At 41.8% G+C, this 144179-nt stretch overlaps 1 protein-coding gene across 2 annotated transcripts; it reads left to right on the top strand.

Moving 5' to 3' along the window:
• The first annotated feature begins 31138 nt into the window (after positions 1-31138).
• Positions 31139-139152, top strand: GRB10 (growth factor receptor bound protein 10). Of its 2 annotated transcripts, XM_075705456.1 has the most exons (16): positions 31139-31189; positions 55584-55677; positions 83696-83912; positions 86613-86754; positions 115895-116051; positions 121890-122005; positions 124826-124900; positions 127972-128109; positions 128735-128845; positions 129900-129998; positions 132202-132279; positions 132938-133054; positions 133944-134010; positions 135050-135137; positions 138118-138211; positions 139006-139152. In XM_075705456.1, exons 1-16 carry the CDS (start codon positions 31139-31141, stop codon positions 139150-139152), a joined length of 1791 nt encoding a protein of 596 aa, XP_075561571.1. The 2 variants fall into 2 exon arrangements, with proteins under 2 accessions (XP_075561571.1, XP_075561572.1); XM_075705457.1 differs by lacking the exons at positions 31139-31189; positions 55584-55677; positions 127972-128109 and having other exon boundaries at positions 83704-83912.
• Positions 139153-144179: the final 5027 nt, after the last annotated feature.

Genomic DNA, 144179 nt, shown 5'->3' with positions numbered 1-144179 from the left:
AACATATTCTTGGTCAGGGAGTTGCAACTGGCCTCTGTGTCTGTACATGCTTAATATGTTTTTACAGTGCTTTAGATTTCAAAACTAACTGGCAGCAGGGATTTAGATCCTTCAGAAAAGGAAATACTCTTAGAAAATTTTCCCAGGTCTTGATTTTAATGGAGGACAGTAGGGAAAGACAGTTGTATATTGAAAAGGATCAGACCAGAGGCTTTCAAGAGCTAAAATAAAAATGGGGAAGTGATTTTTTTTTTTTCCCCCCTTCGTGTTTTCCCCCCCTGCCCCGTTCTTCTTTCCTTCTTTCCCATGACGTTCATCTCTGCCAAACTACTAGGTACAGATTCAGATAGGAGAATGTTCTCTCTCCTTAAATGGGAATTGGGAGAGGGGGTGAGAAGGAGGGGGGGAAGGTAAAATCTGTAGGTTGGTCTTGCTTAGTGTACTGTTAAAGCTCTGAGCATCCTTGGAAAGGAATGAGGAGCTTTTATTATATCAAAGCATAAGTGTAGAATTAAACTTCAAGGAGCTGGAAAAGCTAAAAATTCAGAAGCTTGTGATATTTTTGTCTTGTGCCAAAGCCTTTCTTAAAAGGCCTGCTTTCCCTTCTAGCTCAAATGTATTAAAGTCCATTTAGGAGAATGTTAAGGGAGAAATATGTATTGCAAGGCCATCGATTCTTCATGAATTAGTGTCTTGTGGGTGATCATTCTTCATTCTAATAGCTGCTTGTGCTGACATCACCCGAGATGTCAGGGGATTATGTCAGAATTCAAGCCTTGATATTTTGCAGAACAATGGCTCAAGTACTGGCAGATGCTTTCTCGGTGGGTCAGGTTGCTTTTGTTTTTCCTGTCCAGCTCAAACTGTGATGTTCCAGTCACTGTACTTGGTCACAGCAAGGAGTGTAGTAAACAAAACAATTTCCAAGAGAAAGGTATCAGTGCAGCACAATTGTGAGGACAAAGTACTACTTGCTGCTAAGTCTGATGCTAGAGGCAGATTTGCCATCAGCATCTATAATCTAGACACAGAAATGCATGCATTTTTAACACTTTATTAAAGAGCTCAGCAACTTGGAGTCTGTTTTGTTCTCTGCTGTGATGAAATGTTTCATTCCAGGAATCCTAAAGTCCAAAAAGTTGAGGCTGAAAGTTTTCCTTTTTTGGTGGTGGTTTTTTTTTGTTTGTTTGATTTGTTTTTCTTCCCTGGCTGCTGGGCATCTAGCTTTAGTTTTTGTTTTTAAATGATGGTTCTTAATGAAGACCCTCTAAGAAAAAAGCAATCAAAATAGCCCATTATTATGCTCTAGAAATGATCAGAATAGAATGTCACAGATTATACATGATTTTCATGAACTGATAGCTTTTGATATTCTTCACTGGTAGGGTATTATAACATTACCCATAGTCATGACTTTTAATATTCAAAAGGTTTCAAAAGAGGCATTGGGTTCTTTTTTTTCTAAAAGGCTTCAGGAGAATTGAGCAAGGAGGCTACGAGATGAGCCATAGGAGTGCAGAGCAAATGCTGTTTGGGTTGCTGGCATCTCTGATGTGTGCTCAAGCTTGTTTTGCATTCAGCATGCATGTTTTGTTCTAGAGCTGATGCTAAAAAGGTCAGAAAAATCTCTGTGGAGTTCCTGGCTAGTGGAGGTGGATTGCATTGTTAACACATGGAAAGTCAGAGGAGCATTGCAAAGAACGTTGCAGCTGATGCTGTGTGTGACAGGATGAGTTCAGGTGTGTGATTATGCTTGCAACAATTGGTTGAGTTGTGGTCTGGTAACTTCCCTCCTTCTGCTTTCCCCCAGTGTCCTTTGGAAAATAGTACTGCTGATGCAGTCTTTGGTAGGAGAATGGCAAGATGCTTTGCTAGTCTTAATCTTAGCTAATTTTGGCAAATGCATAATTTATCCTGGTTTACTTGTTCAGCTACTCTTCCCAGCAGTGGGAGAAGTTCTCATAGGTGTTTGGAAAATGGGCAATTTTGAAAAGTGAAGTCAATGAAGGAGTCCTGTGCTGTAATAGCCTGACTTTTAGTTTTTCCTTGTATTCGCCTCTGAGAACTTCTGAGGCCCTTCATGTCCAACAGTCCAACTCTTCCTGACAAGCTTTGTTCCCCAGGTGTCTCATTTAAAATTCAGACGAGCTAAGGTGACACTTCTGTTAGTGATGTGAAGTAGCCTATCAGGTGAATTTGGCAGCTCTTGGTAGTTTCAGGGAGATAGCTAGTGTGCAGCCATCAGTGACACAAGTCACTTTTTCCTTTTAGAGTGCTGAAACACAAATTTCTGTTGTGAAAAATCTGCAGCGTGAAGAGGCTGAAGAAGCTTTTCCCCTGGAAGATTCTGTAAGGTACGTGTAGCTGTATCTTATTATACGATCGTCATAAACCGGAGCAACTGAGGAAGTAACTGGTAATAAATCCATCATTAGTCATGTTATGAGAAACGTCAAGAATAATAGCTGTTCATACTTATGCCAGTGCTATGAGGAACACTGGAGATTTGGTTGACTTGCCCTGAAACGTTGTGGTAAAACGTACTTGTTTCAGGCCAGTTACCAGCTGAAACGTTTTTTTCCTGGAATGTCTCGGCTGTTCCCAGTCTCACGGTCCCAGAGCTGCCTGTGAGCTGGTTCTGCTACTCCACTCTGACCAAGAGGTGTTTCTATAGCCAAAGTCAAGTAAAGGCACTAGAGGTGACTTCTCTTGTGTCTACTAGGAAATGGTCTTCATGGCTGTTGGGCAGATCTTGCCCATAAACTCCTGTGACTCTTGAGGGGCTGCCTTGGAGAGTGTTGCAAATTTCTCAGCCTTACTAAAGCTAGTATGCTTTAGCATGCTGGGGGGGGTGGGGGGGAAACCCAAACCAAACACTGTGCAAACTGAAAAATAAGTTCTTTAGTAATTTTGGTTATTATTCTTGCCTGTGGTAAATGTGGAATCATTTTGGGGGCAAGGTGACATGTCATGGCTTTCCTTCGTTTTACCAAATGGAGCTTGGGAAGACCTGCAGTTTGGGTTCTTGGGTTTTGGATTGCACAGCAGTGACTGGCGTTTCTCTTCAGAAACATTTCTGGTTGCCTTTTCCATAATTTTAACACAAAAAAAAGTTTGAGCTAATCAACTAGCTCAGTCTTTCTGGCTGGGTGCCAACGCCATTAGATGTGAACTCTTGCATGGACTGAGGAAGAGATCTTTTCTGAGCCTTCATTAAAGGGGTCTGCCTCTGTCTAAAGCCAGTTTCTGTCTTTTGCATTTTGTGACTCTCCAAATGACTTTGCGTATTAAATGTTCTCCCCATCCTCTGTGTTTTACTTTGAGCACTCTATACCAGGTGCTGAATGAAGTTCAGGTTTTATATCAAATGCTACTCATAATGCTTCAATCACTTTGCACAGCTGTATTACGTTTTTGGGCTATTGAGATGAAAGAAATAATGAATGAGAGGTAATTTTATGGGCATGCCAACATGGCTGCATACAAATGCCAAGTTTTGTCCTCTTCTGATGATATCTGGCCAACTTGTATGCATGACTTCAGCTGTGTTGTATCTGTACTGACTTTGGCAGTGACTCAAAGAAGACTCATCCAGCCAGAGAAGCATCCATGGGATGGGCTTTTAAAAAAATAATATTTATTTATTTATTTTTAAGTGTGTGTGGACTGAAGCTTTCTTCCTGTGCGCAACTGCGGCTTGTCTAAAGTCAATGTTTTGAGTATGGATCTATGTCCAAGCTGTGTGGTCAGAGTGAATTTTTGCCTAAACCTATGGTTGAGCCATAAATCGTTGCACTGTGTGGGCCGTGATGCTTTCCAGTAGCTGGTCTTAGTTCACCTCTTCCTGCCACTATCCTCTAATTCTGCAATTCTAATTCTTAAGTCTGAAGCCAAGCAAGGAAGCGTGTGCTTTGTGTGAGGAGCTTGCAAACGCTTCTGAATCCTGGCTTGCTATGCAGAAAGAGTGGAGGTTCCCAAAGAGGCTTTCTCTGCTCCCCCTTGTGTCCTGAGGCCAGGGCTGCCTCCCTGCAGCTCCTTCTTCAGCAGTATCATCTTCTGCTCCCAGCAGCCCTGTGGCCATGCTGTCTCCTGTCCTGGCTACCCAAATACCCCATTTTTCTCTCGGGGGTGGGTGGGGTGTATGCATCTCGGGGTTGTGGCAACTGCCCGAAGTCTCCAGCAGTGACCAAGTATAGGGAGCTGGAGTTGGTGGTGAGCACCAGTATTGTAAAGTAGAAGAGGAAGCATCTTGAAGAGGTGTGCCAAAAGAGAGGTGATCTTGCAGTAAGACCAGTTTGCCACTTGTGCTTTGCACTGTGCTAATGTGCTGTACTGACACAGTTTTTCATGGTGGAGACTGTGTCTACGGTACAGAGTTTCTGGAATATCTTCTGGGTGTGGAAGACTTGCTCATGAAGGTCTTTGAGCCTTGACATAGTTCAGTGGTATGCTGGAGTTTGGTATAGACCTTATAATTGATCTGTATATAAAGCTGACTATTTATGTGGGGTGGAAAGATGAGGGAAAAGGTGAAAGGAAGAATGTGCTGCTTCTCATGGTTGGGGTGACAAACATCCTTCTGCAGGTCAGGATTAGGGCATCGTCAGCATGGTTTCAATTGAAACATACTGGTTTAATGAGTGGAGTATGTTCTCTGACTATGTTTACTATATTATACAGCTCCTTTATGGTGCCTGAGGAATTTCTCTGCCATTTCTTAAAAGCACCCAGGGTTTCCATACGGCATCCTGCACACGTTGAATGCTTCATCAGTACCCCGGCACCTTATGATGAAGCGTTTCAGCACCATGATGTGTGCAGGGCTGGTTTGTGTTGGAGTGTACCGTGGGAGCTGTAGTTCCAAGCTGGGCTGGGGGCCATTGGGCTCGGTGGTAGTGTGGAAGCTTTGCAGGGCTGTGGCCGTGTGCGGAGCTGAGGGGCTCCGAGGCTTCAAGTTATGTCCTCCTGCGGTCTTCTGGGATCCTTTTAAAAGTACTGCTGTAATGGGATAACTCGTGATACCTGATAGCCTAGCCATGCCGAATGAGGTTCCTACAAAACCAGCAGACTGAAAGGATTGTATCAAAAGTGACTTTCACCCGAGATGCTGCCTCTGAAATCCATTAGCAGTTTAAAATTAACCAAATGCTCTAGGTAGCTTAAGTGAATCTTAATGACTTTTTGCCACTTTTATTAGAAGAGTCTGTTTACAACCTTGTTGCCTTAGTGCAGCCTGGATTGTGACTGTTTGGTTTGGGTTTTGTTTTTTTTTTTTTTTTTAATCAGTGAAGATGATTTTGCAGCATGGCTGTAACCTCCCCAAAGATTTGTCTGGTCAATGAAGAAATAACAGGATCTCTATAAACCAAAGCAGAGCAGCCCAAAGTAGCTATATTCTAAAACTGACCTAACCAATAAAGCTGTGAATTACGATGTCCTCTTCCACGAGGGAGCACTGCAAAGTCTCATTGCCCTGTTGCATCCTGTAAGAAAGGACTGAGCCATCCCATTGTTAGGGAGGAAAAGCTGAATACAGATTAAAGACCTAAAATTTAACTAAGAATGCAAATTTACCCTGGATTTTGGATGTAAATGAACAGCAACTAAAAATGGTTGGTGGTTTTCTTTTTTTTGTGATACTTACTGTAAAAGAAAGATTAGAAACCATTCCAGTCTGGTTTTGGGGATTTGAGTGACATTTTCTAAGTGACCTTTCTGCTAGGCATGTGTGTTTTGCAGTAGTGGAAGTGGGGGGGAGAGGGAAAGCTACTTTAAAGGAGAGAGTTTGGGAGGTGTGGTGAGAGTCTGGAAGAGAAGGCACAAAGAGGGGCAATATTGACATAACTCTCAACTTTTTAATTGACTTAATTTCCTCCTCCCCCCAATGCACCCACTTCTCAGCAACGTGAAAGGAGGAGGAATCAAATGAATTTCCATAGTCATGTAGGTATTGCTAGTGTGATGGAGAGAAAAGGCAAAGCAGGCTGCTTCCCCCCCCCCCAGGTAAAGGTGATGGGTGGGGGAATGTCTTAGCTCACAGCATGGCTAGATCATGGCTCTGAAAATGATTACTGATATGATTATATTTTTGGAGTAATGCTAACACTGTCTTGGAGCTGCTGTCAGGTATCTGTACGGGAAAAGCCTCCTGTTCCTGGGAGATGTGTTTTGCCTGTGTGATGGCTGTATTGCTCTGCATTTGCTTTCACATCGCAGCTCGTGGAAATTAAATTTGCAGAGATGATGATTGCCTCTTTGAAGGTGGAGGAAGTGTTAGGAAGAAGAAAAAAAATCGGGAGAGAACTGAGTATTTATACCACAATGCATAGTAAACATCCCACTTGTGATACAGGTAGCTAATTCATGTCTAAAATTTGGCCTGATTTCAGTCCTGGTCTAAACCACAAGTGTCACTTTTGAGTAGATGTTTATTTGCCATGTCCTGTGGTCTGGTGGCCATCTGGACAGCTGGGGATTCCAGGGTTTACCACACGGTGAGGTGCCTGAGCAAAAATGCTTCTGCTCTGAATGCAAAAAGTGGCACATCTGAACTCCATGAAATGGCAATGCCTGCTCAACTGTCTAGACTCAAAATGTCTACACCTATTGATTTTATATTTTTTTAGAGAACATTTTATTTTCCCTTCTTTTTCATTTCCCAGCCTGGTCACTCTTCAGGAGTGACTAGTGCTTTGCCTTTGCTGACTGTCAGTCTTGGACTCCAAGATCCCAGTATCTGCAGTTGTAAAGATGCAAAGTGGGGAGCAGACAGTCGTTCCTGATAGTGAGGGAAGGGCATTGGTGCTAATCCTGCAAATCCACAGCGGGCCCCTCCCATGCGTAGAAACCTGATCTTAACTCTTAGATCCTCCTTGCTGTTGCTGTGATATTTGCATATAATTCCCACTTCTTAAAATAAGAGGGGGCTAGCTCTAGTCAGATTTAAGGAAGACTGTATGAGCTAGCCTTATAAAGGTTTATCCCTGCATCAGCAGCTTACTCTGGGTTGCTCAAGAGAAGATGGCAAATGACTGTCTTTTTGACACTGGACGATATAAAGTAAATGCAATTCCATTGCAATTCCATTGCCTCCCATAAGCCTCTGTGGCATGCTTAAATATCTTCCAGTTGCATGGTTAAAGGCTAAAATAAGTCTTGTACCCAGGAGTAGTGGATTTGGGAGATTTGTGAAATGCCTGTCCCCAGCTACTTCTGTTGATGTAAATGGTGGAGGCCAAACTGTGGTGTGTGGGGAGGGGAACTGGAGAGACAAAATTGGCTGCATAAGATGATAATGCTTGCAGTTATGTCTAATCAGAGTTCGTTTCCTGTAAATACTCCCAGAGGTTTTACGCAGCGAGAACAAATGCAAATGCAGTTTAGAATACGCTGGTTAGGTACAGCTCAATGCTCACAATCCATGAGCTAAAAAAAAAATAGAAGGGATTGAGGGTTTGGTTGCCGCTGCCCCCTCCTCCCGCCCCCCCCAAGATGCTTGCCACTCAGTGAGTGTTAATGCCAAGCTGCAGAATGATAGCAGTACTGCACCTTACAGTACTGACTTCATTTAATTGTGCTGGCGTAACCATGTATATATGATTCTCTTCCACGCTCTTCTGGAGGAAGAAATTTCTCCATTTCTTGTACCCTTCAAAAACCTGACAGCCAGTGAAACCTTAAGATTTTGATCTACAGCTTAGAGATTGTGGCTAAGCATGTAAAAATATTCAAGACATTAGAGTCAAAGTGGCGTTTCTACTATTTGTCCTCCAGAGTGAGACTTGAGCAAAATTCCCAGCACTGCTCTACACAGGGTGTTGGCCACGTGCCTCTCTGTTGTCAGGTTCTGGTTTGTTTGTAGTGTTAGGACATAGTTGGATCCTTGTATCAACAGAGGCAAGTATATGGGTTGGACTTTTTAAAAAGATATTTTAACACCTAAGGTTTGCAGTGGGTTGTTTTTTGTTTCTTTTCTTTTTTAAAGACGTTTCGGCTCTGAAGGTTACAGTTGGCATGCAGCTCACTGGTATTCTCACTTTGGGTAATGTCCTTATAAGAAACAGAGGAGAAAGCGCATCAGTGTTAAGCTTATTTTTCTTGTAGCACAGTCCTAGATCTGGAGAGGGGACTCTAGAGAGAGAGGTCAACTAGTCAATGAAAAGCTGGAGTATGGTTGTGTGTTTTGGTGGCAGTTTGGTGACAGTGATGGGGAAACTCCGTGTACTCCCCAGGCAGCCTGTCTGTTGACTCATTGGTTTTTTTCCTTTTAGCAATTTTGACTTGGTGTTTTTCTTTCCTCTTTCCCCAGTGCCCTCACACCACACCCTCCCTGCCACTCCACCCAGTAATGTTTTCCTAAATCTTCTTTGTTGTGTTTTTTAAACCTTTCTGTTTCTTCTTGAGAAAGTTGTGGACATGGAGAGCAGATTCATCCTTCTTTCTTTGCGGTAGGATTTCATATGTTTGAAAGATATCATCGTGACCCTTTATCTTCTTTTGGCTGAGCTCCAATTCATTCTGTTTTTTCTTTTTTCCTCCCAGATGTCGTGTTTTTCTAATTTTGTGACGTTCCTATTGCTTTTGCTTGGATTCTTTCCAGTTGATCTTTTCTGATATTTGCTGAAGACTGGATACAGCGTTATGCTGGAAGCTTTATCAGCCATGAGTAGAAAAGAACTGTTGCTTCACGATTCTCACATACGTTCCTGTGTGGTATTTGCTTCTTTCTCAACAAAGAATTTTCCAGTTTCTAAAACTTGCATTCAGTCTTCCAGCAAGCTGGCAGCTTTAAGTTAGCAGCTTCCCCAAGTTTAACGAGTGTCATTTTGCTCCTTCATTATCTAGATCATTAGTATTAGAATAGTGTGGGACCAGGGCAGATATCTGCAGAGGTTATTCAGTATGTCAGGCTATTTTGTGAGTCTTTCAATTTTTTCGACTCTGAGCAAATGCTAAGTCAGTGCAGTTATCCAGTCACTTTCAAATCTGCCATTAGATGACTGTTTGCACTGCTAACTGTATGACAAAGTTTTCTTAACTTTTCATAAGAACGCGATTTGAATCTTTTGATGTGGTTATTTTATGCTAAGGTCAAGATTCAGTGTCTGTTGCTTCTATGTGCCTAAAATACATTATTTTGCCATAGTAGGAAGTTGAGTTGGTTTGACCTGGCTTATCCATGAACCATCAGTTTTTGTTGAGTTCAATCTCTTATTTTCTTCTTGGTGCTAGCAGATGGGTTTAATGGCAATCCACATGCAAATATGCAACAACTATCATTCTTGAGGTTCTTCTTTCCACTCCTTTCCCCTCCTGCTTCTTTAGGGTATCGCTGTTTGCCATTCTCCAGCCTCTGTTACCTTGTCAATCCTCTGTGAAAGCTCAAAGTAACTGCTAATGGTTTGAAGCTTTAAGAAAAACCCAAACCGTTCAACATGTTCATGACCGAATTTCATGAAAACCAGCTAATCTGAGAGAAAGTTGATTCATCTAAGTAGTGTCTGATCTGTGCTTTCCTTCCCATCCCCCCTTTCCTCTCTCTGATCATCACTAGTATTAGGGTTTCGGTGTGTGTTTGTGTGTGGGGTTTTTTTTTTTAATAGCTTGGCCTTGTTACCTGTAGCTTTCTTGAGAAACTGATGAGTGGACTGACCTTGCCCTTAATCATTAGTTTATTGCTGTGGAATTATAGAATGAGGTTTTGATATTTTTGATGTCTCTTGCTTCACCTTCACTTATTTTTGGGATTGCAATATTTGTCTTCAGGCTATTACTCTTTTAGTGGAGTGCAGATGAATGGACTTTGCTTGACCTCTTTAGCTAGCAAGGGAGAAGAACTAACTGTTGCTTGCTTTTGGTCATATATGGGCAACAGCAAAACTTAAACATCTTGGGTCTGAGGATTAACGGGAAGCCAATTAAAAACTGGAGATGAGAGAGAACAAACAGTCAGTGGGAGAAAGCTCTCTTCAAATACAACGGCAAGTTCTTTCATCCAGAATCAACCCATTGAAGTGGTTAATGGGAAAATGCCAAAAGATTGAATCTTCACCTCAGCTGGTTTTGTCAGATTTGGGTTTGAGAATACCACTTAGTTGGTGCCCCTGATCAGCTCAGCCATAATTCAGAAGCCACATAAGGTTTTATATATGGTGCTTCTGCTGCTGTTTGAGACTAGAATAGTTTAAAATAGAAAGTATTGATGAACCCAAAATGGCTAGATAATCATATGATAAACTAGAGGCTTGGGCCTGTGTCACCACCAGATCTAGAAGCATGTTGGATAAGGAGATGTTTAGAGAGCGGAGACAGTGAACAATGCTAATACTGTTCACAAAATAAGAACCCTTCTGAAAAGGAACGTACAGTTTCAAGAACAGATGGTCAGTGGTAATAGAGACTAACGAATTTTTGTTGGCTGGCAGCCGTCTTCCAGGTTAGGATCTTGTCTTGAAAGCTCTTTCATAGAGTTGACTTCCCTTCTGCAAAGTACTTGATAAAAGGGCAGATTAAATTCCTCACGGGTACTTGTTCTTCCTGGTCTAACAAAAACGAGCTTACGATGAAAGCACAAGGTAAGTGGCAGTAAGCTCATGGATGCAGGTTGTCTTTGTTGGAGCACCCTGTGGCTATTTTAGATTTTGTTCTGCTCTCTGTGCTCCAGAATTAGCATGCTGCAGGACGGTTGTCACCCCTTTGATGGAAGGTGGGAAGACTGACTTGGAAACATGCACAAGTCTTGCTTTGCTCATCTCTCACTTCTTCTGCAGAAGCAGCATATTGTTTGTTAGACAGAGCTTACATAATCCTCCTTCTGTATGTGTGTGTGTAAACATATTTAACACAGGCCTTTTGTTTCTTGACTAGTTTAAATTTATCCATAGTACGTGCAGTGTGGAAGGGGACGGAAGAGGGATGAGCTACAGGATGCATTTCAGATTTCTCCTCTCTCTCCTGCAGTGCCCCAGAACTTGTATGGACTCACAAGCAAAACAGGGTTGAAATAATCCCATTCTTATCTTCTCTCCATGCCCTGCCCTGCTAAGAGCAAACTGACTGTCTCTTTCTTAACTACTCAGTGGTATCACAACCCTCGCTCTTTCCTTGCTGGGTTGATTGTCCTGTTGCACAGTAGCTGGTAGAGAGGCTTTAAATGCAGAATTAGCTTATAAGCCTGTGCCATTTTTGGCTGGCTGTTAGTGTTTTAAAGTCTTTAAAGTCTCCCACTAAAGACAACGCAGAAGAAAAAAAGTCGGCCTGGATATGTGGCATGTGTGTTCTTGTTTAATATCGGAATTCCTGGTATGGCCAGGGACGCATGCCAGCTTTGGCAGTACAGGGCACAGTTCAGATACTTAAGTACTGTACTAAAAATAACGGGACTATTTTAGACTGGGACCCAATTAGGGAGAGAATAACTTGTTGCTCTGCAATCAGTAATCTGAAGTAGCAGGCAAGCTGCAATGTGCAAGTAAACTCGGCTGTTTTGCTTGCAGAGTTGCCAGTTTTGATGCTGCTTCCTCACTGTGTTCCTTAGATGCTTTTCCAGAGGTTAAAAAACCCCTCCTCTTAAGGCAGACTTTGTGTGCTTTAGCTCAGATTTTGATATTGCAGTGTTTAATAGCATTACGGCTCCTGATCCTCCAGCGGTGGCTTGGGAAATTCCTAGAAGGCAGGGAGCGGGAGGTGAGACCTGCTGCGTGGTGCCCTCCCCGTCGCAGCGAGCAAGCTTTGCCGTGCCCTGCAGAAGGGCCACGAGGGTGAATCTGGGCAGCCAAGGAGCCAAGGGGCTGGTTTGAAGATGGTCACTTTTTCCCTGGTTTGCCTACTGAGGACAGACGAGAAGGGAGTATGGTTCCTGAAACGTGCTGCTGCTGCTTGCTTGCTTATGTCAAGAAGCACAGTGAAAATAACTTGCACGTTTGAGTACCTGAAACAAAGCATTACTTTACACTTCAGTAGTTTCTCTCTCATGGTTTTATTTTTGGTGATGCTGTTTGCTGCCACCTTCTATTAGATCGCTCGGGTTTCAGTGAAGCGAATTAGAGGAATCTGAATTTCTCTGTGTGCAGGGTGTGTGGGGTGGTGGGAAAGGAGCAAGCATGCTCCAGCATCCAAATCCTCTGGTCCTGGAGGGCTTTCAGGTTGCATTTGGTCCCAGTTGTCTGCTGCTCATCAGGACAGGGTTGTGTATGTAGCCTTATGCAAATGCTGCATTGGATAGACTTGTGCTGATGCTTGAGATGAAAGCTAAATGCATCTAAAAGGTCTATTTTTGTAGACGTCTTTCTAGCGTGCTATTCTGAGAACATGAAAAAGCTAGAATCTTTTTGGTGTTGTGACTCTCCTGCTGTTTTGAAAGTAGCTTTTTGTTTTATTGAAAATAAAAAGCTGATAAAGGAGGAGTTCAAGGCCTTGCTCAGCTGTGGTCTCTTAACAGCTTTCAGTATGGTGTTGAACTTGGGTTGTGATTTCAGGAGGACTTTATCAGATTTATGTAGGAAGCTTCATGTTCTTCAAAATCTTAGGTTTTGATTTACTCTTGTCCTGGCCTGAAATGCAAAGTTAGAGACTTCCTAGATACCCACTATGAAAATGGCACTGTTCATACTCAGTGCTGAAGCATGTCACATCCTGGATATAGGAAGTCCCCATGGAAATATTAGGAGAGGCACCCTAGCGAAGCAGTTCATGTTTTGTGTGGTAGAGAGCCAGCGTTTAGGCATGTGCTTGTCAGCTCTCAAGCTACATGGATTCTACCTTCCGCATACTGCAGCAGCCTGCGGGACTTGCTGTTAAGAGTAAGTGTTACATGGAGAATGCCTAGCAACTGTAGTTTTTAGGTCTGTGCCAAATTGTTAAAGGTGCAAATCTGTTAAATTGATGCTGTATTTTCTGGAGGATGCGGCATGGCGGTGCTGAGTTTGTGCTGCTGGACCTCTGATGTGGCTGTCCCTCCGGCTCTCCTTCACCATCCCAGTTAGGTTAATGTCTAGGGCCCACAATTCACAGCCAGGAACATTAAATTACAGAAAATAATGCATGGTGTTAATTTGAATTGCAAACGTGGTTCATGTGAAAGGGCTACGTTAATGAGTCTGGCTGAGGGGCAAGTAGGCCTCTGTCCGTCCTGCTGTCTCTGGTGGGGGGCATGACCTGGAGCAGAGGGACCTGGGGCCGGCAGCTGGGAATAGCGATGTCTTGAATGCAGAGCTTGTGGCTCAGAAACCTGCCTTCTGCTGGTGCCTGGGCCTGCCGGGTGACCCCAGAATCATAGAATCATAGAATCGTTTAGGTTGGAAAAGACCTTTAAGATCATCCAGTCCAACCATTAACCTACACTACCAAGTCTACTCTAAGCCAATCAAGGGTAGACTAGACTAAACCATGTCCCGAAGTGCCACATCTACCCGTTTTTTGAACGCTTCCAGGGATGGTGACTCCACTACCTCTCTGGGCAGCCTGTTCCAATTCTTGACCACCCTTTCCGTAAAGAAATTTCTCCTAATTTCCAACCTAAAGCTCCCCTGGGCGCAGCTTAAGCCCATTTCCTCTTGTCCTATCACTAACTACTTGGGAGAAGAGACCAACACCCACCTCGCTACAACCTCCTTTCCTTTCTGGCTGTCTTGGTTTCTCTGTTTGAAAATGGAGTTGGTACAGGGCTCTGTTGGGGGGGGAAGAAGGGCAATAATCTGTATAAGAGTGAGCACAGTTATGGCTGTTCCTCTTAGTAAGTGTAGCTGTAGTGGGTCAGACCACAGGTTAACCAACAGTTTTGTGTGTGTCTTTGGGCTGTTGGTAGCAGTTGCTTAGGTAGAAAGCCCACAAGGAGTTTTCCTCTGCTTTTAGGCTCCTTCTGCTTCATGGTGAGCTGTGCTGCAGTTCTGTGGAGCATGCATCTCCATTCTTTGACAAGCTTTCTCCAGTGCTTAGCCTAAATTATCGTTTTAACACATTGATAGATCGAGTCACCCCATGGAAATTATTTTCATGTTTCCTAGCCACTTCAGTTCTCTTACCTACCCCTTTCTTTTGAGAGAGAATGGTCATTCTCTGGGCACTTCGTGCATGTCCTCCATAGCTGACTAGATGTCTGTCCTCTTCTCCCTCAGCTGTCTCTCTTCTGCATACTGAATGATCCAGGTCTGTTAGTTTCCGCTTTAAGAAATCCTCTTGTCTGTACTCTTTCTAATTCTATTTTACCCTTTTAGTGTCAAAACAGCCCACAGTTTCCAAGAAGTGGGAGTGCCCTGGGTTTAATGACTTGTCATGATTCCGCTTTGCTTGCAGCAGTTCCTTAATTCTTAATACTGTATTTCCTTTGAGGTATGGTCTGCCTCCCCCTGCCCTCCAAGATGATACTTTCAAACAAGACTTCAGACTCCTGACACTTAGTTCAGCGGTACACACAGGCAGGATTATTGTTCTTTTTGCATGTTGGCTTGAGTTTGCGGAAATGAAATCACTGTTGTTCCTTTGGTTGCGCATTTGCGTGTGATCATGAGATCGTTCCACTGCGCCTTGCGCGAAGCTCCAGCCCCAATGACCAAACACATCGTACTGCCAGTAAACTTCATGTCACCTCCCTGTTTGTCAGGTTTCAGAGAGCTTATGGATACCTTGAAAAGAATGGCCACTACAGCCATTCTTGAGACTCGTATGGAATAAATGCTCAGTGTTTTCCTACCTTTAATTCTTATCCTTCAGCTGGGTGTTAAAGGGGGAACCACTCCTGCAAACTACAGCAGTTCAGCTCTAGTTAGGGATAATGTCCAAATGTGTCTTTGTCCATACAGTATCATAAACCTTGGGTAGGTTTGAGTCGTAACTACTGCAAAAGCTGTACTGACTCTTCCTGATGCCATCTTATTTATTATCCATGTCTATATTACCTAGTTCTAACTAGTTCTTCTGGTAAAGAAGTCGCTTCCTGATTTTTCAGATACCTGAATTTACATTGCGCGCTATTCTGAAAACTGATCTGACTTACCATCTTCTATGCGATGTCCAAATCAATTTTGGTGTGACAGGGTATATATGGCAATTAACAGCTTGGCAGCTTGATGTTTTCCTTCAGAAATCTTGGCTGAATTCTTTCCATTCTAGCAACTTACTACAATCTTTTTATGCTGCTCTTAAAATGTTGTCTGTCAGTAGTTGCTTTGTGTGTGTATGCGTATAAAAAAATAAATATGGTGCCTGGTGAACTTTTGGAGGTTGACATTGATTTTTATTTTTTTTTAATGAACAAACATAACCTCTCTTAAGGACCCTTTTTGTTTTAGTTCCTTATGTTTTCTTCCTGTCAGAAACTTTGAAGGGCTTTGCAGCTAAGGTGAGTTTTGGGGTAAGAGGGAGGAAAGACACTATTTACTGTATTTTGCATTAGAACTGATAGCAGATGCCATTCCAGTCTGGTCTTTGGGTTCAGCCTTATGTCCAAGTTCACTATGGGCATTTGTTTGAAGGTAACCGTAAACATGAAACTCATCTTCACTGTCCTGACTTCTGGGGCTTTTTGCATTAGGTTAAAGGGAGTGCCTGTTGCTGCATCAGTATATCCTGTGTTTCGTTTCTGAACTTTAGTGTCCCTCCTCTGTGTTGCCTGTTCTCAAGTTACCGGGACACCAAGTTAACATCTTCCAGTACACTTGGCAGAACAAAGTCAGAGGAATGTACTTCTTGGTTAGAAAACTTAGTCTCCAAGTTCTGCAGCAAAAAGATGAGTACAAAATTTCCATGCCTGAGCAAGAAGTCTCAGGCAAGCCTCCCACTAGCAAAGGAAGAGACTTGGGAAGCTCTCATGTATCTTTTGCAATGTTCCTAGCACATCATGAAATTCTGCTTTCTTGTCCAGTCTGAGAACTTGTTTATGAAACCTAATATTGCCCTGTGAAACTCAACACTTCACTTCTTAATGCTACAGCCTGAGTGATGCTCAATGAGGTGGACAGGGTGCTTTGTATTAGCTGTTTTGGGCGTTGTGAAGTCTAAAAACGGCGCTTCCTTAGCTGGCACTTGGAAGCTTCACCCACTCCTGGGGAGGGGAAAGAAATCTTGGTGTGACAGCGCAATCCTGTAGCAGATGTATCCTCAAAAAAAAAAAATAAAACAGCTGAGTCATTCGTTGACAGCTTCCATGCTGCCGGCCAATCCCAATACCCTTGTATTTCACACAGGAGGGAGAAGGCAGACAATACTGTCTTTTATTACTCATACCCTGCAGGACGCTATCTTCTTCACAAAATACGGGTGGCGTCTGTCTGTCTCCACTTCATGGGAAAGATTAACAACAGTTAAGGTCAACAATTAAGGTTGTGAAAACCTTTGGATAACTGCAACATCTGCTCTTATACTAGAATAAATAAAATAAAGCTGGGGCTCTAATTGCCAACAGAGTACTTGCTCATATCTGTTTTGTAATTGCGGGCTTGTGAAATTCATACTGTTAACTGGTCCCTCACTGACCGATGCGAATGACCAGCAGTCGGTGCAAGTAGTGGTTTGGCCAAGAGCTGCATGCTGAAACAGAGCTTGCAGGATGAGAAGCGGGAGTCCTGATAAAATTTGGGGCACTGTGAATCTTGCAATGGCAGTGGTGGTCAGGCGGCTCCCAAGGTAGATATGGGTTGTAATCAGCCCTTCACCTCAGGCATGGCAGTTGATGCACTGAACTTCCCAGTCCATTTCAATGTCAAATAAAACTGGTTTTCCTAAACTGCTGTTGACTCTAGCTGGTTTTACTCTTGCTTTGAGACGGAATAGGGTTGTTGAGGGGTAACTTTCTGTGTCTCAACTGACTCTTTTCCATAAACATGATGTCAAGAGAGCACCTGAGTGTGTTCTGAGATGGACATTTCTAGAAGTAGGCGTTGAGGTAGTACTGGAAATAACTGACTTATAATGCATGTGGACCTTTTGCTAATATATTGGGAAAAATTTACAAATTAAAGAGAATGTCCTGAACTTCAGGAGCATTCATTCAGATAAAGCCATTTTGGTATAAAGGAATATTCTCCTATGAATGGAATACAATATTTTAAGTTGGAAGGGACCTACAACGACCATCTAGTCCAACTGCCTGATCACTCAGGGCTGACCAAAGGTTAAAGCATGTAATTAAGGGCATCATCTAAATGCCTCTTAAACAGTGGCAGGCTTGGGGCATTGACCACCTCTCTAGGAAGCCTGTTCCAACATTTGACCACCTCTTGGTAAAGGAAATGTTTCCTAATATCTAGTCTGCACCTCCCCTGATGCAGCTTTGAACCATTCCCATGCATCCTGTCATTGGATACCAGGGAGAAAAGGTTTCCAGTAAGTAGGAATCACATATTTACTTAATTTTGTCTGACTACCCAGGGCGATTTCTTAACTTTGCTGATCATTTGCTCTGCAGACATGTTGCACCTTCCTTCCAGAAAATTAAAATATCAGTGCTGCTCAAGTGCTGGGAGCTGGAGCCTAGTCCTTCTTGGCACTTGTGGCCTCTACAGAGGGGAATGGTTTGTGTTCTCGGTTGGTACACAAGTGAAATGATTCTGCTCTGAGGCTTTTTTTGTGTTTAAAAACATACCTCATGAGGCATTAAACCTTAAAAGGCTTAACCTGCTAGATGGAGATCTGTATCAAAAGACTGTTAGGGATCTATTATCGAAGCCTGGTAGAAAACAGCCATGTGTTTCTATCCCTCGGACTGTGGGAGAAATTCAGGTGTGGTGTTCCTTGGTTTGCTGAATATTTCTACTTCCCCATTTGTTAGCAGTGGTTTTCTGCTGCCCTGCATTTCTTTACTCTAGCTGCAAGATATCTTTCTGGCCAGTGTTGCTACTTGCAGTTGTAGGAAGAATTATATCCATGTTATTCCTGCTGCTTGCTTTGCCATTCTGAGTAGTCCCACTGAGACTGACCAGAGTGCTGTATTGGGCAACATACTGCTGCACTTCAGCAGGACCAGAGTTTGAGGGTATACCTGTAGTTAGGAGACAACACTGACAAGGCTTACAACTGGGAGCTTCTCTGGGAACCTCGGCTATCTTTCCCCGCCATGGAGAAGAGCACTTCTTCCCTGTGAAGTGGCCTTCTCAAACCTGGCTCTTGAGAGGAATCCAGCTTCAACAAACTCCTGCTTCTGTCTTGTGTTTTGGAGGGAAGCTTTTGGTTTTGTATAATAAAGAGGTCCTCATTTAGTTAAATGAGACAGTCCTCACAAAAATTCTGCTGCTTATTTTAGGCTATCAACTTATATGAGTTACCGGACTAGAAAAGATGCATAGGCAAAGATGCTGCAGAAAACAAATGTGATGGTTTCCAAGCCACAGTATAATTTACCTAAGACCAACAATGCAATAAAGAGGAGAGAGTATCAGACATCCATGGCAAATTCAGTGATACTGCTGCCCATTTGAAGGAGGTGGGGTTCTGTAAGCATCAGAGTCTTAGGTGAAGGAAATATTTGCCTTCTTCCAATGATAGAAAGTAGCATGAAAGCCTGTGGTGAGTATTTGTTTAAAGCAGGCAGTTGTGTGAAGCCATGTCTTCATGCAGAACTGATTTTTAATAAAGTAGTACTGCTAATTAGTGGGGCTGAAATGAAAATTGAGACTTTTCTGATGCATCTGTCAAATTGATTGTATTAATGAGTGAGTGCTTTTATAGACCAAAATACAAAGGAACAAAAAAAACCTCTTCTGAATTGTATTTCATCAATTAAGAGTAACAATTGGAAATCTCAAACTTCTGATATTCAGAGAGGCTTCTGCAAGAAAGCTTATCTGCTGCTTTTTTGATAAATCTTTTGTTTTATTACACTGTGGTGTATTTTGGCAGGGGGGAGAACTTTTTTGAAGAGCAAAGCATGAACAGAATCTCTGCCTCAAACAGCAAAGGAAATTCAGGAAAGAACTGTGCTAGATTTTTTTTTTTGTATTTTTATTTTTTGTGAGGCAGAGCATTCATAACACTGGATTCTGCCACGTTGGCTGAAGGGATTATCTTTTGCATTCTGTACTGCTGCTAAAGAAGCTGTTCATCTACTTACTGAGTTCACATACACATATGTAAGTATGTGTGTATAATATATGTGTACGTACACAGAGACACAGAGTGAAATTAAACCCTAAAAGTTGCTGGGAGAAGCTGAAGCTTTGTCAGGATCAACTTCTGCAGTACACAGACTGATTCTGGAGATACTGTGGGACTGGTCCAGCATGATTGTCAGTCTTGTCCAGAAGTGCAGAGAGTTTGAAGTTACAGTGCTGTACACTGGGGAGGGAATTCCTCTACTTGTTTTTGAGTATCTAGATCATGGAAAGGGACCTGGACAAGCTGGAGAGGTGGGCCTGTGTGAACCTCATGAGGTTCAACAAGGCCAAAGGCAAGGTCCTGCACCTGGGACGGGGCAACCCCCAATATCAGCACAGGCTGGGGGATGAAGGGACTGAGAGCAGCCCTGTGGAGAAGGACTTGGGGGTACTGGTGGATGAAAAGCTGGACATGAGCCGGCAATGTGCGCTTGCAGCCCAGAAAGCCAACCGTATCCTGGGCTGCATCAAAAGCAGCGTGGCCAGCAGGTCGAGGGAGGTGATTCTGCCCCTCTGCTCTGCTCTGGTGAGACCCCACCTGGAGCACTGCGTCCAGCTCTGGGGCCCTCAGCACAAGAAGGACATGGACCTGCTGGAGCGGGTCCAGAGGAGGGCCACCAAAATGATGCAAGGGCTGGAGCACCTCTCCTACGAGGCCAGGCTGAGAGAGTTGGGGTTGTTCAGCCTGGAGAAGAGAAGGCTGCAGGGAGACCTTATTGCGGCCTTCCAGTACTTAAAGGGGGCCTACAGGAAAGATGGGGACAATCTTTTTAGCAAGGCCTGTTGTGACAGGACAAAGAATAATGGATTTAAACTAAAGAAGAATAGATTTAGACTAGACATAAGGAAGAAATTTTTTACCATGAGGGTGGTGAGGCACTGGCACAGGTTGCCCAGAGAGGTGGTGGAGGCCCCATCCCTGGCAACATTCAAGGTCAGGTTGGCTGGGGCTCTGAGCACCCTGATCTGGTTAAAGCTGTCCCTGCTCACTGCAGGGGGTTGGGCTGGATGACCTCTAAAGGTCCCTTCCAACCCAAAGCATTCTGTGATTCTATGATATCTACAGCTGAGCCAGAATTTTCTAGATTCCCTTTGTAGTCAGTGGAGAGAACCAGGCGCTCCAGTGATGTGCTTCACTGAATCATGCAGGTTGGAAGGGGCCTCCTGAGATCATCTAGTCCAAACCGCAGCTTTCTCTGACCTCTCCTAGATAGCTGCCTTGGAATGAAATGAACTGTGTGTAAGGAGTGCCTGTTTCTCCTCACTGACTGACATGACAGCACAGGGGCATACATTTCCCCTGTACCCATACCACCACATAGGGTATGGGACTTTCTTCCTATCCTGTGATAGAGTTGTGGCCAGCTCTGGACATAGCCTGGATGTTGATGTGTTTCTGTGGGCAATGTACTGCAGGCCTATAAAATGATGTTGTGCACAGGGACGCTTATGTGCTGTCTTCTCCCTCCTCTCTACTGCTGCCAGTACCAGCTGGACAACCCTGGGGGTGGGAGAATGCAGACGAGACCTGCGTGTGGGTTCCAGGCTTGGAGCACAGGTGTTTTGTGGGTTAAAATACAGTGGGACATAGGAAAGGCACTTCGGCTACATCTGGAGCCTATACCCTTTGAGAACAAATGTTCCCTTCAGCTGCTCTGTAGTCTGAAGGTTAACTAGGGATGTTGCTCAATTTAACGTGTATGTAGTTAACCTTCAGTGCTGGTGATGTTCACTGTTTCATGCCTCTGTTAAATAGTCTCATAAGGCCTGAAATAACAGATTTCCTTTATGGCACCCTGAAAGAACAGGGAAGTAGCTCTTAATGTTGGTGGCCTGGCAAAACACTCCAGTCAAGTCAAGTATTTGGCCTGCTACCTTGCCTTCGATATGTAATCTTTGGGTGCTGCCAAAGTATCATTCTAATTAAGTTGACACAGTCTATGAAGCCTGGGTGGTATTACTCCAGTTTTCTTTCTTGTGCTTTCCAACACTGTGTTTTGGAAGGGTTGGTGGACGCTGTGACACTTGCAACCTCACCAGAGTTTTCATTAAGCTGGGATTTCAGTCACCTTGTGACCTTCAGGATCAAAGGAAGGAATATTCTCTTTCTTCCTCTCTCTGCAGGTGCAAGTTAATAGCAATAAATAAATGTACACTAATGCACATGGAACATGTGATCAGTTGGCCAGGCTTCATCTTTCCATTGAACATTAACACATCTACAAAACATTAACCTATTCTCTAAGTTTATTTTCTGTTTTGTTTACACTCAGTTGGAAAAGCTATGCCCTGTTTGTCCCACGGTGGTATATTTGCAAGTAGGTCAACATACTTGCTTTGGAGATGTCAGCTTGAAACTGTTTTTCAAGGGCTGAAAAGCACAAGGCGGTAAGAGAGACTTCTGCATTTCCTATCTCCTTTTTGTTTATCTTTTTTTTTTAATTTTATTTTTTAGAAATTTCCAGCCTGTATTCAAGAATAGAGCACCAGTAACATTTTAGTTGTGTCCTGAAAGTCAGTTAGGTGCTGCTGCAGCACTGATTGCCTGCTGCTAGCTGTAAACCACCCGTGGACTTGGAGCTTACATGTTGCATAATACCAGCAAATGCATCTGAGATTACAGAATAGTCTCTTTGCTCGAAGAAGAGATTGTTGTCATTTGTTAGTAAGGCAGTGTTAAAATACACGTGGTATCTATGATATCAGTACCTTAAAAGTGCAAGTAGTTTTTTGCAACTGAGTATACTGTGGCACTGCTGGTGCTTCATTGCATGGGTGTGAGTGAGTCTACAAATTCTGCACTCCAACCTGGGTTGGCACAGTTTTTATGTTCCAGTCAGCCCAGGGTGCGAGTATTGCTTTAGTTTTCTTTGGGTTATCCTTTGCACATCTTGCAATTCTTTACTATATCCCTCTTGAATAAGATGAGATTTTCTGGTTGCCTCGAGAGCAGCTCAGTGTTTGCTGGAATTGCCTCCTTGCACTCCTTGCAACTAGAAGCAGAGTTGGCTGTCACCTGCTTGCTTGGGGTTGATATAGTCCAGGGCTCGCTTACATGGTTGAGTTACTCATGGCTTTAATGAGTTACCGCTTACCAGCTATACTACGGTATAGCTCGTACTCGTACTCTGCTGTGCATGAGAGGTAAAATGGGTTTGCTTGTTTATTTTTACTACTTACTACTATTACTTCTTTGTTGCATTTCAGCTGATTTGTGGTGTCTTTATCTTACTTGTTTGAACAGTTGAATTCTTTAGAATAAACCATATTTGGGAATGTGTTGCCACAAAATTCTTTGGAGGGTGAAATTAACGTACTGTTGATACTGGGGAATGCATCTCTGCTCACAGCATGTAATTTTTTGCAGAGGCTAAGCAGAAAGGCTTTCTTCTGAGTGTTCTAACCGTGTGAACAAGAGGTATATTGAGAATAACCTGCGCACTTAAGTGTACCTCTTATGGTATCTCATCTTAGTGAGTAGCATAATTGAAATGTCTTAACTTGCCCTCCAGCTTCAGCTGTTTTTATATGGTATTAGACAATGTAAACAAACTAGTGCTTATTCACTAGCATAAATTATAGATAACTGTAAAAGCCTCTGTCAGTTGATTTACTTCAAAAATGTGAAGCTTGCTGTCTAAATAAAAACTTTTGATAATCCTAGTTAATAACTCTTCAAAAAAATCTTGTACTAAGAGAACAGCAAGTGACACATGTACACTTACTGTGTTAACTATTGGTATTAAGCCCTGTAAACCGTCAAAATGAAAAACCTGTCTAACGTCCTTGTTCCACAATGATGTTACTTTAAATCCAGGAGAAGTATTTTGACCCACCTGAAAACTTTGGACGTCAGGAGAGACCTAGGGAGGAATGTAGATGGTATTGACAGATACCTGCCTATAGCTTTCTGTGCACGACCATGGGTTTTAGTTTTGAGGTCAGTCTTATGGTCAGCACTCTGTAGCCAGTACTGTGTTACAAAAACCAGCAAGTTTGGTGAGAAGCTTTACTGAGCTCCCCGCATAAATCTTAGCGAGAAGGAAACTTCCTTGTAAAAAGCATCCAAGCAAAGAAAAATGGGCTTGTGAATAACTGTAATGATTGATGAATGGATCATTTGGATGAAACAGACTTAAAATGCTTGAAAAACTGATCAGTGGGTCATGTGATAAAAGATTGCCTCTTTTCCCTGTTTTTTTAATCTATCTATCTTTGTCTTTTGCATCAGTCAGAAGGGGAGGAAAGGCTTCTGCATGCTCTGGAAGATTCTCCTCCAAAATGAAGGAGTGCTGTGGAGAAATGAAGGAACAGTGTCACACCTGCGTATATATGTTTCAACTATTTGCTTTCCTAATTTTTGTTGTCAGGAGGCTGTAAAGGTTACAGCTGTGGGGAGCTTCCTACCATCTTGTCACCTTAGTAAAGGGAAGTTGAGTGAGTCAGGTGAATCTTTCCAGTGTAATGCCTGGGGGTAGGTTAGATTAAGCTGTGGTTTCAACCAGAATCCGTAACGATCTGACTTTTTTCAATAAAAATGCATTGTACAGAGGCTGATGAACTTGCTCTGTTGGTATAGGAGTTAAGTAGAAAAATGTCTTGTGAGTAGTTTAGTCTCTGGGTTGGGGGTCTAGAGCTGCTGGCTTTCACATCCCGCCCCTGTGCAGGGGGAAGGACCATTCACATCAGTGCAGGTTGAAAGCATAGAGAGGCTTATTAGTGTGTTGGACACAAAAAGCAATGCTTTGGTAAGTATGCAACAAAAGCAGACTTCAGTTGAGTTGGTACCACAGGGGGAAAGTAAATGCCTTCTAGAAAATGCAACTTTATATTTTGTTTGGAGAGTTACCCAAATGTTTATCTTCTGTGAGATGCCTGGAAAGCAGTAATTCTCATGGATGTGCAGTAGGAAAGGTTTGCCAGCTTTGAATGGCAGTAAACAAAGAAAATGAAAGTTCACAGGTTGCCTTGGCCAATGTAATAGTTTGCTGCCACTGGAAAGGGGTGATCCTGTTCCCTTCTCTTGCTCATGCTCTCCTGCCATTGACATTGTGCCAGCTGAGCTCCTTGTCAGATCTAAGGTTATTGCACTTGCTTCCTTAGCAGAAAACTAACTAGCAAAACAAATGAGTTAATTAACACAACAGAAAATTACTTTTTTTTTTTTGCAAGCTGAACTCATTAAGGGCCATACATGGCACAAAAGGGGGAGAAGGAGGGAGTGCCATGAAGTTGCTGGGAGGAAGTGGAGGAAGAAAGCAGAGCAAGGGCTGATGAAAAGAGTGGGATGTCTGTCCTGTTCTTGGCAGTAACAAGCTATTAAATCATCCTAGCTGTTGTATAACTTCACTCTAAGTCTTCAGGTTGGATAATAAAAGCCTAAAATAACAGAAGGAAATAATTATTTAGACCGCTTCCCAAAATTACAAAATTTTGGATTCTGTGTTATGAGAAATGGGACTAGATAGGGGGACAGGGGGAGGAGGAAAGAAAATGACAACACAGAGGATAGAGGCAGTATTTTTCAGTTCTCTGGAAGTGAAGAATGTAGTGAGGAAGACTATATACAAAATTAGAGACCATTAGTCACGGCATTTTCAGCTGAAGTTGTCCTTGGGCTGCCTCAGTGTGCATCTGTTGTCCCAGTCATGCATCTATGGACCTGCCCTACTTCTGCATATAGCTTGCTGATGGGATTGTGTACTGTTCTTTATTGCAGTTTCTGTCTAATTAACATTTCGGTTAGACTTGGGTACAGTCTGTTTAGTTGTCAAAATTCCTGCTTCAAAGCTATGGATTTAGCTATTAAGAGGCAGAAGAGGATTTTGAGTGATCAAGGGAGACAGTGAAACTACAGAGTTTCACAAATATTTCCAAACTTCATTATAGGTTTGTTTTTTAAACTGGAATACTTCCTTCAGGGATAAGGGGAAAAATCCTTACTTAAATGGGCAAGGTGCGAAGTAACTATTTTTCTCTGAGGACTTCTTATCCTTGCCGTCAGTGAAGCTGCCTTGTCAGGAGGTGAATGTGAATTCACAGGCTATGAGTCTTGAGGAGCCTTTTCAGAATTTTAGGCAGCTTCAGGAAACCAAAAAATGCTGAACTGCATATATTTTATTTAATTTTATTTGGCAAGACTTAAAGTGGGATGGCATCAGCTCTTCTGTGCTGCTTCTGAAGTATGTATCTGTTTTGGCTTTCAAAAGCCTGAATTGCTGTTGCCAAGATTCTTCACTTTCTGGCAAAATTACAATGGCAAATGGCTTCCTTTACAAGGTGTAATATTTAGACTAACAGCTTTGCAATTAAGAATGGCAAAGAGAATTAAATTCCCTTTTTTTATAAGACCAGATTTTTTAGTATGGAATCGTGGGAGTGTTTGGACGTAACTGAAGTGCTTTTGATTGATGATTTATATTTTGAACAGTGCTTTTCATTTTAGTGTGCAACACTCCCTTGAAGTTTTAACTAGAACAATGCTTTGTTTTCAAAGATACGTTCAAAGTATTACTCTAGTTAGGCAGTTGCTCTATATCATAGACTTGCAAAAGCCCTTTGGGTACGTATGTGTAACAAAATGTGTGTGCACATGCCAACTTATGCAAGGGAAGTGGAAAGAAATGGGGAAATCTGCAAGTATTTTTAAATATTATCTGATATTAATCTCCAGCTCTCAGGGTGTCAGTGATAATGTCATTGAAACCTCTGTGGTTGGAGAGTTTGGGGAGGTGTTTTGGAGCATCAGGCAAAATAACTTGTTTGAAGGGGAGTTGCCCAAGTATTGGTTTTCAGTGTGAGAAATGTGGAGACTGAATGTGGGGAAGGACATTTAGAGCTGGGGAGAGAAGCAAGCATGTGTTTGGACTGAGCAAAATGGAGAAGCGGAAAATACAAGGATGAATCCAGTCCACCCTGGTGTTCCTTGTGCAGGAAGCTGCCAGTAGTAGTTTGAAGTCAGAATCTTTTGGTTGTATTTGTTTGCCAGCCTGCACTAATGAAAGAACCTTTGAGTCCTGCTGACCGAGTTATCACCTTGGGTGTGGAGGGCATCCTCAGTCTTGTAAACTGACACAGTCTCTGCCTGAAAGCGCCACCAAAAGAGGGGAAATTGCTTTAGAAATCCTTATATGTACTGATTGCTAAAGCTGTGATGGAATCTGGTGGCAAATGTGTGTCCTGCCAAAGGATGATTTAGGATCTAGTCTCCTTGGTCCAGCCAGCTACAGGATCTGGCACCACCTTCTTTCTAGCCCATGTGGGCAGGCTTCCTTCTTGTGAGTAGTTGTGTGGATCTTGTCCTTGCATGGAAAAGCACATCTGGGTCCCACGTTTTAAGCAGCTGGGGACACTGTTAGCTGTCAGGTCTCAAATACACAAAACTCACTGGCACGCCTCATGCTGATCATATCCAAATCTTATTTCCATTGTAACTATGGCAATAGGAGTAGACTAGAAAGAAAATCTAAGTGTATGTGTCTTCATGCCCTGTGTTGGTGCAGAGGATTGCTAGATACATCCATTTAACTAACTTATCTTGAAGCCATTTGAAGAGATCTTGCAGATTGCTCTTTGTGTGGACCAACAAGACGGGGTCTTTTTTCCCTGGCTCTTCAGGAGAGGGTAGGAATTTTAACCTGTATGTTAAATCTGAGGTCTTGGAGAAAGGTCTTCAGGTGGGGCTATAGGTAAGGCCATATTGAGGCTTTTTTCCCCTCCCTCTTCCATAGTAGTTGAGTTACAGAAAGCAGAATGTTACAGAAAAAAAATAATGCAATAGCCAGGACTTCAAGGGGAATAGTATTAAACAAATTTGTTAAGTTATGTTTCGTAAAAGAGTGTAACTCCAGTTTTCAAGAGCTCTGGAGCTTGTCTTGCAACTCTGCCAGGTTAATTTTTTTTTTCTCCTCCTGTTCTTAACTAATCTGCAAATGACTGTGTTTTAAAAATTATTTTTCTCTTCAATTTAAAGACTTTGACAGATGGCACATGTAGAACCTGGAAAACTTCCTGAATTGGCAGAGTGACCATACCCCTGCCATCTTCCTACCGCAATATCTGTAGGTGTGTAGGCTGTGTGTGCTTCCAGAGTGCTGGGTGAGATACCGTTTCTCTGCTGGGAATATGCAGAGAGCAAGTCATAAATCAAAAAGCATACCTGGTGACAGGTTTAATTTGCCGTTAATAGATAACATAATCTACTGGTTAGGTGGGTAATTTGATCGTGACTAGAAACAACTTGTTCAGAGCAGCAGTAATCTCCAGGATGCATACCTGCAACGTTTTCCATGCGGGATGAATATCAATCTTTGTTTAGATGGTGTGAGTTCGTTTAACGCTTTTGAGAGACTGAGACGTCAAAGCTAAGCCTCACAATAGACTATTCTTTTGGTTTTGGTATGGTATTCTCTAGCCTAATCTTATGACCTTTGAAACTTGGTTGATCATGACTGTCCTTCTTTCAGGGACTCTGTCCAAGGAAGACCTCTTAAGCCAATAGAAGCATGTGAAGTTGCTTGGTTTTGAATGTGCACAGGCTGTTTGGCTCGATGCTGTACAACAGTTGTTCTCGCCACTGAATGTCCTGAGTTTTGTAACAGTGATTGACTACATAGCTTGTTTTCTATTTACAATCCTTTGGAGTTTCCCTCGCCGATCTAAGGCGTTTTAGGAAAAGGGCAGTACCTTGGCACTTAAATATGTCTTTGTGATTTGTGTTGTTTGACTTGCATGGAAAGTATGTGTAAGTCTGTATGCAGTTACGGTCTCTGAAGAGAACAGACATGCTAAAAATCATGTTTAAAGACAATAACAAAGAAAAAGCTGATTTATTTTTCTTTTTAAATCCTAATTTTTATCTGCTGAACATATGAATTGGTGTAGAGTTCTGTCCCTATAAAACTTATTACTGGGCGATATGGTACAACAGGGTGTTAGATCTTAAAGGTGAGCAAAGGCTCTTTGTACTCCTAGGGTAGGACTACTTTGATAAACTGCTTTTAGACAGACAAAAGAGATGTGATCTTAAATCAGTGTTAATGTATGACTGACTAGGAATGATATCATCTAGAGATTATTGCTTTCCTCTGTTTCTGCGGTGTTAACAAATGAATACTCAAGAATGTAGCAGTGAAGCAAATGGGTCTTGATAAATTATGCAGTCTTGACTCCAACTATTGTTCGAGGTAATTGATGATCTTCCATTGGTGTAATGGGGCTGTGGCATAAACTGCAGCATGCCCTAGCGTAGACAAATTGGTCTGGTATTGTTTAGGAACATATTTAATCTATCTCGCTATAAGCGAGTCAGTGCCTTTTGCCAAAACATCAGGAGAAAGACCAGTATTTTGATACTCAGTCCTAAATAACCTACAGTTAAATTTACAGCAGTCATGCCTTTTCCTGTTCTCTAAACACTGAAGTGATAATAAACATAAAACTGTTGCAATACAAGGCTGAATTCTTTTACTTTATCCCTTTACCTAAACTTTCTTTAATTTGTGGGTTTACAGGCTAATAATACGGTTCTCTTTGTTCTTGACGCATTGTACCAACTTCAGAACATCTACTGCAGTGGCTTGGCTAATTTCACTTTAGATGTACTTACAGAAAACTGTACTCCCCAGAGTGAAAAGCTTCTTTTATTTATTTATTTATTTTTGCATGCATCAGACAAGATAAAAGGGATTTCCATAAATCTGTGCTTAATTCTCCCAGAACAAACTGGGCGAATGAGGCAAATCTTGCCCTGAAAATTAAATCTTCAGATCCCTCTTAAAAACTGACTGCAGACTTTCAGGTGTGGAGTGGGAGTTACAATGGCTGTAGACCACTGTTTATGTGTTTAAAGGCTAGCAACAGTACAAGTTGGATATTATGGAATCATAGAATCGTGTAGGCTGGAAAAGACCCTTAAGATCATTTGATCCAACCGTTAACCTGGTGGGCTCTGCTAAGCCCACCACTAAACTATGTCCCTAAGCACCACATCCACATGTCTTTTAAATTCTTCCAGGGATGGTGACTCAACCACTTCCCTGGGCAGCCTTCCAGTGCTTGACAACCCTTTTGGTGAAGAATTTTTCTTAATATACGATCTAAACCTTCCCTGGCACAACTTGAGGCCATTTCCTTTTGTCCTATCGCTTGTTACTTGGCGGAAGAGACCAACACCCACCTTGCTACAACCTCCTTTCGGGTAGTTGTAGAGAGCGATAAGGTCTCCCCTCAGCCTCCTCTTCTCCAGACTAAACAACCCCAGTTCCCTCAGCCGCTCCTCATAAGGCCTGTGCTCCAGACCCTTCACCAGCTTCCTTGCCCTTCTCTGGACACACTCCAGCACCTCAATGTCTTTTTTCTAGTGAGGGACCCAAAACTCAACACACTGGCCTCACCAGTGCTGAGTACAGGGCGATCACTTCCCTGCTCCTGCTGGCCACACTATTTCTGATCATGCCTACAGTTAGATGTTTGAGGTGGTGTTTTATCCCCACCCCCCTGTAATGTGAATCCTGTAAGACTTAAGTAAATGTTATGGGGGAAAAAGTATCTGGAGTAAACAGCTTGATTTATGCATATTGGGTTAAACAGATTTTCAAGCCTGTTGTTGCCAAAACCAGTTTCCTTCCAAGGTAGTTGGCTGTATGAATCAACACCAGAAAGCTACTACCTCGGGAAAGCTGGAGAAGCCCAGTGACTCCTTCCTGGAAAGAAGCTCCCAGGAGCTTGCCTGCCTTTCTGATAGAGGAGGAGGCTACCATACCTCAGCCAAACTTATGCTGGAACTAGATGAAATAAAGCTTCCTTGATGAGTGCATGGTTTATGTGGACCATAGGCTGCAACTCCTCTGGGAGCAGTTTTCCCCAGATGTCTTTTACCCTTGTCCATGACTTATCTGTCCCATAAATCTTGCTGGGAGCTTTGGTTTGGTTATGGTTCATGCCTACTAGAGAGCAGTGGGTAGCTTGTTTAAAACTCAGACTTTTGTTTTGAATACATGATTGATAATTAACAGTGAACAAGACAGGAGCTTGCTTGTGGTAGGAGTAAAAGTTCTGGCTCTGCTTTGCAGTCTGCTCTCTCTCCCCCACTCACCCTTTTTTTCATCTGCTTGGAGGTGGCATCACTTGTTTTATGCAACAGGGACGTCTCCAGCTGAATGCCACTGGTTGGGAGAAATGCTGGGACCAGCAAATAGTGCTTTATATATTTATATGCTTCTGTTTAGTTTTGTTTCCTTTGTTGTGAAGCAGAAGTGAAAATCACTTTTGACGTTGGCTTAATACTGCCTTCTGTTTTGCATTTTTAGTTCTCTAGCCATATGAACCTCTAAATACGTTTGCAGTAGATTTCTTTTCAAGCTCGATCTGATCACAGAAGTGATGCTTAAAAGAAACACTATTCACCTTGCAAAGTTGCTGCTAATAATCACTTAGAAGATGAAATGCAAGACTTGAATGCAGATTTGCATGGGACACCCTATTTGATATATTGCATGAGAATGAAGCAATGAGAGAAAAGGGAGGTGAGAAAGGGTAAAGGGAAGAAGTTGTGCAACTAAGTGTTGAAGGCTAATGCTGCATAATGATCTCGAGCTTATGGATCTTTTCCAACCTAAATGATTCTATGATAAGTGGCTGTCTTCTTAACTCCCAGATTTCAATGTTTTCGTTCCACAATTGAAAACTTAGCCTCAGTTGGTGAGAGTCAATCTTCAAATGGTTAGAGTCTAGGTGTGAAGGGAGGCTTTCTTTTTTGTCTGGACTGTGGAAATAAAGGAGGAGCCATCCAGCCTGAGAATAGTTATGCTGGCTTTTGAATGAAATAACAGGTTGAGCGTGTTTTCTAGGCTGCAGACAGCAAATGTGTAGATTTGCTACTCCAAGTTGATGCAAATCCTCGTCACCTCATCTTGCTCCTCTGTCTTCCCCCTCCAACTGTTTTCAAATAATAAGTTGATGAAATGTCTTCAGTATGGTTTCTGACAATTTGTTTGTATTCTGCAGGTCCTGTGAAGCAGTAGATGTAATTTGAAGAAAATTTGAAGGAACAAATGGCTTTAGCTGGCTGCCCAGACTCCTTTTTACATCTTCCTTATCGGATAGTAAGTTATGAAACTGCATGTTCCTGTCAGCTTGTAGCATCATATTGCTGTGTGCCAGTGATTGATTGTGCATTCAAACTTTTCATCAAACTGCTAATAGCTGTCTGGCAATTCTCTGGGCTGTGCTAATGTTTGGGAACAGAGCCTCTGCTACCATCCTGCATTCAAGACCTGCTGCTGAAAAAATTGGGTCACTAATATATACTGATTAAGATTTGATACCTGTCCTCAAAATAGCCAGTTCATATTTGTGAGAAGGCACTTGTTTCCAAAATAAATGGCAAGCTATGATACCAGTGAAATGCCTTGCACCAAAAAGTATCAATGTTTGCTGAATGCTATATTTGTAGGAGCAAAGGCAGAGATTTTTACATTTGGTTGGATCCTATGTTTGTCGAGTTACTATGCTGTATCTAAGCAGCCAATATGGCATATTACAAAGAATATTAAAAAAAAAAAAACAAACCCTCAGCTCAATTCAAAGGTGCTAGGCAAAAATGTACTTCGAAGTTCTCTCTTTTTTTTTTTTTTTTTTTTCTTCCTTAGGCAGTTGTGGTTGGCATAATGCATGCTTTGTATTTTTTTTATGGAACTGCAAATTTGTTATTTTGGGCTTGACCTGTTTTTTGCCCTTTTTTTCTTCTTTGTTTTCATAGTGTGCTTACCACCCTAAGGATTCAGTTATGATTTTGGGCCCTGCAGATACACAAATGATTAAACAGAATATCATATGACATTGGAACCTTTTTCTCTTTCTCCCAAGAGAAACGTTGCTAGTAGTGATTACTACAGTCATGCTACTCATTTGAAAGAAAAGCAAAAAAACAAACAACAACAAAAATCCCCAGCAAACCCCTATAGGATTTATGCATCTGTCTTGTAATATGCTAACTTACACTCTTTTTGCCAACAGGAAACTTCAAATTAGTTAAAAGACTAATGTTAGTATATCCTGAGTTGTCAGTTGAATGTACCTGTTAACAGGAAAAACATAACAGTTCCTTTATAAGTGCTTTTGCAGCTATAAAAATAGAATGGACTTTGAGAAATTGGGTGTCCTGAAAATCTGTTACTATACTTGGATCTATGATTTTAAAGGAATATGTGAATAGATGTGCCTGGACTTCATACTTTTGATGCACTGTGAAATTATGCTTCTAATTCATTTAGAGCATCATGTGAGTTATGATAGGAAGCTGAGGAAGTGGAGAGAGATGTAAGAGAAACTTGATGTTGTAGGCAGTCACTTTCAAGCTGCAAATTCTTTACTGGATGTCAAACTTTCTCACGAAAATAGTGTCTTCAATGGTTCATAAGCAGAAAGAATGTGAATTTTGCTTTCTACTTCCCCTTGCTCTTACAGACCCTGTAGATAATCTGTTTTAGTCTGGGGCAGTCAACAGACTAGAAGTGTCAAAGCAACATGGGTGACTTAAGACAGTGGAAAAGTGACTCCCTGTTATTTAGTTATTTTTGGTCATAGCGTATTGTCTGTTAACTATCCTAAGTGCTTGTAACTGGTTTAAAGACTAGCTTTGGAAGCCCATTCACAACTACTGTGCCTTCTGTTAGAAGTGAAGTTCACATTAAAAAAACCCTGAACATCTGTTTTTCCACCCTTACTAAATCTGACTTAGAAGCTTTCATCAACTTGTCTTTCAAATTTGGCTACAGTGCCAGTATTGTGTTGGTAAAGGACTGAAAGAAGGTTAAACTAAATATGCTCTAGAATAGAGTGTGAAGAAGTACTCTATTTTTTCAGCACATTTTCTGACTTAATATGAATGGAAGGCTATAGAGAATGTTCCTTCAGAGTTCCCAAAGTTGTAACTTCAGTATTTAGAACAAATTGACGCATTGGAATTTGGGATTACATTTAAAGCAGACTGCGAAAGAAATGAGAACCTGGATAAATGAATATGCACTACAGAATATCCTTTAGGATGCCTTGTTGTCAATCCCCCTCTACGCTTCCTTTTTCTGTTTTTGGGGAGACGGGCAAGGTATAGATCTCTGAGTTTTACTGGGCTCTTTGTTTGCAATGTTTGCTGCTTTCAGAAGCTTTCAGGTCTTGTTTAAGAGGCTTTTTTTTTTTTTAAACTTTCTCAGGAGTTAGCACATAAACCAGTCACACTGAGTGCATTCTCCTAGAAACAATCTCTAGCTTTGTGGAAAAAAATCAATACTACCTTTTAGCGGCTTTCAGGAGCCCTTTCCAAATTCTCGAACTCTTCAATAAAAATCTAGCAGTGAGAATTGGCAGTGTTTGTCTTCTGTTCCTGGAAATTCAGAACATAGTTCCAGAATTTCTCAGAAAAAATGGGATGATTTACTGTGTTTCCGTTCTTTTGCAATCTGTAGTCACAACAGTATTTATGTGCAGTGACTTGAACTCTTGGGGAAGATTTAGTTCTTTAACCCTTTGATGCATGAATTGTACACGTCTCAGTGACATAAATAACAAAAGGATGGGGTTTTTTATTCTCAGTTTCTGAAGATAAAATTCTGGCCATGCGGGAATGTTCTGTTCATCTTCTATTTTCTGCCTTCCGTTTATTTTCTCATAGCCAAGATGAAGGCATGACTTAATTAATAATTAATTGTTTTCAGAGAGCTTGAATTCATATTACAGAAAGGACTTGTTCACAGCATACTCATCGTCTAACTTGGCATAAAATGCACTACAAGCACTTGGTGACAAAATAAGGAGAAAATGGAAATTGTTTTCTCCTACGTGTACAGAGCTGTGGGTTTCAGGACTGTTAATAGTCCTCTTGACCAAATAAGAGAGCAGAATATTGCACATCATAGTTGAGAAGCTTTGTGCACTTCAAAAGTAGGAAAGTAAATCCCTAAGAGAATTAATCAATTAGAGGCTAGCTACTGTAATAAAAACCTCCTTTAATGATGTCAGATTTGTGGATGTGAAGATGATGTACTGCTGTTACTACAACAGTCATGTTTCTTTGCCTTCAGCTGGAGGGACAGCTATGCACAGGTTCTCCACGTTTTAGTATGCAGCTTTGATCCTTGTTTTCCATAAAATGATACAATAAGTTAGAAGACACCTTTGGAGGTCATCTGATCCAAGCCCATGGCATATTAAGGTTATACTTGTTTTGGTAGGATGCTTTGTCTCAGAGTGGGTTTTCAGGAGCCTTGCTTTTTACATTTTCAGGGGTTGTTTGCTTTGATTGGGTGGTTAGATAGAGTTTCTGTTTCAGCAGGAAAAAAAATGAAGATGCTTATATCTCAAATTCAGTTACCTTGGTAGATGCCATAATCCTCATCTGTATGAAATCCAGATGCCTTCTATGTGACTTACTCTTATCTCTGCCACTTTGGAATTGAACAGTCTGCTATAGGTATACATGCTGCTGTCTGTGTTTGTGTGAATAAAATCTCTTTTGTCCTAAAAAAATGCAGCTTAAAAAAGAAAAGTCAGTTGCAGAATTTGTGTCAAAGTAGACTGAAAACCTATGTGGGAAGGGCTGTCAAGACCTGTGTTTTGGCCCTCATTGTCTGCCTGACACTGTTTGAAAATCTTCTTTCACTTAGCGATTGACAGTTGTTTATGAAGACTATGGAGATCTTTCTTATGATTTGTGGTGGGTTGACCCTGACCAGAGCTGCTCTACCACTCTCCTCCTCAGCTGGAGAGAAAATATAACAAAAGGCTCATGGGTTGAGATAAGGACAGGGAGATGTCACTCACGAATTACCTTCATGGGCAAAACAGACTTGACTTGGAGAAATTTAAATTAATTTATTACCGATAAAATCAGAGTAGGATAATGAGAAATAGAACCAAATCTTAAAACACCTTCCCCCCACCCCTCCCTTCTTCCTGGGCTCAACTTCACTCCTGATTTTCTCTACCTCCTCCCCCTGAGCGGTGCAGGGGGATGGGGAATGGGGGTTGCAGTCAGTCCATTGCTCATCATTTCTGCCGCTCCTTCCTCCTCAGGGGAGGACTCCTCACACTCTTCCCCTGCTCCAGCATGGGGTCCCTTCCACGGGGTGCAGTCCTCCATGAACTTCTCCAATGTGGGTCCTTCCCATGGGCTGCAGTTCTTCGCGAACTGCTCCAGCGTGGGTCCCTTCCATGGGGTGCAGCCCTTCAGGAGCAGACTGCTCCAGCGTGGGTCCCCCACGGGGTCACAAGTCCTGCCAGCAAACCTGCTCCAGCCTGGGCTCCTCTCCCCTCGGCTCCACAGGTCCTGCCAGGAGCCTGCTCCAGCGTGGGCTTCCCACGGGGTCACAGCCTCCTTTGGGCACATCCACCTGCTCCAGCGTGGGGTCCTCCCCGGGCTGCAGGTGGATATCTGCTCCACCATGGACCTCCATGGGCTGCAGGGGCACAGCTGCCTCACCATGGGCTGCACCAGGGGCTGCAGGGGAATCTCTGCTCCGGTGCCTGGAGCACCTCCTGCCCCTCCTTCTTCACTGGCCTTGGTGTCTGCAGAGTCGTTCCTCTCACATATTCTCACTCCTCTCTCCACTCCTGTTGTTCCATAGCAGGGTTTTTTTCCCTTAAATATGTTATCCCACAGTCACTACCACTGTCACTGATGGGCTCAGCCTTGGCCAGTGGCAGGTCCTTTTTGGAGCCATCTGGCACTGGCTCTATTGCACATAGGGGAACCTTCTAGCAGCTTCTCGCAGAAGCCACCCCTGTAGCCCCCCTGCTACCAAAACCTTGCCACACAAACCCAGCACACCATTTTTAGGATTCAAAATAAATGGTGGCTTAATTTATTCTCATTAGGCTTAAATGTACAAGGATGCTGCTTGTACAGAATTTGGCCTGGAGTTTGGGTTTTTCATGCTAACGAGGCAATGTGGAAGGATCAGAGTGCACAAGCAGGCTTTCAAAGTCCTTGGGCATAGCTGAGTGAAAAAACACCAGAGGCATTATTGCATTGCGTCATTCTACATATTGTACGGAGAAATGAAGCTGAAATGTTGCTACTGCCAATGCAGAAAGTCATCAGATTTGTGAAATATGGTGTCAGTCAACAGATATTTTGTTAACGATGCTCTTGTTTTAACAGTTTACATGTATGTGGTGTAGAGGGTTGACGGACTGCAGCAGACAAAAAGTACAAAGCAGTGAGAACATTAGTGAATGTTTTTACAAGACATGTTGCCTCCAAGATGAAGTTATGAAATCTGTCTCTGAGTGCAGACTGCAAATGTTTTTTACAGATACAGTTGATGCTACTTGGTGTTTTTTGTTGAAGAGCAACTGGAGCTGGATTTCTAGCCTCTTTTTTTTTTTTTTTGAAAGCAAGCTATTTATAAAACTGTCCCAAAAGCAATTGTTTTCACTAACATTGAAATTAAAGTGTGGTGCTTACCTCTTAAAGACGCCACTGGAAGTGCACTTGCCCCCACTATCGCATCATCAGAATATTGTATATGAAGCAAAATAATGTCGAAGAAATTTCTGTCTCACACTAAGCTTTTATACAATTGATTACAGTCTTCCTTCTTACAAGAAATACCCATCAATTATTTTTTTTGCTGTACCAGTTTACCTTTATACGGTTCCAATTGAAAGTCTGTACTTAGCTGTTTGCACTTTTACTTTTGTATTCTAATTTACACAGAAATTGGTTGGCAAAACATGAAGTCTTTTTTGAAGGTGAATGTGAGCAAGAAATTTCGAGTGGCTAGGTCGACATTTTTCAATTACGTAAGATTTTTTTCAACCCACCCAAAAAAAAAAAAAAAAGACTCAAAGCACCCTAATGGTCAGTCATACCATTTACTCCTTTCCTCACCACTGTTAGTAGTAATGTAACAATGCAGACGTTGCAAGTCAAGTGAGGAAATTACAAGAAGCTTAATTTTGCATCTTCCTGTTAACGGTTTCATGCTTGAATAGTAGACTGAACCTATCTTTTAATCTTGCTATGTCATTATATAAAAGCAGTCTCTTAAATTTTTCCCTTGATTTAGCTCTAGTTTTCATATGTGTTTAAATCTATAGTTTATTACTTTTTTACTTACGATCCCCGCCCCGCCCCCCCCCCCCCCCCTCCCCCCCAGCCTTCTCTCATGAATGTATATAAATACCTGAAAGGAGGGTGCAAAGAGGATAGAGCCAGGCTCTTTTCAGTGGTGCCCAGTGGCAGGACGAGGGGCAGTGGGCACAAACTGAAACACAGGAGGTTCCCTCTGAACATGGGGCAACACTCTTTCACCATGAGGCTGCCCAGAGAGGTGGTGGAATCTGCATCCTTGGAGATACTCCAAAGCCATCTGGATATGGTCATAGGCAACTGGCTGTAGGTGGCCTTGCTTGAGCAACAAGGGTGGACCAGATGATCTCCAGAGGTCCCTTCCAACCTCCATCATTCAGTGATCCTGTGAAAATCAAAAGAAATGGATCTCTTCAGGTTTTTATTTGTGTTTTAAGATGCTACTTCCAGACTGTAAAAACACCCACATTGATATAAACAGGCCATTTTCTAGTGTTTTCTCACAAAACTTCATGAGACCATTCTGAAGTAATGGTAACAATCAGTTTAGCAGACTATAGCACCAAACTAAATCCTGCATATTTTTTCCTTATGAATGGGATCTTTTTCAAATGAGTAAAATATTTAACAAGCTGTTTACCAACTGGTTATTTTGGAGAACTACCAGTATGAGTGTTTTTATGTTAGTAACAGCTCTCACATAACGGAAGACAGGAGTTGATGTACCAGTCCTAAGACAGCTTCATACTTCAAACGTCTGTGTAAAAGAATAGAAACGTGAAATACAAGAGAATGGAAGTATTTTGTTAAAAATTGGCTTTGTTACAGTCAACTGGAATTACATTAGTGATAGTTTGGGGGGGTGTGTTTTTAATGAACGTTCCTCCTACAGATGTTCTGTGCTCTACATGAGTAAATAATAACCACTGGAGATTATTTTGTTTCTGAAGAGGAAGATAAGATTGCTGTGCATTTGGAGCTGTCACTTTTTCAAAAAAGTTCTGTGGCTTGGATAATTCTTAGTGTTGCTGTCCATGCCAGTTGGCTCAGACAGGCCTTTTCTATCCTTGGAAAAGACTGGAGATACAATGTTGTCTTATACTTAAGTATTTCCAAGAAATATATTTAGATACAGACCTTGCTAAAAGTTATGCCCAGTAGATTCTCTTGACTTACAGAGTCTAAGGGGAGACTGTTTGATCAAAGGAAGGACAGTATTTCATAAGCACTTATGATTTCTTTTTTTTTTTAAACTTAAAAATGGAGGAGGGGGAAAAACCCCAAACAATGACCCCATAACCAAAATCTGGTGATTCTGCATGAAGTTGTTTAAGTGTGATCAACTCTGAGAGGAGAATTTTTCTGTTTCTAAAAAGAAACTGTGGGTACAGTTTCCAAACTTTATTGTTAATGTGATGTCTCATGGTAGGGATTATTTTGTTTCTACACTTCAGGCCATCTAGTTGTAATGCTGCAGCTGAGTCCTGAACTGAAGCTGCTGATTCAAACAAGAACGGATAGCCTAAACTCACCATGGCTTTGGTGGTGGCTGTGCCACTTACTTTGTAAAGCTAGGGATGACTATATCAAGTCCCCCTAGCACTAGCTATGACTGAAAAGGATCTTCACCTGCTTCTTTTGCATCCTCTAAGAATTTTTCTTTCAGTTTCTATTATCATGCAGTCTGAAATACTCTTTTAAAAGTCTCCCTAGGTTCCCACAAAACTCTGTCACTCTTCAGGTGTATCTTTCATTCCTAGAATCGCAGGTACATTCCCTCTGTGGAGATGTGGGATGGAGAGTGCAGCATAGAACAAGGACTTTGTCCTTGAAGGATTTGCTTTGCTTTTTCAGGGTGGAATTTTACCAAATTGATCAGCTTTCAGGAATCCTTCATGTAGAAAGGGCCAGATTATTGGTATTAATGGCCTTTTATGCTAGATAGTATTGATATTTTAATCTGAGGCATTAAGATACAGTGTTTTTCTTTTTGGTTTTGAAAGAACAACAAGCAATCAAAGGTAGAACACAAATGCCCAACAAAGGTCTCAGGCTTTACTGCTATTTTAAGATAGCTTTGGCTTGCGTACTGGTAAGACCAGTGTGCATATTTGAAATTCTAGCCTCTACAATGAAAACACAAGCCCTCGGAAACAGCCAGTGGTTTTGGAGCATGCTTGTCCTTTGCAAGCTGAATGTTAAACAATGACTTAAGACTCTACTACACACTGGCTGTAGCTCTTGATGTCTTACACACTGGCTCCATTTTTTGACATAATTTTGGCAAGTGGGGGAACCTGGCAATCCCTCATGCTAGAGGCCTTAGCTCTAATAAAGCGCTTTAGTTATTAGCACAAGTAAATAGTTGTCCATTTGTGCTTCATTAATGCATATTAGTCATACAGTAAATACTGTCATGCTGGCAAGTTCCCCAGAATACTGAATACTTCTGCACAGTTCAGGAGGGGGTTTCTGACAAAGTGGTGTTGGCACCTTTCTTGAAGAAGTTCTTGAAGCTATTAGTGTAGGAGAGTGACAGACCATTATTTCGGCTCACGTGGGTTTTTGTAAAACTGATACTTCGGTGGAGGCAAAGAAGTATTTTTGATGAATTTTATGCTGTTGCAGTAGGTCCTTCTCAAGTTTGCAGTTAACTTTTCTACAGTCTTCAGCTCTATCTAAGGGAGATTGCTTTGGGCTGTGGGGAGTACAAATGAGGTGCCTACTTTTCTAATTAAAATAATTAGATACTCTAAAATCCCATAAGATTGTCCAATATTGTAAAATTTTAACTATATGTTCGAAGAATGTAGCATGTGCAACAGTATGAGGAAATCAAAAGGCAGCGCAATGATCCATGATCTGTGTAAGTGTTTCAGTTTCTTGAGAGATAAGACCCTTAATACAAATGGTATAAAATTGTGAGCTGAAATGTCAGGTATGACTTGTTCTTTGGAACAGCCAGCACAGATCTACCAATTGTTCTTTTGTCCTTTGTGTGCCTCGCAATGACTTCCAAGAGGATTTGCTCCATAACCTTGCCAGTAACTGAGCAAGGCTGACCAGCTTCTGGTTCCTCATATCTTCATCCTTGCCCATTTTGAAGATGAATGTGATTTTTGCCTCTGCAGTCATCAGGATCCTCCTCTGATCAGTGATTTATTTTTTGAAGATAAGAGGGAGTAGCCTCGCAGTGGTATTGGCCAGCTTCCTTAGCACTTTCTAATGCATCCCATCTGGTCCCAGGGACTTGGTCCAGTTAGCTTGTGTGATCCATAACCTTCCTTTGCTGTGAGTAATGGTTCAGTCCCCTAGATGCTGACACTATGCTCAAAGAACTGAGAGATGTGAGGATGAACTTTACTAGGAAAAACTGAGGCAAAGAAATCATTGATCTCTTGTGTCCTTAGCTGTTGGGTCCCATGTACAACTGAGCACTAACTAGACTAATATTAGCTTCCTTTTGTCCTTGCTTATCTGTAGAAGCATTCCTTGTTTTTTCTTGTCATCCTTTGCTTGCTCCAGCTCTTCTGTCTGGGCAGCATCTCCATATTCTTTCTGCATACCCTCCACCTGCTTTGACCTTCTTTGCATTTCAGCATTTGAGCTGAGGCAGGAGTTGCCTGTGCATTCGCGCTGGCTTTCTGCCATTCCTCTGTGACTTTCTGCATGCCAAAAAGGACCATTCTTGAGCTTTGAGGAAGCTGTGCTGGGAGATCAGCTTGTTGTCCTGGACCCCTTGGTCCTTCAGAGCAGGCTCCCATGGGAACCTGGCAAGCAGATCCCTGAGCAAGCCAAAAATCTGCTTTCCCGCAGTCCAGGACTGCAATTCTGCTAGTAGTCTTGCTCCCTTTGCTTAGTCTTGTTACCTTCATCTCAGCATGGCATCAGGCTGCCATCAGCCTTTGCCTCCCCAACTGGTGGTTCTTTGTCTGTGAGTTGGCTTTACTAGCTTGTCAATCAAACACAGTGCTTCCCCAGTTGGCTCACTACCCACTTGTGATGTGAAGTTACCTTCAGCCCACTTCTGAAATCTTTGTAGCATCCAGTGCTGGCTGCAGCTGGAACTGCACTGTTTGCTTGGGAGTGGGTCAGAAATGTGATTTACCTGATTTGTCTCCAGTTTCTCCCCATCCATGCAGCTGGCTACAAAAATGGACTTGTTTGGCCTAGGCAAGATAGGTACTCTGAGCTTTCATCTTCTCCAAGATGATGGGTGCCTCTTTTGGAAACGCATTGAGGTGGAAAATGAGGGACTTGTGATGTGAAAGAAGCAAAGGGAGAACCTAGGGGTGCTAGCCAATAGCCCAGGTGTCTCCTGGCCCACCTCTGTCCTTTGTGGCTTTCCAGCCAAGCTGTTGGTACTCAGTCTCCTGTCATGGCACCCTCCTGCCTTCTCTGGTGTTTATGTCTCTCCCAAGGTTTATATCCAAGTGGGCTGTCTTCCATACTACCTTCTCTGAGGAGAAAGAACTCAGTACTGCTTGCCATATCTCCCCAGAACCATCCTTGGGGCAACATGGGGAAGCTCCCCCTCGCTAAGTGGCTTGTGAGCTTCCACCCTCGGGTCTGACTGGTGCTGCTGTCCTTTGGTCATGAGTGCCCCTTGCTCCAAGTCATTTGGTGGGGATGGGCATGAGGCACTAGGATTCCTGGCCAGATACTCCCCTTTCCTCTCCAGTGGGGGCCCATTGCAGGAGAGATGCTGCCCCCCATGCCTGGAGTGTGAAGAGGCAGCGCAAGGTCAGGACGTAAAGGGCTGACACAAGCCTTGAAATGCATGAACTGTTTTACTGCTTGTAAAGAGACTGCCTAGCCTGGCAATGCTAACATTGCCCTTTCCTGCATGTGGGTTTTTGGTCTCCTCCACCCCTCTGGCAGGGACCTGATTTCCTTGAGTGGTTGTGTGCAGGCTGATGGAGAGTGGTGCCTGGGGGAGCTTCGGAGAAGACATTTTGGCCATCCTGGAAGGAGATCACTGCCTCTTTCTGGAGGCCATCTTGGCAATGATGATGTTAGGAGGCAGTGACTGTACCTGTGGCTCATCTATCTCCATGGGCTCTCTTTCCTAGTCGGCCTCTGTGGGTTTTGGGTCTCCTGCCACCTGGTTGAATGAAGCCCTTTTATTCTACACAGTCCTTCTGTGTGCTCTTATCCTGTTCCTCCTCTGCATATCCTTCTTCCAGAGCCACTCTCTTCAGCTCATCCTTCCTTGACTGGCAGGGAAGCAGGAACCCCTGGCCAAGCCAGGAGTGGTTGCCATGGTCACACCGCCATGACCACTTGTCATTACCTGTTGGAAAGATTTCTGCAGAAGGTAACTCTAGGATCATGTGTTACACAGACATTCTGCAGTGTCTCGTGTGTTATTCGTACTTGTTAGACCACTTCCTCTTGAATGGAGCAGATACCCATTTATTAAAGCAACTTACAGCATGTTTACCCACCGACACATGCACACTCAATTTATGTGAATTTTTTTTTCCTTTTCAAATTCATGATAGACTCAGAATTTTTCAAATATTAAGATCAACATTTGAGGTAGTCACCTGAAGCCTTTTGTAGCTGGAGGCACTTGTAAACCTGTTCTCTAAGGTGAATGTGAATTAAGACTTCAGAGTCTCCATTTCTCTACTTCCGACCATACAGAAGTGTAAGGTGGTGTGTTGTAAGTTTGATGGGAAGAATGCCTTCCTACATGCGTGCTGCTGAAATTTCTGCATGAATTTTTTTTTTTTCCTCCTGACATGGAGCAAATGGTTAACCAAGTGTGCTAAAGAAGTTCTGAAAAAGGCATCTCTTGCAATCTTGTTTTTTCTGGAGTCCTTTATGTCCTCAAAATTATGACAAACTGCTGGCTGTTGAACATGAATTGGCTGGATGGTTTAGTTGCAAACCATAAGTGCTATGTTGGATGAGAGCAGGTTGGAAAAATAGTTTTCTGACAGCATATCTTTTAGAGCATGACTTGCCCTGAAGGTTAAAATAAACCCAAACCCACAAGACCAGAAACTTCTCATCGACTGCCCCACTAGCATCTTCTGGAACAGGGATATTGACACAATAACATGCGTTATTAGGATGCAAGATTACACCCATTCTGTCAGTATTATGGTGGTGTGCTAATGAACTCCCAGGTAATTTGCCACAGTTAATTTTCTTGTTTTAGCTAGATGTAACGGTCTTCAGTTCAACTGTATCCAGAAGGTGGCTTCTTCCTCTCACCTGCAGCTTGCTTCTGAAGCCTAGTTCAAAGTTTTTCTCTTTTTTCCCCCTCATCTTACGATTCCTCTGTTTTTTGATCACTGGTTTGACTTTAATCTCGGCAGGAATCTTTCCCACTACCTTTATTCCATAGATCTGCTTTTTGGGGTTAGAAAGAATAGTTCAAAACTAGAAGAAGCAGTATAATAAATACTTATTGTGCCATAAAAGTTACCACCCTGAACCCTGGAGTTAATCACAATCTCAGCTGAAGTATGGTAGCTGCTCATGTGCAAGCTGCTAGCTCCTTGAAGTAAACAAGTCACATATATTTCCCCTCTCCCATCTTCAGCCAGTGGTCTCAGGGAAGAGAAAACAAGAGAAAGAAAGGTGTTTTAAAGGCACTTTAATGCTGATTGAACAGCAGCTCATCTGATTGCATCCTATCTTCTTGGAGTGAGCAGCAGAAATCCATTTGCAGAAGTGCTCTCAAGTTAGTAACTGTAGTGTTTCAGCATTGCTAAAGCCAGCACAATCAAATGTTGTGTACATGGCAGTATTATAACTGTGGGATTTCTTGAACTTTTCTTCTGGCTGACCAGCTTTGCAGTCTCTGTTGAAATCTATCCCCTTTTGGAGATGCTGGGCAGGTCTTGTTTGGGGTGGTTTGCTTGTTTTGTTTCATGTGCTACCTTGGCAATTTTTGGCACACCAGACCTTTCTCCAGTAGCATACTGGTAGTTATGAAAACTCTGTTGAGGCCTTAATGTAGCCCAGTACTCAGAGGATTTGTGCAGAATTAAAGCAGCTGCTGCTGCTAACCACGTTGAAGCGTTGCAGTGTATTTTCTGATGTGCTGTGGGTAGTTTTCTTGGATGTGTCCAGTAGGCATAAGCAAAAAGTGGGGAGAAGCTGTACAAAATAGGCAGTCACTTGACACATGCTGTGAACAACAAGTTGTAAACCAAAACAAAACTAAAACCTTCCAAGCATTAAGAGGTAACTGATATGCTTGCTTTCAGCAAGCAGGTTATTTTCCAAGTGCCAGTTTGTGCAAAAACTGAAGATTTACACTTTGTATTGGGTTTTTCTGGGACAGCTTGCAACTTTACATGTAATCTGTTACTATTTAAATGCAAATTGCTGAGCTTTTGCAAATTTTCTTCCTTTAGAGAATGTTAAGTCAATAAAGATTTTCTGATAAAGCCATCTTCTCAATGCAGGATAACTGGTAGAGCTACCTGCAATTAGCTCACTTTCCTCAAGGAGGGGAAGACATGGCAGCCACTGCATTGAGATAGATATATATAAAAACATATATTTATTAATACTGGAACAAGTGTAGCAATTAAGCACATTTCATATTGTATTTAGATTTTTGAAAATCAGACAGAGATAGGTAAAGTATCCAGAAGACTGGGAGAAGTTCTCAGGCTAAAAAGTACCTTTAAGCTGCTTGGATTTTATTATAGTCAAACTAGTTCCTTCTTTCTCCTATTCTGATAAGGACTCTGAAGATGTAGAAAATACTGCAAGTTTCTTTCATTTTGAGAAATGGGGATAAGATACTGGCGCACTGAAATATCCAGGACGACCCCTGGTGTTAGTCTTAGCTTAATTTTTGTTTTGTTTTCTTTTCAGCTGTTGTGAATTCGCAATTTGTACGTAGACAGCACTGCAGCATATTTTGTGTTAGAAATATTGTCCAACCGTTGCTAAAACTTGGGGGCAGTGACTTTATGAAGTCTACTAGAGCATCACTGTTGAGGATTTTTTTTTTTAGGAAAACTGTTTTGAACATCAGCATGAAAGGTGCAGTGATGTGACTTAAAACTGTGAAGGTCAAATGAGATTCAAACACGATTACAGAAAGAAATTCAGAAATACAGGCATCTTGTTTTATTGGTAATAGTTGGTGTTTTTTTTTTTTTTCTGAGGGCTTGCAAAGGAGCCTATTACTGCAATGTAAGCAGTACAAAAGAACTTTTTTTTTTTTTTTAAGTACCCATATATTGTAGACTATTTCTTACACTCCATCTTTTTCTTTGCATAAATCACCTTACTGATTTGCTGAGAGAGTGGAACCCTGCTGTTTGGTTAGGGGAGAGCACAATGGTCTGTTCCAATACAAGATCTGATGCTGGGCATGATCGTTGTGCTTTAGAGATGTGTCTGTGATTTCTGTGGGGTTTTTTTAATAGGTTATGGAGCTGTCAACTGAGGTGTACAAATCTTTACCTTATATCTGAGGTTCTTAAATACCTTCTTTTTTGGTAAGGCTTGCTGTTCTGGAGCTGTGTAAAGAGTTAGTTCTGTATCTAACTGAAAGCAAGTCACCTGAACTACAAATGTCCTTGTCCGAGGTGGGCAACTCATTCTGGGGCAGATTACACCATGTAACAGGTAAACGGTTCTTTAAGCAGAATAGTGTGTGGTAAATATAATTAGGATCATAGGTTTGATCAGATGGGACAGCCATTTCTTGACCTAGTTAATTACTTATGTAGTGCCAAGGATCACTCTTCAGGAAGGAGGGGAGGGGTATCGGGCACACCCTAAATTGCAGCAATTGAGCAAATTGGCTAGAAAGTAGAGAGATAAGGTCCATATTGCTGATAGTTGAAGCAAGTAAAGATAGCAAAGTAGTCTTGTATGAAGTTGTTCAACATGATACTTGAAATTCATCTGATTTCCAGTTTGAAGACCTGAAGAACAATTTCATTAGCAAACTTAGAGTTACTTTGCTCACTGGCATCCGGTGAATTTTAATGGTTTGTGTGAGCACGGTGGCTCTTGCCCCACCGGAGGTTTATCATTTTATCAGCTCTGTTGAGGGCTGGGAAGAATCATCTTCACCTATCAGTCCATTCAAACCCTCAGTTTGAACCTGAACCATCAAGAAGACAAAAGGGGATAGCACTGTTGCCTTTAAGAAAGCAGGCCCACATTCAGATGGGATGAATTCCTTTGCTTTGTGTTTCATGCTACTTTCATTCCTTTGTTAAGAGTTTCAGCAGTCTCAAGTTTTCAGGGCTGCCTAGCTGTAAGGGTGCATACACTTAAACGTAATTTAGGTTATCTGGCTGTGGTTGCTGCTTCCCAAAGCATAGAGATTTGAATATCTGCTCTTAAAGAGAATGCATTTGTATGGAGATAGTGGTTCCTGCAACCTAGGTAGCGTCTTCTCTTCTCTCTTCCCTCCCCCGGCCTGAGACACACATATGTGTTGCCGCAGTGCCAGATCCCCGAGTCCACCGGGTCATCCTTTCAAGCATTGAGCCTTCCAAGGTTAATGCAGGGCATCATTAGCCGGCGCTGGGACAGACTGTCCAAGGCGGTTCACAGAACGTCTCCCATCCACTCTCTGCAAGGGTGCTGTCAAAACCTGACTCCCAGAGCCAGTGTTCTTGGAAGCAGCTGGCCAGCAGTGCTGCTATAACTGGAGCTCTAGTAGATTTGATGCCAAGTAGAACAGATGAGCTACCTTGTATTTCACAGGTCTGCGCATGGGGAGGGCAGTGGGTTGAAAAGGATCAAATATCCTGTACTTTCTTTCTCTACGTTACAACTTTCCCCGAAAGAACATGTGAAGATTTTTTGGTTTTGTTTGGGTTTTTTTTTTTTTTTGTGCAAGCTAAAAGAAAATAATTTTGAAGACACTTTCTCAGAATGGACAGGTGTGTTAGCAGGTGTGTGACGTGCTGAAATTTTCCATAGCACCTGGGTGCAAATATTCCCATTATATTTCTTTTCAACTTTCTGATGAGGAAGGAATATAGTCTGACCATGCACTTCAGAAACTTGGACAAAACATAGAAAGTAACCCTGGTAAGGATTCTTGAATAGGCTAAAGGTTTTACAAGCAACAACACATCATTATGGGTTGCATTACTCCCTTAGATTTTGTGAGCACCATCCAGTATAGTATGCACACGTATGCATCGCTAAGTTCATTAGAGCCTTGCTGTGCTTTTAGCTCAATTTAAGTGGTGTAGTCTATTAGTTATCAGTTCTTTGATAAGAGAATGATGCAAACTCTCACTGAAAAGCCTCTTTAAAATGAAGAGGAATATGACATACTAGTTTACTTTATACTTTCTCAGGGTAACAAAACTCAGTTTTTCTGTTTAATTCCCATTGGTAAATACAATTCTCTCTCACAGAAAACAGATTTTTCAGGGACTTTATTGGTGGAGTCAGTATTGATCAAAACCAAAGAGCTTGGAACATGCAGTAAATTAGGGTTTTGGTAGCTTTGTCAGTGGCAGTCCCTTGCCAGTGGGAGTGACTTGCTTAGGAGGTAAGGCTAACTGACGAGTAAGTACAAGCTAAAGATATATATATTATCAGGGTCTATGCACACCAGCAAGAAGAAACAGAATTTCTGTATAAGCATGTAATTTTCTACTGTGAAGAATTTCCTAATATAAACTTCATTTATTCAATGGTGTTTTGTTAGAGATGAAAAGAAACCTAGTTTATTTTTTAAAAAAAGAAGCAAAAAGACACTTTATTGGAAAGTAACTGCTTCATTTTTGTAAGTGCTTTCTAGCTGAAGACAGCTCTAAGAAGTGATTGCTTTCACCAAGAACCTTGTGCACTTGTTTCTCTTCTGTATTTCAAGACTTTATTTTAGCTGTAAACTATGTAAACTGTCTCTAACAGCCACGGTGGTTTTAGTCTCATTAAAAATAGAACAAAGCTTTTAGCATTTCTAAGCCTGTCAGTTGGATTCCCTCCTTGCTGGCTGATTAAAAGACAGCAACCATGATGCATTGAATTTTCTCCTACCATAATAAATGGCAGTCTGGTCCAAAAAGTGCACATGGTGGAATATACTATCCATTTTCTCTGTGCAGAGTACTAGGAGACAGCTAAATTCTTGCAGAAGTGGTTAGATTCTACTGAGAGAGGACTGCATCTAGTGAGAGAAATTTAATTTGACGTAGTTCTTGCCAAATTCTGGGTTCAGTAGTGTTGAAAACCCTGCTAATGCCAGTTTTGCCAAGACCAGCCTAGAGAAGCAGCATCTGTAATGCTAGCGTGTATGTGTGCTGTAAAAGTGCATTGCTGAAGCTGTCAGCTAACATGGTATGCTCGTTCCTGTTTTCCTGGGGAAAAGCCTTTTATGAATAAACTGCTGCTACCAGATACTGTTGGAGGTTGCTAATCATGGTCCAGTTCTTGCCAGATTAGATTTATTTATGTATTTGGGGGGGAGGCTGAAGAGACACCCCCCCCCCCCTTTTTTTTTTTTTTTTTTTTTTTTTTTTTTTTTTTTTTTTTTTTTGAAAAGAGGATGAAGCTGGCTAGTAGGTAACAGTTTTTGGTGTGAAACAATACTGCCCTGATAGCAGTTGCAATGCAGGTAATGACAAGTCACATAACTGGTAATACTTCTTAAAATAAACCTGAAGCACCTTCAGAAAAATAACTTTCTGGCTCAGCTATAGCAGTATATTGTATAACTATATCAGTCTATGTATTTAAGAAAGCTTTTTTCTTTGGTATAGGAGAAGAAATGCTTCACTGACTTGGGGCACACATACTATGGGGTTTTGGTGTTGACAACAACAGGGTCCAAACCCCAGATTTTTTGCTGAATTGAAGGACTTTCTGGTCAGTGGGTTATTGAAACCCAGAGGGGGGTCGGGAGTGAAGTTCCTCCAAGGTCAGAGTGGCAAGCCTTTTTGCCTTCCGCTGTATCATGGGATGTAATACAATTCCTGTGATTCATTTAACAAATTCCCTGCCGCTGCAGAGGCATACACCACGGACACAGGTCTGTCTTGTCTGTCAGTCTCTCTCATTTTCCTTCTTTCTTTGCTAATTCCTGGTATGTTGTGTTTCTTGTAGCTACTGTATATGTTCCGTGGTGGGCTGGTAAGTCTGCTGAGGGTTGTATGAATGTGTGGACGGCAGCGGGTCTGTGCGCCCTGCCAGGTTATTGCACGTTTTCGGTGATTTGCGGCACCGAGGATCGGAGGTGCTGCAGTGTGTTGGGAGGAATGTGCTGCTGCCTTTCCTACTCCTGTAATCCTAAGCTGGGCTTGTTTGTTCCTGGTCTCTAGGGTTATCGCTCTCAGTCTTGACAGCCAGTACTCTAAAATCAGGATTCCTGCAGTTAGTGGCTTTGCTACTTCAGGAGAGAGCGCCCAACTTTTGACAAAGCTAAGTGGCTTTATTTTAAGCCCTTGTTTGTACAAGCTCTCTTAGCAATGGGAATGCTAAAATTCTAGGTTCATGGTTACTCTGTTGACTTACTGAGCCTTTCACTTGGCTCTTACCTAGTCAAATGACTATAGTTAAGAGGCAGGAAACCTAGTTACAGGTCTTTAATTATGTAATATGTGGGTTGTCTGAGAATGCGCTTTAAAGTTTTTTGCCTAGTGTGCAAAGCCTGCTTTTTCTTTATTTCTATGACATGCTAAGCACTGGCCTAGGGAAGATGTGATTGGAGCTCTGGCAGAAGACAGTAAAAAATATGAACTGTGTTTGAGTGAACTTGAAATAATTTGCAAAGCAGTGACTTTGGACAAACCCAAGAGCCTTGCCCTTCCCTCATGACTGTACTTCGGACAAATTTCCTCAAGCTCTGGGGTGTCAGCAGGCTGAAAATACGTAGTACCAAACAGTTATCTGGTAGGGGACCGTGCTGCTGTATTTAGCCACTAAGAAGCCCAGTGACTTAAATCTTTTAAGAAAGGAGTGTCTTATGCATTGCTAATTGATCTAGACTGGCGTTTGGATTAAAGCTTGAACACTGGTCTGGATCTGTCAGGTGGATTTCTTCCTGTAATAGCCTATGTGTTTACCTTCACAAGGCTTAGAGTACAATTGAGTGACACAACAGAAACTCTCTGGATGGCTACGGATACCAGTAAGCTATAGGAAAGTTTACGTACATGAATAGCTGGCTACTCAGCACTTACCATAATTGAGTCTATTCTCCTCCTTGTACATTTGATGCTTTAAGTAAGCCAAAGCTGCAAAATCATAGTATAAAGAAGCATAGCTTAGAAAACAATGCAGAAAGTTACTTTACATAAATGAAAATAGTCTTTTGTTTGGGAAGTGAAGAATCATATGAAGCAGTCCTCAGAAGAAATGCTGCCTAATCTGTTTATGGCCTAAGGATACTCCAGAAGCATGTTAAGAACCGCAGTACTGGGTCAGATAAAGAAATGTTCATCTGTGTCCTTCATCTAAGAGCAACAAGTTGCAGATACAAAGAGAGAGTTTAATTTCTCAAAGCATCCTGTTCCTGCTTCTGGACCCTGGAGCTGTTCCCACTCTTTCACAGCCCTTGGTAGATACCTCTTCAGTGAATTTTTTAATAATTGCTTTTTTTGGAAACCACTTACACTTGAACACTTTGCAATAGTTTCCTCAGTCTGTGCTAGCAGAAGGTACTTCAATTTGCTTTACATGAACTGCCTGAAGAGAGTAAAGCTAAGGTGGCTCAAGTAATGACTTGGCTGATTTTCTCTTTATGCTCGACTAGTTTTAAGATATCTGCCTCGGTGTGATAAAGTAACACTGCCAGGTAGGCAGCGAGCTCCTGGCACAGCAGGAGTGCCTCTGTGCAAACTGAGGTGTATCTGCCTTAATAGTCTCCCAAACTGCAGTGGGACCCGTCAGTGCATCTGACTTGACTTTCTGTTCTGCTGGACAGTGTACAAACATCAGAAGTATGTCATGATCTTAATTTGTCGCTGTGGGACTGCTGGCATGAGTACGCGTGACTCTTGCTCAATTGAACCTTTTGTTCAGGGGCATGGCTGTGTGGGTTTGCAGACAGCTACAGTAAATCCAAAACCAGGGACTGTCATCTTGGTGGTCTGGACGTCCTTGGTCTGGCCATGCTCCCAGGAGCTTCCGAGAAGCTGTGCTGCCACTTGTAGCCTTCCTTCATCTCGTAAACTTCCAGTGACTGCTGAAGTTAGAAAAAGTTGAAGCCTTCAGTAAAAGGGGATTTCCAAACCTCTCGAGAAAGCTACTCTGTCTCTGCTAATGTCAGGCCCTTTTCTTCGCAAAGAAAGAGGGGGAAGGGAAGTACAGATGAGACTTTATTATTTGTTCTTTCAGATCTGCTTCCTCCCTTCTCTGAGCCCTATTTACCTGTAAGACTATCCTGAATGACTGACTAGATGACCTTTGCTGAAGGAACGAGGATGAGAGAAGCAGCACTAGAGTAGTAGCAACACTCTGGTCAGCCTAATAATGCTGTCTTGTACTGATAAATACTCTTCTGAGCTAAACTGCAGGTGGGAACAGTAGCACTTGGAGCCAAAGAAGTGATTAAAGAGCACGTGTGCAGGCAGCAGAGCTGCTGTAGTATATGGTTGTCTGATTCTCTGATTAAAAGACCAGATTGAATGTGTTCTTTGATAACTGAAATGCTTATCATGCTAGCACAAACAGCAGCAAACATTGTGTGTCATAGCTGAAGGAGTGCAACTTGAAAGGCTTGGTTATAGATTGAAAAATAAATCCAGATTGTCCTGGTTACTGATACGTAGAGATAACACTGTCTATGAGCGGACTTTGGCTCCTAATGCGATGCAAGCATGTTGCATTTTGAGTTGTGCAATATAGGTTTGCAAAAGGACACTGAAATCTAGCCTGTAATGACGGTGTGTTTGGCTATATGAAATGCTAATGCTTTAAAGGACTCTGTTAAAAAAAAAAAAATAAAAAATAAAAAAATCAAAAAACCCACCCAAACCACCCCCCCTGCTTCAGATCCTTCTAGCACTCCTGCTAGTCACTCGATTAAATCATCCTTGGTCGCAGATGCTGACTGACAGAGAAAATAGTACATGCAAACAAGTCAGCGAGGGCTAATGCTCAGCTCGCTTCTAAAAATACTACAATAGCTGGATGGTACAGTAAGTTAAGTAACATGCTTTAATTTCATATTGAGAGCATTTATTGGAAGAGGAGGGAGAGCTGGGGATTAAAACATGGAGCAAACACATGACTTACCGGGAGCCCGGTTTCAGCAGCAGCGGGGGGGACGGTGATGGACCAAAGCAGGTGCCCACCTTGCTGAGGGCCTCAGCCGCGGCCCTGAGCTGGAGTCCGACAACGAGGCCGCTGGCACGGAGCAATTATATCACTTTTTTTCACACCCCCCCCCTTCCCTTTCTTCTAACCTTGTCCAAGTGTCTGTCTGATCTCTGCTGCAGCTGGCCAAGTGCCACTGTTTGTCTGTGCACAAGGGACACAAACGGATTCTGGAGGGTCATGTGAAACTACCCTGAGCTCTTTAAATCACACTGCCCTTACCTTTTCTCCTCTGCTGCCCGCATTGCTTTAACAGGTGTGGCTTTGTTTATGCACGTCCCTCGCTTTACTTTAGCACCTGGGTTGTGCTGGCCCTCAGTGCCCGGAGGAAGCCTTTGGTTCCACGCTTTACTCAAGCTGCAGGAGAAGCCTGCAGACCTTCTGGGCAGGGGTTCGCACCTCACAAAACAGGCAGCAGCAGTGGCTTTGTACGGGCAGCACTGGCAATCATTAATCATTGAAACCTCTGTTTCTGAAAAGTGTGAAAGATCTTACCTTGACTTTGGCTTAAGCTTTGTGAATGAGGCCTGTGGTTCTCAGCATCTTCTGGTACTGGTGAGGTGATTGCAGAGAGGATGAATCCTATTCCTAAGTTATTGGCAATTGCTTGTTAAAAAAAAAAAAATCTTTTAATTGAAAAGTTACGGACTTGCAGCCAGCTGTAAGCCTGGAATAAGGTCTTCTCAGTTAGGTGTTTGTGTGTTACTGCTGTGTGAAACCCAAAGGTAAAAAGATGCATCTTGGCCACATCTCATCCTCTGCTACTACATAGTACTGCACGAATCTTGCCTTCCACTAGGGACTTTTACATCTTGGGACAACTGAAAACACATTTAGGTGTGTAACGCTTAGCTTATAACTGGTTTTCCTGTTCCACCTTTCGTTTCTGTTGGGATGCCCTGTTGTTCTTCCCAGCCGAGAGGCAATACACAACTGCATCCACACGTCAGATGTCCGGACTCGTTCCTGGGAAGTGGAACTAACGCTGTGAAACTGCGTCAGTGGGGTTTCAGCTAACCAACAGAAATACATGATGTTGAATTGCGTAGGGGGAAACGCACAAGGAAGGCACTGCACTAGGAGGAAGGATGTTCTGCTGCTTTGTTCTCCATGCCTACGATGCTCACCTCTCAACCTTTGTACTAGGTTTGAAATAACTGAAGAGCGATCCACTTCAGCTTTAAGTTTTGACTGAAACTTTTCCTAGATAAACATCTCCTCCCCCCTGTTGTCCTTGGAGCCTTTGAAAGAATTATGCTAAACTTTCTGGGGAGCAGAATCTTAGTTTTGTACATGCTTTCTGCTTCCTGCAGTGGCCTTCTCATGCTGCAAGTCCCAAATTTCCTGCCTGAAATTTAAAATTGAGATGTTGTGGGCCAGGTCAGGGCTGGCTGTGCGGTATCCCAGAGAAAATAAGATACATCCAGTGAAAACGACTAGCGCTCCAAAAGCGGTAATAATGTTTGGATGTGATACCCTGCGGTTGCAAGGGATTTGACAGAGATGGGAGCTCATGAGTTGCTTGTTCCTAACACATATCCAGTGAGCTCCAGTGAAAGAGCTAATAAATACTGCTGTGTTTCAAGAAAGTAAGAACAAATAGTCGTGCTGACAGGAGGTCTGATTTTTTTTTTTTTTCCTTACTCCTGAGAAGCAACTACAAAAATTTGTGAAGTTAGCTAGATGTGCCTCATGAAAAAACAGCCAGTGTTGTGAAAATCAGTGGCAAGGATGTAAAGAGCGATAAGGGGAGGTAGCCAATATGGAGGCAGAAGTTTGAGTGGTCCCAGTTGTATCTGGCATAGATAGATGGATGCCATATGTATCTTATCATATATTGTTTACTTGTAAAAACCTCTCTTAGTCATACCACTGTTGGCAGTTCTTTTCTTATAAACGCCTGTGGGCTCCTGAATTGATCCCTGATGGTGAAGGCACTCAAGAGCAGTGCTTGAGTACTTGAATCAAAGCTCAAGTATTTGCAGTTTGAGACAGTCTCTCTGAAGAAGAGATAATATATTTCATATCCTGTATAACTATATACAGTTCTTATCCCCAAACACTACATCCGTTATGTTTTTGAGCATTAGCTTATGTTCTGTAAACTGGAAGTGTTGGGCTGAGAGCTCATGGTTACACATAATTTAATTGCTGCTCACTGTGTGCATGTTATTGCTCTGCCATAATTACAATGTCATTTGCTCTGAAGGTGGTTCCTATGTTTTGACATAAATCTGGGTCATGCCATTGTGTATTTATCCCACGCTTTGGGCACAGCAGGAACATGTATACAGTCACGTATATCACTGTGGCAGTTTATGGTCGGTGATATATCAATGCAGTCAACTTTATGCACTTGCTTCTGTTTTTCCATACCCACCCTTAACTGGTATATGCAAAGGTATGCCAACTTTGTAAAACTGTATACCTGCTCTAAATTTCCTTCTCATACTTCTAAAACACAATACAACTTATCTTGCTTTTCTTATTTTTTGTTTATATTTCAATTTTCCTGCTTTCTCCTAGTCGTTGTCTTTGGCAAGATCTGTGAGAAACCGTGGTATTTTAGACTTAGCCAAATTCAGTCTGTGTTAAAACTTCTTGAAACCTGATCTTGTGAGAGTTCTAGTATGAAGGAAAAAAAAAAAAAGAAAAACAGGTTGGCATCCAGAGCCATGGGTGTTTATCTAAACTGAACTTCTGATTCCTCTTGAGGTTTAGTAGTTCACTACTGAATCTGTTTCAGTCCAGTTAATTAGTTACCAACCCCTAAGCCACAGACTTGGAATTAAAGAAAACAAAGCCCCAAGCCTCTGCATAATTTGATGCAAGAAAAAACTTTTGTTAAACTAGGCAGTGCATTTACATCACTATTTCACAGTTTGAAATGCAAACTGATGTACACATGAGCCAATGGCATAGTCATTGATCCTGGATTCATGCCACATGTATTAATGTGACAGTCTCGTGTCCCCCTATAATCTCCCCCACCCCTTTTCTCCGACATTGGTTTCTCCTTTCAGAGGTATGGAAGGGATCTTTTTTTGTATCAGTGGTTTGGCTCTGTGCAATGTAGCTTCCAGGGAGTACAGAATGCCTGGTTTTGATAAGATTTTCTGTTCTTCTGTTTTTAGGACAATGTAGACCAGACTTCGGCTCATGGTCGGCGGGATCTGGTGGAACCAGGTTTCCAAGAACCATCTAACCGCATCTCCCTGAATCACCAAGGTAAGGAACAGTGGGTGGGAATCCAGGCTGCTCAGAGGAATGCAGAGATGGTTTTGCCTCCATGTTGCCATTTCTCCTTCTCATTGGGGTGGGGTGGGGGGGAGAGTTCTGAATGGTTGGGGGCGGAGAACTGAAGAAATTGGGTTTTGTCACAACTGTCCTTTGAGCTATGGATGAAGATGATGAAGAACTTAGAGTGCATCTCAAGCCTTGTAGCCCAAACTGGGATTGCTAGCCTGGGTGGCAGGTATATTCTCCTGTTTTTAGGAAGGCGGAGGAGGGAAGTACTGAAATTGAATTCAACATTTATAATGTTAAAAGTTGCATTTAAAACACCTTTGACTGACGTAAGAAAGGTTCAGGGCTCTGGCTCAACTTTTGCAGTAGAAAAGTATGTTTACTTGCTTTGCATGACAGAAATCAACTCATTCGGGGAAAGAAGTCCTGAACTAGATGTTGTAATGCTGGTGTAATGGTTTAGCTTCTGTAATTCAACAGGACCATACATAAAAAGTTAAAATAAACCTTAAAAGTCTTAATTTGCCAATTTCTGTCTGTTCAGATACCTAAAAAAAAGAGAGTTACTATTATAGCAGGGACTTTTTAGCTCAGCTTTATTTTTTTAGCTTTGAAATAATTAATAATAGAGAGTACTGTCTTAACCAGTGAACACCCTTACCCTCGGGGTTCCTGATGGCTTAATTTGGAACTAAGTCCTTGAAGGTCATCTTCAAATGTTGTTTCTTCAGCGCAACAGCTAATAGTATTGCAGTCAGCACAAGGCTATTGAAACAAAAAAGATCACGAACATGTTACTTAAAATATTTGCCAAATATGACATGCTTAACTTTTCCTTTAAAAATGCAGCTTCTTTTGTTTGCTGAGGGCAGCAAGACTGGAATTTCATGACCTGTAGATCCTCAAGACTATTTAAGTTCCACAGACAAGTCCCAGAATGTAATGAGGACTGTATTTTAATTTACTTCCCTCCCTGTGCCCCAAGACTTCCAGTTTTTTAAGGCTTTGCTTTCAATTGGAGATAACAGGTTGCCATGTAATCCAATCTAAAACTTCTAGTAGCACAGGCAGTGTGTTGTGGCATGCTTGCATGCATACAGCACAGAGCTTATAAATTCTATTTTTCATTCATATATAGAATGGTACTGTTACGTTAATTTCACCTACCTTGGGATGTGCAGCTCCTGGAGCATATCTATATAGGTGACTTCTTCTGAAGCTATTTGTAAATATCACCATTAATCAAGGGATTTTGAGGGGGGGACACATCCTGTGTGGTCTAAGTTCATGCTTTAAAATATGTGTGGCTGCTGCTTATGAAGTCTGAACATTTAGTGAAGAGATAGGTAACGCTGCATTTTCATGACACAAAGCCAGCTTTTCAGCCTGATACTTCCTTTTCAGACCCTTCTTTTCCTCTATCAGTTTTGTAGTACTGCAGAAGGATCCATACAGTGTCACCTGATGTGTGGCTCTGCCTCAGCCACTTTGAGACAAATCTCTGTATGCGAACTGGTCCAAATTTACAAAAGAGCTATCTTTGAGGAGAATGCTTTGCATAGGGGGCACGGGCAGTTTAATGCCTGTTTCTAAAGCAAGACCTGGTTAACGTTTTTCCCAATACTTTCTGAAGTAAAGATCACTTTTGCACCCACAAATTGGAATTTTTTTTTTTCCCTACGTCAGCTGACTGACAGCAATCAAATCCAGTATTTTTAAAATCTTCCTGATTTTGTTGCTGAAGCAGGTATTTCGCACATTATTAATCTTGCCTACCCCCGTGACCATGAAACGCTGTTACGTAAGCGGCGTGGATTAAGACCTGAAACCCAAATGCCCGGTGGTGGCCTCGAATGCTGCGCTGGGCTGTAGCACCTTTGTCATCTTGCAGTGTCAGAGGGAAGCAACGTGCCTTGCAGGTATGATACCTGCTGCTTCAGTATTTTTTTGGAAGTGGAAGTGGCTGTAAGCATAGTGTTATGTCATGTCTTGTGTGTTTGTTCTATCCAGGTGTGAGCGTCTACACTCCTTCGTAGCATATGAAATACACGTTCTTGTCCGATAACTTGAAAGTACAAGTATTTTAAGAGCTGCCACATATTCCAGTAACTGATTAATGAATAACACATAGAAAAATAAAACACGAAGAGCTTCAGAGGGAGTTGTGACATGGTCTGAACTAGCTCTGAGGCAGTCATGTCTTTCTAATACTTTCTATTAAAGCTTTGCTGGCATTGACTTCAATGAAAAACTTAAGAGTAAACCTGTATCCAGAAGTAACTTGCAGGACCATTGCTTGCATTTAACAAGTTAATCTGTTTGGTGGTATGTCTTGATTATGCTGATGATACTTGCAACAGACTATGGCAAGTTTTGCTTCCAGTTATATACAACATTACTTGCTGACTTCAGCTTATACCGACTAGCAGATCTAAAGCTTTTGTTCCTGTGTTTCACAAGACTTTTAAGGAAAACTGATAGGCTTGCAACAAAGCTGGTTTGATATATACTTAATATGAGTGGAAATTGTGGAAGGATTAGAATTGGCTAAAATATTTCATGTGGTAGGTGCTCCCTGCCTTTTTCCCTTTAGTGTGCTGTGCCTTAAATGCTGCAGCTGAACTCTGAGCAACCATACTTACTATGTTATTTTATGTATACACTTCCAATTCATACCTGACCACCTTGCTTGGTGAACGCAGCAGATTTGCCAGTTTCTGTTGAACATTAACTTATAGCCCTTTGCTTTTCACTGGGAGAGCTTTGGTACAAGCACTTGCAATTCTGAAACAGACCCTGCTTTCCACAGCCTATAAAAATGGTGATTAGCTTCCTCCCGGGCATCTGAATCCCTTCAACACAAGACTGAGATATCCCTGCCAACTGTCCCTGCGTGAATAAGCTCTTTCTTGTGAAGGGTATTTCAAGTACATGTTTCCTGCTGAATCACTCTTTTTACACAAGCAGATGCTTTATGACTGTTCAGCTTTTCATTTTAAAAGAATATCTTGTAAAGATTGGGGAGCAGAGAATACCTTTTGTAAAGTGACGAGTCTTTAAAATAGGCAGGTTCAAGTGCAGATGGAATACTGTGTTTTCCTAGAAGTAGTTCAATAACTGCTTATGTGTAGGTATGCTGAAAAAAATCACTTACTTTAACAATAAGTAATTTTATATCCAAGCTATTATTTATTATTCACTTTTCAATGATTCTGCTAGTTGGGCAAATTTTGTGAAGGTACTAAATGCGGAGAGCAGGAACTAGGATTTCTTAACCTCTATTCCCCAAAAGCTACTTCGTAAATTAAATGCAGTAGGAAAGAGTGAGCTTCATCCAGCTGAACAATACTAATATCCACTGATATAAAGGAACAGATATGCTTCAGCTACCTACTGAAAGTTATAGAAAGTTAACAACAGCTAGCCAGGATTTGGCATTTAATAAACAGCAAGTCAAGTATTTCTTGAGCAGTCCTTCCAGAAGCTGTAGTAAAGCCTCTAGGCTTGGAGAAGAAAAGTATCTCTAAACTATGTGGCATTTCCTGAAGAGTTAAGGAAGGAGGTTAAGAAACAATCAAAACAATTATTTACCATCTTTAAAAACACCAAGAGAAAGAGGAAGTGGGAGCATGCTTAGGATGGGACAGGTATTGTTATTCTAATTTTTTTCCTTTCAGGAGTGGAGTGTAGAGATGAAGGACACTGTAGCCTCCTCAGCCACATCTCACTTTGCAAAACATTTAGCACTCACAAATGTTTAACATTTTGCAATGACAGGTTCTCTGCAGTGTGTAGCCTACAGAGTTTGTACCCCATCCAGTAGCAAGGGGCAGAGCTGGGGACCATAGTCATGATTTTAGTCAAAACGCTTGCATTCGCATGTAGATGCTGTTTTGAGGCCTTTTGTAGAGGTGATGGGCTCCAGCACTCCTTCTCCCTGCCCCATCCCAAAGGATGCTCCTGGTTCTCCTCCCTCCCCAAGCACCCTGGCAGTGCAGCCTCTGTTGCTCTTGGCTGAGCGCGCTGCTGTGCGGTGCCACCAAAGTTAACCTTGAATGTGTCTCCATAGCAAGACAAGTCTATCCCATGGATTTCCCTGTGCTGCCTAGGAGTGGCCTTGCTGTATGAAATGTGATAGCAAAATATACCATGCTACAGAAAACCGTAAGCCCAACTGAATTTGTTTACTCTCAGATTTCAGGGGGGTTTAACCTGCCAGCCATGCCACCGCTGTTTCTCGTCTTGCTCTGTACTTCTGGATTTTTCTTTGTTGAGGTGTGTTTCGGAGCTCATTTTTCTGTTTGTTTTTCTAGCAAGCAGCAAATAGTGCCAACACCAGTCCCGGCCGTGAAGTTTATGGGCACTACATTTTATTGGTACATGATGTGTACTTTTTGAGGTTGTGTAGCTACTTCTTATTCAGAATTTTGAAGCCAGGCATAAATAAGATGCATTCTGTCACCTTGACTTTTAGTGGAAGTATTAGACATGCAATTCTGGCACTTTCTGTATGTGTGTACTTATGGGATGATTGTTGGTGTCTGTACAAATGTGTTTTGTCATGGGTCTGTGATGAAAGATTTATCTTCTTTTATTAATGTATTCATATGTGGCCTCCCTCTCCTGAGGTGCTCTTGGCTCTTGTTGGACTTGATGCTTTTTGTTACAGCACTTCACGGATAGACAGAGCTGTCCTTTGCCAACAGCCAGCTCATGCTTTGGTCTTTCTTGGTTGGTCATAGTAGGAAGTCTTGCCTGTAGTGAGATGATGAAAATGCTGTGGTTGCGGATCAGTTGGCATTAGGTTTCCTGCCCATATGTACAGACAACTTGTTCCCACCAGAACTGGAGGGATCCAGGGCAGCTTCCAGCTTGCATTGCACAGCAGCCTGCTCTTGAGGTAGATGCTCTCCTGTACCTCGCTGGCTAGTAACTAATACATTAACTTTTATAGAGATGGTAAATGTCAGTGGTGGTGGAAACTACCCTTCTAGCACACTGCCTGGGTCAAAAAAAATACAAGCCCATGTAAATACGGACAAATTTTGAATGAGTATGGGCTTAGATGAAGTATTACAATGCCTAAGATTTAGCCCAGAGAAATAATCTTCTGTAGCACTCTTTTTCTCCACCACTGCTATTATTACTTGCTTTTAATGTCTTGTCTTTTGTGTCTGCCTCAGGATAGGCACGTGAGTTTGAGGTGATTTTGTTATTTGTTCCGTAGCTGAGGAGGAGCGTGTTTAGTAATGGCGGGTGCTACTTCTCATATGCTTCAGTTGTGGGATCCCACTGGGATGAGTCGGTTATTTGGTGTATCAGAACTAACCCATGTTTTTTGCAGAATCCAGCTGGTACTGAATTGAAAACGTAGAGTGAAAAACAGATAGTCTTGTTTGTATTGCAGAGACAACACCAAAAGCTGCCAGACATTAATGAATACTTCTGTATTGTATAAATGTTGTTGTCATTGTCCAGCCTTAGAAAAAAGCCACCATTAGTGCCAAAAAGATTTACACTGACTACCCTTACGCAGCGAGCGGAGCCCCGGCTTCCTGCCTAGCTCATTACAGTACCTTTGTCTTGTTTTGGAGAAGGCTTCCATTGTACTTGGTGATGAATCTTGTTAGCACAGTTACTAGGAGGGCACCCATAATAGCTGTGTACAAGTTTAACTTCCCTCATTATATTAGTTCCCAAATGCTTGGGCTGACAGAACTCGGGGGGGGGGGGGGGGGGGGGGGAGCGGGGGGAGGGGGAAGATGAAAAGAGAAGACAAAGTAGGTTGGTGTTTAGTACAGATAATTAGATAAATTCAGAGATTTGCAGCAAGCTATAGGCTGACAAAATAGACCAACTGGTTGAGTTTAGCAGGAAGACTGTATATAATAAGGCTGCTAACAAAGACTGAGTGAAATCAGTGAAATGAGAAGAAACAGACCAAAAATGGTTTAAAATGGTGCATGTTCAGAGAAACATATTTGCAGATGACTGATGGATTTTCTTTTATTTTTATTGTGATGTTTTGTTTTGTTTTTTATTTTATTTTTCCTATTTCAACTTTTTAGTATCAGCTTTGCAAATCTTCAGTTTTGGACATTTTTAAATGTGTTCCTCTGAAGCCACCTGATACGAATTAAAAAAGCTTGAATATCTCATAGTTGACAAGCATGTGATTTTAAGCCTGTTTATAATCTCTCAGGATTCAGTGTGTTCTTCGGGTAAAGCTCTCTGACAAGGTAGGATTCAGTGCAGGGAAAGGGCCCTCTGTCTTGGTTGTATAGGGTATAACATGGTTTGCCTTGGGGCTTTTATTTGTCAGAAGTTTTAAGTGGAGATGTAGACAAAAAGAAGAATTTTAAAGTAAGCCTAAAGCAAGAAGTATTACAATATTAAAAATTAATCTTCCCTATTTATGTGACTGTCAAAGTAACTTTTAAGCCTATTTTGTTCTGTGGCCTATGGAAAAATGGTAAATTTATTACCATGTTTGTAATGAACGTCTTGCCGCGTTGGAAGGGAGATGGTTGCATTGGGCGAGCAAGGTGGAGCTGGGCTGGGGAGTTGGTTTCCTTGCTCAAGGTAGCCCATGAGGCACCATACCTGTCCCTCGGGGACTGAAGCTGTAGGGTGTATGGCGTCTGAGAAAGCATGGGGGTTTGGGGTTTTTTTCATACTGAAGATAGAGGGATGTGTTCGTCCATCTTCTCTTTCAAGATTTGTATCTCCAGTTACCACCGGGGGTACATTCACAAGGCATGAATTTAGGGTGATTAGAAGCTCCTTTCTTGTCATTATTGTTAAATTCTTGTCTGAGGCTTTGGGAGGGGAAGGTGTAAATTGGGCATCTGGGCGGTGTGATTCTGTTGCTTCTTTCCAGATCCTTCTCAGAGCAAGAAGGCATTTACCTCCCTCACCTCTCAGTGTTACCTATTGAAGAACAAGTTAGCTTGGTACTAGTATAAGCCTAAAGCGATGACTCTTTAAGAAACCCACCACAAATCAAGTAGGGAGAGGGAGACACTGTGAAATAAATCGTAAAATAAAATGTCCTTTTCAATTTGCTTTTGCCCTTAATATTAAGGGATGTGCGTTTCCTGCTACCACTGAAGCAGAGCTAAGGCTAAGTGTTGGAGCAGTCGTCATTTTGCATCCTTTAGCTAGGTAGTGCAAGGGGTAGCATAGGGACACCTTTCATTCTTGTCTGGGAGCGTGCACTCTTGGGCATCGTGTGGAAAACTAACTTTCTGTGCTGCAGCGACGGCACAAGAACCGGCTGAGTGAGACGGCACGCTCTGGGGGGCGCGGGGAGGGGCGGGGGTGCCACGAGGTAGGTGCCTGAAGGAATTAGTCCCTTACAAGAGCCTGCCCTGTTAGCAGGAGGCAAACGTTCACATCATGGATTTGTTTGCTGTTGGCACGCTTCCCCAGAGGTGTATCAGCTCGGCGGGGTGATGTCATCGGCGGCACAAATACTTTCTGTGCTGGTGCGGCTGCTCCAGTTGTGTCGGGGCGGCTGGCCGCTCGCCGAGCGCCCGTCTGCCGGCAGCCTGATGCAACAGCCTCGCCGGTGACTGCTGGGGAGGAACCGCGCCTTGCGTGGGCCGAGAGGGGCCTCCCGGAGGAAGGCAACCCGGGGGCCCTTCATGGAGGTGACTTTGGGCTTTCCGTTTTTGGGGCTCGAGCTCCTGAGCCCAACGCTTCTGTCGGAAATGGTGCGCTTGGGGAGACTCGGGTACCAGAGGGAGACCAGTGTCTCAGTATCTACTCATGATGAGGTGCTTCTCCCAGGTATCTGAGCTGAGCTCATTTCTTACTCTCTTACGTCTTTTGTGAGCAAATAAGTCCAAAATCCTATGGGTAGTGCGCTCGCTCCTCTGTAAATATATTTACTTAGCAACTTGCGTCATCTCCATCGTTTCTACAAGCAGATCGCTAAAGCAGCCGAGTGCGATACATTCCAGTATTTTTATTTTTTTTTAGTTGCTTTATATACCTATTTATTTACTGCCCAACAGGTATGGGGAGACTTGTGGTCTTGGGTTGTCCTCTGCCTCGTAGGTGGCTTATTTCTTCCATTTGAGTTAATGGTCCATAATTGAGTTTAGTGGTCTGAAATGGCGTCTTCTAATGCAATCAATACAAGTTAGCTGTAAGATCCTGGGATGAGCTCATATGTTTTCTGGCATAACTTTATTGCCTTTATGCTTTCTTTTGTAATCTGCCTAAATTTGTACTGTCAAGATGTTAGGAGAGCAGGAGGATGGAAATGAATACTACCAGCAAGGGCTCTTTTGATAGCTTCTGGATGACATTTTTAACATGACTGAGTTGAATTCTTGCCTGTGCCACTCTGCCATCTTTATGCTTATCCTTGGGTTCTGCATATTCTTCCCCATTAAGGGGCAAGTTTTAAGTGTATTTAGCTTTATGTAAGAAGCTTTTGAACCTTTCAGTGAAGGTGTTATAGCCAAATGTCAAAACATGGCTGTGGGCACTTAAACAGTCTCAGTACTAATGAGCTTTCCAGCTAGGAAAGTTGATTTATTATATAGCCTAGTTTTTAATCATGCCGTAACAGTGGCGGTTGTTCAGTAAAAACAGTGTCTCTGCAGCATCAGAATATTAAGTTCAAATTCTGACACCTTAAGCAAAATCAAATCCTAAATTTCAAAGGCAGGTTGACATGTAAAGGGGAAGGGTATATTTAGACGTGGAAACAATCCATACTCACTGCAGCTATACTGCCTGTTACGAAATACAGCTTAAAAGAATATTGTCGAAAGTGTAAGTATCTCTAATTTTTGAGATAAAAGTACAGTGTCACTATGCAAGGTCAGCTTTAATGGAGAGAGAAGTGCCTTTCGGTATCTGATTACATGGAAAGCTCTAGGGTGCTAGTCTGGTTTCATGACTGTTGTGTTCAAGTCTGAAATAAAGCTATTCTGCTTATTCGGGCATTTAAGAGTGTAACTTATAAATAGATCTGAAATTGATTGCCATTTATCTGCAATGCATGTTGTGTTTGCAATTACTGTGCCGGGGGGGGGGGGGCGCTATTTTCTTTTTTCATTCTGTCTACTTTGGTAAAGTCTGTATCAAGAGTACAGTGTTACTGTATGTCTCCGCTTTCTGAAGGCGATGGGGAAAACCAGACCCCTTTTTCTATGAAACTTACTTCCAAGAGTGTGGTAGCAGTGGTGTGGCAAAGTGGAGGCAGTTGTAATGCCAGAAACTGCGCCCTGAATTCTTGAGATTGGCTGGACTTGAGCTTGGCAAGAAACGTTTTAACAGCCTTACTTCACCAATACGTTTAGCAATTTTGGGACTAGATATAATTCCCCCCCCCGAATGAAATCCATTTAACTCCTTCAGCTAAAGCCGTGAGTTCCTCCTGCTCCTGTTTAAAGCACACTGAACTGATTTGTGTCCTGTCTCTGATCAGCCACGCACCTTTGATCTCTCTTGTGATGGCAGATAATTTCTAATAGCTGACACAATGCAGCCCGCTCGTCTGCAAACAATTCTGAGAGACATGTATTCAATTTTTAGGTTTTTGTTTTCCCCTGACCTTCAAGGTTATATTTTTGGTCTCTATCAAAGTAGTGAGAGGGTGGAGAACAGGCAGTACAGTCTTGGTTTCCTTCCATTGTTTGTCCTAACGAGTGTCCTAACCTTTGGTTTCTGTCTCTTCTTTCCAGTGCCTCAGGTGGAGCAAAATACAACTTAATTTACCTTTTTATGAGCTCCATCCTCTAAGCAGGGCTTTTATCATCTTAGGAATGAATACAGAAATTCACTTTGCTCCTCTTTTAAAAAATAAAAATAACTAAATAAAAAAATAACCAAGCAATACCTAAATCTGCAACATTTCCAGAGGTAAGAAGCAGAACGAGGACAAGGTATGACTCATTTGCAAGGGTGAAATGGGTCATATTTGTGACACAGCAGTTCTCCTGGCAAAGGCTTCTCTGTGCTTTAGGATTCCTTACAATTCAGCAACTTGGTGCCCTCCCTTTTCAGTTGTTAGCTGGGCTTAATTAGAGGAAGAATCATAAATGCTAAACAAAAGTTGGCTTTGTACTTAAAAATTGAATGGATTTTAAAAGTTGGCTGACACTCTTACAGCAAATTTAGGTTAAGCAGTCTGGACAAGTATAGAATTCTTTTAAGGTTTTAGTATCCTTTTCTGCATATTAGAACAATTTTCAGGAGCTTACGTACTAGAAAACCAGGATTATCACATAAAGATGAACACATCTTACAGATGAGAGGAAAATGCCCAATTCAAGTTAGAGCTTAAACATTATCTTTCTTAGAAATGCCTTTTCAAATCTGTTTATAAAAAGAGATTGGTTCTGCCAGATGACTGGGAAGTTGAGGACTGCGGATTTTAAGATTTTTCCAGCATGGAGAACGTATTTCCGTTAGCTGAGACAAACAAGTTGCACTGGAATGTGCTCATGGTCTGTATCAGCAAGTAATAGCTTAACTTAGTTATGTCAAGAAGAATATATACTGTGGTATATCCGAAAAAATGGATGTCACTAAAAATACCTGGCTAATAAATTTCTGTGGTGTTGGGTAAATGTGAAAGTAGCCTTTCTTAGTGGCAGTTGTGTTTATTTAAGTATCAACATGATTTTCTATGTTTAAAAAATTATCACGGGTTCATGACTGAAGTCAGACTTAAGATTGTAAGAAGAGTGTAAAACGGTACAGGGTTTTGAGTACAGCGACATGCTGGTTCTTTCTGTAAGTCCTACATCTCTGCAGAGTGTACTGCCTGTACCCACAGCCAGTCCTCACTGAAAGAAGGCAACTTGAAGGCAACGGGTGACCTCGCGCCGGCTGCCTACTTTACTGATAAGCAGGGTCTTCATGGGGGGGACGGTTCCTTTTTCACTCACTTTGGAAGTTGCGTGGAGTAACAAACCTCTGAAGTCTGCGCTGCAGCGTTGCAGAGAGGCTCATACACTCATACGCAAACGAGCGATTGCAAACTATAGCAGATAACGATGGCAGCAGCAGCCCTGACTCCCATGTGTTGTTAGTTAGCCATCAAATACCTCAGGCAGCTATAAGCTGCTCAGAATAATTGGACCCGAAGTTTTGATGAAACTGGAGGGCAGAAATCGTTGCGGGGCGCTGCTAAGTGTATGTTTCTTCACGCGAGCGCACAGAGGCAGTGATGGGCTCTCCATGCCCACGACCCCTCCAGCAGGAGCTGGGAAATACTTGCTGGGGTTGGCCACTGGGCTGTGCGGAGCTGGGCAAAGAGTTAAGAGGCATTTGTTCAACAAATTAGCTATTACATGGGATGAAACAAATCAGTGTAGTTGTCTACCTACATTTTCCCCATCAGCAAAATGAGGATATTGCTATTGCAAAACTTCTGTCAAGTATGTGGTTGAGATCTGCTTTGTAGTGTGCATGCTATTTGTGAAGATGAAGTCCTGCTTTGTTCACCGTATTAAGCTGAGAGACAGTTCTGAAGAGTTGAAATCAAGACTGAAATGTGAACATACGTGAGATTGTATCCTAATATATAGGGTAAACCATAGACTTACTTTGACATGGTGAGTTGCCTTTCTGTAGATTGACTTGTTTGTATGCAGTATATGACTTGGAACTGGTGAAAGATAATGCAGCTTCTGAGTACTATAAATGTGCTTTGATTGAAGGTGCATAATTCTTGACTCACAGTGGGGAGAGGGTCAGTGAATTAAGCTGAAGGATAGTTGAAGTTTTCTCTGTGTGTCTTTGGGGGTTGAAATCAAAGTTGGGAGCAGTGACCAGCCTTGCAAGTTAAAGCTGGAACATTTAGTACCAAAAAAAAAAAAAAAAATTGGCATTAAATGTAGGATAACGAGATAAGGGAAAACCACTTGAGGCATAAAGCATGGTGAAAAGCCATGGAGTTTCTTTAAGATGGTTTTAATATGTAGCTGAAGTGAAACTATTGAAAGAGATGCAATTAATTTTCATTACTGTAGGAGCCGAGATGTCTACTAATACAGTATTTATGCTTGTGGTAATATCTTTCCACCATTGTGTATCTCTATAAACCTTCTGTTTAAAAAAAACAACCAAACAAAGCAAAACAAAAAAACCTCTCAACCCTCCCTCTGTATGGCAATAGCGCTGAGCTGTTTGGGCCAGGATACGTGTCTCCTGCTGTGTTAGGCTGGTGAAATACAAAACAGAGATCTCTCTTTCTGAAGAGCAAGTTTAGAGATGAATCTGGCAGATTGTTGGCTCCAAGGCAAATTGAGACTATGGGGAGAAATTTGTTGGAGGCGGGGCTGGGGTGAAGCCTCCCTTCTTACAGTGAGGGTGTTTGAGCAAGAGGACTTGGTGGTCAGGGCGCTGATGACTTTGCCCTGAAAAAAGATGTCAAGTAGGCTGTTCTCAGACCATTTACATTCCCCAGGGCCTGGTGTCTCCCAGGGGTTTGGTGGTACAGCTGTGCTGGCACACTTCCTAATGTACTTGTAATAGCAAAAAACCACTTTCTCCAAAGGAAGTTTATTCTGGTTTGACAAGTGAAGTGAAATGCAGCAGTAAAAGCATTCTTAAACACTTACACTGGGCTGGAAATGCAGATATTTTAACAAGAAAAATAGTTGAAATGTGGAGTCATTTCTAGTGAACTGGCTGAGAGCAACCTTTCCTTGTATTTCAGCAAATGTGCAGACCTATACAGAGTGAGGGCAGTGAATTCAAGAGGTTAGCGTTGAATGTTGCGCATGTCTCAGCTCCAGCCTGAAATTAGTCCTTTTGATGTTTGTGCCATACAAACACAGAGGGAGGACTCAGCCCCCTGCCAACAAATCTGACACAGAAGGTATAGCAAAGAAACGCTTTCATACTATCAAGTTAGCTACTTGGTGGTTTCAAATCTGTGAGGTAGAAGAGAAATTTTTAGTGCTGTGGGTTAAATAGCTTTTAAATAGGCTTGGAAGAAACTTAAGGATTAATCTATCCCCAAAACTTTTATAGATATAGTAATATCAGTATAGGTTTGTGATCCCTTTACAATATTTTATACTTGTATTAGGTCCTTGTATATAGATTCAGTTGTCCTGGAAAAATGCTGCTGTTCAGTATACCTCGCTTTATGCACTGACCTGATACAAGCAACGTGAGTGCTTTCCTCGTGTTAATGAATGCCTGCCTGAAAAACATCGGTCAAAATACTTGATGTGTCTCATGCAGGCATCTGGATTACTTCAAGATGCATTTTATTGAGAGCATGTGGGAAGAAGGAGTCTTCTAGTGCATCCTCAGTTTTGGAGGGGCCAACAGAGGGACTAGCTAGCGAGGACAAAATTGAAGGGTGTTGTTGACAGTGGACACTATAGAGGTTAATAAGGTAGAAAAGAGCAGTAAGTGGCTCTCAATGAAATGGTACGCACTGTATTGAAAGAGGAAGATGGTAAGAATCTGAAATATATTTAAATCAAGTACAAAAAGTGTTGCTCTTCACCTAATGCAAGATAACTCTCAAAATTAGTTCACTGGAAGTTGAAAGGAAGCCCATGTGGGATGTCCACTCTGGAGGACTGTTGGGGATGGAGAAAACTTGGAAGCTGGTTCTAGTGCTTTAGGTGGTGCAGAAGCTCTTAGTGTAGGTCTTTCCTGTTCTCAAACCATATGTTGGGGTTTCATCCATTTTACGATTAGAGTTAAGAATGTATAGTTGCATAAACACATCAGAAAAGAGTAACAACCTTCATTTATTTTTTCACTACTAAAACTTTTAAATATTTTTAGATAACTGTACATTCCGATGCTATGGTGCAGCTGCTGTGGCTTGTGCTTTAAGTTGTATATTTGTCAAATAAGGAAACAAACTCTGTGCTTGTTTGTTTCTTTTTCTAGTCAGGTGGTCCTCACGTTCATCTAAGAAAAGATTGAGGAACATCAATGAAAATATGTTGTTCCAAAGGAAATTATTTTGGATTTTGTGAAGAGGAGTAAATTAGCAAAATACAATAATGCAGTGTTGCATTTATTTATGATGCCTGTAGCTTTGGAAAAAATCTTCTTGCAGTGTTAAGACTGCCCCAAAATGAACTGGAATGGTACACTTCTGTAACTTGGATTTCTTACATCATCTATAAAGCAGATATACTAAGTTGGGGCTTGTATTAAGCTCACATAATAAGAAGGGGGAGAAAGATCTGTAGAAAAACAACTCTGTTGTAATTTGACGTCAGTTCTGCACGAAAATTTTTCACCACAGTCCAGCATTGTAACAATAAACCTCAGTCATCACTGTCTTTGAACTTATCTGACTGCGATAAGCAGTACAGTATTTATTTCTGCCTTTATGTAAACACTGTGGTGCAAGTGGTTCATGACAGCACTTCAGTATGGCAAGCTGTGTCATGTGAGGATACTTTAGAAATGCATAATTTCAAAGCAGCTGACATTCTTGCATTGAGGATGAAGAAGATTGCAGCACTTTTTCTTAAAGCCAAGAAGTTTCAAGGGGAAGATCAATCTGAATTTGTTAATTTATTTAAGTCTCTTTGTGCTTATTAAAAAGGACAAGATTCTGTCAAGCTTGTTGTATTTGCAGCTAAAAAAACCAGACTTAAATGGGGCAAACCAGCTAAATAAGGGAATCAAAACATAGTATGAGATGTAGCTAAATTTGGAGTTCTTAACAGCAAGTAGCTGCTTAAGTAATTAAAGTATATAAGGTGCTACTGACCAAAGCAATTAGTATGTAATTTCATTAATGGCATTAGGATTGCAGTAACAATATTTAAGTCTTTCTGTCCAAATCAAGATTGCAGGCAATTTGTGACATGTACAACATGAGGTTGGAAGCAGCGCAGTGTTACGGTGTGTTACAGCACCACTGTCTGAGTGCATTTGTAACTGCGCAAGAACATGTCTTGAACTGGCTGTGTGTCTTCTTCACGTTCCTAATTGGTATACCTTGCTTGCAGGTTCATAGATACACGCACTTGTAAATTTTTATAAGCTTGTATGTTTGTAAGTTTATGCATAAAAAAAGGCTTCATGGGGGCTGCTAATTTTTTGTTTATCTTTGCAATTCAGTTATGAGCTTGCTGCTATTCAACATAGAATTGGTCTTTTTGTGTATGTTTTTGTGGTTTGTCCTTAAGTGGTTGAAAAATCGTGGAGAACTCAGGCACAGTAAAATATTCCAAGTCCTTCTAAAATCTGAAGTGCTGCAGCTGACAGGTTTCTAAACGATGAGGTCTGCAACTCAGAGACTAGTGGATGATGTACCCGGCGACTGCAGTTAGGTAGCTTCTATCCTCAGTAATAACCATAAGTATTCTTCAGAAGATGACAGAGAATTTTAGAGACTGGGTAGAAAAAAATACGCATCAGAGAGTGAATCTGGAATAGACTAAAGTCCGAATACAGGTCACCTGCAAGGCTAAGGTAGCATTGCTGAAGAATCATTCAGTCACATAACTAAAACGGTGGAAGCTTGCTGCTGGGACACCAGTGGGTGTTCCTACCACGGTGGCTAACCTGGAGTTGCTGATGTTGTTAAAAAACCGTCTAGAGAAGTCCTTCAGAGCGTTAAGGCTTTACAGCGACAGTTTTGGCCTACCTCAAGCTCTGTCCTGTTCACGCGTTGCCTCTTTCTAGGTCTATAAATACGTGGGCATGCTTTTGGCGGAGAAACCAGTCTTCTCTGCTTTTTTGGGCTGTATTTCAGATGTGAAATGGAGCGAGGCGAGCACGTTGTCTAACCTCTTGCAAACACTGAACCTGCGCCCACAGGTTTTTGGGATGTCTTTCCTAGGAGGAGTGGTGGGGCTGATTTCGGGAGGCACAGCGCAGGATGTTGGGCCCCTGCAAGCTCCTTTGAGTGTACCGACGACACCCTTGTCGCGTGGGGTGAAGGAAACGGAGATTGCCTCGTAAGAAGCGATGGTCTGTTGACCTTGTTTACCCTTGGGGGAAAATGTCTTGTGTCTTGCTTCCAGCGTTGTTTTGTGGGCATGCAAGGAGATGAGCCTAGGTGGGGGCTTCAGGGTCCCTACCCACTGCCTGGTGAAAACTGACCAGGTGGAGAAGAGCAGCAGGCTGGCTTCCCAAAATCATGGGGCACCCTGAGTACCCGAACCGGGAATGCACACACCTTGTAAAATGGAGCATGTGGGTCCCATAAGGGAAAGAGGTGTAATTGGCCAGTTGGGTTTGACTCGCGTCAAGCCGTGATGAATCTTGTGCATTGCACACTTGTGGCTTTCGCTTTTGGGTGAACCCAACCTGACTTATTTTAACCGGTGCAGCTTGCCTGTGGGATGTTAAATGGCAAAGGACCACATTTCGAGTAGCTGATTTAAAAAAGGAAACTTGATTTGGTGAGTCTAGAAGAACTACATTTCCGTTTTTCGTAGACCTAGACAAATTTAGGCCGACGTTACTGCTCTTTATTGAAGATTTGTATGGTAAATTCAGATTACTTTTTCTTTTGTATCGTTGTTGGTCTCAGGTGATTGACTGTAATGGTTTGTCTTTTTTTTTTTTTTTTGTGTTCTTATTTGGTTGTTGGTTTGGGGTTGGGGGGGTATTTTTTGGTGGGTTTTTTTTTTTTTTAAAGGTTGGCTAACAGGAGCTCTTGGGGTCAGCATAGTCACGGTGGAGGGAAGTATCATGGAGCTCTTACAAACGACTGGTTTCTGCATCAGTGGTGTGGGGTACGGATGCCTTCAGCAGTGGCTCCACACCACCATTTGGGATGCGACTGCAGCAATATGCTCTGCCATCTGGGGATCTGTGCGGCAGGACTGTGGCATTCCCCTCTCACGCAGCAGAGGTTGGTGCTTCGTTACAGCAGTAATTCCTCACAAATTATTCGCTCTTTGCTGGCAGGGCCAAGGGAGAGTTCCTTGTTCCGCACCCAGAAGGACTACTTGATTTTCTGACACAACGTCTAGGCTTGTGGGAAGGGAGAGCCTAAAATAGACAGCCGACTCAAGGACAAAGTATCTGTGTGCAGACGAAATTAAATGCATGCCCCAAAACATTGTTCCCTTAGTAAGGCAAAGAAATGTAGTGAAAGCTTATATCGACGTGCTGCCAAGGCAATAAGAGGACATTTGATGGCAGCTGCCTTCATCTGTGAAGCAAAGCTAAGGTAGGCAAGCTTGCTCTTTGTTATTTGTCAGGTGCTGGGTTTGAAAGTCCCAAGTTGGGGGCTCTTAGGGGGCTTTTTTGTTGCAGTGTTGCAATTCCAAACAACTCTTCTTCAGTTTAGTCTTGTGTAGATAATTTACCAAAATGACAATTGGAGTTAATACTAAACTATTAAAGCAACTGGTAAAAGAAGCCAAAATTACCCCGGTGGTAAAGCATTTTACCTTTTCATATGACTTTGGTTCTGTTAACTAAACTCTGATTAGAAGTACCTTAAATATGAAATACTCCTATTGTCTGCTTTGTAAGTACATGGGTCACAGCTAGGTAACTATTATGTGCTGAAAATGCAATCTTTAATTAACTTGGAGGAATAGCTGATTCATTAATTGCCATGTGCAACTTTTGGAACTTGTATTATATCCTCTTAAATATGCTTTCTAAGCCAGCAGTAAAGCTGTTCAAAGCAAATTTTAAAACTCATGGTTTAAAGTTACTAGGATTAAAGGTTAGCCTGGGTATCAAGCGATGATGTACACACCTAATTTCATAATAATAATGTTTCAGCATCAGCTCTGAGGACCCATCGCTTCCTGAAGAGAAACCCTAACAGGGTTTTTGGGTTAATCCAACCACTTTTCACTCGAAAGGCTTTTTTTAAGTTGTTGCGGAGTGGCTTTGAAATGAAACCCCCGATGCAGGAAGCCTGGGGTTTGCTGGCTGCCAGGCAGGGACTTCCCCGAGCAGGCAGGCGATGCTCTCGCCGAGCGGCCGCCGGCACCGGTGCCGGAGCAGGCAGGGCATTACAGGCTTTGGCTGGAGCTGCGCAGCAGCACGTTAGGAGGGTACCCACGATGTTTCCTGGAGCGGGGATAAAGCTTGGGCTTTTTTGGCAGGACGGGAGGGACTAAACCATGCAGTGGTACTTACATCGATTTTTAAGGATTGTTCAACTGGGATTATTTGGCTGGGTATTGCGGTGTTTCATCAGGGAGGGAGAAAACAGATTCCCTAAAGGAAAGTAATACATGCTTTGACTGTGTTTTTGACTTTGCCTTTAATAGCTTTAGACGTGTAAGGCATATGGTAGCTCTTCTCATCTGTCTGAATTTTTAACTCCTTTTTGAACTCTGACTTGTCTATTAGTGTTGTTTATTTGTGTATAACAAATAAATTTGATTTATTTGCTCCCTCATTATTTATTTTGTTACCCTGCTGACACGGGCAATAAGAAAAAGATATCTAAGTAAAACTTTAGAGAAGCATTGTGAGTAGAAATATGTATATAGAAAATGGTAGAATAAATTTTGAAAGATAATAATTTTCATTCATATAAGCATAAGGAAAACACACTATATTTTAAAGCTTTTTATTCAGTTTCCTCAATGTAAAAATATGTAATCTTAATAAATAGGCAACTAAACCTGACCTTTGCTGTGTCAAATTGCAGCTCTCACTGATACAGGATATCCTCTTAAAGCCAGTCCCCTGTAAATAGGACTGTCTAATACAAGATGCAGTCTGCCAAGCATTTACCATGTGGCCAGCGGACAGTATTTCAATTCACCCATCCATTGCCATCCAACATTGTGCTTCCTGAGCTCTGACTTTGAAGTATCTTAATGGCTCAGTAGGTTAACATGGTTTTCCCCATTATCTGGAAAGCTTAAGTGGATTTTCTGTTTGGTTTGTGTGGGCTCCACAGGCTAGGAGCCATTCTGCTGCCCAGGTGTTACCCTGAACATGTCCTCTGGAAGGATGGGTGACGGTCTTTCTGTAGTCATCATTTTGGGATATATTGCCTTATTCCTTCCCGGTTTTGCTATAGAGTTGACACGCCAAGACTGAGGCATCCAATTAACCTTACCAGGAAGATAAGACTTGAGTAGAGAATCCATGGGTTGGTCAGTCTGTCTGTGTCTCATGCATTCACTCATGCTCACTCTCTTTTTCTTTTCTTTTTTTTTCCTGAGTAAGGAAAGGGCCACAATAAGGCTGTAGATGCACAACTATTGCTTGCATGATTAGACTTAAGCTAAAGGTTTCCCCCCATTTGTGTCTCCTTTTGGGTCAGGAAAATCAGTCTGGCCTGCTCACCCTGTGGTGTATCAAGTCCTTCACCAATGCAACTGCTTCATCCTTCTCGAGGGTTTTTTGAGGATTAGTCTCTTCCAACCCCAGGTTTGGCCTTGGAAAGAAGACTGCATTCTGCCTGCTGTGGTGCTACTTGTTATTTTCTATCCTCTGGGTAACTGAGGCAGTTTTCTCTTTTTTTTTTTTTTTTAATTGTTTTTATAATTGCACCTGAACAAATGCTGTTCTTTTAAGGTCTTTGTCTTTTTCTTAAACTAATGAACCAGATGCAGGTGACATGAGAAAATGGTATAGGGAAACCACTGAACCTAATGTTCATAAAGAAAGCTGCAGATGTTACCAGTTTCTTGAAAACAAATCTTATGACTGGATTTTGTAATCATCCCAGGAATGACAATTTCCCAGAGGTCTGCTTAGCCTCGGATTCTGCTTTAAGTGATCTGTTGTCGTGGTTTAACCCCAGCTGGCCGCTAAGCACCACCCAGCTGCTCGTTCACTACCCCTGGTGGGATGAGGGAGAGAATTGGAAGGGCAAAAGTGAGGAAACTTGTGGGTTGAGATAAAGACAGTTTAATAGGTAAAGCAAAAGCCACGCATGGAAGCAAAGCAAAACAAGGAATTCATTCACTACTTCCTATTGGCAGGCAGGTGTTCAGCCATCTCCAGGAAAGCAGGGCTCCATCACGGGTAACAGTTACTTGGGAAGACAAATGCCATCACTCCAAATGTCCCCCTTCCTTCCTCTTCCCCCAGCTTTATATGCTCAGCATGATGTCACATGGCATGGAATATCCCTTTGGTCAGTTGGGGTCAGCTGTCCCAGCTGTGTCTCCTCCCAACTTCTTGCGCACCCCCAGCCTGCTCACTGGTGGGGTGGGGTGAGGAGCAGAGAATGCCTTGACTCTGTGTAAGCACTGCTCAGCAATAACAAAAACATCCCTGAATTATCAACAGTGTTTCCAGCACAGATCCAAAACATAGCCCCATACTAGTTACTGTGAAGAAAATTAACTCTATCCCAGCCAAAACCATCACATCTGTTTACTCGGTGTTTACTCTACAGCATTGTTTCTGCAAACAGTGGCCTGTAAAGAGGGATTTGAAAGGCTGGCAGTTGCTGGTAATTGCTGTTATCAGGAGCTCTGCCATCAGCGATGGCTGGACAAGGGTGTGTGGTGTGCTCACTCAGCAGGAGCAGGTCAGTCCCACTGTCTGTGCAGTCACACGGGATCAGCTGGTGTCCTCTTTGACTTTGTGTTCAAACTTTGACCTGATGCTTCTTTTAGGAATCTGTGCTTTTTTTCCTACTGTGTGTTTGTGGTTTGTTTTTTTTTTTTTTTAAGGTGCAAATTTTCTACTAGAAAATGGGTATCAGGAAGATTGAATCCCAACTCTGTGTTCTCCAAATGGGTTGTGGGGATCTGGAAAGGGGACTGGCCATAACTTACGTATCTTATCTCTTATAATTGTAATAAGGCTGCTATGTATATGCATAATCGGCATGCTAGACATTTTAGATGTTTTCCTTAAGTTTCAAACCCATCTTTCATAGCAATGCCATCAGCGCTTCAACACCTGTGCCTTAGAGTCAAGCAAGGGCTCAGTGGTGGTGGTGGTGATACCCATGGCCAGCAATCGTCTGTCGAAGTGACCAATGTCCGTCCACTCCACAAAAGGGCCAACGTGACTCTTTACGGTTCTGTTAGAAATGGGAATATGCACGCTGGGAGGTGCTTCTGAATGTTGTCTGTGAATAATGGCAGCCTCATCGAAGGGCAAAACAGTTAAAATCTTCGTCAAGAGATGCGCTTTAGTTTGTCTCTGGAATTAAACAAACCAACCCCTCCTTGTCCATTCCCACCCCCACAAATACCTAGCTTTCATCATCTTTATGATGTCTAGTTGTTAGGTGTGCAAACCGGGCAAGAGCTGAATTTTTCATTTTCATTTTTTAGCCCTCCATTTTTTTTCCCATCAGAATTCCTGAAACTTGTTTTTATGTGATAGACTAGCCTGAGGGTACAACTTCACTCCTTCCTGCTGTAGGGCACTTAATAGCCAGTTGCTCCTGTTACTTGTTAACGCTTTGATTTTTTTTGACCAACACCTTTCATATGTAGCTTATTCCTATAGCTGTTACCTAGCAACATTAATTTTGTTCAATTTAGATTGTGTCTTCTATTTCAAGAAATTTATAAGGCTTGTGTTAAGAACGTTACTGGAGTCCAACCATGAACCTTTAGTAAAGAGGTGTTTGTAAAGTGAATTCTCTCCATCACCTGTAATTAATATACATTCGGTGTTAGACTTCCCAGCCTTGTTGGCAGAAATGGGAATCAATGCATGTGGGATTTAAAAATTACCTGGAGAATACTGGAGCAGTTACAAGTCCCCTGTTGACTTCTCTGCATGGCATTTCAGTGCACTTCAAGGAGCGTAGCTGCCTATCTCAATTTGATGCTCTTTTACCGACCGGTATCTCTGCTTCTTGCCCTTCTTTCCATGGCATGGTCCATTTAGCATTTTGGAAGCTGCTCATGCACTGATGTAACATTTTTTAGGCCAGCAACCATAGTTACAGTACAACATAGAGGATTATACTTAAGCTGATGACCATTATGAAGTCAAGTAAAGGACTCTTCAGTGCAGAGTTCCATAAGGGCACTCAAAGGGTGCATGAAGTTCTGCAGTTTTGGGGTTCAGGTTTGTGCTTTTTAATTCAGACTGTGACCCCTCTGGACTTGGTGATGTCTTCAGGAGAGACAAAGGGGTTTGTGTCTTCTGCCTTCACTTTAAAGCAACAAAAACCCTCCAGCCTTCTAATATTCAACAAAGGCAATCTTTTGATACTTTTATAATTGGGTCCAGCGGCGGACCTGGAGAGCAGTGTGAACACATAGGGTTTGCAAATGTTTTTTATATTGTTGTTTCATTTCTTGTGCAAAACTACTGTCTGTATGTAGTTTTTAAAAATTAAGGAGGGGAGAGATTGCATAGAATTGGAGCTGGTATTGGGAGCTGGAGGGTGTCATTCAGCTGCAGCGTCGCTGTAGGGGTCATGGTGGTTTTTTTTAAAGGATGTTGTAAGAAATCTGCTTGGTATCATGCACCTTCTGTTGCGTGCGTCTCCCAGAGGTGTAGTAGCTGCCAAGTCCTAAATGCATGCAGCCGTAGGGGGCCTGTAGGTAACTCTTTCAGTGTACAAGAAAAGCAAGCTCGGATAGGCAACTGGTGCCTGTGGCATTAGTGGAAGCTGAAACAGGTTATGGAGGGAGGCGAGACTTTTGTGTAAACATAGCATATGTAGTTACAAATTCAGAGGGAGAAGGGAACAGAGGAATATGAGTGTTATCTAGAGTGGACTATTTTGTGCGTTGTTACAACTATGTGTTGTCAGCAACGGTATATTTTCAAAAAGTGTTAGTGGTTGGAATTTCTGAAAAATCCTATCAAGACAGCATTTGGATGTGGCACTGGAGGGATATGCTGTAGGGCTCTTGTGCAAAGGATCCCCTTAAAAAGGGTTTATCTTGTAAAAGGAGTTTATACACATATCTCACTCTGGTAATACTTACCTGGGTGGCTATTTCTGATCATAAAACATGAGATTTCCACGATAACAAAAAACTTGCAAAACACACTTGTATCAGCAATATGAATCAGAATAACTTACATGTGATTTTAGGAAATTAGAAATGGGATGTATCCTCAAGGTAGATACCATAATATTTTAAATGTCTTTTCCTTTTTAAATTCTGGTTCAGTCCTTCTGTTCATTTTAATGTAAATGTTTTTTTTTTCCTGTATTACCTATTGTTTACATAGTGTTTCACTGGATCACCAGTGCGGGATGCTGGGGTATGTGCAATTCTACGTTCCTTTTCTTTTGCTGTTTCCATCTGTCTCCTTGAGGGTTTGTTAATGTGTGCAGGAGGGCCAGCTAACCACTTCGATATCATCCTCTACTGAGCTAAACCTGAGTGAAATCTTACATTAGTCGTATCTTAGCTTTGTCAAGCAGGATCTTGAACATGCTGCACTGAAACTCATTTTGGGGAACTGATTGCTGGAGTGAGGCTGTCAAATAGAAATAGGTGATCAATCAACAGCTGCCTTACTGTAATATTGAACACTTTATATACATGCTGTTAGGCTTCATATAGTATCAGACTTCCATGGTGACGGAAAAGTGGTATAGCATTTTTATAAATCTTCTGCTGAATTCTTAGTAGCACTCGCATCCATCTTGTCTGTGAATTGGAATGAGGGATGATGCTGGAGAATTCTGAAATGAACAAACAAGAAGGATATTATGTATGCATGTGTACAGTTTTTAAAAGCCTCTTAAATCACAGATCACTTAAGTTTCATGATGTTTTTCATAGTATTTGCTATAAACTGCAGGCCATGTGTAAAAGGGAAGGGTGTTTGCTAGGCTGCCATTTAGAGACATGAAATGCAACCTGGTCTGTGGTCCAAAGCCAGGATCCTTTCCATGTTCAGCTTTTTTTCAGTAAACAGAATTTCTGCAGTGCAGTGAGCCCCTTGACAGCTGTGGAAATACCTGCTTTCTTTGGGAGGCTGGCACAGATGAAGCTGAGCAGGGCTCATTTCAGCTTCAGAATAAGCAGGATCCTGCTTAGTCCTGTTAGCTGAGCTTGACACTTCAAGGCCAACAACCACCAAAATAAGTAAATAAATTAGGATCTAGGGGATAGAGAAGGGCTAGAAGCAGAGGGACAAGTGGAACATGGTTAAACACAGGTTAAAGTTTGCTCAGGCTTAATTTAGGGATTATCATCCCTCCTGTGGTGTGCTCAAAAATGTTCAAATGGTATTCAGAGTGCTTTCATTTTTATGGAACATGATAGCTTAGCTCACTAGCTCAGTAGAGGTTTTTATGACAAAGTTTTCTTCTTTCCTTGAATTGAACTTTACAATTTTTTCTTGTAATTGAAATCATGGTTTACTTTACCAAAAATATTACTTGCAACATCCAGTGGAGCTGGTTTGTGAACAAAGCCAAAGTTTAACAAATTGTGGGCAAAGCAGCAAATGAAGTTCAAACAGCTGCCAGCGTGTGCACTTTGGTTCTAGTTTGGGAAAGAACATTTCTTGCAGACGTACCAAGTATTTTCTTATGGTATAAGAAGTTTACAAAACTGCCAGTACCCCATCCACCAGCAGAAGTATGTGAGAGCTAGGTTTTGCCAGTGTTTTTCTTTAAAAATTACTTTTAAAAGCAAAAGGCTGCTTGCATGTTTGTGCATGGAAGTGATAAGCTAGCCTCTATGCAGTTCAATTGAGAGAGAAAAAAACAGACTTCGAATATCCACTTTCATACTCCTTGATCTTACGGCAGAATTCGAAGCACGTTAAGGAAAATAGCCTTTAGTATCACTGGAAGCGTATGCCTGCAAGATACCTGGAGAGCTGGAGGCTCCTCAGCTACCTGCAGCTCTGCCTGCTATAACCTACAAAGGTGATTCTTCCAGGTCAGTCGCAAAATTTGCGTGTGCATACTTACAGGACCAGCATGATGCCATAGTGGCTCCAAGCCCAGTGATTTGCAGATTTTGCTGTTAACTAGCAAGCCTCCTGAAAATCAGTTTGTCACCTTTTTTTTTTTTTTCTCCATGTAGGATGATCTTGATAGAGACTGGATCTTGCTGTTTGGTAGAGAAAGATACTTTAAGGATTTCACTGTATATGAAATTTTGTTTTGAGTAGTATACCTGCAGATGGTTAAAGTGGCTTAGAAATCCCATGGATGACTTGTTTGATTTTTATTTAGTTAAGCTCTGTAGAGAGCCATCACAAGTAACATACGGGATTACTTGGCAGGCTGAGACATCTGCTGGCACTTCCGAGGTAGGCTGCAGCAGTGAGGTTTCCTATTGCAACATACTGAAATCTCTCCAAAACATAATGGCATTTAGTAGTAAATGCTATTGTATAGAGATGAAACTGTATGAAATTCAAGATTGCAGGCTTTGTCTTCAGAAAGCTTAAGGATCTGCACTCCTCCAAAAGTTTTATAGCAAGACTGAGGGCTATTATTAGCAGTGCTGCCCCCGCAAAGAAAAGGAGCTGACAGGAGAGTGAAACCAGATTCTGGAATTCAGTGCAACGTATTATTAGGAAAACTCTATATGCACCTCATCAGTGCCTGTCCTGTTGGAAATTGAATTTAGGTGTGGTAATTGATATGCTTAAAAGCCTTCTAATGGTAATTCAATGCTTTAAACTATGTGCTTGGTTTGCTTAGCATTTTGCATGAAGTGCCTCATTTTATGCATATTAGACTTCGTATTACACCTTTGTGCCTATTTGATTATTCAGGAGTAGCTTGAGCTGACTCTTAATCATTCCTCCCATGTTACAATCATCTGAAAACTTAATGATCTTGCACACTAATAGCTTTGTCTAAGTTGTTAATAAATTAGCACCCTTGGGGACCAAGCCATACGGACGTCCACAGAATGTATGCCTTAACTTTCTTCCCTTTCTGCTTTTCACCCTGCTAAACAATTGCTGTTAGTTGCTGTAATTTACTCCCTGACTCTGTGGCCAGGGTCTGTCTTTTATGTCTCCTTCATCCAACCCCTAAGCTTTTACTTGACAGCCATCTGACACCCTACAGCTCAGTCTTCTGGTACTTTAGATGAATGATAAAATTGAAAAGCCTTGTAATCCAGCCTCTCCCTCTTTATACTCCTACTCTTGTGGTTCCCTTGTGATTGCTCAAGAAGTGTTTTCAATATGGCCTCTCCAAATAGGATAAGAATCTGGAGGTTGGAATGAAATTTAAATTGCAACTCTGTCTTAAGATCCCTAAAAATAGCAGGAAAATTATTGTAGACTTTGTCCAAGCAAAGCAAAGTCTAGATTATTGAAAATGCATGAAGTAGCTGACAGATAGAGAAGATGGTGTAGCCTAGTGAAGGTGAGTCTTAGTAGTAGGGTAGTAGCTGTTAAGTACAGAGACTGAGGGAAATAACCATAAAGGAATTAAAGGAAGAAACCTGTTTGTGGGCTGATAGGTTTTTTTGTTTGTTTTTTTAACACATGTTCAAACCTAGAAATCCTGTGAGTACGTTTTCAGTGAAGGCTAAGTGGCTTTTACTTCAGTAAAGGACCTGCCGACTTTCAGTGAGGAACATAGTATTACAGGTCATTAAATACAGCTCAGATGTAGGTACATGACCAGCACCTATGTAGTTCTGAGCAGATCTTTGGTTCATCCAACACTGAGAACTGGCGTCATCAGCGTCCAAAAGAATTGCCGTGTAAATGCCATGTTCAGATCCCATTATGTTTATTGAGGCATGTTGTTGATGGACAGAAATTGAGTGGTGTTTTGGGTTTGTTTTGAGTGTTTTGGATTATATCCTCGAGAAAGGTGATGCTGGTACAAAATCGTTTATGGTATCTCAAAGAAAGTACCGTAATTGGTCGCAAGCTGAATAGCTGCTCCCGGTGGTTCGTTTACCTAGAAAACGTGGCAAAAGAGTGGGTATCAGAAAATATTTGGGGTGAAAAGCATATTTTGGCTGCACAGCGCTGTGTAAACATTTGCTAGCTCCATTGCTTGGCTCTACTTTCCATCCACGTCCTGAAGAGTTTTGTGAGATACAAGGTTTGCAGGCAGCAATGGTATATTTTACCAGGCCAAGTGATACAGCTGGAAAATAAGGGCACATTTTTGGATGCACAAAGATGTGTTTGGTCTGAAGTAGCTGTTCAGGCAGTGGCCGTGCAGTAACCAGAAGCAGATATCGATGTGTGTGTTCGTCAGCCTGCTGAACTCCTGATAGGGAGTGACATAACTTGTGGCTAGGGAGTAATTACAATACTCTGAAATAGGAGTTCAGAGAGTGGTTAGTGCAAAGGGCTTGCAGAGTTTTGTTGTCCTGCAGAGTAATTGTGATCATTAAGGAGGAACGAATGAACACAAGTTACTTACTTACTGTGAGGTAAGGTGGCGTATATAGAAAGGTTGGTGCACTTCTTAGGGACTGATGTTCCTCCAGCCACCCACACCACATCCCTAGTTGATTCACTTTGAGCTCTTTAAGGTAGGGGTCTCTCTTACCACATTGCAAGAGCAAGGATACAGATCTTTTTATAAAGTCCTTGGAGTGACAGTTAAAAGCTTGCATTGCTCTTCAAAATACTGTATCACAAAAATACGCAGAAATACAGACGGGATTTTTAGCAAACTATAGTGATCGCTTTCCAGCGTGTACAGCAGAGGATGATGTCTTCCACCTACCGACTTCTGCAACACTGCCTTGTTTTTTTTCTTGAAAATTATTGGATCTTGCAAAGCGCTTATTATACTGTTCGATAATCTGAACTTGATATATTGACAAGCTGAACTGAGGTATTTGTAAGTGATATGCTTTTCAAATGTATGTCAGTTTATCAGTAAATGAAGTGGTGCTTCACATTAGCATTGGCATTATTAAAAATCCCACCAAATTTTAGGTTTATATATTAGTAAATACCATAGTAGAAATATTTCATTATGTGTCAGTAGCTTTTCACCAAGACAAAAATAAATGTCCATCGTTGGCTGTTACTAGGTGTGTTTTTCTGCTCAAGAATAAATACATGTTTTCTGCAATAAAAATTTGCACTGTAAAAATATAACGATAAAATTATGTGATAACTTTACTGAAACTTTGTTTTGGCTTTGGTCTTTCCAGACTTCTTTTATCTGGGACTTCCAGGTGTGTTATGCTGCCTTTATATTGTCTTTCAGATGACGATGTGGACTTAGAAGCTTTGGTAAATGACATGAATTCCTCATTTGAAAGTTTATACTCTACATGCAGTATGCAGTCGGAAACCACTCCGCTCCTTCAAAATGGTCAGCTCAATCGCAGTCAGTTGCCGTCCTCAGGATCTGGTGCGTTGCAGCCCATGTCTCCAAGGCAGAAGGTGCAGCGGTCTCAGCCAGTGCGCATTATGGCAGTCAGGTAGGAACAAGGGACTTGCCTCCTTTTTGTTAAAGTTGTCTTGAACTAGCTTCAAAAGAACTACATTTTAAAATAGGAGATCAACTTCGGTAGGAGCCCAGTAGTGTTAGACTGGACTTTTGTGTAGGAAAAAAAGACGTACCAGGTAGGTGAAGGACATAATTTTTCCATCTATTTTGTAAAATGCAAAAATGTCACATTTTTCACCCTTTTTTAATCAATGTTTGATGTACCTGTAGTAGCAGATGTGTGTAGAAGCGAATCATTGGTACCAGTTTGCAGAAATGATGTCCATATTTGGACTTATTTCCAAACTGTTGAAAACTGTTCTCTCAGGTATAGTGCCTACTGACAGCTTCTGGGTTTTGTAAAACATAAGAGATCCTGTATTCAGATGAGGGTGCATTCAGCTAGTTTTGATACACAAAAAATACCTCTCTCTGTGGAGGTTTCCTGAATGGTCCGAGACAAACAAACAAGAAAGGAGCACGTCATAGTTATTTAACTGTTCTTCCTAGAGCACTTTCAGCTCTTTCACTTGAGTGCTCCTAATTCTTTATGCTGATGTATTTCCTGTAGAAATGGTATTCTTAAGACAGGCAGCTTTTCTGTATGAATGGGTAGTATGCAGTAACTGCAATACAACCAAGTCAGCTAATGATGCAATCATTTTTACAAGTATTTCATATTAAACCTTGAATAGGGCTGTACTAGAAAATGCACTCTCTAGAGTACTGTAACTGTCGATGTTTTGTAAATATCTCAATCAAAACACTTCATTTAAAATATTTTTGGCATTTCAAAACTTAGAAACTCTTTTTTGAGAACACTCTGCCTTTCTGAACTCTGTACTTCCAAATGCACAAGAATGTCATGTGTTTATCATTAAAGAAAATAATGGCGAAACTTTTATTCGGGGTTGTCTGGACCCCTTTCCCATAGAGGAGGATGGCTGTGTCTTTTTTGCAGCTAGAACAGAATGGCTGACTGTGGTAATTCTCTTAAGAGCACAGTTTTATGTGTGTATCAGTCATGAAGTAAATGATGCACTGCAGCAGTGTAGGCAGAGCAGAGCGCAGCACAGTGAATACTCGTTTCACGAAAACCACACCTTTCTAATCTCGTTTCACGAAAACCACACCTTTCTAATTGTGTTGTGTCTGTGTGCCACTTCTTATAATGGAGGTAAGTAAAAAAATTTGCAATACAGAGCACTATTACACAGCTGCCGATACGACAAGTCTACTGGGTTGAAGAAATATATTTGGTAGTGTTAGGTTAATGGTTGGACTGGATGATCTTAAAGGTCTTTTCCAACCTAAACGAAGCGATGATGACGCTATTCTATGAAATCTTACACCATCCTTTACCTTGTGCTGTAAGGAAGTACACGCACGGGTAGCACAAAAAAAATCAAGCAGGTCAAGTAGTCGTTTGCATAGCTCATAGTTATGGTTGGAACCTGCTACTTATAGCAAAACCCGAAATCTGTAAGGCTCATTCGTGGAACACCAAGGCAACTAAATTGCAGGATAGAGTTACCTGCGGAGCAGATTTCTCAGTAGTTATTTTATCAGCCCCCGGGTTCTGGTACAGGCAGAGACAGCGAGCGTGCCCACAGTGGGACACGCTGCCAGAGGCAAACACAGCAGCTGTCTCCCAGGCAGCTCTGTTAAGAAGGCTCTGCTTGCGGCAGGCATGGGAAAAAATGAGAGCAAATTGAGTTTTTAATGATTTGCATTTCAAATCCAGGAGTTAGTGGATTGTCTCTGGAAACTTCCACGATTGCCACTAGATGGTGCCTTCTGCAAAGGCGTTGCAGGCCAGCCTGCCGCAGAGTCACGTAGCTCATCTTCAGTGGCGATGCCCTAGCAGTAGGGAAGCCCAAAGCAATCTGCGTGGTCACGAATAGGTCTTACGTCTTTTCGAGCTTTTTTGTGGCAACTGGTAGGCTTTAGTTTTCCTTTTGTTGGTGTGGGACATACAGGTGTATTATAAACTGGAACTTGAAACTCTTACTGGTCCTATGTAGACTCTATTGGTCCTACGTAGACTCGTGAGGCGTATCTCGGGAGATGCAAACTTGTCTGAACCATAACCGTACAACTAGCATAAGGTGGGAGGGTGTAACTGCAGTTTATTGCTCAAGCCAGCTGAGTCTCTGCGTTTCCATTTCTCCAGAAAATGCCGAGTTGCTTGGAGATGGAATCTGGTGTTGTAATGAGGTGACGATATTGGTTTCGGTCTCAGCTTAGAGATTTTACAGGGGTACACCTTCATTTGCAGATCCACGTGGAATTTGGCTCCAAGTGTCTGCAGTTGTGCTCTCCTCTTTCACGTTGGTTTCGAAGAGCTTAACTGACTTTCTGGCACACAGAGCTTAAGCTTGTAAGCTAATGCTTGCAACAGTGAGTACAGACGGATATTTCTGTTTATTTTGTGTGCACAGTTACCTCAGTTACTCACCCAAGTAATCAAGTTATAAGCAACAAAACAAGCATAGATGCCCGACCAGTCATTTTTCATGTGCAATTACCTACTTTGTGTTTGCAGTTGCTGTAACTGTATAATAGTTGCTTAGAAAAAGAGTGGGTTTGATTCATTTACTTTAGTATCGTTATCATAAATGATGGGGCAGGAGATCCAGGTCTAGTGATGCCAGTTTGCTCCTCTTAATGCTTAGTGCTTCTGTGTTTATAGGCGTCTTCAAGAAGAAGAACAGCAATTCAGAACGTCGTCTTTGCCGGCCATCCCAAATCCCTTCCCAGAACTCTGTAGCCCTGCAAGCTCTCCAGTGCTGGCCCCTGGATCTTTACCTCAGAGTCAACCTGCTAGTAAGCATGTGAGTATGGGACGAAGCTTTGGGTCATCCATTCACGTCCAAGCCAGCAGTGGACTATTTCATTTTGAAGGCAGAAAGAAAGTTTCAAGCTAAGTAGAAACACTTGTAAGCTTTGTCTGTGACTAGGGCAGCACTGGCCGAGAGAGTGTCTTCAAACAGGCTTCAGACCTTTTTTAAAAGGTTTGTAAGAATGAAGTGTAAAAATGGAGCAAGTATCTTTCAGATATGTGCATGTTGTGAATGAAGCAGTAATGCCTGATATCTTTCAGATTTTGTTATCCAGGGTAATGACTTAGTAATTGAGAAGTTAATTAGCTTAAGAGTTGGAGGAGGACCTGTGCGTGTCATACTGCGTATTCTAAGTGCCACAAAGACACCAAACAGCTGTCTGTTTTCTTTAAGGACATGGCGCTGTTTTATTTAGCTGTTTTTCATGAAGCTGCTCAGAAAGCAAAATAATGTTCTTGGAGCATGTAACAAGGCACAGCTCCTTTGTAATGGGAGTTAAGGGGAGAACTGTCCCACGGAAAGCTGATTGAGTGGCTCTCTGGGTTCTTGGCAGTGAAGATAGCACAGACCGAGCTCTCACGTGGTCCAGAGCGATAACCTCACTGACGCTGCTAACAGTTTTTCTTCTCTATCCCACTCCACTCTTGGAGAAACAACCATCTTGTTTTGTATTATCCTTGAGCATGTTTAAAGACTAAAGCTAGGCTCAAACACCTTTATTTTGTAAACTGTGCTGACTTGCATGGGGATGAAAAGATGGGTTGCTCTTACTGACTATGATTTAGAACATTTGTGTGCTTGAGTACCCAAAAATACGATGTTCTGTATCACTGCTCAGTTAGTTTGTTAGTAGCTCCTACGTCTGCTCTGACTGATAAAAGGGTTTGGGTGGACAGTTCAGCTACAGGCAATAGACCCTGATGTACATCCTCACATCTTCTGCATTGCTTTACATCACCACAAACAGCTGTCTGCTTTCTTGAAAGACACAGTGCATCTTCATTGGTTTTACTGTATTTCTTATATGTACACGACAGACAGATAACCAAATAATGCCCTAGGAAAAGACTGAGTCATTCAGTTGGGAATTTAGCAGGACCTCAACAGAGACCTGGGTACTGGCTAAGCAGAGAGGCTGTTTTGCCAGGCAGTGCTAATTTGACTCTGGGGAGACAAACCAAGGGTCAGTTCTGCCTCCTGGCACTTGCCAGCAGGACAGCAGCATGGCTGGCTTTCCCAGACAAACTGAAGTTGCTGGTGAACCTGCGTTTACCTTTCCAAATATTCCCCAGTTTCAGGGATTCTTTACCTTTTAGCTTTATGCTTTACTAAAATTAAACAAGCCACCCTAAAGATTGCTCTGTAAAGCCCAAATGATCTGTGTGTCAGTTTTCGATGGAATTTAGAAACTAGTGGTTTAACAGCACATAAATATAAAAAGTAAACAATCTTCTAATATGTGTAAGACGGCTATAAAGACAGAATAAAGGTAGATTTTTTCTCCTAAATTTTATATTTTTTTTTAATTGATCTACCTAATTTTAGAATGGAAAATTTTGAAAAGCCTTTTGAAACTCTAAAATGAAATAAAAATATATATTGTGTGGATACGCTTGGTGCTTTAAGTTTTTAATCAAAGGCAATCCATTATAGTGGTAAAACATTTCAGGGTATGAGATGAGGAGGTAAAGCATGTTGGACACTAGTGGCTTCTTCAGTAGATGCAGATACACTGCTGATTTCAGTTTACTGACTGATTGGAGGCAGATAAGAAACACTGGCTCATGGTGAGGGAAGGATAAGAAAGTGTTCTTTTCCTCTTTAATGAATTACATTCCTCTGTTTAATGAAGGAATAAAGGAACAGAACTGAAAAAAACCCTTCTAGTTTTAAACTATTGATGGACAAAAGTAAGAAAAAAAAGAGTAGGTTCAGTTTCTTCATGAAGGAAGAAAACTTTATTTTTAATACCTCAATTTTAAACGCGGAGTGTTGTTGGATAACAAAATAGTATGTCTGTTCAGCCTCTTCATAGGACGTTAGTTGTGTTTAATCCAGTTCTAGTTCCCTTCAATGGAGTCTGCTAAACATCACGAGTAAAAAATGAGTAACTTAAGAAATGTTACACATGTAAAGTTTGGGAATTTGAGTAAATTATTCTAGGACATGCTCTTGCTTAGATAAATGTCCATAGATACAATATAAACTGCTGGTTAACAAAATAAGTGGTGAGTTTAGTTAAAGGACTGCAGCAGCACTTTTTAAAGTCTGGCAGTTAGCGAAAGTGAGCTGTGTTTTAAGAAAAATATAAATACAACGGTAAATGCAAACCAAGGTTAAACATAATGATGCTTAATTTCAGGCTCTCTGCTTGCAGATTATAAACAAGGATTAAAACTGGAGATTGGAATGAGCCATTCTGACTACATGGGATATATGAGGTGTTAGTGAAAAGTAATTCCCTTTGTGCCTCTTGAGCATTTGTGGGTAAATCGGCAACTAGCAGTTCCAGCCGGCAGTGCTGCAGCTCTGATCACACAGAACAGTCTCACGTCATACTGCCAGGCCTTGGGCATAAAGAAATGCCAGCTCTGTTCAAGTTCTACTAAATTAAAACTTTTTCCCAGTATATTGTTCCATGTAGGAAAAGGATGCATATGTGAATGAATGAGTGAGTAAAAGAGCTTTCAGGTCATAAAGCTTGCATTATATTTGCAGCTGAAAAAATGGATGTTGTCTTTTCTCATATGCAAAATTTTATTCATGTAGCTGGATCTTGAGACATACATTTCTTGTTAAGATGTTTCTGATCCTTTTCCTTATTTTTTTCATGCAGTTGCCACCACTTTTTTTTAACAAGTAGTTTGCAACATTGCTTATGCACTACTCTGCATTTGTTTCCTGCTCTTTCTTGGCTCAGCAAAGAAAGGTAAAAGCAGTAAAGCAATGAAAAATAGCTGTAGTAAACTTTTCTGACTTTTTTGCAGTAGATTTTTTTTGTTTTCTCATGATGATGAGGCATTTTCTTTATCTTACTCAAAAAAGTGCACATATCAGGAATAAACTCCTTTTTTTTAATATATATTTTCTGATTCTTTCTTTTAATATATTTTCTGAGATATGTTGGGTAATGGTACTGATTTCACCACAGCAGGAAGCAGTATGCCACCTCTAGCGCTGCTGCCAATCAGGCACTGAATACTGCTTTTAAAGCTGATGACTGCAGGAGCGTACCGCAGCTGTTCCCCAGAAGCCAGAGAACAGTGAGAAATAACGGGTCTTCTGTACTAGCACAAAACTAAAAACACGTGTAGGCAAATGGGATAGTCATTTAATGGGAGCATCAATATTTGGGAGGTAAAACTGGAATGTTAGGCTTATTTAAATCATTGCAGATTTTGGTTTTTTTATTTGACTCTGGATAATCTCTTCTGGTTTAGGAAAAAAGTGTAAATTAAAAGGTTTGGTAGATACTCTCTTTTTTTTTAAGCACATAGGCAGGTTGAGTAACTGACATATAATTTAGTAGTAAAAGACTTAGAAGAAAGATAACTGTGAACCTTTAGGTTACGTTTCAAAGGCTGTCCTGCACTGAGCAACCTGTACAGTGGAGGGGTCTGGGCTAATACGGTTGTGTGACCAAACACATCTGGCAGTAGACGTTAAGAAATGAGTTGTAATTAAACAGATACATGCTTCTTGGGGGTTCAGCGCTATGATCCTTTATTACAGTTCTGCATGTGGAAACAGCCCGCTCTGAGCTAAGTTTTACGGTGAGAAATGTTAGATGTCGACCTGTTGATAGTGAACGGCATGTGGTTCTGTAAAAACTGACACCGCTGAAGTTTTAGTAACGTCGTCAACCGGCTGGCGAGTACCTGGGTGCAAAGTAGCAACTAGCTGTGCTGTTGAGTCAGTAGCTACTTCAGCTACTGGTGTGGTGAGCGAGACACTGCAGATGTCTTGTGTTTGGAGAAATTATGACCCTTCAAGTGGTAGCTGCCAAAAAGCTCTTAAGTTCTTGAGTCGAGAGCAGCGTCGTCTGTGAACTGGGGCAGGAGGCGGCTGACGGGAGAAGAGCTACCTGATCAGCGCACGCCCAAGCCTTTCCGTCTTCATATGTGCCCCTCTGTCCTCTGAGTACCACCCGTCTGCCTCTCACCACGGACCCCGACCATGAACTGGGAGAAGCTTCAGCAGACCTCTGTGAGCCTGTAAGTGCTCCCACTTTCCGTGCTGGGAACGGCAGGAAAAGGTGAGAGAAGGAAGGACATTTTCTGGGTGACACCATGGGGCACTGCCAGACCATTTGGTATTTTTTTCCCTCTCCCTTTTCCCCATATCTTTCCCCACATCCCCACATACAAACACGAGATCACCCCACGTCTGAGGGGGACAGTGATTGCGGGCTGGGAGAAGGGACAGCTGAAAGTTTTTAAAACATCATTTACTTAAAAGGATAAATATGTTTGTCTAAGAAAAATGGAAACCAGAAAATTACACCAAACCAAGACCAAACATTTGTCCAAAAGATTGCTAAAAACATCCGACAGCTAGGTTACCGCTAATTGAAGTCCATCTTTGTGTTGCTGGTATAAACTAAGAACTGGTTGGTAACTTAGGTTATAATTTCTGGTTGTGTACAAATATTTTGGAAAAAGCATGCAATAATTACATGTAGGTCACTGCAATGCCACAGGATATTAGGCTAAAGTATCTTGTGTGAGTCAATGAAGCTTTCAACTGTAAAAATAGGGCAAATTTCTCACATCCCCCCTCTATACAGCCCAGGCAAACTTCCAAATAGCAGTTTGATGTACCAAAATTATTTACTCTTTTCTAGCAAATGAAATACACAAATGGGTATGAATTAATGCCATTCTTTTTTCCAGATTTAGTTATCCTTCAAGGGAACTCCTGTAAACAGACTTCTTAGTTTTAGTTGTTTTAATTACATATTATGATGCTCATTTTCTTTATTTTTCTTCCCGTAAAACTTTTATATAGGCTCTTTTGAAGATAAGGATGTTGATTTCCAAAAGAGAAGCTGTACAAAAATACGAAGTTTTGTATAATGAAAACTTTATGTACTAAGTTAGATTTTGCATGTGTGACAGCATATTTTTTACTTAATCCTGCAGTTGAATAGCCTTTAGCAACAAGACGCTTTGAAAATAAATACTGACATCAGGTTGAGTCAACAGGACTTTACTTTCTCTAAACAGGCCAAATCCTGTAGCTGGATTAATTGGGACAGTTCCTTAGGTCCAGGTCTAGGCACTCCCTTTGGCCCAACTTTAAAATATGGGTTTTCATGGGTATCTGCCATGATATATCATGCTGTTTCTCTGAAATCTTTCTTTGAAGCAAGGTTCTTAAGCTAAATAAATAAATCGTACATAGATCGCTCTGTGGCATGTTTAACTCGGATGCCTTTTTTTAAGAAAGTTGCAATTGTGTTTGGGGAACATTGGGAAAGATCAGGCCTCCGCTGTGGGGCTGTGATCTAATTCTGTATGAAAATAGTCCTTGCACTTCCCTGGGCGCCCCTCCTGTTTGGAGAAATAACACTTGCCGGAACTAAATGAGCTAAATCTGATGGACAGTGTAGGAAAGACGTTGGATGGCTTTGTCATCTTGTCCCCCGTGTCACGCGAACATGTTGGCCCGTTAGTCCTGACGAATTTGGGGGGGAGCTCAGATGGTTTTGAAAGTCTCATTTGCTCGTTACTGAAGAAGAGAGTAACGAGTAACTGAAGACTGACGAGTCTGCTGGACCAAGCTAAAGCCGGGCAGTCCTCAGCGCTGCCAGTGCCCGGCTGCAGGGGACTGGGATCAGCACGGAGCCAGAGCTGCTGCTTCCCCTCCCTCACGCCTGTTAGAGCAAGAAGCTCGGCGGTGGAGAGAAATGAGTCTCTTCGTTCTTGCTTGTGGAAAGTGCCAGAACAGTAGTTAAGTCCCAACATGAATTACTGGAAATATTAAGGGCGTCTCATGCTCAAACCCAAAAGTATGTTGTTTGTTGGGGTTTTTTTGTTTTTAACGACATAAACCTGGCCCCGCTCCCAGGAGCATTTTGGCTCCCTACCCGTAAGCGATGCTCCGGCAGCGGGAGCGTGCTGGGAGGAGGGCTGCGTGGTCAGGACCAGCGGCAGCGCGCCGGGGGTGGCCCGGCCGAGGGTGGTCTGGCACCGGCCCGACCCAAACCTGCCCTGCTGCACATGTGCTGGTAGCCCCAGCGGGTGTTCAGTCACACCGTAACGCTTGCAGTTGTTTTAAAAAGCTGCTTTGCAGTAGTAACGCCATTGTAATTAACCTTTAGGACTGCCTTGTGTAAATACTGAGCAGTTTGTAGTATATGCTGCAGGAGCTGTGCATTAGTGCGTTCACACGAGATTTTTGTGCGTGCGTCATATAGTTATGTGTGCCTTTGCACATTTTTGTTGCACAACATTAGTCTCGCTATATTTTATTAATGGCACAGTGAGAATATAAGTTAACTGTTCTATGCTTTGATCAGGAATTGGCAGAATTGAGAAGCTGTCAGGCTGAGGGTGCGGGGAAAAATGGGAAAACATGAGAGAAATTCTAATTCTCTCTGTGCCTAGCAAGGCAGGCAGGAGTGGGTTTGGGTGTAAACATCAGTGCAGTAGGGAATTTAAAAAAAAAAACCAACCCAGAACTATATCGAGTGATTGTAATTATACCGTAAGTGAATGGTTGAGATGAATTGGAGATGTCGTAACTTTATACTGATAGCCTTTACGGAGTCTCTTAGCACAGTGGGAATAGCTCCACTGAGTCTCAGCTCTCCTTGCCATCTGTGCTGTCTGGACTTGAGGTGTGAGTTCGGGTCAACTTTAGACATTTTGGATAGAAACCTTTTTGGACCTCTGCTCTACCCAGTAGGACAGATGCAAGAAAGCACCAACTCATAGGTTAGAGCCTCTGCTGTGTATCCTGCGTGACCTTGCGGCACCGTGGTGTTGCCAGCAATGGGAAGGCGCATTGACCGCAAGGTCCTCTCTGAGGTGAGCCGAGGCGGCCCTTACAGAGCTGTGCTGGCACCTACGGCTGAGGTGCAGTGGGTGCGGTGGACGTACGTAGCGCAGGACTGGGAAGACGCCCAGTTTTTTTGCTTGCTTGCTGGCATCTACTTCTAGGGATGGAAGGCACAGCCAGCGTTCAGTTTGTTCATTTCCAAACCATCAGCACGGTGGTTGCTTAAGTATCAGGAGTAATGCTGTTCATTCACAGCAGGAAAAAGGCTTCTTTGGGCTTGCTGTAATTACCTGGACAGCGAGCTGTGCCCATGTTAAAGTGGAAATCTGTTTGAAATGTCTGTCTTCACTTAATGCGGTGTTTGTGTGTGGACGCACAGGGGAAGAATGAACTTGGCGTGATAATGCGATGTTTATGCAGTGCTCCAGAGCTTGCAGATATGGTTTTGTTCCATTTCTTAAACAGAGGGGATGTTAGTTGGAATTTAATAACATTTTTGCATTAGGAGAATACCGCTGAGTTAATTAAATCATTGTGGGATGATTTTCAACTCTCTCTTCTCTTGATTTATAGTCTCCTTATTGCTATCAAATTCTTATTGTATTATTATTTCTTCTAATAGGAGTGCAGAATTACTGTACTGAGAAGTGATTTTGTTTAATTAATGTAAGTACCTTCAATCTTTTGCTTCAGCCTGGCTGTAATCTGAACATCATTTACAAAAATAAAAGCAAGTTAAATCTGGACTTGTTAAAAGGCAAGCCACCACTGATTCATAAAAGCTACATACCATGTTCCTCCATTGGCATTAGGATTGCTTGTTCTCTCCCATGGTAGACCCTGCTGCTGTCATGTCAGGGTTCCTGGAGCTGGTTTCTCCTGCTGCATTTCAGGAAGCAACAGAGTTGGGAATACCTTCATTATGGCATGATGTGTGTTTGGTTTTTCTCCTCTTGCTGAGGGGGCAGTGAATAGCACTCAAACAAAATCGATTGACTATCAGCTAGGCGTTTGGATGCGAGATCCCGTGTTGAGCATGGGATGTTTCTGGGGAACATGGATAAAGCAACTTTGTCTCGGCGGACTTATTACTGGTGAAATTTCATTAACAGCAAAGCAAAAACTGTTCTGCAGGTTTTTATGGGGGAAAGGGGTGAAAGTGGGAGAGACGTTTAAAAGCTGCTTTTTTTCTCACCAAACAGGTGCCACTTTAAAGCACTCAGATCTTTCTAGCCACCCCTTTTATCTGCCTAGATCTCTTGTCTGGCCAGAGTGAAGAACTGCTCTACTTTTTAGGGGTATGTAGATGTGGACTATACCCATTCTCAGTGGAGACTGCTTTACCCTGCACACACCTAGCATCAATGGTGTGCACTGGCCATCCAGATGTCTAGGAACACCATCCCCACCCATGCCTTGAGCTCACCAAATGGCCCACACCATTGCAGGAGGCACCAGGCTCGCTGAAGCGCGCACAAAAGCTGTGGAGGGCTCAAGCGTGAGGGAACAGGTTTGGCTTCAAGTGCTGGGAATAATGTCTGTGCAATGCAGTCACAGGAGAAGGTTGGCTGCCTCACCGTAGGGTGACCTTGCACGTGTTCTTCCTCTTGCCTTTTAGGGTCACCTTTAAAAATCACTTTTCCCCACTATCCTTGCCAGAATAGGTAATGAGAGTAGGAACAAGCCATCCCAAAGGAAAAAAATATTGCTTTAAAAAAAAAAAACAAAACAGCAAACGGGGTGCAAAACATTATAGAAAAGAATATTCTAAGTTAAATAACAGCATGCTGGTAGTAAAACACCAGGATTTAATTTTACAGACAATTTGCCCTCAGGCTTCTGCAAGTCATTTTTGAGCTTGTCCTTGCCTGCAAACTGTTAAGAACAGCTAATTACTGTGAAGTAACTTGCTTGTCATACTGTTGCTGGTCACACTTATTTTCCCTATTGCTTACTAAAATCCACTGAAAGCGAGCCAACCACAGTATTTCCAGACCTTATAAATAGCTTTACAGATGTTTGCAGCAATTCCCATTCCCCAAGTACTCAGTTATGTAGAACAAACTACAGACTGAGTCTGTCCTAAACAATGGGTACCAGGTACACAGTTTTAGCATCGAAAAATACCTGCTGTGCTTCAGATTAAGAAAGTTCTTTACTTCAGACTCCGGAATAGTGTTGGTTTTAAGTGTTCTAAGTGTGTGCACGTGTGTGTATAATTCATATATATATACATGAGAAGATGAAAAGATTGCTTGCAGTACTGTCACACACCTTGTAATTGATTTATAGAGCAGCTTGAAAAGAAGTAGACATTAAAGATATTAAGATCATCCTCCTCTTCATTAGGCAGAGAATTGAAAGCTAATGTTACAGGAATAGCAACATCTAATCATACAGATAAAACCTCGTATTTGATACTCTCGAAGTATTTTTCTGTGTTTTATGCTGGTTTGTTCTATGGATTTTTTTCGCAGCTAACCTTTGAACTTTTTTCTTTAACTTACTGTCTAGCTTGGCAAAACTTTGTAAAGCTTGTCCAAGTGAGGGTGAGCCTTGCCTCTTCTGTTACAGCCTTGTCAAATGAGCATCCTCTGATAGGCAGGCTCAAATAATGTCCGGCTGAAAAATGTCCTTGCTATGCTTGGAGCTAATGTCATTCCACTTGTAGCATTTAAAAGGTCCTAAATATATTTGAGAACCTAGTAATGATTTCCTCTTTTGTCTGCTTCCCGAGAGGCGCCGAGGCTGGTTTTTACTCCTGAATGTGGATCCAGTCAATGTTTTAAATGCTATTTGGTGAAAGTTTTGGTTATGCTTTTTGTGTATTATCTTTGAGCATACTTACCCATCATGATTTGCATCCTAGTCTGTTGGGGTTTTTGGTTGGCTTTTTGTGTGTGTGTTAGGTTGTTGTTTTTTTGTTTTCTTTTTTGACTGCACAGATGAAAAAGGTAATCCAGATCCCAAATCCCAGATCTTTCATCATCTGCAGAGAAAGGCTGTCATTCCAAAGGGAGCAGAGTGCTCGTCAGCTGGGTGGGGCAGGAGAGCACCATGTTCAGCTCCAGGGGTAAAGAATGTATCTTTCTAATTATTTGTACAGTGTGACACATATCTTAATATTTTCTAGGATATTAATAAGAAGGGAAAATCAGGAGGCAGCCAGCTATATTTGTGCAAATGTACCTTCAGTGTGATTTCCCTTTGCTCTCAATGAACAGTTAGTTCTGCATTACACTGCATGCAAGTTACAAATGAGCATTTGCTTACAGGCTAATTAAGCATAGCTTAGAGCACTACTTATTTGCAACACTTCAAGCAATACAGAGGAACTTGAAGCTGATCTGACTAACAAGAAATTAACTTAGTACTCTGCCCAGGGTTGTGCTAACTGCTGTGTCTGTAAGGTTTCATTACTGCTTGCCCTCTTTTATGTGCATGGAATAGCACTTGGGCAATCTCCAGAAGTCACTTTTTGTCTAGGAGAAACCCTTAGGTTTTAAACTGCAGCAGGAAATTCTGCAAGAAGTGAGACGGGGGAGGGCATGATGGGGTCTTTCAGTGGGTAGGGAAATTGCTTGTGCAGCAGATGCTGGCTTTGAGTGTCTCTAGCAGTTCATCCATCGAACAGATGTCCAAACGGGTCTAAGTTGAAAGACTCTGCTATGTTGATGTATAACCATTAAAATGAAAGAGCTGAATGAACTTTATAGAAAGCTTTCTATATGTTACTTTTATCCCTTAAATAAATAAATAATCTAGTAGTTCTGAAGATGATGAAATAAATTTTACAGCACTGTAAACATGCTCACATCAATTTCTTCTCTTTGCCTCTTTCTCAAGCCTTCTCTAACATGCAGCTGTAAAAACTGTGGTGGTTAACTGATTCTTGTCTAGTAAAATGGTTGAGGATTATGTGCGTGCAAATGGCTTGTTTTTCCCCTAAGCCAGAGCCTTCCAAGTAAGTGCTAATCACCCTACATTCAAATAGCAGCTATTAAGGAAGGGGAGACCCTAAGAAAATTCCAGCAAAAATAATATAATAAAGTGTTTATAGTGCCAGATGTATTCACAGTGACTGCATTCCTTTATGAGTTTGCAGCAACCTCTGCTTTCTACATAATTGATTTCATCTCTACTATAATTATATCTTTTCTGAACGTACATCTGCAAAGTATCTGGAGATGCAACTTAAAGGCAGTATCTGAGTATGAGTACTGATGGGGTGTAAAGGAATTAGTTGCTTTGTTTGGACTGCTTCATTACTCTCTTTTAAAATCTGTAAAGGTAGGGAAGTAGAAACTAAATTTTTTTTTTCTCTTAAATCGTGTGACAATGTTTAAATGGAATTTCAAACCAGAAAGGGCTCACTGAGTTCAAGAAATACATTAGAAATATTTGAAGAGAAAGTATTTAGACTCTGACTCGGTGGTAGCTCAGGTTGCTTGGCTTAGACTTGTGTGTCAATGCAGAACTCTGACCCTGATATAAAAGGACTTCTTCCATTATTTGTGTACAAAACCACTTCTGTTGGTGCAAAACTTTCACAAGGTCAGTTTTGCTGCAGTGACTTAGCAGATCTTTTGAAAGGTTGTTGAAGAGTATTTCTTTTTTTATACTGAGTGATTCTCCTTTTTCATTACAACCATAATAAAATATTTTGGGAAGGACATATTTGACTTTGCATAACATGGTTGCAAGTTAGGTTTGTGTGCTGCAGTTGAACTACCACTATCTGGAATTAAATACCTATATTAATTGCACATTGAACTATAAAATGTGTGCATTAATGCAAGACAGACTTGGAGGTCCTCACCTGCAAAAGACAAGCAGTAGGAATGGCCATACTTTTTATATCATCTGTTATGCAGTGGCATTTTTTTTTTTTTTGCTGCTGGAAAGTGGCATGTAGACTAATGCACATATCCAGCATAGTTGTTTTTCCCAGCTATAGGTAGCCCTTTCTCAAATCTCAGCTTGCAAGAAGTGGATATGAAAATCTTTAATTTTGGAGGAGGATACTGGGATTACCTTGCTGAAGATAATCTTTGCCTTCTTGTGTCTGACTTGGTATCGTGAATGTTCATATCAGCAGTTGGCTCAAACTCAATGTACAACTCGCATGTAAGCTCTAAGACGGAGTTGGGTTTAATCAGCCTTAGGTTATGAGACCCCTGCTGTCAGATTCATTTGAGGTAGACAACGATAGTCCCAGTCTTTTACTGTCCTTCTGCTCAAAGGCCTCTTCAGGTAGCTGCCTGCTTCATGTTCAAAACAACTTAACAGCAAGTGCTAGGTTGGGAAGGTACTGCATTCCACATTTTGCTTGATTAGTCTCACATCTGACCTGGGGACCTTTCCACGTGCTCCACTCCTCCCCACCCAAAGTTACATTGCTCTGTGCAGGGACAACAATTTCTTTATGGAATCTGTCTGCCTTTATTCTGTAGTAAAACTGAAACAAAACTTTCTAACAAATACCACTATGGAGCAACTCTTAGGTAATACTTTTTTTACGTACAATGATAAAGAGACCAGGGAATGTAATACTAGGCAACCACTTATGGTAGTTTTTCACAGTGTCAGAAAATATAATCACCTTTAAACAGCCTTTGGGTGGGAATTATTTCTGTGAACTATGGTTATATAAAAATTAAATCTCTCATTTGAGTTGCTTGTCTGGGTATCTCCTGTCAGTGGTGAGTTGGAGTACCTTTTGAGTACAGTCATGCCACTTTAGGGTAGCAAAACTATAGAAGATGATAAACTGCACTGAAGTGGCTCTTTCTCTTTACATTAGCTACAGTGGGAACCTGAATCATTAGTGATGACTAGATGTCCTTAGATTGAGGTGGCTAGTAACAGCTGAAATGAGCACCACCTCCATGTAGTTCGGGTGGAATACAAAAACCTTAAACTAAGGCAGTGATGTGTGATGGAGAATATCGTTTCCTTCCCCTAAGTTACTAAACTGTTTAATTAGGACCAAATCTGGCCTCATTTCTAAGTGGGAAATTTTTGTTGACCATTTGCCTGAATGGCCAACCCCCTCATCAGTTACTCCCCCTGGCAGAAACGCAGAGTTTGTTTATCTGGAGAGATGCTGGCAGCTGCAGGGCTGATTTTTTCCATCATCTGTTGAGTGCCTGTGAAAAATGATCAGTTTCTAACCACATTCTCGTTGTGCAAATTAAAGTCAGTGCTCTACCACACGTCTCCTTAGTGTTTTAACTTCAGTGTGCAGTGTTCAGACGTCTGAAGTAGCCATTTTCAATAGACATACATACATAAGATTTGGGGAGGGAACACAGACTTTCAGGGGCAGATACTTCTGGCATTGGTACTTGATACGTGTTAGTGATGCCAATTCCTGTGAATTTTTTTTTTTTTTTTAAGGAACAAATGGGAATCTGTGACAAGTGGGGAGGGGTGGTAATCTCTTCAAGAGCCAGTAAACCCATAGCAGGAGTTTCTAAGGTGGAGGGTTGTGGAATTGGACCACCATTTTGGAAAGTAAATGACCTCTCATTTGCCTGCTGATTTTGTGCTGGGGAAAGCTACCCTCAGCTGTTGTTTTGAGTAGAAAACCAAATGCAACAAACATTAAGTTGGTTTGTGAAGAAAGGAGGGTTAATTGCCTGAACTAATAATCTTCACAATGGACTATCAAAATCATTGGGATGTCTCTCTGATGTTTTAGATAGAAAAGCTGAATTTGTCATCTCAAGGTGGTTTCATGTTGAACCCCAGAATGAAGCTACCTGGTAATTTATCTAAGTCATGTACACATGGAAAATAATGGTCTTCACAGAGAAGGTTAAGCCATTAGGCTTAACATGGCACTGTCCGTGGAAGGGCAAATATGTTATATGGCATCTAGAACAGGATGAACCTTTTCAATTATTCTCTAAACACGTTTTTTTATGGTATAGCTTGAGTAAGTTCATGCACTAGCTATTTTGTTACGTTTTAAAAAGTGAAATTCATAGAGTGTATAGGTTGGCAAAGCCTCAGTTGATGTGAGCCAAGCAAACTTGGGTTGTTTTCTGTACAGCTGGGTGCACTGAAAGAAGAACCTGCAGAACTCTGGCAACAAACCCACAAAACCACTTATTTCTTACAAGTTACACTTTGGGTCTGAACAGTGTCTGTTATGTTGAAGGGTGTATGAGCAACAGTTGAACTGAAAATAGTTTCAGTACAGAGTATTTTTTGTTAATACCCTGCAGCTAGCCAAAATTTTTGCTTTTGCCATGTGTAATCTTGTGCAACAAGATGGGGGAGTTGTGGAAGAAGCAAATGTTGTGACACTTTCCTACATTGTACAAAAGGCAAGATAGATTTTTCTCCAATAAGAAACCTTCTGGTGGTTATGCTGAACCACCATCCGAAGACACAACCTTACAAAGCTGGAAAAGGCAATAAAGTTTTTCCCATGTGTAGAATTGTCTGTACGTGAATGAATAAAGAGTGATAGAGTGACATTTGCTGAAGTCAGCACATTTGTGTTGGACATGGTGTTAGAAATGCAGTAATAATTATTAATAGCTAATAATAATTATTGCCAATTATAATTATTAATGCAATATGTTTTTAAGGGACACTTTTCACTTCAAAATAAATTAGTTTTGACATGTACAACTATGTATTTAACCTAAGAAATTCTACATGGTGGTTGAACAGAAGTAGTAGGTGGTGTAACTTGAAATCTGTAGAATTAAATTTGAATGTATGTTGCTAGTTTACATAAATGAAAGACTGCAATAAGCATGTAGTCTAAAGGAAGCAGAGCTTCGTATTCAGATTCATACCAAGACCAAGCTGGGGGTGGGGCGGGGGGGGGGGTGGTGGTGGAAGGAAAACCACTGTTTACGTTCATATATATTTATTTATGAAGTTTTGTCTAGAAGGGACTATTAAATTATTATGTTGCCCAGGATCCTAAGCTGAGATGTTTACATATCTGCTGTTATATGTTGACCTGAGCTGTACTTTTGCCCTTTAAGCTTACTTAGCCTTCTTAAAGTTGTTCTTATATAGCTGGGTCTGTTTGCCAAGTGCACAACATTTTTTAAAATGTTTTATTTTTGATGGGAATGGAATTAACTCACTCATGGAAATAGAAACTTCAGAATAGGAAAGATGTCCAAAGGTTGATCTACCTTCTGCCAGTCAATCTGGAAAAAAAATGAGCTTGTGAAAAGGCAAAATAAACCTGATATCAGTGCCTTTACACTCTCTTTCAGTTTCTCAGTGGTTCAGTTTAAGGAGGTTTCAATGACCTAGATTTTTCTCAGCATAATTCTTAAAGAAGATCCATGATGTAAATACAGAGCCATCAAAATCCTTTAAAAAAATTGTCATTTGTGCCAGGATGGAAATAAAGTTACTAGTGTCTTTACATAGTGGATTTATTTAATTTACTGCCAATAATTCAGGGAGAGAGGGAAGGGGAAGAAGGGAGCATGCCTGAAGGTAATGACTGTTATGCGTTATCTATAATACATAAAAATACAGAGTCAAGTCCCTTGTCCTTGCCTTTCTGAGTCTTGGAAATGGTTGATTTCTCCACAGTCAGTATAGTAGTAAGGCTGCTGTTAAAACATTTTCTGTTTAATACCATGCAGAAGTGGTTTCCAGGGAGTATCTGTTGTCTTAAAGAAAAGATTCACCCAATATTTGGTCTTTTCCTCTGGGGAATCTTTCTCATATTCATTTGCCTACGCTCAACAAAGAAACTAGGCATGTGACCTATTTGAATATAAATGTCTTTCTAATACAGCTAATTATTTTAAATGTTTAATGGGAGTCTCATGAAAATTGTTGGATAAACTTTTCAGTTGGAAGGCTCGTTGATTGCATTTGTGCAAGATGTGTAATTGGGTGGACATCACAGAATAAATGCATTTGTAAATTATATGGGATTACCTATTTTTAGGGGGTTGCCTATAGGGAGGAGGAAGCTGTGCTTCCAATCAACTTCAAAGGTAAGATAGCTTAATTGGATGCTGACTGTGCCTTGACAGCTTTGGAGCAGCAGTGGCTTCCATGTAAAATAATCTGAAGCAGATGCTGAATGAAGAAGTAGCATTTTCTTCCATGCAAGCTTTGGCATCGCATCTCTAGCATTACGTTATCTAGTTCTATATCAGGAAGCGTTTTTTTATTGTGACATTGGTTTCAGCACACTACCTCATATTTAGACTTACACAGTTAAGTTCAACAGCCTTAGACAGGCTTCAAGTGTTTCTGAAACACTTAAAGGGAATTTTGAACCACTGTAGCATGGTTTGGGAAAATACTGATGAAAAAATCCTGGGAAAAGACCCATTTAGGGTTCCTAAACTGTGATCAAACTTCACTAGATTTTTTTTTTTTTTATGCTTTTAGTTAATATTGTGGTATTTATGTAACTGCGCTATTTGTATAAGAGATTACAGGCTAGAGAAACGGGCTGCCAGAAACCTCATGAAGTTCAGTAAGGGCAAATGCAAAGTCCCACACCTGGAGAGGAACGACCCCAGGCATCAGTACGTGCTGGGGGCCACCCAGCTGGCAAGCAGCTTGGCAGAAAAGGACTGGGGGGTCCCAGGTTGAACATGAGCCAGCAGTGTGCCCTTGCTGCAAAGAAGGCTGATGATACCCTGGGCTGCCACAGGCAAAGCATTGCCAGCAGGCTGAGGGGGGTGATCCTTCCCCTTTATTCAGCACTGGTGAGGCCACGCCTGGAGTACTGGGTCTGGTACCAGGGAGACATGGACATACTGGAGAGCACCCAGCAAAGGGCCACAGCGGTGATTAAAGGACTGGACCATCTCTCCTGTGAGGAAGGGCTGAGAGAGCTGGGACTGTTCAGCCTGGAGAACAGAAAGCTCGGGGACGTCTTATGGATGCGTGTAAGTACCTGAAAGGAGGGTGCAAAGAGGACAGAGCCAGGCTCTTTTCAGTGGTGCCCAGTGGCAGGACCAGAGGCAACGGGCACAAACTGAAACACAGGAGGTTCCCTCTGAACATGGGGCAATTTTAACTGTGAGAGTGACTGAGCAGTGGCACAGGTTGCTCTGAAAGGTTGTGGAGTCTCCATGCTTGGAGATATTCCAAAGGTGTCTGGGCGTAGTCCTGGGCAACTGGCTGTAGGTGGCCCTGCTTGAGCAATGGGGATGGACCAGATGACCTCCAGAGGTCCCTTCCATCCTCCACCGTTTTGTGATCCTGTGATTGTTCTTAAACTTTTATAATCCAAAAAACAAAAAAGTTAAAGGCATGATGATCTTGAAATAGATAATCTCTGTGTGTCTTTAATCTATGTCTTCAATATTAATTTTGGAATTATGGGGATAAAGCTCACTGTTAATTGATTTATAACTACTGAGTTTCTAAGAAGAGTAATCTTTTTACTTGCCTAGCGTGTGTCAGAATTATCAACATAATCCACTTGAACATCTCGTAAGAATTCTGTTAAAATTTACTTTATGGATGGATTTCTGTGTTTAATGTTAGAATCTTATTTGACCATCAACAGTACTGAAATTAAGCAATGGCAATCAAAGTATACCTAAGTATGTGGTTTACTTCATACATCGGCAAAAATAGAGAGGAGCCAGTTGTCTTGATTTATAAATGCTGAGGACCTGGACCAGAGCACTTAGAAGATGATCTGTTCTCATGGGAAATCCTCAGCCTTGGAGGCACTAAAAATGAAATCACTCAAATGCTTATTCAACTAATCATAAGAGATAGTGCAGCTTTAGAATGAAAGATTACCAGTTGGCAAAAAAGATGATGGAAAACATTTAAGGACTGTGAGAAGAGTTTTATATGATTCAGTGAAGCTTTGCACTGAAATCTGTTTGATAAGTAGCAGTGGGAATACTGATAACGACGTACCCACAAAGGTGAAAGCCTGGTCTAGGAGTATGATGTAAATCACTGTGGGGGAAGGGTGTATTGATGTCAAAGTAAGAGGAGCTGCTTTCGAACAGGTAGCTGTGTTGGTCAGCAATACAAGGCAGTGCTCACGTCTCCATGGCGTGAGCGGTGGTGGGGGATGCAGACAGCTGACCTGTAAGTCTTTGGGGGTGGGCTAAGAAGAGCAGTTGCAAGAGAGGAAGGATGGAGCGGTGTGTGATACTTCAAATTAGGCTGCTGAAAACAGTGTGGAGAATGTGAGAGAGGAGAGGCAGTTACTGTTCAGAGACCTCTACGTGGCCATGGGTCCTTTAAAGCGACTTGTGTGCGTGTCTGCTCAACATCTTACTCATTGTGGCTTTAGCAAAGTAACCTTCTATTTAAAAGTTGGAATGAAGGCTGCAGACTTCCAGCTGGATAATACCACCTATAATGAGCTAACTACTTTGCTTTTGAACCACTGCTGCTCCAGGAATTAGTGCTTGGAAACCTCGGTACACCTAGATGACAGGGGAGAGCTTCTGGAGGACATTGTTGTGAGTAAGATTATATAGAGGACCATTTAGTTGCCTTTGTTTCTCAGCTTTTGGTAAAAACTAGTTGAATCCTTTCAGTTCCTAATAGGCTGTGTTCAGATACTAAGCTCTCTCTTTCTATAATGTCATGTATTGCTTGTTCGGCATCTTTTTAATTAGTGACATTTTATTTAGTCCAAATTAAATATGCCAGATGTATTTGATTTAGTGGCTAACAATGATGAGTGAGGGGAGGGAGGGAGAGCTAACATTATATAGCCGTCTGTTCTCAGGGAAGTTGTGTGGTGGGTTTTTTTTTTTTTTTTATTTCTAGTTCCACAAGAGAAGTTGGAGTGGTAACCATGGCAGCAGGGAATTTGTCCCTGTAAGCTAAGCAAAGGGTTGGGTTGTGTGGGTTTTTTTGTGTTTGTTTTTTTGTTTGTGGTGCCCCTACTAGGAGGAAGGGGTGTGCAAAATGGTCTTGAGCAAGCCCAGGAGAGGGAACTCAGAAATAGATAAGTTAGAGGCGCTTGCCGTGGAGTCAAAACTCGTGAGCTGGTCCTGCCGTAGCATGCACAGATGGATGGGTACAGCAGTGAAGCAGAGCAGTGAGCGATGTCAAAAATTTCTTGGTAACTTGGATCTCTGCACTAGGTGTTTTGGGGTGGGGTGATTAGACGCTGTATGCTAATAAATCTCTCGTATGGTTGTGTTTGGGTTTTGGCCAATATTTTTCTCACTTTTTTCCCACTGAAAATGAATCATTCTTAGCAGGTTGGAAGGGAGTGAGATTTGCATGGGGCTAGCTGCAGTCAAGAGAGAATATCCAGCTTAGTCATGGTGACATAACCCTAGATTTTGCATCAGCCCTGGAAACTTTTGATATATCATTCTCTAATTTGGGGAAAGCCATTGTTTTCCTCAAATATCTAAATTTACCAAAAGTTGAAGAGCAGAGCAGTTTTATGGAGCAGTTTCCCATTAAAGCAGTTGCTGAAAATGAGAATTATACATGCCCTGGGGAGAGGATAACGTGAGTCCTCTTCTCTCATTGACATAACTTTTCCTGGGCTAAGATCTGCAGGGGGTTAATTCTGGCCACACAATCGATGCTTACACAGTTGCGCAGAAATACTCTCCCAATGTGAGCAGCTCTATTAAAAGCATTTATTGTGTGTGTGTGACAAACTGGCCCATAAAACATCCTGAACGTTGCAGGCAGCAACAATTAGCCGATACTCGCTGCTTGAAATCGCCGGCTTCCAGAGACGGTAGCTTGGGAGACGGGAAGTTAAGCAATATTGCAGAGTACTGTACAGCGAGGAGGTAGCTGACGGCCGGGCATTAGGGATGCTTTGCCATGCTGCTGTAGTTAAGCCTGTCACCCACTCATTACAAAGCACCCCTCTTTTATTCCCAGGGCAGGATGAACTCAGCCCTATTGGAAAAACCTATTCTGGGTTGCGACTGACGGTATGGGACTGCGGGAAATTTATACTTCCAAGGTGTGCCTGAGCTTTTGGGATTTTCAGCACGTGGAGGCTGTTAGGCTGTGAGTTTCATAGTGTATTTATACTTCAGGTTCCCATCGTTAAATCGTCATCATTCCTTGAGTGCCTAGAGGTTATAGCCAGTCTTCATTAGGAGTCTTCCTCCATGTTTTGCCTTTTTTGCCATTAGCTTCCATTACCTTTTTCACTGCCCTAAGTTGCTCTCATCTTCATATTTTCGCACTTTTGGTTGGTTGTAGCCCTGTATTGTGTCTCCATGTGATATATCATACTTGATTCTTCTCTGATCAAGCTATGTATATTAAGTTCATAGGGTTTTTCTTAAAAAGTTTCAATTTTTTGTTTTGGATTCCCGCTTCCCCTTCTCTCCCGGCAGCTTTGGTGTAACTGCCTGTTCTGGGATGTCAGTGTTGGTTCATCGGGATGTGGAGGGGAATAAAGGGACTCTTGTAAAGACAGATAATTTTTTTTTTTTTTTTTTTTTTAAATCTAATGCACCTCTGCATGTGTCATGAAAACTCTTTTTATCCTGCTGTTGTCAATTCTGGCAAGACTTGTCAGATCTAGGAGCTGGGGCTTCAGCTAAAAACTTGTTTTCATTAATATTTTTAATTTATTTTAGCCTTTAGGACTGCAGAGAAATCCTTAGGAACTCTGCACTTGCAAGCACTGGGAACAAACTCACAAGTCCTTAAATCCTTGGCTTTTTCATTCCTTGTGATTACTTTTTTTGGGAGGAGGGAGGAAGAAACAGGAGTGGGAAGAAGGTCTATCTTTGTCTTCTTCTGTATTGCATTCTAAGTTTGTAATTTCTGTCCAGCTCTGCATCTTATGCTTGCTTAGATTCCTTTGCTACCAGACTAGGTAAATTGGATTGCAGTTGTTCAAGACAAATTTCTTAACTACCAGTTCTTAAAATAATGTGTTTGTTTTGTCATGTCTGGACATTCCAAATATAGCTTATTTGGCATCATCCCTGATTGTTGGGCTGTTGTTGTTGTTTTATTTCTGTTATTGTATCAACCACAGGCAAAATCCCAAGGTCCCATTGTATCAGACAAGAGACAGTCACTGCCCCAAAGGTTTTCCTATGCATTAAAAATGCACATATTTTCAAATACTAATCCTCAGTTTCCAAAGACATCTTCGGAAGTGGTCTCTGATCCCTTTCCTAATGATACGTGGCTGGACCAGTGCGTGCGAATGGAGGGCCGGAGCTGAGTCTAGCTATATATGCAATCCTTAATGGTGTTCCCATTTTCTGCTCTGCAACCTCTCTGCTCCTTTCCCCTCAGGAAAGCGTGCAAGGGAAGGGGAATTTTGTGGACTACCCATGTAGAAGTTGTGCTTGGACAGTAGTAAATCAGAGTGAGAAGCTAATTGCACGTTGCCGGGCCCTATGCTGAAATGGCTTTCTGGCTCGTAGGGTGGCCTGGGCACTCAGATGGCAAGTGCCTCAGTTGCAGTTGTCACAGTGTCCTGCTGGGAAAGAAGGAGCCATCCAAGTCTTTGGGACCTGCACTGTTTTTTCTAAATCCTATGGGAAGCTGCTCCCTGGAGCCCTGTTGCGCTGTCTGCCAAGCTTCAAATTAATGTGGTTCTTGTGGTTGAAAGCCTGTGCAGCAAGGAAGATGTGGTAATAATTTCTTTTCTACAGAGTAATTTATAATGGCAAAACAATTTAAAATACTCGGTAACTAGCTTGGTTACTTAAGAATTTTAATCAAGAAATTATTATGGTTTTTCTTTGTATTACCCTTTCTAGGGTTGTTAGTGACTTAAATTGTGTTTGCAAGAACTTTTCTACTAAACCTTTCTCTTGGAGCAAATTCAGACAATAAATAATGCATTCTGTAAGCACAGCTGAGGAAGATTGCAAACCATCTAGGGATAAATTGCACAATAAAATATATGAAAGATAAAGGTTAATGCCAGCAACATCACTTAATGTGTTTCATTACATAATCAAAGGAGTGTAACAGTGCCTGTAACTATCTTTTTTTCCATACATAAAGAATCTCGAAACTAGAAAGGATTTTTGCATGAAAAGCAGTTGCTGTTGGGAGGAGCTGTGTGGAGAGAAGGGAGCTCATTTACAGACTTATAATCAAAACTAATGGGAAATGCTGGGTGGGGGAGGATGCAGGCGAAGAAGAAAACGTAAGCTGTCAGTGCTGTGACCGCAGGAGGAGTCTGGACCCCCAGATCGGGGATGGGGTGAGCTGGCTGTTGCTGGGCTGCCTTCCCTCTGGTGTGGACTGGTACTCTGTCAAAGCCTGTCCAAACTGCTTCCCAAGCTTTCTCTCTTCCAGCATCCTGCAAATACCCAGAAGCTTCAGCAAAATCCATAAAGGCCTATTGTTACTCTTAAAAGGATTGAAAATTAGCCTTTCTCCTTTCTTTTACCTAAAAATGAGAGGCAAACGAGGAATCGGATGGGAAGACATGAAAATGTCAAACAGGTCCAATGATTTATCTGAACATGTGAGCATGAAACCAAAGTGGGAAAGAGTGAAACAGCTTTTGTGGATCCTGTCACAGAATCGGTGTGTTGTCTGTATGTAGGTGTGTATCACTTAAAACTGCATCCTGCTATTCGTTTGTAAAAGACAGACATTACTAGGGTAGCAACTTAGAGTTTTGAAACCTTCAGCCTCTAAGTATGTGAGCACATGTTGGAATAAACCTTTTGTTCACAGAGGCAGTAGTTATGTCTTGCAAACGTGCTCTGTACAGTCTTTTCTTAAAAGTACATTGCACAGTTCACACCTTTGTATGGAACAGCTGAGATTTTTGAAGCTTTGGTGCGGTTGCTTTACAAGCCTAAGCCCATACAGAGGGTATTAGTACTTTAAGTTTTGAGAAGATAGAAGCAGATAATAAGTACAGACTTTGTCCGGTGTCTCCGTAACAAATAGCCATTTTCACACGCAGTTTTCAATGAGAGGAGGAAAAGCTTTGGCTTGTTTGTACAATATTCGGGATTTAAACTTTAATAGTACCCCAAATGTCCTCGTTGTATATGTTCCTTTAAATGTGTTTTGTGTATGTGTAACATCACACACTTTGCTTATTTTTTTAAGCTCAAATGTCAACAATTGCAATGTGTAATTATGCCAACAGTGGAGAGACATGTTTGCTTGATTAGTCACTGAGGACTGAATTCAGCCAATATAGCGTATGGCATCGAGCTGAAGTCCAGGGTCAGGAGCCTAGATTCCCTCTGCAGCTAGCAGAGAGACAGAAATGCCTTTGTCATGTGCTTTAGATCTTAAGTTACCCCATCTCTCTCCCTTAGCTTCAGAAGGAATTTAACTCTCTAAAATTACCTGGGCTGAACGTGGGCCTGGGCGTTCGTACATGACGGGTTCGGAAGCACTAACCCTCCAAATATAGATGCTGACTTGAACCTGGCACTAATCCTGCCCTGCCCTTCTAAGCCCACGCCACTGTGATTCCCAAAACCTGTCTTGCTGGCACGACCCTCACAGAGTTCGTGACTTCAGTATTGGTGTTCGATGACCACTGAACATGTGATGATACTGTGATTTCCCTTCATGTCAAGTTATTCCTCTGACTCTCAGAAACGGGTTTAAAATTCAGTAGCCCCGCAAAGAGGAACAGAATCACGGTTTTGTAGCATGGCCAACTTAAATCTTTTTTTTTTTTTTTTTTGATTGCTGTTCTGAATATGAAAGTCAAAGACTAAGATCTTGATCTTACACTAGTTCTCCTTTGTTGTTCATAGGCTTTTAAATGTGTACCTAAATATAGTATATGCCAGAGGAGAGAGTTAATGTTGCTATGAGAACCTTAACCTCAGCATTTCCTAGGGTTTTATGTTTATATGTAGGAAAAAGAAAGTAATGATCAAATAACTCTCAGTTGTTTTTCTTTTATAAGGAAGTACTGTCTGATGCCTTGTCTATAAGTGATCCTATCTGCAATGCATTGGTGTTAGTGCTGCTGTTTGGCTGAAGGGCTTTTTTTCCTGCATGAGCTGTGCAACAGAGGAGGCAAGAAGAGCCGTAGGGTTGACCTATTTATTTATTTCATTGCAGCACTTGAAATTCCTGTGTCTTATAAAGCTGCCTTAATGCTGCTGGGCAAGTAAGGAGGGACTGCCTGGTGCTCCAGTGTGTAAATGAGGTTGACCGAGTTGCTTGCCTGTCAGGTGTGCACAGAGCATGCTTAGAGGCTTTTCTTTTTCAAAGGTTTGCAACTTTAGGAAGCAAAACCTTCCTTCTTTGTTACCTCTTCAACGAGGCAAATAGCAGTTCAAGGGTAACCTGCATGCAGAGCTTGAGTCTTCAGCAGCTTTGAGTTGACTGATCCTAATTGAAAGCTTTCCTATTCCTCCAGTGACTGATTGCTCTTGTGAGCCCATGAGCTTTGAGTATAGAAAGCTTTTGGAAAAATGATCTCATCAAAACAGGGTTCCAGTGCAAACAGCAAGTACCTGCCTGGTACATAGGTGCCCTCTGCAATAAATCTCTCCTGCTTGCGCAAGGTACATGCATTTCAATTCAATTTTCTTTCTGTTTACCTCACTGATGGTACGGTTCTCATGTCTGAACAATCTTGATGAATGAAATCCGGGGATGAAAGTCAAAACTTGCTGGACTGATTTTCAGTTTGTGCAGCTCTTGGTAATGACTCTTCAATGTATTTTAATGGCTTTCTGTGATGTCTCTTACAAAGGGAAACTCTTGAAGAACTAGTGTACTGAAACCTTTTATCTATTAGATTTCAGTCAGAGGGCCTTTTGATAAGTGGTACTCTATACTTAGTTTGGAGTCATAATCCAGGATAACAGAGGTTGGTTTGCACTGATATAAGTTACACCGTGATTAATTTCAGATTGTAGAAAGCAAATTTGGATCCATATGATGCTGAAGATTTCAGCATATTGTCATTCAAAAGTGTGAATTTTCCTGATAGTTGTATATAGTCATAGACTTTCTTTTGCAGAAAAAGGAAAAAAAAAAATCACAAATAGAAAAGTGGAGAAGTAGTAATGTGACCGTGACACAACTGGGGTTTTTTTTTGTCCTCTTTCCTAATAATGTTTGCATTACTTGATGCACACAAAATACTGCAGTGAGGTTGAGGAACTGAGGCTGGAAGATGAAACAGCTACCAGGGTACTCAAGATACACGACCCATTATATGAAACCACTGAATATTAATGTTCTTTTAAATTTTTAATTTTTAGGTCTTTCTGTCTTTCAAAAAAAAAAAAGGCAAAAAAAAAAAAAGCTTGGGGGACGAATTCTTCCCAGAACAATGGTGCAGTCTGTTATCTGCTCCTTTGCACTGTAAAGCACTGAATGTTCAGCCAATATAGCGCTCTGGTTGGCTTAGCATTCTTAACCTTAATTTTGAATAGAAGGTGCCTTGTGCTGCTGACGTAATTAGGGCCTTTTGTAAATCACTGTTGCAGGCAGTCTGCTGTTGCATTTCACTGCATTTCTCGGAGGGATGCAGGGCAAAAGTGTCAGACTAACTTTCTGAACCTCTCTTCAGGCTAAGTGTTTTCTTTATTGGAGTATTTTATTCAGAATGAATTCTGCTTCGTTCTCCTTTGTGGATAATAAGCCCCAAATCAATTTTGCAAGTGAAACAGCGTTTCTGCTGGAAGAAGTTTGAATAGGGAGCCCGTAACGTGTTAAAGTAGGAGATGCTTCCTTGAAAGAAAAGAAGGGGGGGGGGGGGGGGGGAAGGTAGGGAATGTGAGAGGGTTGGATTTGACCAGTTGACTTGAAATTAAGTCCCCTCTGTCACACAGGAATATTGTGATCTGCCTCTTTTGTCACAGAAACTGTCAGAAAGTTTGAGCTGAAGCTTTGTCATCGAGCTGGTTTCGTATTTGTGGTTACACGTCACGCTCTGCAGCGTTGCGCGGGGGCATAAAATCCCCTTGCCTTTCGCCTAAGCCTATTGCCTCCGCAGAGGCGCGGGGTTTCAGCTCAGGCCCTTACGTCCCCTCCTGACGCAGTCTTTTGTATCCGTGATGTCAGTGGCGATACGCGGCCTTGCGCTGTCCTTGATAGCCAACACAGCGCTATTCGTCGGGAAATTCACTTGGTCGTTTTCTGCGTTCGCGCCGTCCACCCACTGAACCCTCGTCCCTGGGCTTTAAAGGGGTCGTTAAACCCCCCCCGCCGCTGACCCTCCCTGCATATGAACGTACCCACGTTTGTAACGTAGCTCGGATGGACACCGTGGTGCGGGAGCCGCCGGGCGCTGCCGGCAGGGCCTGACTGGCGCGAGAAAAGACGTGGCGTTACAGCCGAGTCGCGCACCGAAGTACGGCCCAACGCTGCGCACCCTGCACCTGCTCTGAGCTGGGGTTGCACTTCTGGAGAGCTGGCATCGGCTCCAACTCTGGGCAAGGAGCGGGAGGGTGGGACGTGTACCCGTGACCCCTTCACGTCATGCCAAGGGAGCACGGCGTGAATGACCACGAAAGACAGCTGCAGCCCTCTTCCAGTGGCCGTACTCCATTAAGTCTCGCTGTGCTTGGGAGCGGAGAAAAGCGTGGTGGTTGTCTTATCTCTTTTCCGCCTGCAAGGACTTGAGAGGCACCCTCGGCAGAAGGGCTCTCCCTCTCCTCTGGCACTGGGCAGCGACAAGGGTCAGGTGCAGCCTGTCCTATGCCACTGCCCCGTTCCCAGCAGGGAAGGACAAGAAGGGTTTTTCGTGCTTCAGGTGTTGCAAAAGCGGCGATCCCTCTGGCGCGCGTATGCCTGGCACAGGCTCCCCTGCGAAGGCTGAGGCAGGGAGCGCAGGGCTGCGCTTCTCGGTGACTAAGGAATGAATGAATGAATGATGTCACCAGGTTGGTTCCTGAGGCAGGAAAGCCATCCGAAATAGTTGAGTTTCGGTACGGAAAGCGGAGTCGTGCGCACCGAGTGAGCCGAAAGGAGAAAGGAATTCTTTCACCGCCTTTTCGGTTGTGTCACTCCCTTCTGATCTATTGCGGTATGAAGTAGTTTAAGGGGGGAAATCAAGTGGGTATTAGTCCCTCCCCATTCCCCAGTAAAAACAAATAAACCAGCAACTTTTTGTCTTGTTTAAGCGTTGGCTTTTCGGTGCGCTTGCACGTCCAGCGAGGGAAGGCGAGAGCCGCGCTCGTCCCCTGCTGCAGAGCGGGGCCGGGGGCGCTGCCCCCGCGGCCCCCACAGCCCCCCCGGCCCCCACAGCCCCCGCGGCCCCCGCTCCCCGCGCCGGCCGGGCGCGCCGTAACGTGGGCGCTAATGACAGAGAATGGACCTGCCCGCAGGGCGAAAAAACGGAGGCGCGCCCCCCCCCCCCCCCCCCCCCGCGAAGAAATTTCGGTGTGTGTGAGGATGCCTCTGACTCGGTTAAGTGTTGGCAGGAGCGGGAGTGCAGCTGTGACCCCGCACGGCGTGCGTGCCTTCCCCACACGGAGCTGCGGCAGCCGGGGTCCCCTCGCCCCTCCCCTCCCCTCCCCTCCAGAGCCGACTTCTGGGAGAGCTGGCTCATCCCTGCTGTCAGATGAAGCCGTTTCCTGAAGGCGCGGGTTTGAGTCACTTGGGCTCGATGAGGCTTTAACTCCTCCCTCCCTGGGCTTGAATTTGGAGGCAGCCGGGGGAGCGGGCGGCGCGGTGCGGCGCGGTGCGGCCCGGCCCTGCCGTCGCCCCCAGCCCGGGGGCCGCGCGTCCCGCGCCCGCCGGGGCCCGGAGCGGAGCCGGCTGGGGGCCGGGGCGGCGGGGAGCGGCGGGAGGAGAAGTTCAAGTGCCGAAGTTGCAGGCAGATGACATCAGCCGCTGCCAGGCCGGGCTGCGGGCAGGCTCCGCCGCCGGGGCTTCGGCTCCCGCCCCCCCCCCCCCCCCCCCCCCCCCCCCCACTGCCTTTGAACTTTGGGGCTGCCGGAGGGGGGTCTCAAAACGCCCGTGGGTGGTCATAAAACCAAATTTCCTTTGTAATTTCTTTTTTTTGGGGGGGCGGGGGGGGCGGGAATAATTTGGAAGTCTGATAGTGTGTGGGAAATGATTACATCAGTCGGAGGGAGGGCTAGGATTGGTCTACACGGTGTGGTTTGATTCACTACCGCAAAGATTGCGTGTAACCCTTTGAGTGGAGCTCTGGCAGAGTTGTTTCCCTCCCCAGAAACAGTCCCCATAGCAGGGGCTACGTGACAGGTAGGGCACGGCCGCCCGCTGACACCGCCGGCACCCCGGGCGCCCAGCCGCAGGCTGCAGAGGGTCGGCGGAGGCAGGGGACAAACTCTCTCTCAAGAGGCGATCTCTGTTTAAAATGCCATCTTGTTCTTCCGACTGCTGCCTTTTACGTGCCGTTGAGGTAAGATTTTCCGTATCGAATTAGCCTCCGGGTTTTTGTTAGATTCGCCTTCACTTGCTAGGATGCGGAGCCTTTTCAACGTGGAGTTGATTTAAACCTCGGAGCTGCACGTTCGCCCGGAGAAATAATTTTGCGGCAAGTGTCTCGCGCTGGAGCAGAACAATGCAAAGAGGAAAGCATCTGTATCGTTCAGGAGGTGGGGAGAAGGTTCCTGACTTGTTCTCTCATCTCCATTAATATTTAGGATGTGCAGCGTAGCGTATGCGCGTTCGGTTTCAAACTACTTTCAAGCTAGGATCAAAAGAGAAGTCGGGGCAGGGAGAGAAATGCGTGGACCGTGCTAGCTAATTGATCTGCCGGCGAACTGCAAGTGGGACTTCCCCAAGCGAAACAATCAAAAGTTAGTGGGGAACAAGAGAGCCATTTTTAATCTTCGGGGTCTTGGCCTGCTCCTCTGTAAATGTTCGGAGGCCTCCGACGGGATCGCAGAGAAAATTGTGCGTGTTTGACCGGATGGAATTTCTCTCGCCCACCGTTGCCGAAGTACTCTCTTGATACTGTTTCACGTTTGCTTTACCTTACGCAGCTTTAAACGGAACCTGCTCTCTCACTTTTCCTGTGTATGTGGTCGTATTAACCCTGCTGAATCTTTGTTTAGTGCAGGGAGGTGTTGGGGAGGGGGGAGGGGAAACGGGGCAAGGGGGCATCAAGAGAAAGTGTTATAAAAGTGAATCATCCATGTCATTTGTCCTGGCTGCCAAGGTGCTTGGAACCGTCACGCCAAGAGGATGCTTTTCTACAGTAGCTGTGTGGTTTGCCTATGTTCAGAGCTGTTGATCTGTAAGTGTACCCTTTATGTTGCAGGATGTAAAAGTCTTTAGTGAAGATGGAACAAGCAAAGTGGTCGAGATTCTAGCAGACATGACAGCCAGGGACCTCTGTCAGCTGCTCGTTTACAAAAGTCATTGTGTGGATGATAACAGCTGGACTCTAGTGGAGCATCACCCTCACCTAGGATTAGGTAGGGAACGGTCAAAGGGGTGGCATGGTTACCTGGGAACATAAAATATGTGTAATTCCTATTAATGTGCTTCCAGCCGGAACGTTTTCTTTCCACTGCTTTTAATTGTAAAATTAGCTGAAGTCACGTACGTGCTTTTTGTGTATTACGATTTGATGTGTTAAGCGTTTAAGCCATTTTAAGTCCTTCTCTTATTTCCCATCCTCTGCTGGTTTTTTTTTTTATTATTATTATAAAAAAGAAAAATAATTGTCTAATCTTCGCGCTAGCGCTCTGTTGCTAGCTTGCTGTGTCTGAAGCTATTGCAAATAAACAGCTTAGGCAAATTAAGCTTGATCCTTAGAGTCCTGGTCCTGTGAAACAGCTCAGCTCATCACCAGCTGGGAGACCTGGGTGAACAGACTCAGCTTTGCATACCTACAGTACTGCTTATGAAAGCTAGACATGCTGAGGTGGGGGAGGGGTTTGGCTAAACTTGACTTCAGGCAGGGAAAAAATGGTGGCACCACCCGCAAATCCATGGGCAATTCCTGGACCAGCAGTGGCATCTGCTCTCCAGGCAGCAGCTCCTCCACCTGACTGAAATTAAGGTGTCATGGTTACAGTTTCAAGAAGGCAGCAAGAGGAAGAACTGTGGGGAATTAAATAACACCGTGAATTGGTTTAATTACAGTACCTGAAAGACTCTCATGTTATTCAGTCTTGCTTTTCCTGTTATTTTGTGGCACTGATTAGTTGCAGGGTTCTGCTGTGCAGCTTGCAACTGCGTATCGCTCAGATACGCTATCTGTAATTCTGCGTAGCATACAATAACGCTTTAGAAAATGTAGCATTTGGAGTATTAGTCGATCTACTTCATGGGGAATTTTTTTCTAGAAAATAGAGGAAGACAAATCATAAGCTGCGATCACCGGCACTGGAATTGTGAATGCTATCTGTAGCTAACAGAGGGGTTTTATGTCTAAAAATGTAATTCAGAACCCTTACAAATAAAAAAAGGAAACAATTTGCTGGAGATGTAATGCCCTAAACCGATACTGTTAAACACAGATAAATTCACTGCTCTACAGAATAGCACTCAAAAGGAAAAAAAAAAAAAAACCCACCATCATAGCATATCCTGATTATTTAATGGCTTTATTGGGTATCTCTCCTAATACAGAAACACGTGAAAAAATTAACATGAAACACTTGTTTGTATATGTCCGTGATACCCTTTCAGTTCTGAGGACATAGGACGAGGTGAAGAATTAAGGTATAAATTACAGAATCTTTATCTCCGTAGCTTAATATGCCACATGCGCGCTTCTAACAACCTTTAGAAATTTTCAGTTTTATCGATGCTCATTAAACTACCAGGCTCTCTTTTTCTATATTCTCTTTCCCATCATTGCTGATTACCAAGGTATTGTGTAAACAGAAGCCTTCTCCTTTGTAACCAACATCCTTCTCCTGCCAGATTCATTCAATGATGCCACAATTCAGTGTTTGTGACATCACAATAGCTTCCATGGTGACTAATTGTGCTGTCAAACTCTGGTGTGTGACATCTCTGAATGAATCGGGCAGGAGGCTGATTAGGAAATCAAAAGCTTCTGTTTACACGCAAATAACTTGGTAATTAACAATGATGGGAAAAGAGCAAGATACTTATCGGGCTGCATTTATATACATGGGGACCTGCCTGCCTTGGACCTCTGTTTCACACTGAAGCACAAAGCGGGGCCCCGGCTGTCCCAGAGAAACGGGGTGTGCAGGTTGGGGCTTCAGCAGCCGCCAAACTTTGTTCTGCAGGGACTGCTCCAGGGCTGTCCTCTGTAGGCCAGGCAGTCGACCTGTGTGAAAAATAATGCAGCCTTCGAGGGCGTAAAGCGAGCAGACAAAGAAAAAAGTATTTAAAGCGTCAAGAAAGATGTAATGGTACAGATTTCACATATTTGAAAGGATGTGGACAGAAAAGCGAGTAAAAGAGTTCATTTAACAGGAGACAGCAACATCCATTTTGTTGCATTTGGGGACCAAAGTATACTCTGTGACATATTCAGTAAACTTTAAATACCAACTTTCACGTGTCTACCCAGTTTTGGTTGCAGTTTGAATTTTTTGTTACACAGATGCTTATTTTTAGCTTCTCAGTAGCTTAAATGCTTCCCTGAATTTCAGAGACTGTCAGTTCAAGGTAACAATCTGCCTGCACCTTAGGTGAAGTTACTATCAGGTGTCTGATGTTCCATATTTTTCCCTCTAGAAATAAGATTGCTTACAGTACATCTGATGCAGTATGAAACAATGGCAAATAGATGCTTAGCGGTGTGGAAAGAAATACGGTTTAAGAGCAGTGAGAGTTCTGTGTTTCCAGAAGACGTTACTTCTTACTCGAGACATCCTTGCTGACTTAATGCTGTAGGTGGTAATGTTGAAGCCCACCAAAAGAGGAGGATGCCTTAAAGTTCACTATCTTTTTTTCCTCCTGGTCTTGCCTAATACTACTTTCCAAAAGAGCTCAGTTTGCAGAACCAGTTCATCTTTTTACTATTGGCCAGACTGAGGACGAGAGCAAATTTTTTAAGTCAGCTGTATATTTATCACTATGGTGATCTTCTAGGTCCCAGTTTGTACAGAACCTTCACCTGACTGCTTACTTTGCACGCGCAGTCAAGTGTGTTCCAAATAACACGCGTGCCTGCAAATAACTTCGGACAGTTATTGGACTGCACAAAGTATTTGTGTTCTCACTGGAGGCAATGGTGTGACAATTTATCATCAGGCTTGCTCAGATTTAACATGTGGAAATAGTTCCTGCTGCACTGTACCACTAGTATCTAAAAGACTCTGTGGTCAAGATTTAAGCAGTCTGTGAAACTTGAAGTGGTCCCATTATTTTGTTTGCAACTAGATTTACACCTAACCTGTTCATAAAATGTGGTATTCTCCCTATGTGCTACTCTGTGCTTAACTATCATCAATTTAGGACGGGGACTGAGATATCTGTATTGGACATTAACAGAAATAATAATAATAATAATAATAATAATAATAATAATAATAATAATAATAGAGACAGACTGTCATGATAGCATGTGTCTGGACACTGAAAGAATCCCTACCTACAGACCTCGTTTTTCCAGCTGCAGAACTGACTGTCCATCTTACTTAATATAGTTGAAGCAGGAAAGAAAAGTAGTAGGGCTCTGAAATGTATGTATGTTTAGAAGAAAGAATCGCTGCATAGTTTCGTACATAGATTTTCTTGTTTACAAGTGCATTGAATTTGCTTTGCTTTAATCTGAACAAATTAGAAATGGAACAGTTAGACACAGTGCTTGCTAAAATATGAAAACAAAAACTGTTTCACTCTTTGGTCCACCTCTCATTTGTAATGATCCTCTAACTGGGATTTTTGGGCCATGCCTGCAAGTTGTTCACTATGGAATCCAGCTCCTTTTCCCATCTTGTAGTAGTTCTACAGTTCTGTATAAGTTTAGATAGTGATACAGGGCAATTTTGGGGGCGGGGGGAAGTCTGTCCGGTTCTTCTAGGAAGTGTGTAGAGGAGACTGAGTTGAGCCTATCAAGATAAACAAAAAGGAGACATTTCTGGTCACTTCAGCAGCAATACCACTTGAAGACAGGCTGGCCTATTGAACTTAATAGATTGACATCTGTGCTTCTAGTTTTGTAGCAGGAAGCTCAAAGCAGGGCTGAGGTGGAGTTGCTGGTGTGTCAAGTGGCAGTTCATCCCATTTGTACTAACCGAGCGCAAATTACCAAGGACTTCCCAAGTGTACAACTTCTATGAAGTAGCAGCAAACTGATGAGGACTAGCTTCTTTTTTACGTGCATATGCTATGAAAAGCTGCACCTTTTCTTCAAGATGGCTTTCACCATCAAAATGAAAACGTAAACATTAAATCAGCAGGGGTATCACCACAGAATCCTAAGGGTCTTGATTTGGTAAAGGAATACATCTAGGTCAGTTGCCTGAGGAGCCTAAGAAACAGTCACTGGGTATATTTACACAAACTAATGATCAAAATACAAAACAAATTGGCAAATGTTCATCTATACTGGATTTCCTTGGAACAGACTGAACAGGATGTGGTTTGTCCGTGCCCTTGGGCGAGCAATCTTCAGTGCGTTAGGAAAGTGAAGACCACAACTTTGCGTGATGACAGAAGCAGGCAGTAGCAGGACACATGGTCTTTCAGGGTTCATGCTGTGATGAAGATTCATATCAATGTAATTAAATGTTTTCTGGAGGAGGCGTAATTTAAAAAACAGAAAGACCCTCCACCCTCATAGGCCCACCGTCCTTATCACAGTGGGGAGGAGATTTGACTTACCTGGGTGCCTAAAACCATGACAGCAGCAATAGATCAGCAACAGTACCTGAAACTTCACCTGTGAAGCCCCTAGATAATGTGGAGGTTTAGGTGATGAATGCTCAGGTGGTGCAAAATGTCCTTAATTAACTGATCTCAATAGCAGTATTGCAGAGTACATTAGTCAAAGAACTACCCCTTAAAAGTGGTGTTACGGCTAATGCACTAAGCAGCACCTCTTTGTGTGAGAGCAGCCCAGTACGAAAATCTTCAGTGCTACCCCCTTGAAACACAATCTATAGCAAGGCTGGACAATGCAAATGCATGGCAAATGCTGAAGTCATCAATGAGCTGGTGATGACTGACAGTCTAAATGCAGGTGAAAAAGACAATGGGGTCATTCAGAGATAGGTGAAATTCTCAGTCAAAGAACTTACATTAATTTGCTGCGTTGAGTAATTCAAGTGATACTCAAGAGCTTGCTACTTTTTGAGATACCAGTGACTGCTTGCTTTCTGTCCTGAAGATACCCCAAGAGAACTTGGGTGGCAGCCTGGCATTTCTAACTGTGGGAATGCGAGGATGCAGGAACACAAAGTGGGGAAGGGACTCTGCAAGTCACATGCATTTTGGATAGAGCTTTGCAAAAATTATTTTTTGTTTGACCTCATTTTTTATTTCCTATTATATAAGGGGTGAAAGTACTGACTATTAAGACTTCTGAAAAATACCTAAGTATTTTCTCAGAAACTTTTGAAGATTTGCCAAGATCATGAGTTCATTAAGTAGTGCACGCTTAGCCCAGTTGCCTTCTTTCAAGTTACTGCTTTCAGTGAATTTGATTTGTTCAGCTATCTGTTCATGCTTTGATGTACCATTCTTTTGACCAGAGAAGTGGTGGTTATGGGGAGTTACCTTGTCACCAGATCTAGAGCAAAAAATTGCCCTGTCATGTGTACAAAACATTTGTCTCTGTCAGTAGTCCTGTAAAGTAGATCCTGTGACCTCTTTCATAATAAACCCCATTGTCTAGCATCTACAATAAAGGCCTGAAGTTCACCTTGAAATGAACTGGGTTTATAGAGTGTGATCAAATAGGACACTGTATTTCTGTGATAGTTCGAGACCTAACGGGGGCCTTTCCCTAACTACTTTCCCCTTAAATCTGTCCACCTTGCCAGTTCCACAGCATATGGCCAGCACCAAAAGAGGAGGTTTGTGTGTGTTTTTTAAGCTACTGCAGGCAACAAATCTTACGTTATTTCCTTTCTCAAAAGTCTGTGCTTATGAAGCCCTGATGTAGGAAATCTTTGAAGAACATTGCCATGTAACGTTGAACTACGCTCTAGTGCCTTTAAATGCCTCACGGCAGTATGGTTTGAAAGCTATAATATGTTGTGTTAACTTCTTAAAAGGTAACGGAATTACACTGGGTTGTTTTACTCCTGTTCTTTGGAAGTTGGTTTCGCTGCTTCTGCTGGTTGGCTGTGTGTTAACATCATGTTCTTTTTCCACAGAGAGGTGCTTGGAAGATCATGAGCTCATAGTTCAAGTCGAGTCCACAATGGGAAGTGAAAGTAAATTTTTGTTCAGGAAGAATTACGCAAAATATGAATTTTTCAAAAATCCCATGGTGAGTCTCGTTACTTAGTTGTTTACACCACAGAGGGAGGGATGGATCGCAGTAACATTGCTGGGCGCTGTTATGTCTTAAACATCTATAAAACCAAAAAAGCAACCAACAAACAATTCTTTCCAAAGAAATTTTAACCAATGAAATTTTAACCAATGTTTAAATTCCTTGTATTCTCCTCCCACCCTGAAAACCTCAAGTGTTTTCAAGTTACCAAATATACTTGTTTCAAAATGGCTGTTGTTATGTTGGAGAGTGACCAAGACAGGGAAATCTTTGTTGGTTTAAGAAAAACAATCAGAAGTGCAATTTATTCATTACCGTCAAAATTACTTGATTTGAAGCAAATTGGTTGCATAGCGTGCAGTATCCAAACCTTTTAATTTCTGACAGTAATGATAATAAAAAAAAGCCTCTGGGTAACCCCTAAAGCACTTACTGCATACAAGGAATTTCCAGTTTATCATTATATGTGTTGAACAGTGTCTCACCTCTAGATGTGCTTTACTAGTGTACTCTGCCTTCTTTACTGATCATAGTAACTCACTTTCTCCATGTCCTCATGTATATCCATGCTTGAAAAGTATTGTATGTCATAGCTATACTTATTCCTGGATTGTAAGATCCTTTGAATGTTGTAATTTTAAACTGTTTGCAGTGTTAACTGCTTATTTGGGGATGATTTTTCACATTTTATCTGAACAATTAAGTTGGAACGGGCTATTGACATGAGCTGATGTCAGCTGGTGCGACGACCTATCTAGATAGCTGAAGAAGGATAATCCAGAGCTGGTTTAGAGAACAGATTTTGGGTCAGTCGGGCATTTGTGGTGCCAGAAGAAAAAAAGATACATGAGGTCGCGTGGAAACTCACTGCAGATGATAAATTCATTCCTTTCCTCATAGACGCTAACGTACAGTTGCTGCATCCTCGCACGTGTGCTTGCATGTACATTTGTCATCTGCTAGTGCTTGTTTCAGAGGCTGTGCTTTGACTTACTGTGTGAAACATTTCTGTACATGGAGTGTTTGTAATTTTTCACGTCTGTTGAACTTCCCATCTGATAACCTATGAACATCTGAGTGTTGTACAGAAATTTTGGTATCATAGGAGCTAGCACATTGGTTTCATGTGGTATACTTTAATTAATAACAGAGCATGGGAGTAAAACCCAGAATGCTTGGCAGTCAGTCGCAGGCTCCTGCAATCAGAGAATAAATCATTCTTTTGGTGTAAGAATGCGAAGGCTCCCTATCCGTTGCATTAGCTGTTGCCATATGGCACTATTTCTACTCAAGAGAGGCTGGTAAATGTTAGCTTTCATAATTCATTGTGCAGCTTACCTGGCAGAAGGGTGATTCCTCTTCAGCCTTTCTCTTTATGCCCTAAAGACTGAAATTTATATTGCCTGAAGAGTGACGAGAGTTCTAAACTGGAAACGTTTTTGTTGTGATTCATCTTGTTACAATCAGTGATTGTTTTATTTCAGGCACTTCTGCATGTCTTCACGTTTCAAAGAATGTTTAAAAACTTCAAGAATGGCTTAACGTAATTGCTGTGTATACTAAATTCAGTGTACTGAATTATATAGGCATTTTAAAACACGGCAAATGAAAAGGGGAATTAGAGGAATAAATCTGAAGTCAGGTCATCGATTTAGCAGTCAGAAAACTGTCTGACCTTTGTCATGCAAAGATTCGGTATGAATGAGATAGTGTACCAGATGCCTGAAAATCGAAAAGCTCCGTAGAAGCTCCTGTTTGTGTGTTAAACAATATTTGCTTCTGTGTTTGTGGGATGGGGGAAAGGGGGTAGATGTCTGCTTTGAGATTATTCAAATCTAGCACATGAAGCAGGGCACACGAGACAAAGCCTAATTATTGCACGTGTCCTTGTTCAGTTTTTATTATTTCATTTCATGGAATATATGCTGACCTAGCCTTACAAGAAAAAACACTGGGCTTTGTTATGTTACCCTGAAATATAAAAAAAAAGGGGTAGATTTTGCAAAGGGCTTTTCTCTTGAGAGATTGAAGGGTTTCAAGCCCTGAGCGTAACCTGGCTGTTGAACAACCAAATGAAAGCATCAGCAGTCGCGCACAAGCTCTTTCTCATAATTAAGGTCTGCAAATGACACTTAGTTTGGAGCCTTCTGAGGGACTGAGCAGGTTTTAGGGTCAAGCAGATACAACACTGAAGAACTGTATTTTGGATAGAAAGAGAGTGCTGTCAAAGGTAAAGGTGTACATACCGGGGATCCTGCAGCATCCCCGCCTGAGACTTCTTTTAATGCATTTGCATCCAGCTTGCCCCTGTGAGGGTAGAGAAAACTTCTTATTCCTCCTGCTCTGCATCTTCCACATGGCAAGTGGAGTTACAGAGAGTTTGTTCGCTGAGCAGCCTTTCTGGATGGAGAGGGAAGCCTAGGAATTTGATGGCAGAATATGCAATAAGCAAGGACTCACTGTGTACCCAACCTGCAGAACCATTCATCCTGCCCTTTCCTAGAATGTGGAGGCTGTTAGAGAACCCTGAAAGCCTTAAGTAGAAGAGGAAGTGGTGGGAAAATGCACTTATGAAATGCTGCATATCAGATATTTTAAAATTCCACGTTCTGTCTGCATGGGCGTTTGGTGAGTAGAAGGAAGGGAAGAACTGCACTTGAAAGCCCTAGTGTTACTTTCTGTGTCAGGGGATATCCAAATTGATTTAAGAGTGATAGTTTCAAAAAATTAATGACTGGAAGAAAATTCCATTCTTCTATGTAAGAGTGATCAAATATAATGTGACTTCCAATTGTCTTTTCTTTTTGTGTCTAGAATTTCTTTCCAGAGCAAATGGTTGCCTGGTGCCAGCAAACAAATGGAAGTATCCCACAGTCCCAGCTTTTGCAGGTACTGTAAGCTATCTGTATGCACAAAGAAAGTTTTGGAGCTGGAGGGGAGCGGTTGAGAGGAAGGAAGGGGAAATTCAAAGGTCTGGAAATAGCTGCTCAGAGAAAGACCAGTGCAGTGAGTTAGCATATGGTACTAATGTTGAAAATATCTGACAAAGATCTTACCCAGTGGCATTGAGGTGTAAGTTATAAACACAAAGTAATTGTATCTATGTTCAAACATATTTGTTCCATTAATATTCAGCTTACTCTGTGGCTACCTGGTTTGGCCACCTAGCATTGTTCCTAAAACAGTCTCAGCAGGTATGTTTCTAGAAAACCAAATACACCTTATAAAAGGCAAAACAGAGGTACTCTTCTATACTCTGCATCATAGCATAGGAGAGAGTGTAAAAATGTGTGTGTAGATTAGAAGATGGGCTTGAGATTGAGAGGATTTGCTTTTGCTTTTTATGTCCCATGTCCCAACTAGCTGCTCTTTTATATAGAAAAATAATTCCCCAAGAAATAAGTGCAGGTAGTTACAGAAAATTGTATGTAGTATTTGCAAAGTAATCCCATTTAAAGCTCCCCACCTTAATTTACAGGTGTGTGTACCTTATGTATATGTGTCTGTAGAGTTGTGTGATGTGCATGGCAGTGGCACATGCGCTGAGTTTATACTGAAGTTTTGATGTCGCTTTACAGTTTCTTGCTTGCTCATGAAGGAACTGTGGTGGTGGCACAGTTGGTTGGCCCACCAAGGATGGTGCTGAAGGGTGGGCTACCTCTCTGACCAGTAACTCATTCACTTAAACCTCTTTAAATTAAGAACTCTGATCTAAACCCTGTAGTCTAAATCTTTCTCACTTTAGTTCTTTTCTCAAATGGGAGACATTCAACTCATGAGGCCAAATTAAAAAACAGTTTATTAAAAGAGTACTATATTAAGAATGTGAGACCATGATGCCTAGAAGACAGTACCACGAATAACAGGCAATTTATAAAGCAGAGGGCACACATATATGAAAAAAGCATGCATACAAATAACTGATTTTAGCTTGATTTCTGTCATTTTGCATGTTTGCAAATACGCACTAACTCCCTGTTTAAATACAAGTTTCCATTGATTTTTGAACCAGTGCATTGATTTTGTCCTGCAACCACTTCAAAATCCATTAAATACTGGCTCCAGGCTCACTGCGAAGAATTTAAAACGTTAGGAACCACTCTCAGCTGGGAAATGGAACAAAAATGAAACTAATTTCTGGAATTAAAAATGAAAATCACATGCAATGAGGTTGCAGTTGGGAACCAAAACTGGCATGAACAGGCGTTGCCACAGACTGGTAGGAACAGAGGTGTTCACACCTTGGACCCTTTTTCCTGCAGTGTCAGTGGAGAATCGAGTTTGCTTGGTAACACGAGCAGTGGGACTCCATAAAAGAGCAGGATGGTTCTTGAAGATGGAAAGGTTTCGAACCTAGGGTAACGCAGACAGTAGGGAAGGGAAAACCTTACAACCTTGTGAGATACACGAGTTTGCTTCTGGGAAGGCTCAGTTAGGTACAGTCCAGGTGAAGCATAAGTCACGGGGGTTTACAGCGTGAGAAGGTGGGGGAAAGGACGGGGTGTTTTCTCTTTGGTTTGTTGTTTAACCATAAAAACCAATCTTCCTTAAAGCATTTATATTAAATACCCCTTTCCTTTTAAAAAAGGCACAACCATTCTTCATAATTTCAATGACAGTTGTAATTTGTTGAAGGTAAACTTCCTGCAGTCTAGTAGTCATTAAGTGTGTTGCATCTGAGGCCACCTCAAACATTGAGCAAGTATGCTGTTTTTTTAATTACATATGAAATAGGGAAGAATATTAAACATCATCTCGCACTATCATGTACTTCATTAAGAGCTAGTATTTTTAGCCTTAGTAGCATTAAAAACACCGGGATCTGTTTTCGCTAGTGTCAGCCTGGCTTAGATAGGCAAAAAAGCTTGCATCTTAGTTTACTTTTGGTTTATCTAGCTGGACAGAGAGAATATATTCTCCTTTTGGTCCTTCCCTTTCACAGTTGAGAAGTGGATTCGTAGTATAAATAGCAGGAAAATTGACTGTTCTTTTCCATTCTGTTAGATGAGATGGGGAGGAGGACTGGAAAAAAGAATTGGGTTTTAATGCAACTAAGAATTCTGACACAGGGCACTGATTTTTGGTTTTGTTTCCTGTGGGCATCATCCACCAAATAACACCAAAACACAACTTTCAAGGATTGCGGAGGCATCTAGGCCAACCAGGTTTATGCATTTTTCTTCCTACTATTGAATTTATTAGGAGTTTGGCATTTAACTTACTGAGCAAGCCTTCTGTCATTTAAAAATCTGGTCCGTTGTAATAAGGGAGCAATCCATCAGTTTGCTAACCATAGTTAATACTTACTTCCTTTGATGTATTGCAAATCAAATGATTCCATATGTGGTCCTTCTAATTATGTCAAGAACTTAAATGCTTCTGGATCTTGAAGTCTAGTGTAATTACTGACATTTATTTGACTGCTCTACGTTTCATGTTGTGTTAAATATTCTGTCATACCTTGTGTCTTGGGACAGGTATGTGTGCTAGATGAGACATTAGTGTGGGAAATCCTGAAATAGGCTGTTCCCATTCTAAAACTTCTGGATGAAGTTGCAGATTTTGGCCAATGTTTCCAAGTTAGACTAGTTGGCCAAATTGTTGTGACAAGGTATTATTTTCTCTTAAGAATTAGTAAGCTTACTTTGTGTCCCTTCGGGACAGGTGCAAGAAGAATGGGGATACAGAGAAATGGTTGGCCTTTTGGAGATTTAAGTATTGACACAGAAAACAGGAAAATGTCAGTGGCAGGAAGGGTTAGCCAGGTAGACATCACAGGAGGAGCAGAAATACCCATTTTGGTCCATAAATCGGTTTAAACATCTGGGTCAGTTTCAGCATAAGGTGAAACTGCACCCTAAGTCAGCAAAGTGGTTTGTCATTTGCTTCTCTGTTCTGCCAATACAGTGACAATTTTATCCCTAGGACACAATCCTCATTTACATTTTCCTCTCCAACAGAACTTTTTAAACTCCAGTAGCTGCCCTGAAATTCAAGGTTTCTTGCATGTGAAAGAGCTGGGTAGGAAATCATGGAAGAAATTGTATGTGTGTTTGAGGAGATCAGGACTTTATTGTTCTACAAAAGGAACGTCAAAGGTAAGATTAAAGAAGAAGTTGCACAGTCCTAGCATGTGAAAGCATTTTCTGCTGTTACAGTGGGTATTTTTTTGCTCATTTTTAAATACCTGCACACAGTGTTCCCTTTTTTTATCGCATAGAAAAGGATAAGCAAGCCATGATCAAATGATAATCAAGCCCCGGGCTCTCAGTGCATGAAAATAGCTATATAGCATTGTTATACAATAAAACCAAACTAGCCAGGCAACATAATTGTGGGTACTGAAGTTGCGCTAACAAGGTTAGCAAGAGAAACCATGCTCTCCAAGCACATGGTTCATGAATTTAGTTTAGATGATACTTTAAACAATATTTTAGATTACCTAACTTTCTGATTTCTCGGGAGCAATGTAATAGGCTATGCCATTTTTAACATGATGTGTTTGAATAAGTGTTTTGTCAGCTTCTTGTATAAAGCACCTTCTGCTAGTAGGCTGATCCTTCCAAGGTGACAAGGCCATGGCCACGTCAGGCTGCCTGAGAGAGGAGCACAGTGCTCGTACACTGCCCTCTGTCGGAGGTTGGTCTTGAGGGACTGCGAAGCTTGCAGCACGATCTTCCCAAATCTTACACTTACCTGTGATAAAACACGTTATTTCCCCAGGAGCCAAGACATTTGCAGTTGTTGGCTGACCTAGAAGACAGCAATATCTTCTCGTTGATAGCAGGCAAGAAGTTGTACAATGCACCTGCAGAGTATGGATTTTGTATAAAGGTAAATTTTCTCATTAAGTTCTTCCAAAGTTCAAGATGGTGTTGGTAGCTCAGAGTGCCCCTGATCCTCAGCTAAATGGGATTTGTATGTAAAACTCTGCAAGCATTTCTGCCACGAGGACTTGATCTTTAACGTCTTTCATTTGGCAGGCGTGTCCTGTGAATCTTGCCATCATTTTATGTGACACTTTTAACACTTTATCTGGTGCTCCTTTGGCTTGGGGAATTTCTGTGAGAGATCAGCTCAGTGCTGAAGCATGGTGTGCCTGTGAGGTGGCCTTGGTTCACCTCACAGATGAAATTTTTTTTCCAAGTACTCTAACTGAATGGGAAAGTTTCCCTGGACAGCGAGCACCAACACTATATAGCAACAAAGGATCAAGCTCTGGTCGGGTGTAATTGTACCATTATTGTGGGCCAGAGATTTGCATTTCTTTAAAGAAGAAAATTGTCTTGGAAAATGGAAGTAAGAATAAGCAGTTGCCTTTGAGGATTTTAAAAACTGTTGTGCCGATTTGGAAAGTATTTCAAAGCTCCATGTCATTTTCTGAGACGAAAATAAGGCTGGGAGCTGGTTTTATTGACAGCAGTGAAGTAGTCTCCATCCTCGCAGCCATTCCAGAGTTAGACAACATGGGTTTACCTCTGAGAGCAGAGACTGGCTGTGGGACAGATCCTGAACTGATGGAAGCAGACTTTCAGTAACCTTCAGTTACGGAAACTTTGGTTCTTCATCTTGAAATGGGGGCTCATAAAGCTTCTCACAAAAAAAAACCCTTCACGCCTTGGTTCTGGTTCTAGCATGGCCTGGGTACTTTATTCCTATAAAGAGCCAGAACTTCAGGGTATTTCAAAGCAGGCACCGACGTTTATCTTCCTGGACCCGGCTGAGAAAGTGATTTGTTTCAAAGCATGCTCAGCTTCTATTCAGGGTGGTGTGAGCTTTTTCTGGCCAGTTCTTAGACTAATACCGTACCTGCCTTTACTCTGCAGTAAACTGGCAGTGTTGTTGGTTTTCTACTGAATGTAGCTGACTTCCCTCTAATACTTTATAGCCCAACAGAGTGAGAAATGAAACTAAGGAACTGAGGTTGTTGTGTGCTGAAGATGAGCAAAGCAGGACGTGCTGGATGACTGCCTTTCGACTCCTCAAGGTACCTAATCTCTTTTATGTGAATAGAGCTACACTTATAGTTAAGTGGCATCCATTATTTTGTTCATGCGAAAATACCTATATGTTCTTAAACGTCATCTGCCTCCAGAACGATACAGCAAAATACCAGGTAGACCTGTCCCTCCTAAGCTTTTAAGCACAGGGCTGAGCTCAAGTCCTTCTACATATGAATCAAGTATAGTTTTAGTTCTGCAGCCAAATTTATGCTATGTGAATTAATCAAAAAACTGCCTAACAAGATATTTGCAAGTTATCAAAAAGCTAAAGAAAATGTTTTGATAATGGTAAGTGGTTATCTTAACTAGAACAGGGTGCTGTCTAGAGCCTTTGCATTTTTTTCAGTTTTCTGAAGGTTTTATTAAAAAAAAGTAACAGAAATAAGCAACCATATCTCTGGGTGAAAGTCATATCTGAGCGCAAACAATGAGATTTGTTGATAATATGGTAGGAGGCTTCACAGTGTTTTTGAAACAAAATCGGCATGGAAGGAACTGAGGAGAAAGTTGACTATTTTGTGCTCTTTGAAGCAGAGAACATGACAAATGTTTGCTACAATTACCTGTTCCTCTCCCCATGCAGACTGTCCATCATGCAAAACCCTGTAAGCGTAGGGAAAGCAAATCAGAGTCCTAGGAGTATGGGTATGAAAACACAGTGCCTGTTCTCCATCTACATTAAGTGGTCACCTTCCAAACCAGAGCACATCTCTTTGAATGCTCTCCAAATATTCTCTCATTTGTTAATTGTAAGGGATTCTGCGTTACAGTACAGAAATTCCTGGTTTAAGTTGTTACAAAAGCAGGTGCACTAGCCATAGTACGGGCCAGGATGCATGAAGCAATCCCGGTTACAAGGTGCGTATTTGATTTCTGTGGAGCTGATTCCTCTGTTGGCTACCATAATCCGCTCTCCAGTTACTCGACTTGACTCGTTTTTAATACACACTAACAATTATGGAAAGAGTTTTAGTCCCCAGGCAATTCCGAGTGCTTCCTCTCAGCTGTCCTTTACTTTCCGTATTTACACAGAATTTTGCATTGTGGGGAAAGCGCTCAAACAGAGGATCAGGTAATTATAGTGAATTGTGCCTTGAAGATATCACTTGTTCTGAAGAAGTTAGTTACACTGGTCGAGGCACTAACGTTCCTGAATGGGAAGGAAGAACCTTCACAGTGTACAGAATTAGCTATTCTTATGTAATATGTAGACATGCATCTTTGCTGTGACAGTTCAGAGGAATCTTTCTTTGCAGTGTGACCCGTGGCGGCAACGGTACCGTATGGCAATAATTTCTGTATACTGGCATATAAAATTCACCCTCAGGCAGTTAACACTGGGGGAAAAAAGGGGTTGTTTTTAAGGAATGCTGAAAGGTGATTAAAGGTGTATAGTCAGGGAAAATGAAGGCTATGCCCCAAGGCTCTGGCCATGACCCTCCTTTTTACTTACCTACCGATTTAGCTTTCCATAGTCATGTATTACCCTGTTCACGAAAAAATTATATATACCATTTCAATGAGAACATTCAGTAAGCAATGTTGCTATACTTCAGCACTGTGCCTCTAGGGAAAGCACTGAGTAGGTGTTTTCCTACCCTCCTAGCTACTAGTGTTGCTAAAATTTATCATGTTCAACAAGGAGCATGACTGCAATTCAATCACCTTATTTTTATAAGGATGAGAGAAGTACCAAAAGTGTTATTTCCTGCTGAAATTTATTAAAAGAGCTAGTGAATTAGAAAGGATCCTATTTTATATCATGAAAACCTACTTCATCTTTATATTCTCTTGTACAGAACTTCTTATGCAGAATTCTTTTTAAGTTCACATTACTAGAGGGTAAAAAGAGGTGGGGGTTAACATATGTGTTCTGACCTCAAGTGAAAGCTTGTATTCTGCAAGGAAAACGTGGTGATAGCTGAGAGTGGCAGAAATTACCTGTGTATTTTGCTCAGGCTTGTAAAAGTGCTGTCTTTTAAACAGAACTTGTCGTGCATATTTACTGCTCGATTGCCACCTGCCAATCACTATTACTTAGTGCAAATTGCTTTGGGACAGCTTCTGATCATGAAAATAATAAACTGGTGGCACCTTGCTCCAGTGTAAGTGGTGTTATGAAATCACTGCTGTTTTTTTCCTAGGGTAGATCTTTGAATAATAATGTCCTTGCATTTCTGTTGGCAGTATGGAATGCTACTGTATCAGAATTACAGAATTCCCCAGCAGAGAAAAGCCATGCTTCCACACTTCTCCACTCCGGTAGTAAGTAATGAACTTTACCTCATTAATATACAATGTTGGAAAAGATACATTTGCTTTTGCATTTTAAAAGTGGAAAATTTTACGCTAAGGAATGTAAATTCAGCATTGTGTAGCAAATCAATGTAAAGTTCACGTTTCACTTGAGTACAGTTTAGGTGGTTGGCTCTCCATTATCTTACATGATCCACATGATTGAGAAATCTTGGATACGTCAGGCACTTTGAGATGTACAGTACAGAGACATCTGGCTGTCTCTGCAGAAGCCAGCTTAGGTCTGGCAAAAGTAAGACGTAAATCTCTTAAAATATGTTGGGCCAAGAGCTGACTGTTAGCTATCTAGAAGTGAAGATCCTATATTTGGATCCCAACTGGCCCTGAAAATGACTGGAGTATAGTAATAGGGCAAGTGGGCAACTTAAGCAATACAGATTTTATTCCCAGCCTTTGAATCCTCTCCCTCCCCTATGGCCTAAAAAGAAAAGCCATCTATTTTTGTGTCTGCAAATCTTTTGGAAGGGGAAAAAAAATGAGATGTATTTCCTGTGCTGTTGAAGGATAACTTTGGACGGTCTTCTGAAAGCAAAACATTTTGAAATGAAATTCTCAAGCTGGTTCTTTCTTTCCCTGTTTTTTGAAACAAGTGAAAATTCCTTTTCAGAGAAGTGTATCTGAAAACTCACTAGTAGCAATGGATTTTTCGGGGCAAATAGGAAGAGTTATTGAAAATCCTGCTGAAGCACAGAGTGCTGCCTTGGAAGAAGGACATGCTTGGAGGGTAGCTATCTTCTCTTCTTTTCTATTTTTGTAATTAGTAAGTGTCTGTTGAGAGCCAAAACACAGAGTGTGCTATGATGTTAGTGCAGTGCTGGTCACAGTATAGCTTAGCTCCGACCTGAAGCAATCACACTGCAAGCATGCAGATCTGAAAGTCAATATCCATCTTTAGCAAAACTGTCACATTCACAACAACCTTCTACCACTGCTTCTCTGTCCCCCTAGTGTCCAGAGGAAAGTTGAGGGGGAAAGCAGACCCACCAGAACTTTACTGCCAGTTTGCAAAACCAGTCTCTGAGGAGGAATATGTCAAATTAAATGCTTCCCCACATGGAAGAGGCTGGGGCTCTGACTAATGGCTTGCTCCCAGTAAGTTTAATTGCAGAATATACAAGAGGCAGGACCTCTTGCAATGAAAACTGATGTAACTTGTTTATAGTGTCTTGTGGACAGACAGCTGCAGTACAAGTTTTCCCACATGCTCGTCTCTTAGGGAATAGGAGTCATTACTGAAGCACTAGCTGGTGCTTTATGTACGGGAGGGAAATACTGCTTGATTTACTGAGTGCCTGGTGTTTTGCCTGAGCAGAAACATATCAGACTTTTCTTTTTTCTGTCATTTTTTCTTTATTGTTCTTTTTTTTTCCTTTTTTTTTTTTTTTTAAGATACTGAGCTTTCATCATTAACATCTGGCTTGTGTTTTAAGCCAACTGAAATGAGCTGCTGCTTGTAGATTAGCCCCCTTCAGAGTTGCATTTCTTTTTCTCATCTTTGCATTAAACTTGCCCAGCCCCCAGTTTCCTGTAAATTAAATCTGTATTGCATGTGCACTAATTCTCTTCTGTTCAGGCTTTAGCGTGGATTTAACGGTAATTCATTTTCTCTATAGAAACGTAGCACAAGAATGAACATCTTGGGTAGCCAAAGTCCACTCCATCCTTCCACACTGAGTACAGGTAAAGTCTGCTGTTTTGTAAGCATAGTATAAGAGGCCTCTGTGGGTAAATAAAAGTTGTATTTCATGTAGAGACAGAGATAGAGTGCAGTCGTGTAGTATTAATGCCTCGATGTCAAATACTATGTTTATGTTTATCAGTAGCTTCTGTGTCATTAAGATCTTTACCCATACAGATGCAGGAGAAGGAAGTTGTTTTCTTTTGACAGCATGCTCAAGCTTTTCTTCAATTTTAATCTTTTGAAACTCAGATTTCATGAAAATGGAGACTCCATAAACGGTTCCATTTAAAACAATCCAGAAGTCAGTTCTCCATTTTAGACAAGGAAAGTCAGAGTGATCTGTTAATCTTTAAAGAGTAAAAATGGGAATCTTCAAAATAGCATTCATTCCATAACGGAATAATGTAAAATATGGATGCCTGTGATGTGAGTCCTGAACATCTCTTTGAGATTGTAAGTTTATTAAAATAATAGGAAGGTGCGTGTTAATATCCTGGACTTCTTACAGGAGACACAGCTGTTCTGTTTGTATTCTGTGTTCCTATTCTGTTGAACAGAATTTAAAAATACCATTTGAAAAACAATACAACAATGAACATTAAGATATTTGGGGGTAACTCCACCCTTGAAAGCACAAGGCAAACTGCTTTTCATTATTTGAGAATTAAAGGGACTTGCTTCTAACTTGTTAGCTCATACATTGTATTCTAAGAATTGTTTAATCCCAACATTTTCGAAAAACTATGAAAAGGCAGAATTTTAAGAGATACTTCTTGTTAACCTAAAAATACACTTGCAAATCAGCAAATACATGGAGATGATGCCTGTCTACTTGGTATATTAAGTAGATGCAACAGCTGGTGCATTTTTTTCCATATTTGTTCATTTTTTATATTGACTGATGAAAGATACTTTATATTCTGTAACGAAACTATACCCACTTTTAAAATGTTTAAATAATTAGTGTGTTAAAAAACTGTTGCGCGTGTTACTGTTTTTAACTGTCCTGTCTTTCCCTCTTTTCCCTCTCACCTCCAGTTATTCATAGGACACAGCACTGGTTTCATGGCAGAATCTCTAGAGAAGAATCTCACAGGATTATTAAGCAACAAGGGCTTGTAGATGGGTAGGTATTCTGTTGCTTCGTATTTATGATCTGATGGTAAGCATTATAGACGAGCACAACTTCTGCTGTAAGGGTTTACAGGTTTGTGAGCACTTCCGAGTAACCTGGTTCTTGAGTAGTTCCATTATTACCTGCCTGGATTTCAAAAAGACAGAGAACGTATTTGCACGAGTGGGTTCTAACCCTTAATTTGAAAAATAGAATATTAAGAATGCACTTAAACATTTTTCTTTTTTCCCACACAGTCAGTCAATTTTTAGAGACTGTTAGAATTTGAAAATAATTAATTCCTGTAATCTGCATTGAGGAGTTATTTTTCAGGCAAAGCTGTACCTAGCCATTCGCCCACAAATTTATAATCAGCCATTTGTGCTCTTTTGCATGAATCAGAGCAGTTGATGATGATGTCTCACTATTTATTTCCGTTCTACAGCAAAGAAATGACAGTACCTGTTCCAGCGCTCTCTAAAATGTCTGTAGTTGAGATTTAAGTATCTTCTGAGCATCTCTGTTTCCCTTATTTATATGTAGTTATGGTTATTGTGGGGAAGTTGCTTAAACTGCATTCAGCAGTTCTTTATTTGTAGGATGGGAGGAGCATGGTTGCCTTCAGTTCACTAAGCTCGCTGCTGCCAGGTTTGAAGTAGAAACTTCCTTGCTGGCTTCTCAGGAGACCGTCAACTTCAAACCTTTCTTCGGCATTTTCTGCTTCAGGAGCATCACTAATCTTTGCGAAGAATGAAATACATTAGAGAAATAGACATTGCTAGTGCATGTGCATACTCATCAAGCAGTGGGGTTTTTTAATTGTTTTGGCGTTTTTGCTGGGCTAAGGCTATTGGGAGTCATATGAGAAAAGGTTTTAACTTAGCAGGTCTAACAGAGAAGAGAGGCCAAGAAAGCAAAGGAGCACTGCTGACTTGTTGGGTTTCTGGTTCTCTCACACTACAGATCTTCTTTACAATCTTGGGCTCATTTTGACTTGTTGTCTTAGGAATCTAGTGGCCCATCCTTCTTGGGGTTTTCATAAATGTGTGGATGCCTTTGAGGCGGTGTTAAGTTTGTGCCTAGCCAGCTTACTCACTGTGGAAGGTGAAGATGGGTTAGTTTGGCTGTAGTGAGGTCAGTCAGTAGTGGCAAAAGAAACATGTTACCTATGTGCTCTGAGATCTAAGGATCATGATTTTCAGGACAGAAGAGCCTTGCCTGTGTTTTCCTGCTCTGTGTGTTCTTGAACAAAAGAAGGTATATATTTATATATAAGGACTATATTTATAGTCATTGTTTGTGTGGACAGCCTGTTGCTTGCCAGAGGTTGAGTAAACACTTGCAGGATCAGTTGTGCTGGGCTTTGCTTTGTGCCACCAGCTTACGATACCATGCATAATCTGAAATGGCTAGCTGAAAGACAATTCAGAGATACTTGCATGAGCTGCAGTGACCACAGGGCAGGTAAGATCTCTCTCCCCTGAGGTGGATCCTAACGTGTAAAGTCTTTGGTTCCTTTTCTACACAGCTGGTCTTGCTAGGACTAAAAAGGAATGTTCAAATACCATGCGTGGTTTCCAGTGGTGGCAAGACATGCCTGTCTCTGACTACTGGAATGACCCGGGTTATGATGGTGCGTTTTTGTGGTGTTGACATTTCTCAGTCGGTTCGGAGGAGCTGGAGTACGTTCTTTCGCGTTCATAAGACTATAAGCGGTTCTTGCAACTCAGTCTTGGAAAAGTGTGTTCCTGGCTTAGTGGTTAGCAATTACAAGGGCTTGAGACCTGCCCCAGTACTGTGCTTGGCCATCTCACAAATCCACTCATGATTAGCGCTGTGAGCCTTATGCCAAAGGTATATTGTTGTTTCCTGTAGCATGGAGAGGTTCTCCTTCCTTCGTTCATAATTGCCAAAGGGAGGACACATTTTTTGACTAGATTTTTTTCTCCTCTTCTAAGTAGGTGTTTAACCATTTGAGACAGGACTTCAATTTTGTGAGTCAACGTCAAAGTGACGGTTACATAGCCTATGATGTTGCTAGCTATACTCCTAAAGCACGTTCTTTTCCAGTGATGCTGAGGGAAAAATACTGTGTTTTAGAGGAAAAATCAGTGTGTGTTTTCCCCATCTTGATAATGTGGATGCTACTTAACTGATAAGTCGTTTTAAGAAAGTATTGAGCTGTTTCTGTGCACTTGCAGTCATATAACTTAAACATAATTCTGCTAACACTGTGTTTCTGTAAACTGATGCAAGATACTGGAGAGTGGGAACAGATTCTCATGCATTACTTTCCCATCTACAGAAATCCAGATTTGGTTTGGAGTTAAATGAGAACATTTTCTTCATGAGAGTACATACCAGTAATGGAAAGCTCAGTTGGAGTGACCCTTAAAAAAAGCCTCATACATACATTCATAGGGAAAGAACTACTGTCATGTATCTTCCACTTTTGTTTCTTCATCTATTAGCGTTGCATAGCCATGGTGTAAAAACTGAAAGCAAATTGCCAGTTATGGAATTGCCTGTTAATGCAACTAAAGAAGAGTTAGGCAATAGCACAAAATGACTTTGTAGTTCTGATTATTTATGGAGACCTTATTGCGACCTTCCAATACTTAAAGGGGGCCTACAGGAAAGATGGGGAGAATCTTTTTGATAAGGCCTGTTGTGACAGGACAAGGAATAACGGATTTAAACTAAAGAAGAATAGATTTAGACTAGACATTAGAAAGAAGTTTTTTACAATGAGGGTGGTGAAGCACTGGAACAGGTTGCTCAGAGAGGTGGTAGAGGCCCCATCCCTGGCAACATTCAAGGTCAGGTTGGACGGGGCTCTGAGCAACCTGATCTGGTTAAAGCTGTCCCTGCTCACTGCAGGGGGGTTGGGCTGGATGACCTCTAAAGGCCCCTTCCAACCCAAAGCATTCTATGATTCTATGAAGAAACGGATTGTGGTATTCAGTGTGTACTTAAAAATGTTCTCTCCTAGACTATTTCTTCTCCGGGACAGCCAAAGCAATCCAAAGGCATTTGTACTTACGCTGTGCCATCACCAAAAAATAAAGCATTTTCAAATCTTGCCGGTAAGTAGATTATTTTTGATACTGATCACAAAGAAAGAAATTTTAAAGCATAAAGCTTTGCCAACATCTGAAGAGACCTCGTAGTAATTAGTGATGTAATTAACAGGGATGTTTCCATTAGCAAGTATATTAGCAAGTATTCTTTAGAACTGTCAAATGTTTGATTAAAATTCTTTGTTAACATTGCCTGGAAAAGTAGTGTAAGTCACTTAGCTGTAGAAGTAATGCACAGAACTTGTTCTCTGTGACTGACAGCAACAACAGTGGCAGTTGTCTCCCTATTACTTAGGCAAATATAGAGTAAGTTAGCAAAACTTTTAAAAGTTTAATTCTGGAGGTTATCCAATAACGTCGAGCTTAAAATAACATTGCACTGAGATGTCAAGAACCTGCTTGATTTTTATCTTGATCCAAGAGAGCATCAGAACTTTAAGATCATGCAGACCTCTTTATTGGTCCAAACCCTCTTCTCTTGCTTTGCCTGCCAATTTTACAAACAGCTAACATATTTTGGGGGTATTTTTGTTTTATGTAATGAAGACCAGTGCTGTCTCTACAACTTTCAGTTATTCTGCCCACGAGCTTTCACTTTCATAAACAAAACATTTCAAGTTGAGTTAACGTGTGCTCTTTTCTAGTGCTGTGCATGGTTTCATGAAGATCTCTGGGCACGAGGTTGTTTGGGCAGTGCCCATCACGTATCTTAGGTCACACACTTGCACTCTTTCTGTTTTGCCACACTTGGCATCTCTTCATGTGCAGTCTAACTGGAAAAGGACATTTTGTTTCCCCAGTGTGAAGATGATGGACAGATATTTTTCAGCCTGGATGATGGGAACACCAAATTCAGTGATCTAATCCAGCTTGTTGAATTCTATCAACTAAACAAAGGAGTCTTGCCCTGCAAACTCAAACACCACTGCATCCGAGTGGCCTTATGACCTCAAATCTGACTCTCACTGAAGACTGGATTTGCTAGAAGAGTAATTGTAAGAGAAGGTTGACACTGGGGAATTGGCAGATTTGTAAGTTGGCAAAAATAAATAAAAATATTATGCACCTTGGGACTCTGAAAGGGATGGATTCGACAGGTGCCAACAGACCAAGATTGCTGGTTTGTCTAACACCTAAGAGTGATTGCTGCTGAGTGTCCCAGCATCCCAAAAATGGGGGGAGGGTATGTAAAACCATGAGTAAATTTGAAACAAAACTGGAAACTGTCTTGGCTGGGCCACTTAACAGGAACAAGTGTGAAGAGAAATCTTTGAAAAGAACTCTTGCCCTGGAATAATCTTGACAATTAAGACTAGTGTGTTTACTTTTTGTATTGATCACTTTTTTTGCACTCCTACTTTGTTTCGGATGTTGTATGCAGCCTATATTAGGAGCTGATGTGGCTTTTAAAATTCATGCAGGAGTTGGGTATTAATCTGCACCCTAAAATGTATGGAATGCTTCAGCCTAAAAGGATCTAGAAGAAAATCAGGAAGTGTGTGTGTGTGCGTGCGCGCACGCGTGCGTGTGTCTCAAAACTTCTCTGGAGACCTGAGGTTCGATGATCTGCAGATGTCTTTGAAGAAGCAATGAGGATACAATTCTAAAAGAACAGGCCACCATATACGTACTCTTAAAACTGTTGACTTGTAGCATTATGGCTGTAGTATGTTGATGGCATATTAGTGGCATCCAGTCATGCAAAGACTGTATTAGATTCTATGCACAAATTTTTATTACTGGAGTGGTGGTTTGTTTTTTACAGCCTTTTGACTGTTTTCCTGAGGAAACCTACTGTTACTAAATAGAATAGGACTGAATGACTACACTTGTATTTGAAACCACCATTTTTTGTGAGAAGATTCTTCAGCGGGTAGTCTTAGTATGACGAAATAAAAAAACAAAACAGTGTTTTTTAGCTTTATAGCTCCTTGAATTTTCAAACTGTTTCAAAGAGCTCTTTCCATGTTATAAAGCTACGGTGACACAAAGCTCTCCTGGGGAATAGGGCATAAAAAGAACTGTACCCCTTCTGCTTTCTGTAGGGCCATGAAAGTTTACATGGTGAGAAAGAACATATTGGGAATGGAAGCACATTTGATGGTGAACTAGCTGGCTGGCAATATCATCCATCGAGGTAACTGGTGATCTCCGTGTCATACACGCTAAAGCACGCCAGTACCTATGGCAGACAAGCATGTATCCTGCTCTGGTGCTGGTTTGTCATCAGAACTGCTTTACTGTTAATGTTTAAATCAATTATTTAATGTTTACACAATAAGTCTTTCTGATGAGAAATCAGTATTAAAGTTAGATGAGTCCCACCTCGATCCTCCAGTTGCAAATTCCATTCTTTCAGCAACGCAGTTGGTGCAGGAACTGTTGCTGAATTAACTTCCCAGTGCTTCACGCAGTTAGCCACAGTGAGAAGTATTCCACCCTGGGAACTTGCAGAGCATAGTGCGGAACAGAGCATTCTTAAGATGGTAAATGATTTACGCAGGCTAGTTCATCCTTACTAATACTTGCCACTGGGTTTGAAATCCTAGCCATCTGAAAGGGTAAAGAAGGAAAACCAATCCTACACCTTTAGGTCTTCATGTAGTGTTGAGAATAGCTTAAGACAAACCATAACCTGCCTGAGTCGTCCATATCAGCTTATAACTATGTCAATGGTATAGAAACACTGTATTTTAGTTTACAGAACACATTTAGTATTTTTTTTTTCCATTTAATGTCTAGATATTAAAAATGAAGAAACTTGATTTTGGTTTTAGTAGAAGCCTTTTTGGGTTTTGTTTTTGTTTTTGTTTTTTTTTTTTTAATTGTACATAGTGAAATGAGTGTTCCTGCTTTCTAGACAATGTATTTTAAAACCTTGAAATTAAGCTAACTTAAGTCTGACTTCACTTTGCATGCTTCTATTTGGCCCCTATTAGGAGAAAAAAGATACTTGTATTGACTACATTACCAGTTAATAAGACCATTTATGCTGTAGTTTTAAGTTTTTCTGTTTACATAGCTTAGTGACAACCATGCATTTTTCCCAGTAGGCGGATAGTATTTGCAGTGTTTCATATTTATAAAAAAAAACCTTGCATCTTATTTAAATTGAGAATAAAAGTTTGACTATGAATCATGATTTTTGTATGTAGATGGTTGACTTAGTATTTTGTACTTTTCCCAGCTAAGGTGAGCTGTTTTGAGAAAGTGACCACCTTCAAAGTGGCAACAATCTTACTTAAGCAGATGGCTGCTTTGTCTTCTTTCTGCTGGAAAACAGTCAATACCACCTTAGTTTTCCAACAGATTCAGCTGGCTGCCAGCTCAGAATACCAAGGACTGAAGGACATTTGACTCTTATTTTTGTATTTAAATGACATGAATGTAAAGGGGATGCTCAGGGTTGTTTTGGAGCCTGTTGAATTTTTATCTTTTTGCCTGTGATTTTATTTTCTAAATAAATACTTCATGTAGCAATCTTGAATATGTTGAGAAGGAAAATGCCAAACCATTTTGGTAATGAGGTTACTAGTTAAGTTATGTTACGATAGGTGTTAAAGTACAAAAAACTTTTTATTTGTTAATTAATCTTGAAGAAACACGTGCCTCAGTTTAGATGTTTTGTCTTATCTTTTCTGCACTAAATACCTGACAGTTTGACCAATCAATGCACCTTTCCAGTGGCAAGACTTGCTTATCGTAAATTATATTGTCACAATGCAAGATTTAGTGACTGTAAAATGGAATAAAGTTTAAAGTTTCAGGGAATGCAAAAGGTATTAACTTAAGAGACAAAACCTTTATTCAATATGCTTTGCTTCATACTGTAAATAGCTTTTTGGCTCGTGAACCTAATTGTAATCTTTCAGGTATTTTTGTACAAATAAGGGACTGATATTCTGTTTCTTGTAATTAGAAATAAACGTTAATACAATGCTATTCATTTTATATTGGAATGAATGTCTTCTTTTGGGTATATCTGTACACCATGTACCTCTTGCCTTAATTCTGGGTTATTTGGGGTGGGTTATATTTAACAGCCTGTAAGAAGAGTTAAGAGGAAAACAGAATCCCTAAGATATCTTTATTCTGGCTGTTCTGTCTTATGATTCCTATTAGGACAGACTGTCCTTTATTTAAAAAAGAACTTGTTTACCCCTTTTGTTTGAGGAAAATTATTGGGGATATTCTGGGGTGATATTTACAATATTCATTTGGGAAGGTTGCTAGGATCAAATCAGGAAATATACCATAAGCATCTTTGGGGTCATAAAACAAAGCTATAACTCACTGAAAGTGTACACTCTGCATGAAGCACTTTATTGGCCTGATAGTTGTTGGATCAGAAAACTTTTCAATAAGACTTTCAGAAAGCAATTATTTACCCCTGCAATCCTTGTATTCGAGCGATCCATCAGTACATCTGCACAAAATATGGTTTTGCTTAAAAAAAGCCATTTTTTGCAGGGGGGAGATTGGTGGTTAGATAGAATAACAGAAGGTGGGAAATGTTTCACTTTTTTGTTGGACACAGTCCTGTCCTGTTTCTGTCTTGCTAATCCATAGAAGCCATCAAATGCATTCCACTTCAAGCCTTAGTCACACTCTGGCTTCCGCACGCTTCGTCTTCATGTGAGTTTGTATTGCACTGGGGCATGAGTTACATGTTAGCCTTATCAAATTCATTCATCAGCACATGAAGGCAGAGTACGTATTTTGGGTTTCGATACTGCCCAAATTTTTTCTGCCTGTGGAGATGCACATTAAAGTGCTTAGAGTTCACTATCCTGCATGCAGCAACTTCTTCACTGAGCAGAACAAAGGGGATTGCTTGCTTACAAAAGGTTTGAAGATGCCCATTTCTTGCTTAGCGAAAGGAAGCTGTGCTAACATTGAAATTGGCCCCCTCTGGAATCATTGAAAGTCAAGGACTATAATGCTACACAAACCTGTAAAAAACAAACAAAAAACCCAAACCCAGACCCCATCTCTTGTATATATCACATTTGGAACAGGCAAGAAGATGGCATGAAAAAAAGCAGCATGGTAAAAGGGTGTTGGTAAGCTTGCCAGATGGCAGGGCGGTATTGTCTGCACGTTTGCGCAGACCGCTCACAACTGCGGCAAGTGCAAAATGATACCTGTGAAATCTGGCTCTAGATGTTAACAGCAGGTACCCATGCGATCAGAATGTCACCAGTACAAAATCAGTCTGGGTCAGAAATGGGTATATGGTACAGATTTGAATTAATTGCCTGATAGAAGGTTTGTGCTGCTTTTACATCAGGACAACAGACATAATCAGACGTCTGATGCCACATGAAGCCTTCTAGCATGAAGTTCACCTGGCAAAACAGCTTAAATGCATTTGAACCTATGAGTAAATTCGTATCAGACTACTGTGTTACAGCATGTGGCTGCAGCACTCCTATCCTGATACACAGAACCCTAAAGTTAGGTTTATTTTAACACCAAATCGCTGCTTCAGCCTGTACCCACAAAACCAGATGAGAAAAACAGCACCAGATGAGCCATTTCCCTTCAAGTAAGTCGAACTTTAGATGACTTTGGGTTTATGTTATTGCTAATTTAGAGATGCTTTAATCTGGTTTGTTAATGTCCAGCTTGTATGTTGCTTTGTGTCTCGTGCGTTGTTTGCCTAACATCTTGGGAACTTCAGTAACAGTAGCAGCAGATGGAGAAAAGAGATGTCTTGCTCCGAAGTATCCACATTGCCTTAATTTGGGTTGCTTCTGCATCCTAAATCTTATGTCTTCCTTCCTTAACTTGGAGTACAATTTAATTAGTATTTGAAAACGTAATATAAGCACAACTCTGTCCAAGAGCTATATGATTTTCATTAGATATTGCGATTAGTCACATCGGAGACTTCAAAATAAATTAGTTTGTGTAGCACTCACATTGCAAACTCTTAGCCCGAAGACCTTCTGCTGTAATTGCTCATCATTTT

Source organism: Pelecanus crispus, chromosome 2 (assembly GCF_030463565.1).
Source record: "Pelecanus crispus isolate bPelCri1 chromosome 2, bPelCri1.pri, whole genome shotgun sequence".
Classification (NCBI taxonomy): domain Eukaryota; kingdom Metazoa; phylum Chordata; class Aves; order Pelecaniformes; family Pelecanidae; genus Pelecanus; species Pelecanus crispus.
Note: the sequence above shows the minus strand (reverse complement) of the source record. Positions and strands in the feature narration are given on the sequence as shown.

Excerpts from the sequence above, each read along its gene's own strand:
- GRB10 (XM_075705456.1), top strand. The coding sequence starts at position 31,139 with ATGGCTTTAGCTGGCTGCCCAGACTCCTTTTTACATCTTCCTTATCGG. Across the intron at positions 55,678-83,695 it reads CATCTCCCTGAATCACCAAG|ATGACGATGTGGACTTAGAA; the intron begins GTAAGGAACAGT and ends ATTGTCTTTCAG. Across the intron at positions 133,055-133,943 it reads AAGAAGGACATGCTTGGAGG|AAACGTAGCACAAGAATGAA; the intron begins GTAGCTATCTTC and ends TTTTCTCTATAG.